We start from the raw sequence: 125,560 nt of genomic DNA on the forward strand, positions 1-125,560 counted from the left end.
TGGGGAAATAACATGGTTCATGCCAGGTTTCAGAGATGTAAACAGTACGTGGCCTGTACCTTCTGCTTCATGGACGGGCACCGTGGGAGCACTGTGACACTGAGCTCTACCTCAGAGAGCCCAGGCAGCATGGTTGTTTTATAATGTCTCTTCTGGAGACATCTCTAGAATCTGAGTCATAAATGAGGCCCTCATGAGTACACTAAAAATGAGAAGAGCCTATGAAAACCTGGAAAATGTTTGGAAATCAAATGATTTCTGAGTTTCAAAATGAACAAGAGAGGGCTTCTAGGAATCTAACACTACTAGGGAAGATTTCTGTACTTGAGACAAAGTAAGAGAAACAGTCTTCCATGAACAGAGACAACCTTAGGAATGCTGATTGTTCAGTAGAAAACAATTGCTACACCACAGGAGTCATCACATCAGGTTTCTCATCTCCAAATTGATTACAGATGTTCATTGTGCTGATCAGTAATGAGATTTTTACTTATTTAGTCAGAAAATATCTTTTCACACACATAGGTACTGGCAAACAGCGGTATCAAACTGTGACCATTGATTCTACTTTGCCATAGTCATTGTTTGGAGGACTAGAGCTGGACTCTCTATTCCATGCCGAGGTGTTTGCTTTGTCTCCTGGTGTGTACCATTGCCTCTCAGACCTGGTTTGGCACTGCTGACATCAGTCTCACCAAGACAGCCAGTTCTCAATTCAGCTTCAGTGTTGGATCTCCACTTGCTGAGGATTAGCTTCTGTCCTTCCTATACCAACTGCCTACCTGGTTAGCTTTCTGATTGTTTTGTGTGCTTGTCAATATCCTTGTAGGTTTTTCTGCTTTTTCCTCATGACTGGCCCTCCCTGAAGTTAGTCACCTGCCCATCTATCTCTGGCATTATGTTATTATGTGAGGTCTCCCTTCCTTTGTGGACTCCTTCTTCCTTTTGCTGTTGGACCTGAGCCTAGCATCCGCCTCACCTCTACCGCCCTCCTCAGTGCGACTAGTTTCTCTGGGCTCTCCCAGTCTAGCTTGTCCACCTATCACTCAAGATCTAGCACTGGAACCAGGAAGGGCAGGTTCCTGAGACAAAGAAGTTGATGTTGGCAGGCCCCTAGGGCTTTTCTGAGACAACAACAACCCATTTGTTGCCAGAATTCTGTGGACACTGGGGCCTTCTGTAACATGAGGAATGTTTATGGTTTACACTGATGGGTGATGTAACGGTAGCTGCCTCTCAGAATGCGAGTGTTCTAGGCCATTAACTTACTTACAAATTACTGTGAACATTTTAATGTTCAGAGTAAAGTTTTCAGAACCAAGAAGGTACAGGTTGTTCTGAAGTTGAAGAAGAAAAGAAGAGAAGGTACAGATTGTTCTGAAGTTAAAGAAGAAAAGAATAGGCAAGCTTTCAAGGTCCAGTTAACTTAGAAAGTGTAGGTTCAGATTTAAGTGACACAGGCAGTCTATTCCAAAGTCTAAGTTGCATGGAAGGTGTGGTTTTGGCTTGTGTCTATTGATCGGGTGAACTGTTAAGAATAAGTTTCTTTCTTTCTTTCTTTTTTTCTTTCTTTCTTTCTTTCTTTTTTGAGATGATGGTCTTACTCTGCTGCTCATGCTGGAATGCAGTGGTGCCATCATAGCTCACTACAGCCCCAATTCCTGGGCTCAAGCAATCCTCCCCGCATTCTCCCACCTCAGCCTCCCGAGTAGCTAGGACTACAGGCATGCACCATAACTCCTGGACAATTTTTTATTTTTCATTTTTTGTAGAGACAGGGTCTCACTATGTTGCCCTGGTGGGTCTCAAACTGGCATAAGTAATCCTCCTGCCTCAGCCTCCCAAAGTGCTGGGATTACAGGTGTGAGCCACTGCATCCGGCCAGGAATAAGTTTCTAGAACTTGAAAGACTCAAAAGAGGTTGGGGTTTAGAGTTCAGTTAGAGAAATTGTTATAGCCGAAAATATGGCTAGCAACTTGGCAATGCCAACCATCTTCACTATACCTACTTGTATTATACATGGGTAGATTCCTTGAGGTTTATTCATCTCAGGACCTGAAGGACTAGGTTGTGTCCCTATTATCATATCCAAAATTTAGTGACTTAGAGATAATCTAATAATCTCTGATAATTCTTAAAAATGAAGAATTCAATGTCCAGAATCACTTAATTTGTAACAGAGATAGTCACTTACAGGCTAAGCCTTTATCAGAGGCCCCCTGACTTCCTCATCTAGGACTTTTTTGTGTGTTTTTCAGGGTTGAAAGGGGATGGGGATATACTTACTATGTACCCACAATTTTTTTTAATTAAAAAAAAAAAGAAAAGGGATGAGGGATGAGGACGAAGGAAGAGAGAAATGAAATTCTGGCAGTGTAGAACATAAGGAATCACTTAGTAAAGACACAGAGTAAGAGTCAGTAGTACGTTGGTGATATGGTTACGCTTTGTGTCCCCACCCAAATCTCATCTGGAATTGTAGTCTCCATATGTTGAGGGAGGGAAGTGATTGGATTCTGGGGGTGGTGTCCCCCATACTGTTCTCGTGATAGTGAATTTTCACGAGATCTGATGGTTTTATAAGTGTTTGACAGTACCTCCTATGCACACATTCTCTTCTTTCTCCTGCCACCACGTGAAGAAGGTTCTTACTTCTCCTTTGCTTTCCACCATGATTGTAAGTTTCCTGAGGCCTCCTCAGCCATGTGGAACTGTGAGTCAATTAAAGCTCTTTCCTTTATAAATTACCCAGTCTCAGGTAGTTCTTTATAGCACTGCAAAAACGGACTAATATACTTAGTATACAAAACTGGTATAGAATCAAGTTACATTTTGGAGAATACCAGGAAGAAGCATCTGAAATGGCAATTGGAGTGTCAGAACCAGGTTAAGAGCAGGCTCTGTGGCACAATGGATAGTTCATTGGACTTTAGTCTACATTGAAAGAATGAGGTTAAGCTCAACAACTAATGCTGATGCTTTCGCTGGTTAGGCCTATAGGTGGAATTCGTGAAGTTGGGGGAATACCACACTAATTTTTAATTTTTCTAATTCTGAAGCCCAGGCTCACTTGATTGTGGCAGCAGGGAATGTCCAAAATATGTAGGACGGGGCAGGCTGGCAACTCAGGCTAATGCTACTGTTTTGGGAGTGAATTTTTTCTCTGGTAAGCCTGTTTTTGCTCGTAAGGACTTCAACTGATTGGATGAGGAGCGCTCTCACATTATTGAAGACAATTTCCTTTTTTAAAGTCAATTAATTATAGTTGTTACCATATCTACAAAATATCATCACAACATCACCCTAGATTAGCATTTGATTAAATAACAGGATAATATGGCCTAGCCAAATTGACACACACAACTAATCATCACAGCAGGAAGGAAAAGTAGGATCCCCAGCAACTGGAGGTAAGGCAGAGTCAGTGCACTGCCATGAGTGCGAGTAGGCAATCAGAACCCAGAAACTCATAAAAATGGAAGGCACATAACAAATGATTAGATAAAAGCCATAGATCCTAGGAATCCCCTAAATTTGAGACAAATTATGACATAGGTTTGGTCTTTGTTTTTAAAAAATCAGAATGATTTGACAGCAAAATACTCTGAAGAAGGAACCTGGTGGTATTTCACTTCTGAGATATCACTAAAAGAATCGTGCGCAAGTGACCAAGTCCCTTTGGTGGTCCTCTGACCTTATCTGTAAAATCCAAAAGTCTGATTAGAATAATGACAGGATGTTTGCAGAAAAGAATTTGAATGCAAAGTGTTTAGACTGCTCTGGGCTGCATATCAGATCACTAAGAGGGATATTTATTTATTTGTTTGTTTGTTTATTTATTTATTTATTTATTTATTTATTTTGAGACAGAGTCTCACTTTGTTGCCCAGGCTGGAATGCAGTGGCATGATTTTGGATCACCACAACCTCTGCCTCCCAGGTGCAAGCGATTCTCAAGCTTCAGCCTCCCAAGTACCTGGGATTAGAGGCACCTGCCACCATGCCCAGCTAATTTTTGTATTTTTAGTAGAGATGGAGTTTCACGATGTTGGCCAGGCTGGTCTCAAACTCCTGACCCCAGGTGATCCACCTGTCTCAGCCTTCTAAATTCTGGGGTTATAGGTGTGAGCCACCATGCCTGGCTAATTTTTGTATTTTTAGTAGACATGGGGTTTCACCATGTTGACTAGGCTGGTCTGGAACTCCTGACTCAGGTGATCCGCCCGTCTCAGTCTTCCAAAGTGCTGGGATTACAGGTGTGAGCCACCACGCCCAGCCGGGATATTTTAAAAATACTGCTGCCTTAGCCAAAACTACAGAAGATCATTAAACTGAAGTGGAGCCTGGGCTTCAGAATTAGAAAAATAAAAAATTTAAAAAAAAATACTTCTCCGAGTACTTCTAAGTTCATCCAGTGTGGAGAGTCAGGTGCCCAAATTATTCAAATATTTTTTTTTTCTGGTTTTTAAACACATAATACTCCATGTGGTTCCTGGAAAGAAATCTGCAAGAACCTGGATTTGGTTGTCTTTATGGCATCTTCTAGTTCTAAAATGAATTCCTTCTATATCAACAACTAATGCTGATGCTTTTGCTGGTTAGGGCTATAGGTGGAATTGGTGAAGTGGGGGGTATACTGGACCAAGGGAGTGATGGAAATGATGAGCACAAACCCATAATGCCAGAAAAGGAAACGTGGCTGTCATGCTGCAGATTTATATTTTATTTATTTTTATTTTTTCATTTTTTTATATTTTTGAGACAGGATCTCACTCTTGTTGCCCAGGCTGGAGTGCAGTGGCGTGATCTCGACTTCCCGGCCTCATGATCGTCCCACCTCAGCCTCCCGAGTAGCTGGGACTACAGGAATGTGCCACCACGCCTGGCCAATTTTTTGAATTTTTAATAGAGACGGAGTTTTGCCTTGTTGCCCAGGCTGGTCTCCAACTCCTGGACTCAAGCAATCCTCCCGCCTCAGACACCCAACATGTTGGGATTACAGGTGTGAGCTACCATGACTGGCTATTTTTTATTTTTTGTTACAGGGCCTTGCTCTGTCTCTCAGGCTGGAGTGCAGTGGCGTGATCGTGTGGCAGGCCAGGTCTCAAAAACAGGCAGGCCTCCATAACAACTGTTTCAGCACTGACTGAATGGTTAGGTTAAATATTAAAGGCTGAGAGAGCCAGTGTCCTTACACAAAGGCCAGAACGAGTAACAAAGGCCCACCAAGATTCTCGCCCAGGCATTCCTGGGCCTTGAAGCATGACAAGATAATGAAGCAATACTCACACTCCTTGTGACAAGACAGTCTTTGGGAGATTCCCGGCAGCTGCTGGGTGAGGTTTTCCTGGAGACTCTCCCGAGGGCTATCCCATGCGCAAAACCACACGTCCCTCTCCCTACAGGGGAATAACGGAGATCGGGGTGGACGTGCTCAAAGGGTAAAACCAGATTTATGCCGGGAGCCTATTATTTTCCTATCTGGGCTTGTTAAGCCATTTGCGTGGTACTGCCAGGGAAGCAATAGGGCTCGCTTATACACCCGCTTTGCATTTGGTTAAGATCAGGTTTTGAGTGGGTTTTGAGTCTGTTCTGCCCGAGTGTACCCCCTCTCTTGTCTTTGTCTGAAATCTGTCTCTGCTTGTTTGTGTATCTGTCATGGCTCACTGCAGCCTCAAACTCTGACCTCAAGGGATCCTCACACCTCAACCTCTCCAGTAGCTGGGACTATTGGCATGCGCCACCATGCCTGGCTAATTTTTGTTGTTGCTGTTGTAGAAATAGAGTCTCCCTATGTTGCCCCGGCTGGTCTCAAATTCCTGGACTCAAGCAATCCTCTTCCCCATGATTTTCAGAAATAGTGTCTAAATCCTATGATTTAGACACGTTTAGTTAGAGTAGTGATGCAGTCATTGTATTTATATTAGAATACATTCTTTTCATATTTTTTTCTCACTGCTTTTAGGGTTGGAAGAATTTAGTTAGTTAGAGTAGTGTTTTCCAAGGGTGTACTGCAGTCTACAGGATTTTGATAATCTTTTCATTAGAGGAGTATTCAAGGTTTATTTAACCAAGGGGGTTATCATAGAACTCATGTTCCATGGAACCACACTTTGAGAATCACTGCCTTAGGGTCACTGAAACTAGAAGAGCTTAGCATCCACTATTTGCTAAAATTCTCTTTGACCAACACTATTATTAATTTAGTTTCTTTCATCACAAAACTGTAACTCCTTTTCAGCATGGAGTACACATGCTAGGATGCACCAGTCTAGATAAATAAGAAAATAGTGAATTTAAATTGATTAGTGAAAATTGCTTGGATTTGGGGAGTTAGAAGTCTTGGGTATCAGTTCTAGTTCTGGCACCTCGTAAATAACTTTGAGCAATAAGTCATATATAATAACTTAATTTAAATAATCAGAGCCTTAATTTGCTCATCTAAAAACAAGAATAAAATGTTTATAAGGGATATTAAGTTTGACTTGAGCTAATGTGTATAAAAACTTGTCAAATTGTGAACACTGTAAAAAGCAAGACATGATTATCATAGGACTAAGTACTTTATATTGGTTCAGTAGAGTTTCAGAATTTCTACTGTAGTCAAAGCACATGTTTTGCTATGTTGATTTTCAGCTGCTATGAAGTTTATAGAAAAGCAGAAAGTCTGAAATTTCTGTGACAAGGCTTTTTGTTTGGGGTTATTTTTAAAGAAAACAGAAGATCAGATTGTATTAAAATTTGATGATTCTATTATTCTTGTTATATATGTCTTGACTAGTATTTAGTAAAAGTTATAAGGAAAAAAGGAGCAGTTGTCTGCAATATACTAGAAATGAACTTTAATCTTTTCACACTATTGTTATTACAACATTTTTCCTCTCTCCAGATTGCCCAATCACTGAAGAGCTGTGAGCTTCCTAAACAGTTAAAAGTCAGGCACAGCTATGTAACTCATACAGTTTCTCTTTGCCAGACTAGATGAAAGAAGGAGCACTACTGTATTCTGATAAAACAGGTCTATGCAGCTACCAGGACGATGGAATCTATGTTGACTTTAGCAATGGAACAACCTGTTAAGAAGAACACTCTTAAGAAATATAAAATAGCTTGTATTGTAAGTACAATTCTTATTTTTAGTCTTTCTAGTTTTGTGACAAATGTTAAAAGTATATGATTTCCCATTTACATTTCTTTGTGTTGCTATTAAAATGTAAACTTTTAAGTAACTGTATTCAGTATTATCCCTTATGAAAACTCTAATGCAAATTAATATCTTAAATCATATTTTACAAGAAATTTGAGTAACAACAACAAGTTAACATTGTTAACTCAAAAGTTAGAATCCATGACAGAACGCTTTGTGGCACTGATTTTTTGCATGATTATAACTACCTCTCAATCACTTTTTTATTGCATGAGTATTTTAAGACAAGAAAGTGAGAAATTAAAATCATTGTACCCTATTATTTGCTGAACCAAGAATTTTATCCTATTTTACTTCACTCCTAGAGATAGTCTCTTTTGCCTATTTTCTCTTTCTTGTCGTTTCATGTGGTAAGATCTCCTGCCACCACCCCTCACCCCCAAATAAATTTTCCTTGATTTTCTTTTCTTTTTTCTTTATTTCTCTTGATTTTAAATTTTTTTTCTTTTTCTTTTTACTCCAGAAATACACTTATCCATTTCCTTGATTTTATTACTCTCCCTTTTCCCTTTGCCATCAAACTTTTGGAGTAAAGAGGGCTCATTTCATTGCTTCAGTTTTCTCAGCCCCCAACCATTCCTTTGTGCTCCAGCTTTGTTTCTACTGTACTGAGTCCCTGACTCAAAAGTCAGTCCTCCTTGTTTTTCATCCACTTGAGTGTTCATAACAACAATAGCTTCCTGGTACTTTCTCATTCTGAATTATTCTCTCGTCTTGCTTCCACCATGACATTGACATTTTCATTTTTATGACTTTTTTCCTTATCTGCATTCTTAGCCAACAATTTATCTTTATTCTCATGAAAATTACAACACAAGCTTCCCTAAACCCTATCTGAGATCTCTTAAGAAATCTCATGTTCTCTAATAGTCTTTTTAATTTTAATTTTATTTTTGAGACAGGGTCTCCCTCCGTTAGGATCTCACCTCACCGCAACCTCTGTTTCCCAGGCTCAAGTGATCTTCCTGCCTTAGCCTCCTGAGTAGCTTGGACCACAGGCACATGCCACAAGGCTCAGCTAAGTTTTTGTGAGTTTTTTCTTTCTTTTCTTTTTTTTTTTTTTTGTAGAGACTGGGTTTCACCATGTTGCCCAGGCTGGTCTCAAACTCCTGGATCAAGTGATCCACCTGCCTCGGCCTCCCAAAGTGCTGGGACTACAGGCATGAACCACTGCACCTGGCCTCTAGTGTTTTCCCCAGCCAAGAGTTCCAAGTAATCCACCAGCTCTGACTTTTTGCCCAGTCTCTGTCACACAATTTCTTTTTTTTTTTTAAATTTTATTATTTTGGTAATATGTATATTTTTAGAGACTGGGTCTCGCTATGTTGCCCAGGCTGGTCTTGAACCCTAGGCTCAAGCGATCCTCTCATTCAGCCTCTTGAGTAGCTGGGGCCTATGTGTGTGCCCCAGTGCACTAGCCTGTTTCAAATGCCTGCTTCCTGACTCCTGACTCAGTACCTTACACCAAAACTAATTGCATTATTTTTTCACACCAATCTTGCCACAGCTTTTCCCTATATCCCATACTTTAAGGTCACCGCTATTCTCTGTCTCTCCAGAATTGTTTCAGGAAGTAAATAAAACAATGTAAAACAATGTGTGTAAGTATTAAGCCTAGTAACAAAGTAAATCCTCAATATATTCCATTTATTCTTTATCCTTCTGAGAATTTCATTTCAGAGTGCTCTTTATAGCTCTTATGCTAATATATATATACATATTTTTTTTTCTCTTTTTTTTGGAGACATGTTCTCGCTCTGTTGCCCAGGCTGGAAGACAGTGGCATGATCATGGCTCACTGCCGCAACTCAGGCTCCAACTTGGGCTCAAATGATCTTCCCATCTCAGGCTCCCGAGTAGCTGGGACTTCAAGCATGTTTATTATGTTTATCCTAGCTTATCAATTCAGGAAATTATAAAATCTTCCACAGCAAAATCTGTGTGTCATTAATTTCCCTTGTTTGTATCTTTCTAGTGGTTTTTGAGTATATATAATGAAGTTCAATATTTTTAAATCATTGTTTCAAAAGTACCCTGATGTCTTCAAACTTTTACTAAGGTTTCACTTAAACATTCTGAAGGTATCTGCTTTGCTTCTAGCACTCTTTGTTTAGCCCAGTTAAAGCCAAATGATGTGTTCTCGGCAGTTTTTGATGTTCAGAGTATTCTCCCCACTTTGTGCACAGTGTAACATAGTTTAAGACACATGTGCACCCCAATATCAAGAAGCTTTTTTGGAATTATGTATTTATAGTAAATAATTATAAAGGCTTAAAAATAAACTTCTTAGGCGGGGCACAGTGGCTAGTGCCTATAATCCCAGCACTTTAGGAGGCTGAGATAAGAGGATCCCTTGAGGCCAGGAGTTCCATACCAGCCTGGTCAACACAGTGAGACCTCCAACTCTAAATAATAATAATAATAATAATAAATAAGCCTTTTACTCTCAAGGAGTTCGCAGAATAATGTAGAAAACAAGCCACAAATATATGGAACAAATACAAAAATCATGAAGAAACATTCTAACATTAAATATTGTGAAGTTTTAAAGCATCTTAAGAACAGCTAGATGTTGTTGATTTTTCTAGCAAGTTTGAACAGCAAAAGTACCACAGATAAGGTGTAAACCAAAATATGTTAATTTGTAAGTCTATGATGCATGAGGTTTACCAGAAGGAGTTCCCCAACGTTGTTTTTCTGCTTTGTAGTCACTCTAGTTTCAGTCGCCTGTGTCTTCTAAGCACCATGACAAGGGAGGAACTGCTAATGGTGTTATTTAGTAAATGTTTATGTTCATTTTTTCCTCTCCATCCTCTCCACTGAATGAACACGTAATGAAAGGTCACTGACCCTTGGGCTAACTTTGAGACTTCATGTAAGAATTGTTTTCTTAGTATTTTAACATAGCTTCCCAATCGTTGAATTCACTTCCATTGTAAACATTAGATGTGTTAATTTTCCAGTTGACTTTCAGAATGAAAACAACCCTCGAAGAAATAATTTATGTAGTTCTTAATTATCTAAGCAAAATCTGATGTTTTTTTTCTTTTGTGAAAGTTATTTTTTGTGTCTGAAACTATAACAAAGGTTATTGTAAAATACTTTCCTAAGTAATTTGATTATGTGTCTTTTTGCCATTCTTTATGACAACATACAGTACCCAAGCCCTGTCATCCAGCATGCTTATCTCTGGACTTCATTGAAGAGGAAAGAGGGCAGCTAGAAGAATTCTCTTTAATTATATCATAGTTTAATCTAATCATAGCATAAAGTTCGTTACACCAAAGGGCTTTGTCAGCAGAGTGATAACGAATGACACAAACAATCTTTGGTCAGGCAGTTTCCAAATTATCCTAAGTGGTTTGTATGAGTGGAAGACCAAAGCAGATCATTTGCTAGTTAACTATTTGGACAATGTATTTTTACGTATGTTAAATATTATTATCATCCTGTGATAAAGTAGGAAAAAAAAAAGCCCTGCTCCCTTAGAGTGAGGCAGTTAAGGATTTAATAGTTCTGGAACTCTTTTCAATAAATGATCGCAAATGGGTGCCTGGTTTAAAAAAAAAAATGGCCCAGAAAAATGGTTTTATGGATTTAATTCTTAATTTTAACTCAATTTGCAGTTAAGTTCATTGCATTTGAATGGTAAGTGTGTTTGAATTTGAAGAGCTGTAATAAATGGTATCTTTAAATTCTTCCAAAATGTTCTTTCTTAACTTCAAGCATTAAATAAAATACTATACCTCTAGTTAGGCCAGATACTAGATCATTGTTGGATCTAGTATCTGGCATAACTAGTACGCTGCAGATACTTAGAGAGAATACTGAGAAAGGTTAGTTATTTGTATCTTTGTAATTTTTAAAAAAATTATAAAAGTTACTTTTTCTTTTTTGCAATAGGTTCTTCTTGCTTTGTTGGTGATCGTGTCACTTGGATTAGGCCTGGGGCTTGGACTCAGGAAACCAGAAAAGCAAGGTATACCCCTCAGCCTTTTCTCAGAACATTCCCTGATTTCTTCTCTCTTCTGGCCTTAATTCATTAAAATGTATCTCCCATCCCAAGCCTCCTCTGTCCTCCATGCAGCATTCTGCTTCTAGACATCTCCCTCTCCCCACTCTACTTATCGGGAGTCCACATCTGCGGTTGGCATTGCTTACTGTACTTTCTGGACTTTACTTTTTCACCCTGCTCATTTGAGACTCATTATCATTCCAGTGTTTTTCTCTTACCTTTCTCCACCCTGCTTTTTTTTTTTTTTGGCAAGATTTCACTCTGTCTCTCAGGCTGGAGCACAATCTCCGCTCACTGCAGTTCCTCCCTGCGTCAGGTGATCCTCCCATACTTGAGCCTCCCAAGTAGCTGGGACCACAGGTGTGTGCCACCACACCCGGCTAATTTTTGCAGTTTTAGTAGAGATGGGGTTTCACTATGTTGCCCAGGCTGGTCTCGAGCTCCTGGGCTCAAGTGATCCACCCACCTCAGCTTCCCAAAGTGCTGGGATTACAGGTGTGAGTTGCCACGCCTGGCCCTTCTTCATCTTTATAATGGACTTTGGTAAGTGGATCACATGCTTTTCATTCTGCTCCCACTGTCATTTTCAACATCTGATGACAAAGTATCTAGCCACTTAGTCTTGAAAGTCTTTGTTGCTTCATTCCCATGACCTCCTGCCACCACCCTGTACCTTGACACCACGCTAGAGTTGTTCTACCTCTAAAATCTCTTGGTTCTTGATTGGGCAGTGCCAAATTCTTGAAAAGTAGTGCATAATAATATCTTCAAAAATTTTTTTCTTATAAGAAGCAAAGAAAAATAGGAGAAATATGTCCCAAAATATAAAATACCTCACATTCCTTTTGCTATATTTCATTATTATGAATAGTAAATGTACCACTTACAAATGACAATATAAAAAGAATTACCTATAATCTTTTTACATATTGTTTTGTTACTTTTACTAAGGTGAAGTATGAGGCCAGTTGCTAGATCATTCATGTCCCCCCACTTTTTGTTGTTTGTTTTTTGAGACAAGGTCTCACTTTGTTGCTCAGGCTGAGTGCAGTGGTGTGATCACAGCTTACCACAGCCTTGATCTCCTGGGCTCAAGTGATCCTCCCACCTTGGCCCCCCAGGTACCTGGTATACAAGCATGCACTACCACACCTGGTTATTTTTTTAATTTTGTGTAGACATGGGGTCTCACTATGTTGTCCAGGCTGGTCTCGAACTCCTGGATGCAAGTGATACTCCCACCTTGGCTTCTTGAAGCACTGGGATTGCTGGTGTGAGACACTGTGCCCAGCACCCTCACCCCATTTTTGTCTTCTTAAAATTTTTATGAGCAATACTCATACCTCAAATAAACCTCATTGGCTACTATACTGCCAATGCACAAAGCTCTGGCCGCATTTTTAAATTTGACTAAAACCTTCTAGTGTGACTCCAGTGGAGTAAGTCTCATTGCTGCAGCATTAGGAAGCCTCAGTAAGGTTAACTGATAATTTTCCAGTCATGTGTCTACTTGAGAAACACTCAGCTTCCCTAGTATGACCTAGGATCACAGTAGAACTGAAAAGTTGAATAATTGCTGGAAGATTACTATCTTCTCTTGGTCACTTGGCTGTTGCGTTTCTGGGCCATGGTGCCAGTCTTTGATCAAGGAAATGTTGACAGGCCATTTCAGTGGTATTGTTTTGATGTTACTACACACAAATGGGCATCATTTCTTGGCTATTTTACCCCCTAAATCACATAAATTGATTGCAGAAGGCATATCTAATGTCCGAACAAAACCTCCTTTTGTTCCAGCTCTTTCATTCACTTTAGTACACCCATTGGCTGGCTTCCCGGAGTCATTTTTCCTTGTCCTCTTCCTTTCATCTGAGTTGATCAGCCTATGTGGCAGCACGCTCTTCCCTCTCCCTGGCAGGGCATTGGTAATTAACTCCAGCCCCTTTTTGCCAGCATCCTTAACATAGTCATCCTTTTTATTACTCATTTTTCCACTGCATCTATTCTCCTAAACCCCAACCCTGGGTCATTTTCACCATTTTCTACTCCAGTTAACTCACCTTCCATAGGCAATATGTATTTTTTCTAATCTGAGTTTTAAAATTTGTGCATGTTCTTACAGATGTACTGTCATGACTACATGTATTTTTTGATCGAACATTATGTGCTTGGTATTATTACAATTACTGGAGATAAAGTGGTGAAGACAAGAGACAAAATCCTTCCAGGAGTTTATATTTTAGCATGCAAGACAGACAATAAAAATATAAATAAACAAAATATATATATAATAAGATAAAGTGCTAAGAAATAAGTAAAGCCCAAAAGAAGGAATCAGGGTCATTGTGTGTGTGTGTGTGTGTGTGTGTGTGTGTGTGAAATAACTTTTGAGTAATGACTGAAGGAAGTGAGACAGAAACATAGGGATAGGTTGGGGAGGAACATTCCAGGTCAGAAGGACTATCAGGTGCAAAGGCCAAAGGCAGGACCTTGCCTGGCATGTTCCATTTAAGGAATAACAAAGAGGCCATGAACTAGAACTAAAAGGACTAGAGGGAGGTGGTCATAAAATGAGATCTACTAAATAAAGAGGAGCCCGATCAAGTAAAGGTTAGTATGTCAAAGCTTGGTGTTCAACTTTCATTCTGAGTGTGACAAGAACTGATTGCAGGATTTGGGCAGAGGAATGATATGCTCTGGTTTGCTTTTTAATAGAATCCCTAGGGCTGCTGTGTTATGAATAGATGGTAGAGTGAGAGCAGAAGTAGAGAGACCAATCAGGAGATTATTCCAATAATCTGGGCAAGCCTTATGTCTTAAACCAGGGCAGTAGCACTGTGGCTGGTAAGAAGTATTTGGATTCTGGATCTATTTTGATGGGGTAGATAGATTTTATTGAAAGACTGGATTTGGAGTAAGAAAGGAGTCAAGAATGACCCCAGAATTTTTGTATGAACATCTGGAAACATGAATTTCCAAACTGAGTTGGGGCAGATTGTAGAAGGAGCTGGTTTGGGGAGAAAAATCAGGAGCTCAGTTTTGGACCTGTTAAATTTGCAAGTTCTATTGGATGTCCAAGCGCAGAAGTCAAGAATGTAGTTGGACATATGAGGCTGGCTTTAGAGGTGAAATCCTGCCTGGGCATGTACTGTGGTGCTTGTCAGCATATGTGGGATTTAAACCATGAGACTGGGGTAGAACAACCTTAAAGAATTGGGGAGGTGAAGGGGAAAAGCAAAGAAAACTAGGAAGGAGTAGCCAGGAATGTGAGAGGAAAGCCAGGTGACTATTGTGTTCTAGAAACCAAGTGCAGAAAGGTTTTATAAGAGGTGAGTGTATGAAAAAACGTAAAGACCATTTATGTAAATGGTTGTGATGTATCTAAATCTACGTATTTTTTTTCTAGTTTTTCATTGAGCACTTTTTGAGACCCATCAGAATTGCCGTGCATACATCTGTTCTTATGTTTCTACTGTGTGTTACTCTTTGGCATGTACCAAACTTGCCAACCAACCTATGCCCTCTCTTGGTGCTGAATACCCAAATTGGCTTTAGTTCCTCACCACCACATAAATACTGCAGGTTCCCTTGTAAACCTGTGTGATAACTGCTTTGCCATAGATCAAGGAATGAAGTTTCAGGAAGTTAGGGTTTTCGTCTTCTTAACTCAGGTATGTAGTCCCAGGTTGCTTTCTAGAATGGCTGCCTCAGCCTACCCTACCTTCCTTCACCTCACCTCTCCACCAGCCATTGCCATTATTCAGCTCTCTAATTTTTGGCAGTGTGCAGTTGGGTATAGAATAAAGTCTTTCATTTTAGTTTCTATTTCTCAGTCCTGTTGCTCTAATCCATGTTGGTTGCTCTCTTGGTCTGGTGGATGGTTGATATTTCCATTAGCCCATCTATTGTGTTAGATCCCATGATTTTAAAATCTCTTTCTTCTTGTTTCATTTTCTCATTTTGTTAAAGAACAACTTGATAGCTTCCTAAAACAGGATGCATGAGAGAGATAACTTGAATCTTTGTCTATGTAAAGACGCATCATTCTAACCTAACACTTGACAGTTTGGCTAGGTATTGAATTCTAAGATGGAAATACTTCGTTTTTCTAGAAATCTGAAGGTATTACTTTACTGTCTTATAGCATCCAGTGTTGCTTTTAATACATTTGGTATTTTAATAAATTTCTGGTTAGTGATCCTTTGTAGGTTGCTCATGATCTCTCTGTGGAGGCTTTCAACATCTCTTAATCCTGTTGATCTCTTAGTGTGAGTTTTGCCCTGGGAAACTTGGTGGACAACTATGATGTAATAATTTATGCTCTTCAATTCTGGGAAATTTTATAATATGATTTCTTTAATAATATCAACTCCATTTTCTCTTTCACTTTAAGGCCTTACCTCCCTGTTCTAAGATCAGTTAATTAGTAGCCTTAGTTACATCTGCACAGTTCCTTGGTCATGTAAGACAACAGACTTGAAGTCTCAGCAATTAAGACTTGGAATCTTCTTGTGGACCACAATTCTGCTTACCATATCTCTACTGAATTTTTCTATACTTCCCTCATATTTTTACTTCCAAGACCACCCTGAATGTGGGGTCTTTTAAAAAAAATTATAGTTCTCTTTCTTATTTTGTTGACGCAGTATCTTCTCTCTTTTCTGAGGATCTCAATACTCTGTGTGTGTGTGTTGTTATTTTAACTCTTTTGCTCCCTGCATTATTTCCTTTTCAATCAAGTTTTTCTTTGATGTTGTTTGTTCGGTGTTTATCTTTCATGTAGCTTGTTATCCTGCTATCCTCAAATGTCTGGGGACCATCTGTTCCTTTTCAGAGTAAGGCTTGTTTTTTCTTATCATAGTTACCCTCCTCTATGTCTGTTGTCTGTGTGATGAAAGCCACTCCTTATTCCTCCAGATTATGAGCCTCCTAGTCTGGAGTGGGAGGCAGGGTGAGTAGTGACTGCTCCACATCCAAGCTTTTACCAATTCTCCTATATTTAGCTTTGTGCCTGTTCCCCTCTTCTCTTACCTAATGACGCCCTGTTTCTCTTAATGACCTTTTCTCTTACCTAACGACACCCTGGGACCTCCCTTCTAGGGTCCTAGGGGAAAGCCCTTGGCTTTTTTTTTTTTTTTTTTTTTAACTTTTCCAGTACTCCTTCCTCTTAGGCACCTAGTTGTTGCTTCCTTCATTCTGCTATTTCTGTCTTTCAAAATTCTTTTTCTGCTTCTATCTTTGATTTGATTTAGAGTATTCATATACTTTTATAAACTGTTTTCCTCTTCTTTTTGTGAAATTTTGTGGAATTTGAGGAGATGGAAGAGGTAAATGAGTTTTATCAACCAGCTACTTTTTTTTTTTTTTTTGCCTCTTGAGTAGCTAGGACTAAAGGCACGTGCCACTGCACCCAGCTAATTTTGTATGCTTTGTAGAGACAGGGTTTCACCATGTTGCCAAGGCTTGTCTCAAACTCCTGAGCTCAGGTGATCTGCCTGCCTCGGTCTCCCAAAGTGCTGGGATTACGGGCATGAGCCACTGCACCAGGCCTCAGCCAGCTACTTTTAAAGAGAAAACTGTATTCTATTTTGTAGTTCGCTTTTTTCAAATAATAACATAAGCATTTCTCAAAATCATTAAAACCATGAACAATAATGTTTTAAAATAACTTCTACTGGCATCCAGAAATGCTTATAATGTTATTTTATGTCGATACAATAATTTAATAAATCCTCCCTTTAATGTACATTAAGACTGTTTCAGTTGTTAAAATATTTTTGTAATTATGTATAACACTACGGAGAACATTTCTCAACATAGATCTTTGTATGTTTCTTTAGTATAAAGTCTGGAAGTGAAATTGCTGAAATCAAAGGATATAAAGATTTTTTTAATTAAAAATTTTAAACATACAAAAGTAGGAATACTAATTTAATAAATGTCTATGTATTCATCATCCCACTCTATCAATTCATGACCAATACTGTTTTATTTATACCTTTCTCCATAACCTTCTCTACATATTATTTTGAAGCAAATACTTGACATTATTTCATTTCTATAAACATTTCATTGTGTATTTCTAAAAGGTAAATTTTTTTAATTTTTCATAATATTGGAGATAAATATTTTAAAGAAAATGTTCTCCACTTTGTAGATAGACTTTTCAAAGTATTAGTTTTGCATGGGTAATATAATCTCATTATTTATTTAAAAGGGTTTCTTCCATTGCCATATAATAGCTATCATGTTTCCCTCCTCAGAAATAGCTAAGATTATCATCACATTATTGTATATTCTTGTAGAAATTTTATAACAGCAACTTTGTATTTGTGTTTTCATGTACTCCTTTTGCCTTTCTGTCTTTATCTTTCTTTTCTTAAAATTCACATTTTACAGCTTTTGTTTCATATTGTCAAATAACCTTCCTGAAAGATTTTGTGAATTTATACTACCAACGACTGTATATCTCATTGATTTGTTAGTAAAAAATGATCATATTTTTCTTATGTTCACTAACTTTTTACAGTGTACTTTGAAAATCATCTGAGTCTTCTGTTTGTTGTTTTTTGGGGTCAAACTATAGTAGGATGAATTCAGGAGATCTAATGCTCTGAGAATTATTACTTTTAGTGCCTGCTATGTCAGTCCTCATTGTCCTTAACCTTTCTTGCATATTTTGAAAATGAGTATTCTAAAATACTGTCCTTAACCACTTCACTCCTGAGACATTTCTATTTTGATAAGCTCCTAAAATTTTTTTGTGTGTATGTTGTGAGGCAAGAATATCAAGAGATTCCTTACTCTATATAGCTAGCCAGTTGTCCCATTACTATGTGTTATTCACTGTTACTTTGTAGTTACCACTTAAAAATTTTTATTATATAAAGTCTCCACAACTATATCTGCATTATTTATCACTTAATCTGCAATTCCCAGCACAGTGCCTGAAACATAATGATGCTAAAATAAATATTCATAGAATAAATAAGTAAATGAATTAATTTAAAACTATGCAGTGGTTTTCAAGGGATAGAAACAAGTTGTGCATAGTTGAACTTTCCTAGACATGCTATTATACCCTCCTTGCCTTCAAACGACTCCTTCAGGATGCAAAGCAGAAAGCAAGTATCATAGGGAATTATAGATAATTTTCAATGGGAATGCATAACAAGGAGAAATGGTATTTAGCTGGGCACACACTCCTTGCACAATAAGAACTACAGAATTCCCATTGCTTCTTATTGCTAATATGCTGATGACTCCAAGTCAGTATCTTTAGTTTATGTCTCTCTTTCCTGAGCTTCAGACTCAAATATTCAGACCCCCTCCTAAATATGTGTTTGCTTAGATATCTGGAAAACTGAGCTTCCCTTTTTTCATTGCCTTTGCCATACATTTTGGAAGTCATCCTTGGCTCATGCCTTTTCTTCACTCTTTATATAAAGCTGAACTCAAACTAACTGCACTTTAATTTCTCTTAGCTCTATTTACATCTTCCTTATGTCTACTGCTACTATCTTCCTTCAGACCCTTATCATTTTTGGTTTTGGTTAAAATTTCTTGCTTAGTTCAAGAGTTTCCATCCCTACCCTACTCACCTATTTTCCAGAGTGACTTTCTAAAACACAGATCTAATTCATTACTCTCTGCTTACTCTTTAATGGCTTCCTGTTACCAAAGGTTGGGCTTCAAGCTTCTTAGTATGGCATAGGCACCTTTCCTCGCTCTAGTTCACTTCTACCTTTGAACTCTACCCCTTAGCCATCATAACCCATCTGCTGTTCTCCAAACATGCTTCCTTAGCTTCACTGATTTTTAAAATCTTAATCCTTTACCAAGACTCAACAGTGTCCTTGAATCCCCTTGCTAGTTTTTGTCCCACCCCTGTGTGCTCCCATGTACTCCTTGTACATATCAATGTCATTACTATTATTATTATTGAGACAGAGTCTTGCTTTGTTGCCCAGGCTAGAGTTCAGTGGCACAATCTCAGCTCACTGCAACCTCTGCCTCCTGGGTTCAAGCAATTCTCCTGCCTCAGTCTCCCAAGTAGCTAGGACCACAGGCATGCGCCACCACACCTGATTTTGTATTTTTAGTAGAGATGGGTTTTTGCCATGTTAGCCAGACTGGTCTCAAACTCCTGACCTCAAGTGATTCTTCCACCTTGGCCTCACAAATTGTTGGTATTACAGGCATGAGCCATGGCACCTGGCCATATCAGTGTCATTATTACATTATATTGGCAGATCCTGCAGCACCATAAAAATCATCTAGTTGTCTGTCATAGTCTGTGCTGTGTACTTCCTGTGTGCTTCCACTGCTTAGGTATGAGATATTGAATAGCTCCTAAATGTTCGGGCCCTATTTCCTTTACTTTGCAGGCAGCTGCAGGAAGAAGTGCTTTGATGCATCATTTAGAGGACTGGAGAACTGCCGGTGTGATGTGGCATGTAAAGACCGAGGCGATTGCTGCTGGGATTTTGAAGACACCTGTGTGGAATCAAGTATGAGTTCTGAGAATAAGTTTATTAGCATGTTGGTTGTGCTACTATTAATACATGTCAAATTTTTTTCTTTTCTTCCCTTTTTTTGAGACAGAGTGTCACTCTGTTGCCTAGGCTGGAGTGCAGTGGCATGATCATGGCCAACTCCAGACTTGATCTCCTGGGTCCATTTGATCTTTCCACCTCAGCCTCCTGAGTAGCTAGGACCACAGGCATGCACCACCACACCTGGCTAATTGTTTTCAATTTTTTTGTAGAGACAGGGTCTCACCATGTTGCCTAGGCTGGTCTTGAACGTCTGGGCTCAAGCAATTCTCCCACCTTGGCCTCCCAAAGTGGTGGGATTATAGGCGTGAACCACTACGCCAGGGCTGTGTCCAAATTTTCACCTACATACCTTGTGTATTAGTTTCCTGGGGCTGCCATGACAAAGTACCACAGACTGGGTGGCTTAGCCAACAGAAGTCTGTTTTCTCACAGTTTTGGAGACTGGAAGTCCAACCTCTAGGTGTTGACAGGGTTGGGTCCTCCTGAAGACTCCAAAAGAGAATCCGCTCCATGCCTCTCTCCTAGCTTCCGGTGGCTGCTGGCAATCTTTGGCCTGTGGCAGCACAGCTCCAGGCTCTGCCTTCATCTTCACATAATCTGTGTCTCTTCACATAGTCTTTCCTCTGTCTGTGTCTATGTTTAAATTTTCCCTTTTAATAAGAACACCAGTCATACTGGATTAAGGTCCACCCTAATGACCTCATTTTACTTGATTATTTACAAGTAATTTTTTTTTTTTTTTTGAAACAAAGTCTCACTCTGTTGCCCAGGCTGGATTGCAGTGGCACAGTCTTGGCTCACTGCAACCTCCACCTCCTGGGTTCAAGCGATTCTCCTGCCTCAGCCTCCCAAGTAGCTGGGACTACAGGAGTGCACTACCAAGCCCGGCTAATTTTTGTATTTTTGGTAGAGACGGGGTTTCACCATGTTGGCCAGGCTAGTGTTGAACTTCTGGCCTCAAGTGATCCCACTACCTCGGCATCCCAAACTGCTGGGATTACAGGTGTGGGCCACTCCACCCAGCCTCGACAAGTAATTTGGAACCATTTCTAAATAAGGTCACATTCACATGTAATGGGGGTTGGGACTTCAACATGTTTTTAGGGGACACAATTCAACCTATAAAACCTATACACAGTCTTATTATCATTTTCCCCTTTACAATGCTAAATACAGAATTCACACTTTATTTAACCGAGGTTGAGGTATAACAGGCTATGGTAAATGAAATGCTGTATCATTACATATGTTTCAATGGAGTTTTACTATGGCTTAAGTTCAACATCTTGTTTGTTTCATTTGCAGTGGTTCTCAAACTTCGAGGTGCAATAAAACTCACTTGGAAAGCTGGTGATTCTTGATCATTCTGATGCCAGTATTCCACAGGGCACAACTTGAGAAATGCTGTTCTCTAGGTGGAAAAGACAGCTTGCAATGTTTAATTCCCTAAATAATCTGGGAAGGTGGTGGTGAGGGTGTCCGGTGATTGGAGGAGAGTGAAGATTAGAAGAGTAGAGTTCTTTACATTATGTCTCCTGAAAAGGGCAAGAGGGAGAGGATAACCCAGTATAGATAGAGATCTGTGTTCCCTTTACTTAATCTCCAAAAATCTTTTCTATGTAAATGAGAAATGCTGGGGAAGGAAGAAATCTATATATAACTGAAGTGGACAAAAGTTACCTGTTGAGAGTGTTTGTCTAAGCACAAGGCTGACATTGATTTTAGTCACTGTTTCCTAGCAGGTGGCAGTGCCAAGCCACCTTCCTCCAGCCTCTTGCTGCTTTTAGCAATGGGATTTATTGAAACTGTTCTCATCCTAAGTCCATAGCCTGGGAGAACCCCTGAGGCATGAGTGGGAGCTGCTCTGTCACTACTGTCACTTTCCACTGAGAAGTACCTTGATCTGCCTACATTCTCAAAGACGTGACTGTGCTCCTGTTACTTTTGTTGTCACCTTTTCTTCCTTGCTGCTTGTCCTTAGACAAGGCTGGGCAAAGCTGCTCTTGGGTGGCAATAATCAGTCAGGGATTCTTCACCTTGGGGAGCTCCTGCTATTGGGTAGGAACAGGAGCCATGTTCAGATCTTCTCCAAGCTCACAGTGTACCTGCTAAGTAAACCTGGGTTGCGGTTTATAAAGTTGCATTTCTCTCTGCCACCTAGCTAATGAAGAAAAGTGGTGGTTTGCCCCTCATTTGGTATTATGTATTTTCATTTATTAATACAGATAAACCAAGAATTTGATTGTATTATTATGATATAGAAATAAATAAATGAAATTTGTATATTTTATATTGCAGGCTTAAATGCTCAGAACTGAATTGTATCGTTTTACAGCTCGAATATGGATCTGCAATAAATTTCGTTGTGGAGAGACTAGATTAGAGGCCAGCCTTTGCTCTTGTTCAGATGACTGTTTGCAGAGGAAAGATTGCTGTGCTGACTATAAGAGTGTTTGCCAAGGTAAGCAGGAAGATGTTGACTCATTTGCCCCTGCGAGTTTAGAGGAACTCCATGAGTTTCCTAGAGCTATGCTAGGCTGCAAAAATCAAAACACGTCGGAGAATCTTTAGTTACTCCATGTGGAAGAAAAGATCAAATGCATTTACTGTGGGATGAAATGTGGTTCGTAACCACTGAGGAGGAGAACTCACAGCATAGATATAGAGGAGAGATCTTAAAATTCCTTATTTCTCTGTAAGGCAAAGTCTTTTCCAATCCAATGACCTTGCCAGATGCAGCTGTAGTTTAAGACACTGAACAGCAGATCCTAAAATTAAAATATAGAGAATGAGGTTATCTAGCTCAGATATCATCTTGTTAAGCCAGCGTTGTTATTGCCAAAACAAATGTGTTCTCAATGGTTTAAATTGCTAAGGATCCTCAAGGAGTTAATGTAGAGTTGATATTAGAATTCAGGTTACTCAACTCCTTATTTTACCCACTCCCCACTTTATAAGTGATGTGACTTAAAAAATCACCAGTTCCTCTGAACATCTGATGAAATTTATGAAAAATGCGTATATACATATGTCAACCAAATTTCTTCAAGCTATCAATCTCTTTTTATAACCTCACACCAAACTGAGCTGACAATTTTAATACTTTTGAAAAAAAAGATTAGGTTGAATTCTGATTTCTGAAATAGGAGGAAAACATTATAGTAGAAACCTTAACTATAATCTACTATTAGAGAATAAGTTGTGTACCAATGGATGAATCAGTTTTTACACAAAATATAATTAAAAATCACCTGTGTCAGGCCTCTGAGCCCAAGCCAAGCCATCGCATCCCTTGTGACTTGCACGTATACGCCCAGATGGCCTGAAGTAACTGAAGAATCACAAAAGAAGTGAAAAGGCCCTGCCCTGCCTTAACTGATGACATTCCACCATTGTGATTTGTTCCTGCCCCACCTTAACTGAGTGATTAACCCTGTGAATTTCCTTCTCCTGGCTCAGAAGCTCCCCCACTGAGCGCTTTGTGACCGCCACCCCTGCCCACCAGAGAACAACCTCCTTTGACTGTAATTTTCCATTACCTTCCCAAATCCTATAAAACGGCCCCACCCCTATCTCCCTTCACTGACTCTCTTTTTGGACTCAGCCCACCTGCACCCAGATGAAATAAACAGCTTTATTGCTCACACAAAGCCTGTCTGGTGGTCTCTTCACACAGACGCACATGAAATTTGGTGCTGTGACTCGGATCAGGGGACCTCCCTTGGGAGATCAATCCCCTGTCCTCTTGCTCTTTCCTCTGTGAGAAAGATCCACCTATGACCTCAGGTCCTCAGACTGACCAGCCCAAGAAACATCTCACCAATTTCAAATCTGGCAAGCGGCCTGTTTTTACTCTCTTCTCCAACCTCCCTCACTATCCCTCAACCTCTTTCTCCTTTCAATCTTGGCACCACACTTCAATCTCTCCCTTCTCTTAATTTCAATTCCTTTCAATTCCTTTGGTAGAGACAAAGGAGATACGTTTTATCCGTGGACCCAAAACTCCCACGCTGGTCACGGACTGGGAAGGCAGCCCTCCCTTGGTGTTTAATCATTGCAGGGACGACTCTCTGATTATTCACCCACGTTTCAAAGGTGTCAGACCACGCAGGGACACCTGCCTTGGTCTTTCACCCTTAGCAGCAAGTCCTGCTTTTCTGGGGGAGGGGCAAGTACCCCTCAACCCCTTCTCCTTCACCCTTAGCGGCAAGTCCTGCTTTCCTGGGGCAGGGGCAAGTACCCCTCAACCCCTTCTCCTTCACCCTTAGCGGCAAGTCCCGCTTTCCTGGGGCAGGGGCAAGTACCCCACAACCCCTTCTCCTTCACTCTTAGTGGCAAGTCCCGCTTTCCTGGGGCAGGGGCAAGTACCCCACAACCCCTTCTCCTTCACTCTTAGTGGCAAGTCCCGCTTTCCTAGGGGGCAAGAACCCCCCAGTCGCTTATTTCCACACACCAACCTCTTATCTCTGCACCCCAATCCCTTATTTCCACACCCTGACGTCTTATCTCTGTGCCTCAATCCCTTATTTCCGTGCCCCAACCCCTTCTCTGCTTTTCTGGAGGACAAGAATCCCCCACCTCTTCTCTGTGTCTCTACTCTTTTCTCTGGGCTTGCCTCCTTCACTATGGGTAAGCTTCCACCTTCCATTCCTCCTTCTTCTCCCTTAGCCTGTGATCTCAAAAACTTAAAAAGCTCTTCAACTCACACCTGACCTAAAACCTAAATGCCTTATTTTCTTCTGCAATGCTGCTTGACCCCAATACAAACTCGACAGTAGTTCCAAATAGCCAGAAAACGGCACTTTCAATTTTTCCATCCTACAAGATCTAAATAATTCTTCTCATAAAATGGGCAAATGGTCTGAGGTGCCTGACATCCAGGCATTCTTTTACACATCAGTCCCTTCCTAGTCTCTGTGCCCAATGCAACTCATCCCAAATCTTCCTTCTTTCCCTCCCACCTGTCCCCTCAGTCCCAACCCCAAGCGTCGCTGAGTCTTTCTAATCTTCCTTTTCTACAGACTCATCTGACCTCTCCCCTCCTCGCCAACCCAAGCTAGGTCCCAATTCTTCCTCAGCCTCTGCTCCTCCACCCTGTAATCTTTTTATCGCCTCCCCTCCTCACACCTGGTCTGGCTTACAGTTTCGTTCTGTGACTAGCCCTCCCCCACCTGCCCAGCAATTTACTCTTAAAAAGGTGGCTGGAGCCAAAGGCATAGTCAAGGTTAATGCTCCTTTTTCTTTATCCCAAATCGGATAGCGTTTAGGCTCTTTCTCATCAAATATAAAAACCCAGCCCAGTTTATGGCTCATTCGGCAGCAACTCTGAGACGCTTTACAGCCCTAGACCCTAAAAGGTCAAAAGGCCGTCTTATTCTCTAGGAAGGGACTGATGTGTAAAAGAATGCCTGGACGTCAGGCTCCTCAGACCATTTGCCCATTTTATGAGAAGAATTATTTAGATCTTGTAGGATGGAAAAATTGAAAGTGCCATTTTCTGGCGATTTGGAACTACTGTCGAGTTTGTATTGGGGTCAAGTGGCATTGCAGAAGAAAATAAGACGCTTAGATTTTAGGTCAGGTGAGAGTTGAAGAAGTTTTAAGTTCTTAAGAATACAGGCTAAGGGAGAAGAAGGAGGAATGGAGGGTGGAAGCTTACCCATAGTGAAGGAAGCAAGCCCAGAGAAAAGAGTAGAGACACAGAGAAGGGGTGGGGGTTTCTTGCCCTCCAGAAAAGCAGAGAAAGGGTTGGGGGCATGGAAATAAGGGATTGAGACACAGAGATAAGAGCTTGGGGTGCAGAAATAAGGGATTGGGGCACAGAGATAAGAGGTTGGGGCACAGAAATAAGGGATTGGGGGTTCTTGCCCCCTAGAAAAGCAGGACTTGCCGCTAAGGGTGAAGGAGAAAGGGTTAAAGGGTACTTGCTCCTCTCCCAGAAAAGCGGGACTTGCCGCTAAGGGTGAAGGAGAAGGGGTTGAGGGGTACTTGCCCCTCTCCCAAAAAAGCAGAGAAGGGGTAGAGACAAGGAGAGAAGGGGTTGGGGTACTTGCCCCTGCCCCAGGAAAGTGGGACTTGCCACTAAGGGTGAAGGACCAAGGCAGGCGTCCCTGCATGGTCTGACACCCTTGAAACATGGGTGTATAATCAGAGAGGTGTCCCTGCAATGATTAAACACCAAGGGAAGGCTGCCTTCCCAGTCCGTGACCAGCGCGGGAGTTTTGGGTTCATGGATAAAACTTGTCTCCTTTGTCTCTACCAGAAAATGAAAGGAATTGAAATTAAGAGGCGGGACAGATTGAAGTGTGGTGCCAAGATTGAAAGGAGAAAGAGGTTGAGGGATAGTGAGGGAGGTTGCAGAAGAGAGTAAAAAGAGGCCGCTTACCGGATTTGAAATTCGTGAGATGTTTCTTGGGCTGGTCAGTCAGAGGACCTGAGGTCGTAGGTGGATCTTTCTCACAGAGCAAAGAGCAGGAGGACGGGATTGATATCCCAAGGGAGGTCCCCCGATCCGAGTCACGGCACCAAATTTCATGCGCGTCCATGTGAAGAGACCACCAAACAGGCTTTGTGTGAGCAACGTGGCTGTTTATTTCACCTGGGTGCAGGTGGGCTGAGTCCGAAAAGAGAGTCAGATAAGGGTGGGGCCGTTTTATAGGATTTGGGCAGGTAAAGGAAAATTACAGTCAAAGGGGAGTTGTTCTCTGTTGGGCAGAATGGGGGCCACAAGGCGCTCAGTGGGGGAGCTTTTGAGCCAGGATAAGCCAGGAGAAGGACTTTCACAAGGTAATGTCATTAGTTAAGGCAAGGACTGGCAATTTACACTTCTTTTGTGGTGGAATGTGATCAGTTAAGGTGGGGCAGGGCATATTCACTTCTTTTGTGATTCTTCAGTTACTTCAGGGCATCTGGGCATATACACGTGCAAGTCACAGGGGATGTGATGGCTTGGCTTGGGCTCAGAGGCCTGACAATTTCAGTTTATTTTTTAAAATAAATATAAATGTTTTCTCACTCTGAGGATTTAACATTTTAAATATTTCATGTTTATTTAAATATTTAAAATGTAGAACATTCTACATTTTAATGAATTCTAATGAATTTAACATTTTAAAATATAAAATGTTAAATGTGCTTGCCAGCTTTCAGAATTAAAAAAAGCTAAATGATATTTGTCAAAATTGTATCTTTCAAGAGTAGTTTGAGAATTTTTGTCAAAATTGTGTCTTCCGAGAGTAGTTTAAGAGATTTGAATCATTTTTGTGTGAGAAACCAGCTAATTACTTTTATATTTTGTTAAGTTTAGAATTTCTAAAAATGTTGTGATAAATTTCTACCACATACAGAGGTAGAGAGAATATTATGATGTTTTATCTCTAAGTCCATCAACTATTTTCGGCAGTTATCAATTCATGGTCAATCTTGTCTCCACATTGACAAAGTATAATTTTGAATATAAAATGAACACATCAAAGATTTACTAACTCATTTATAAGACAACCAACTGGAATTAAAGCTGGTTCAAAGAGAATAAGAAACTAAGCTACTAAATATGTATATAAGACTAAAAGAATGTTGGAATAAAATCACTAAAACCGTATCTTTTGGTGGGACATAAATGAATTGCATTTCTGTAGGATAATTTATTTGCTATCAGGCATGAATCAGTTATATTGCTATTTGTTTTCTATTAGTTATCTATTAGTCTTGAATCAACAACTTGTAAAATGAATAATAAAGAGCAAGCTGGATAAAGATACATACCCGTTGGTAATTGGATAATACATTGTTGGGTTTTTTAGATAATTCCCAGCATGACATTAAAATTAAATCTAATGATCAGTCCTCTTGCCTATTTCCAAGGTTTAGATTTTTTTCTTTAACAAAATATACTCATCATTGCCCCCAACCTCTTTTCCATAATTTTACATTGTTTCAAAGCAAAACCTAGAGTAACTATCGTTCATCTAAAATATGTATTTAGATACATATTTTAAGTATGTGTCTAAAAATATAAAGATAATTTCCATCAAAAGGCACATCATGCCTGCAGGTGTCTGTTTTGGGCTATGTTAGCCATTGATAAGCATTGCTGAGATCCACCAGGGAATGCAGATGGCGACAGTCATATTCTGTCATTTCTACTTTACTAATTGGCTAGAATGTTCTACAATGAGAAATATCCATGAAACAAAATTTTTTGTTTTTGCTGATTTTTGTTAAGATTTTAAACATTTGTTAAATTTCCCTCATTTGATATCAGTTATTCTCATTGGCTATTTCTTTTTTTGATACCTTCCTTTTTCTCTTCTTTAGACTGTATGTCTGTAGTTATTAAATCCATTTGTTCTAGCAGTTGTGAAAATATTGTTCTGGAGGATAAAAAAAACATTATCAAGAAGAAGAAGAAGAAATATCTTTTTTTCATCTAATAGAATCCACTTTGGGGCCAGGTGTGGTGGCTCAAGTCTGTAATCCCAGCACTTTGGGAGGCCGAGGCGGGTGGATCACTTGAGGTCAGGAGTTCAAGACCAAGCTGACCAACATGGTGAAACCCTGTCTCACAAAAAATACAAAATTACCCGGGTGTGGTGGCGTACGCCTATAATCCCAGTTACTTGGGAGGCTGAAGCAGGAGAATCGCTTGAACCTGGGAGGTGGAGGTTGCAGCGAGCTGAGATCATAACATTGCACTCCAGCCTGGGCAACAAGAGTGAAAGTCCTTCTCAAAAAATAAAATAAAATAAAATAAATAAATAAATCCCCTCTGTTTCTCTTGGTAAAGATAGACTTCCAGGTATTCAGTTAGTGCAGATTACTGGTCTCTGCAGGTCACTTAGAGACACTACCTTTGCCAACAAGTGAAAATGCACTTTGTGTGTTTTGGAAGAAATTAGTCATGGGATTAACAGAAATTAAGTAGCTGGGGAAGATCATGTCCATTGAACACTTGCTTCTCATTTCTTGTCTGTGGTGTAGCAAGTATCAAGATTTCGATCTTATGCTTTCAGGAGAAACCTCATGGCTGGAAGAAAACTGTGACACAGCCCAGCAGTCTCAGTGTCCAGAAGGGTAAGCATGACTGATACAGGGATTTTTATCCTCCTTTAACAAAGGCACACATACGAATGTAGTTAGTTGAGACGCAGAGTGGAATTTCCCCCACTTCATGTACATTTCAAAACAGAATAGTTCACAAAGGATTAGATTTCTTGTGACTTCCAAGTTCTAATGGACTTTTGTTTGCGTTATTTTTTTACAAAGCCCTTTTATATTAATTTATTATATTCATGTCTTACAATGACGACTTATTTTGTTTTTGTCTTTGAGACAAGGTTTGCTCTGTTTTCCAAGCTGGAGTGTGGTGGTGCAATCACAGCTCACTGCAGCCTTGACCTCCCAGGCACAGGTGATCCTCCCCATCTCAGCCTCCTGAGTAGCTGGGACTACAGGCACACCACCATGCTTGGCTAATTTTTTATTTTTCTCTTTTTTTTTTTTTCTGTACAGATGAGGTTTCACTAGGTTGCCCAGGCTGCTCTCAAACTCTTGAGTTCAAGTGATCTACTCACCTCCCAAAATGCTGGGATTCCAGGCATGAGCCACTCTATCCAGCCACAGTAATGACTTTAAAAAATTGGTTGGAATATTAAATAGGTAATACTCCAAAGGTCTTATGGTCAGGATTGAAACTTAACTTGAAATTACTTCTGCCAGAACTCCTTTTCCTTTTTTAAATAACTTAATTCCTGTCTTCTTTTTTTAAATAAAGATAGGGTCTCGCTATGTTGACTAGGTTGATCTTGATCTCCTGGACTCAAGCAATCCTCCCTCCTGGGCCTCCCAAAGTGTTGGGATTACAGCTGTGAGCCACCATGTCTGGCCAGAACTCTTTTCTATTAACATCTTGGTGCCTCAAATTTCTTCTTGTTGAGAGCAGGGAAAGAGGTTTGTGCAGGCCTTGAAATGAAAGGAGGTCCCTGAAGGGTGAATGAGGAGAGCTTTGTCAGGGGGCACAGATGATGAACACGTGAGTGATACTCCTACCCCACCCCTCCCATGCATCTTTTCCACATGTTTATCAGGAAAAGATAACATGACTGCCGGGGCCTGGAAATGTGCATCACTTCAAGCCAGCATGGATTCCCCATTTCTCCATCCACCCCTCTGCCCTTCACACTTTTCTGGGCCAAATAATGGGAGAATGGTGGAAGGGTGGATGAAAAAGAGAGGAATACCTGGCTTTAGGAGGAATTGGTAGGGGCAGTTTTTAAATTTAAGTTTTATGATGATGATGATGATGATGATGATGATGAGATAGGGTCTCACTCTGTCACCAGGCTCGAGTGCAGCAGTGGCACGATCATAGCTCACTGCAGCCTCAAATTCCTGGGCTCAAGCTATCCTCCCATCTCGGCCTCATAAGTATTTGAGACTACAGGCATGGGCCACCACATGCAGCTAAAAATTTTTTTGTATTTTTTTGTAGAGGCAGGGTCTCACTATGTTGCCCAGACTGGACTCGAACTCCTGAACTCAAGTGATCCTCCTGCCTTGGCTTCCCAAAATGCTGGGATAACAGGCATTGAACTACTGTGCCAGCCAGTGGAGGCATTTTTTGTTTCAAGACAGGGTCTCATTCTGTTGCCCAGGTTGGAGTGCAGTGGCGTGATCATGACTCATAGCAGCTGCCACCTCCCAGCCTCAAACAATTCCCTCACCTCAGCCTCTCAAGTAGGTGGGACTACAAGCATGTGCCACCATTCTCAGCTAATTCATATATTTTTTGTAGAGACAGTGTTTTTCCATGTTGCCCAGGCTGGTCTCGAACTTCTGGGCTCAAGTGATCCTGCCATCTTGGCCTCCCAAAGTGCTGGGATTACAGGCATGAGCTGCTATGTCTGGCCCAGCGGAGAAATTTTTAAATAGTGTTATTTCATTTTAAAAATGAGTATGGATAATGTGCCTGTTTTTGTCCCATGCTGCTTTGGTTTGTAGCTCAGATTCAGCTGCTCTCTTCATACCTTGTGGGTGGAAGAGTAAAGGATTAGAATAAAATGAGAGGAGTTTGAGTCCTGATTTTGCCTGTAGGTCTTTTGCACTAGTCACTTCTCTGAGCTTCATCTATGAAACTGAAATAATAACAATGCCAGGGTCAGACAATTTCATGTGAGTATTAAATGACCTGAAGCAAGGGAATATGCTTGGTGAGTTATCAAACAGTAGGTTAATTTTAGTTCTAGTGCATGGTACATAGTAGGTACTCAAGAAATTGTTAATATTTTTCTAGTGAAATTTTTCTGTAGTCACTTGTTTTATTAGATGAACCTGATACTTGAATCTATTAAGGTGTGCCCATGGCCTTTTCTCATGGTTCAAATTACACTGTCAATTCATCTCTGAAAAACATACTAATACCAGCTAACATTCATATAGTTCTTATTATTTACCAATTTGTACTTTACACAATAGTCGTCTTACATATTAGTCCTTATAAAAACCCTTATTAAGGTGTGCCCATGGCCTTTTCTCATGGTTCAAATTACACTGTCAATTCATCTCTGAAAAGCATACTAATACCAGCTAACATTCATGTAGTTCTTATTATTTACCAATTTGTACTTTACACAATAGTCATCTTACATATTAGTCCTTATAAAAACCCTTTGGCTCTATTATTTCCATCCTCATTTTACAAAGAATGAAATGGAGGCAAAAGCTGTGAAATCACTTGCCCAGTGCTGCATTACTAGTGGTTGCTGGAAGCAGGAAGCAAACCCAGGCAGTAAGAACCCAGAGTCTCTGTGGCATAATGTTCCCTCAAGTCATAGGCTGAGCCCGTGATGCTGTGCAATTCATCAGAAGAAGGGGTAAGGGGCTGAATAAGGGGAAGAATTGTTTGAGGCACCAAGACTCCCTCACCTGTTGATAACCGGGAGGAGAGCGACATTAGGTGAGCAGGAAGGTTTCCAGTAAAGTCTTTGTAAAGAGTCTCAACAAACCTAGACGACTAAGCCCAAATGATTAGTTAGAATGGCCTTCTCCAAACTGGCAAATCACTGTCCACCTGAGGATTTGAGAGCTGGAGCAGTATCCCATCTCTCAATTTTTCCCAGAGAAATTACAGAACTGATTTGGCAACCTTGATGCAAGGCAAAACTAGAAAGGAACCTGGTGAGGAAAGGGGTGGTGGTGGTGGTCGGTAGGACACTGACCATTGCTTACAACCCCCTCATTCTCTTTATTCCATTGAAGTCATTCCTGCCTATACCTTCCATCCCTGCATGGAAAATGGACAATGATGATTCTGCTCACTATGAATAATATGTGCTGCTAAAAATTTTAGTGGCTGAAGACATTACATAAAACCCTCTTGCCAGACATTTATGCTAGTATTCTCTTTGCTTGTTTGCCTTACTATTTTGCTAGTGATCATAGTATAGTAAGGAGCTTAGACTCTTAAATCAGACAGATGTGAGCCAATAGCCTAGCTCTGCCCCTACTGGCGGTGGGACACCTTGGGTAAACTACCTGATCCTGGTGAAATAATAGATCTGAGATGACAGTTCTTGGCATGTAGTGAGCTCTTTCTCAAGCTTCATTACAGGCAGTAAAAATAATATGGATGCAATGTTCAAGTTTTTTAGCAATCAGAGAAATGAAAAGAAGATACAACTTTTACTCCATGAAATAATCAATACATCATGATTTGTGTATATAAAGTCCTAGCTACCTGTCTTGTTTATGAAAGTACTGTATAAGTTAATATCTACTGTTGGAAATGAATTGTGGCAATATTTTAGTCTCTTTTGAAAATTTGTCATAGGCCGGGCGTGGTGGCTCACGCCTGTAATCCTAGCACTTTGGGAGGCCGAGGCGGGCGGATCACGAAGTCAGGAGATCGAGACCATCCTGGCTAACACGGTGAAACCCAGTCTCTACTAAAAATACAAAAAATTAGCCGGGTGTGGTGGCGGGCACCTGTAGTCCCAGTTACTCGGGAGGCTGACGCAGGAGAATGGTGTAAATCTGGGAGGCGGAGCTTGCAGTGAGCGGAGATCAGGCCACTGCACTCCAGCCTGGGCAACAGAGCAAGACTCCGTCTCAAAAAAAAAAAAAAAAGTTTGTTGTAAGACCAGGAAATGTGATCTTTATGAATTTATCTTTAGGAAATAATTAAGGGTGTTTTAGCTACAAGAATGTCTGTGTCAGCAGAATGTAAAATGCACTCTCTAGTTAGCTTGGACAGGCAAGCTGGCCATTAAAAAACGGGTACATTGGATCTTTGGATTCTACTCTTGATCCCACAGACAGTTGACCCTGTCTTTAATCTCTTCCAAGTTATTTTAATGGCATATTTATGAATATAAAGTTTTTAATCAGAGTTATGTTAATGACTTTATGAAAAAAAGTATTTTCTCATGCGAATTGCAGTAGGCCACTTTAATTTCTTCATGAATTTTCTGCACACTGCAGTTCAAATGGTCCCAGTTTTCCATTTTTATTTTTAAATTGAAGTATCCTATAGTTCATACACAGTGAAATGGTCCTATCTTAAGTGTATAGTATGATGCAATTTGGAAATTCACTAAGCTATGTAACTTACCAGTGTAGAATATTTCTACCATCCCAGAAAGATAGCTAATGTCCCTTCCCATTGCTTACTTCCCAAAGACAATCACTGTTCTGATTTGTGTCATCATACATTCCTGTTTTAGAATTTTATGTAAATGGCGTTAAGCCACAGGCTGTCTTAGGTTGGAAACCTAATAACTTTCCAAATTGGAAAGTACTCAAATGCCTATGGACAGTAGAATAAGTTCTGGTTTATTCATTCACTGGAATATTAGATAGCTATGGGAATGAATGATCGATAATTACTTGCAACAATATGGAGGAATCTCAAACATAATGTCGAGTAAAAGAATTGAGACTCAACAAAATGCATATGATTTTATTTGCATATAAATGTAAGTACAAAAATAGACAAAGCTAATCTATGCTGTTGGAAATCAAGATACTGATCATCCTTGGTGGGGTGTGGTTTGGAGAGTTTAGTGACCACAGGAAGCACAAGTGTCCTGATAATATTCTGTTTCTTCATCTGGGTGATGACTACACAGGGAGTTCAGTTAGTGAAAATTTATCAAACTATGCATCTGTGAAATGTGTGTGTGTATAACAGAAGTAAAATTTTAGGCCAGGCGTGGTGACTCATGCCTGTAATCCCAGCTCTTTGGAGGCCAAGGCAGGCGGATCACTTGAGGTCAGGAGTGGGAGACCAGCCTGGCCAACATGGTAAAACCCCGTCTCTACTAAAATTTAGCCAGTTGTGGTGGCGTACGACTGTAATCCCAGCTACTCTGAGGCTGAGGCATGAGAATCACTTGAACCCAGGAGGCGGAGGTGGCAGTGAGCTGAGATCACTCCACTGCACTCCAGCTTGGGTGGCAGAGTAAAACTGTGTCTCAAAAAAAAACGAAATAAAAAAAATAAAAAACGACAGTGTCTGGCTATGGCCCCAAAGTTACCCAATTATTTTACCTTAAACACAGATCTAAAGAAGGATTGCAATGCTTTTGAGGTAAATATAACTATCCAAAACAATGGACAAATTTTGTTTTCCATTTTCAGGTTTGACCTGCCACCAGTTATCTTGTTTTCTATGGATGGATTTAGAGCTGAATATTTACACACATGGGATACTTTAATGCCAAATATCAATAAACTGAGTAAGTCTTCTGTAACTAGTGGCATGCAAATGATAAAGACACCTAGTTAGTCAATCTCTAGATGATGCAACTTTCTTTCTGACTTTTAACGTTAGTGGTTTGTCTTAGCCTAGATCCTCTCTGACTTTACCACATGGTATCTACTTTCAGTCGGAAGTGTATTTTCACACTTGCTGGCTTCTCCTACCTTTATTTTGGTAGCATGTTCAGCCTTTTGTTTGTTTATTTTGATTCGTTTCATATTTGAATGTAACTTCTGTCCTATGGAAATCTATTCGTGTGTACTGCCTTGAAAGTGATGTTTGTCAGACCTAGGTTCTGGGCCTTAGCGAGGAGAATATAGCAAGAACCGGATGCTGAAGGAGCCTGGTGGGCTTAGACAGATCCAGCACCTCCCACCACTTCAGCAGATGTCAAGTCCAGGATCTATTTCCAGTTCTGGAATCAAACTGCCTACAACCTGACTCTACTACTTGCTAGCTGTGAGGTCTCAGACAACTTTCCTTCACATTTTAGTGCCCCGGTCTCTTCATCTGTGAAATGGTGACTTCCCACCTGATAGGATTACTGTGAGAATGTACAGGTAGCATTCAAAAAATAGCTGTTTGATATGTGGCATACAATAGGTGGTTTTAAGTTATTGTTATAATTCTTTTATTATCAACTTTATTATAATGTTGTACTTCTGTGTTAGGACACTTGGCCTTCACACAATTTAATAAAGGTAGTAATAAAGAGAAGTTGAGGCTGGATGTGGTAGCTTATGCCTGTAATCCTAGCACTTTGGGAGGCGGAGGCTAGAGCATCCCTTGAGCTCAGGAGTTGGAGACCAGCCTGGGCAACATAGTGAGACCTCATCTCTATTTAATAATAATTTTTTTTTTTCAAAAAAAGAAGTTGAGTACCCAAGGACACAATGCTAAGAAGTGGCATAGTTAGTTAGAATCAGAGAACTAACTCCAGGGCGCACACTCTTCACTGCCCTGCAATTCCTCTCTTTCTTCTCCCTCCTCCGAGGCTGTTTTATATCCCCAAAGTTCTCAAATTTTATGTCATTTTTACTGGTTTATTGTTTTTCTTTTTCTTCAAGTTATCAAAAATAGCTATTTGACTCTGGGTAAGTTGACTGACTTTTCTGGGCCTCAGTTTCCTCATTTGTAAAATGAAATGACTAGATCTGATGATTTCTACTGTTAATTCCAGCCCCAAATGCCGTGGTTATAGGAAGATAGACCACTACTTCCTGCAACTCGAGGTGCATTGTTTCTTCAGCTTCTCCCTCATTCCCTGAGGCAGATCTTTAGCAAAGACATTGTTTTCCAAATCCAGGACCTGTCATTTTTCTGCTGAGTTATTTTGTCCTAGAAAGTTAACTAACACTTCTCAGTTTCTATCTTCTTATCTAAATTTGTCTTGATAAACTGGGTATCAAATCTGGTGTGAAAAGGGAATTTGACTAGCCAGGGTGAACTGAACCTTTTCTAAAGTGAAATTCCTTGATTTGCCCATTCCATTGAGAATTAGAAATGACATCAATGAAATATTCAGCCACTAAGAGCTTTCTGCTTTTGATGTTTAAAATATTTTAAAACATTTAAAATATTTTTTAGTCATATAGACAACATCTCAATCCCCAAATGTGTGAAGCTATGATCAGCTAGGCCTACCTAGGCAAAATGGGGCTGTTAGTTTCTCGGAGGCCCGATTAAGAATAGATGTGGTAGGTAGGGGTCCATATTCTCAGGACCTCCTGAGGCTGTTTTGAGGGAAAATTGATAAAGGATAGATGTGGTTAAATAAAATTAGGATTATGTTAGTCTTGAGGTGAGGTATGTGACAGCAGGCCTTGCTGTTAAGGGAGTCCGGGGCCCCATCTCTAGGGTTTCATCAAACTGCCTGAGTCGGGTCACCATGGTTGTGTAAACTGAGCCTAAACAATATCCCAGAGCAGCGAGTCATATTAGTGACTGTTAAGTGGATGAGGAAGTGGCTCTCTGAATCACATTCTAATGAGGCAAGAACATCGTCTTGTCTTAGTGCAGGTGGCAGCAGACAAAGAAGGGCCAGGGCCAAGATCAGGAAACTGTCAAGTGGGATAGAGGTAATTTGGCCTATTTAGAAGACAGCCTTCCTGAAAAGTTAGGTGGGAAACTGTGGATCAAATAAGACTAGAAGTAGCAGGTAGACAGCAGAGATCCAGCAGGGGACATATGCAGAGTTTTAGAGATTAGAGTTTGCAAGGTTGGCATTCATGAACAGCAGAGCTCTTATATTGGCCATAGCAGATGTCATTTGCTGTCTGCTTTTTAAATTTTGTTAAGAATGCATAACATGAGATCTATCCTCTTAACAGATTTTTTTCAGTGTACAATGCAGTATTATTATCTATAGGCATAATGTTGTACAGCAGATCCCTAGAATTTACTTATTTTATAAAACTGAAATTTCATATCCATTGATTAACGATTCCACATTTCCCTCTTACCCAGCCCCTGGAATCCACCATCCTATTCTTTGCTTCTATGATTTTGACTATTTTAGATAACCTCATATAAGTAGAATCATACAGTATTAGTGTGTCTGTGACTAGCTTATTTCACTTAGTATATCTTCAGGTTTCATCCATGTTATCACATGTTGCAAGATTTTCCTCTTTTATTAAGGCCAAATAATATTCCATTGTATGTATATGCCACCTTAAAAATCTATTTCTCTTTTGAAAGAGAAATAGATTGTTACCACATCTTGGCTCTTATGAGTAGTGCTGCAGTGAACATAGGAGTGCTAATATCTCTTTGAGATCCTGATTTCAACCCTTTTGGATAAATACTCAAAAGTGGAATTGCTGGATCATAGAATTTTATTTTTACGTTTTTGAGAAACCTCCATACCATTTTCCATAGCAGCTGTGCCATTTTGCCTTTCTACCAACAGTGTACAAGAGTTCCAATTTCTGCATATCTTCATCAACACCTATTTTTGGGGTTTTTTTGATACTAGATATCCTAACAGATGTGATGTGCTATCTCATTTTTAAATTTTTATTTTTAATTATTGTTATTATGTTAGAGATGAGGTCTTGCTATGTTGCCCAGGCTGGCCTCAAACTCCTGGGCTCAAGTGATCCTCCCATCTCAGCCTCCCAAAGTGCTGATTACAGGTGTGAGCCACTGTGCCCAGCCTCATTTTGGTTTGATATGCATTTTTCTGATGATTAGTGGCATTGAGCATCTTTCATACACCTATTGGACATTTGTATGTCTTTAGAGATGCACAATATCTTTCTTCTTTGAAGAAATATCTATTTAGGTCATTAGCCCATTTTTTAATGAGACTCTTGGATTTTTTGCTATCAAGTTGTAGAAGTTCCTTATATATTTTTGAAATGAACTTCTTATCAGATATATGGTTTGAAAGTGTCTTCCCACATTTCATATGTTGCCTTTTCATTTTTTTATTGATTGCTTCCTTTTCTGTGCGGAAACTTTTTGGTTTGATAGAGTTCTACATGTTTATTTTTGCTTTTGTTGCCTGTGCTTTTGGCATCAGGTTCATGAAACCATTGCCAAGACCAATGTCATGCAGATTTTCCCCTGTGTTTCCTTCTAGCGGATTTATAGTTTCAGGTCTTACTTTTAAATCTTTAATATACTTTGAGTTGATTTTTGTGTATGGTATAAGATCAGAGTTCAAGTTCATTTTTCTGCATATGGATATCCAGTTTCTGACATCATTTGTTGAAGTAACTATTATTTCCCCATTGTGTATTCTTCTTGGCACCCTTTTTGAAGATTGGTTGACCATATACGCTTGGATTTATTGATTTATTTCTGGGCTCTCTATTCTTTTTTTTTTTTTTTTTTTCTGAGATAGGGTCTCACTCTGTCACCCAGGCTAGAGTGCGATGGTGTGATCTCAGCTCACTGCCACCTCTGCCTCCCAGCTTAAGTGATCCCCTCAGCCTCCTAAGTAGTTGACTACAGGCACTGCATGCCACCATGACTGGCTAATTTTTGTATTTTTGTACAGATGGCATTTTGCCGTGTTGTCCAGGCTGGTCTTGAACTACTGAGCTCAAGCTTGCCTTGGCCTCTCAAAGTGCTGGGATTACAGGTGTGAGCCACTGTGCCCAGCCTTGGCTCCCTATTCTTTTTCATTGGTCTATACATCTGTTTTTATGCCAGTAACATGCTGTTTTAATTACTGAAGATTTTTAATATATTTTGAAATCAGGAGTTTTGATGTCTTCAGCTTTGTTCTTTTTCAAGATTGTCGTGGTTATCTGGGGTGTTATGAATTTAATTTTTTTTTTCTATTTCTGTAATAAATGTCATTGGGGTTTTGATAAAGATTACATTGAATCTGTAGACTGTTTTGGGTAATACGAACATTTTAACAATATTAAGTCTTCCAGTCCATGAACATGAGGTGTCTTTCCATTTGTTTATGTCTTCCTTAACTTCTTTTCCCAATATTTTATAGTTTTCATATACAAGTCTTTCACTTTCTTAGTTAAATTTATTTCTAAGAATTTCATTGTTTTCAATGTTTAGAAATGAGATTGCATAGTTAATTATTAGTACACAGAAATGCAACTGATTTTTGTATGTTGATTTTGTATCTTGCAATTTTACTGCATTTATTAGTTCTAAATAAATATATTTAGAGCTTTCTGTATATTTAGAGCTTTCAGTAGATAGTATCATGTCTTCTGAAAATAGGGACAGGTTTACTTCTTTCTTTCCTATGTGGTTGCCTTTTTTTTTTTCTTGCCTAATTGCTCAGGCTAGAAGAGCGGACAGTCTTGCTTTGTTAAGGATCTTAGGTGGAAAAATTTTCACCATTGAATAGGATGTTAGCTGTAGACTTTTCATATAATCTTTATTATGTTGAGGTATTTTTTTTCTATAGCCATGTGCCACATAACAACATTTCAATCAACAACAGACTGCATATATAATGGCGGTCCCATACATTATAATGGAGTTGGGAAATTCCCATCACCAGCTGGGCATGGTTGCTTGTATCTGCAATCCCAGCACTTCAGAAGGCCAAGGAAGGAGGATTGCTTGAGCCCAGGAGTTCAAGATCAGCCTGAGCAACAAAGTGAAACCCTGTCTCTACCAAAAAAAAAAAAAATTAGCTAGGCACAATGGGGTGTGCCAGTAGTCCCAGCTACTCAGGAGACTGAGGCAGAAGGATCCCTTGAGCCTAGGAGTTCAAGGTTGCAGTGAGCTATGATCACACCACTGCACTCCAGCCTGGGTAACAGAGCGAGTTCTTGTCTCACACACAAAAAAAATCCTATCACCTAGTGATGTCATAGAAATTATAATGTCATAATGCAATGCATTATTCACATTTTTGTTGTGATGCTGGTGAAGACCTACTGCACTGCCAGTCATAAAACAGTACACATATTTATGTACATTACATCATACTTGATAATGATAATAAATGACTATTACTGGTTTATGTATTTACTATACTATACTCTTTTCAAAAGAGATGGGGTCTTGCTGTGTTGCCCAGGCTGGCTCAAACTCCTGGGCTCAGGCGATCCTCCCACCTTGGCCTTCCAAAGTGCTGAAATTACAGGCATGAGCCACTGTGCCCGGCTTATACTATACTCATACTTTGTACATTATTTTAGAGTGTACTACTACTTATTTAAAAATGTTAACTATAAAACAGCCTCAGGCAGGTTTTTCAGGAGGTATTTCAGAAGAAGGTACTGTTATCATAGAAGATGACAGCTCTATGCATATTATTGCCCCTGAAGACCTTTCAGTAGGGCAAGAGGTGGAAGTAAGACAGCGATGTTGATGACCTTGACCCCACGTGGGTGTGGGCTAATGTGTGAGTTTGTGTCTTAGTTTTTGACAGAAACATTTAAAAAGTAAAAACAAAAAATTGAAAAACAAATGCTTACAGAATAAAGATATAAAGAAAATATTTTTGTACAACTGTGCAATGTGTTTATGTTTTAAACTCAGTGTTATTACAAGAGAGTCAGAAAGTTAAAAAAATTAAAAGTTCATAAAGTAGAAAAGTTACAGTAAGCTAAGGTTAATTGATTATTGAAAAAAATACATTTTAATAAATTCAGTGTATCCTAAGTGTACAGTGTTTATCAAGTCTATAGTAGTTTACAGTAGTGTCCTAAATTTTCACATTCACTCACCACTCACTCACTGACTTACTCAGAGCAACTTCCAGGCTTGCAATCATGATAAGTGGTCTGTATTATATCATATTTTCACTGTACATTTTCTATATTTAGATAGATAGGGATAAATATACAAATACCACTGTGTTACAATTGCTTACAGTACTGAATAGGATAACATGCTGTACAGATTTGTACAATAGACTTTACTATATAGCCTAGGTGCATAGTAGGCTTTACCATCTAGGTTTGCTTAAGTACACCGTATTATGTTTGCACAATGATGGAATTGTCTAACAACACATTTCTAGGAATGTATCCCTGTCTTTAAGCAATGCATGACTGACTGTATTCCTAGTTTGTTGAGAGCTTTTATCATGAGAGGGTGTTGAATTTTATCAAATGCTCTTTCTGCTTCTATTGAAATGATCATGTAATTTTTATCCCTCATTCTGTTAATGCTATATATCACATTAATTGATTTTCATGTGTTGAACCATCCTTGCACCCCAGGGATAAATCCCACATGATTGTGGTGTATAATCTTTTCATTGTGGTGTTGAATTTGGTTTGCTAGTATTTTGTTGAATATTTTTGCGTCTATTTTCATCAGGAATATTAACCTGAAATTATATTTTATTGTGATGTCTGTGTAGCTTTTATATTAGGGTAATGCTAGCCTTATTCATTTGAAAGCATTCTCTTGGTCTTCAGTTTTTTGGAAGAGTTTGAGAAGAATTGGCATTAGTTCTTCAAATTTTTGGTAGAGAAATTGTCAGTGAAGCCATCTGTTCCTGGTCTTTTTCTTTGGAGGATTTTAGTTATTGATTCAATCTCCTTACTATTTATAGATTTATTCAGACTTTCTATTTATTTAAGATTCAGTCTTGGTACATTGTATGTTTCTATGAATTTATCCATTTCTACTAGGTTATTCAGTTTGTTGGCATATAATTATTCATAGTATTCTCTTAAGAACCTTTTATATCTGCATCATCAATTGTAATGTCTCCTCTTTCTGATTTTATTATTTGAGTTTTCTCTCTTTTTCTTGGTCTAGTTAAAAGTATGTCAATTTTGTTTATCTTTTCGAAGAACCAACTCTTAGTTTCATTGATTTATTCTATTGTTTCTCTATTTTCTATTTCATTTCTTCTTTAACCTTGTTTTCTTTTTTCTGCTAACCTTGGGTTTAGTTTGTTCCTTTTTCTGTTCCTTGAGGTGCAAAATTAAATTGTTTATTTGAAATTGTTCTTCTTTCTGAATGTAGGCATTTATTACTATAACTTCCATCTTACAGCTGCTTTTGATGCATTCCATTTTCATGTTCGTTCATTTTGTTTCATGATATATTCTAATTTCTCCTTTGATTTCTTCTTTGACCCATTGGTTGTTCAAAAGCGTGTTACATAATTTCTACATTATTTGTAAATTTTTCAGTTTTCTTTGTAATATAGATTTCTAGTGTTATTCCATTGTAGTTGGGGAAAATACTTGGTATGATCCCAATTTTTTAAATATGTTAAGACTTGTTCTGTGATCTAATATGTGATCTATCCTGGAGAATGTTCCATGCATACTTGAGAAAAACGTGTTGTGTTGGGTTTAATGTTCTGTAAGAGTTCTGCTTTAAAAACAAAAAAACCTGTTGATAGTTTTATAGGGCTTCTCTTGTATATTGTGAGTTGCTTTTATTTTGCTGCTTTCAAAATTCATTGTCTTTGACTTTTGACATTTGATTATAATATGTCTTGGTGTGGATTTCTTTAGGTTCATCTTATTTAGAATCCTTCAAGCTTCCTGGATCTGGTTGCCCATTTTTCCTCCCTAGATTTGGGAGTTTTTAGCCATTATTTCTTTCTATAAACTTTCTGGTTCTTTCTCTTTTTCTTCTCCGGAAAACCCCATCATGCATATATTAATCCACATGTTGGTGTCCCACAGTTCTCTTAATCTTTCATCACTTCTTTCCATTCTTTTTTCTTTTTGCTCCTTTGCCTGAATAATTTTTAAAGGCCTGAGTTTGCCTCTCTTTGTTGAAATTCTCACTTTATTCATGCATTGTTCTTATCACCTCAATGACCATCTTTATGACGGTTGTTTTGAAATGTCTGTTAGGAAAATTGTATCTCTGCTTCATTCAGGTCAATTTCTGAAGATTTATCTTGTTCCTTTGCTTTGAACATATTTCCCCATTTATTCATTTTCCTTTACTCTCTGTGTTGACATCTGCACATTGGACAAAACAGTCACCTTTCTCAGTTTTCATGGACTGGACTTGTATAGGAGAAACCCTCGCCAGTTGGCCTGATCAGGGATTCTGGAGGCCCCTTAAACCTTCATGCTAGTCCAGCCTTGTTTCTTTGTTCTTAGGGGCCCCGAGTGTCTAGAGTACCCTAGGTCCCATTGGTGTTCCAAGATGAGTGAACTTATCTTGGAAGGAAGCCAGCTCCTTGGGCAGTCACCAGAGAATTTGGATCATTAGATGTCTTGTCCAATTCTTTCTCTCCCCAGAGAAAAGTTGGGATCTGGATTTTGTTTTGTTTTGCTTTGTGGGGCTTTTTTTTTTTCTTCTTTCTTTTGCTTTTTTTCTCTGTGCTATGCCAGGGAGAGGGGCTATGGTGACTAATATGCTACATCAAACCAGTGTGTTTTTTCTCACTGGCTCCCAGGTGACTAGAGTATGCTAGGTTCCATTAGTGCTCCAATACAGACAAGACAGAAAAATCCAGTCCTTTGGGCAGTCCCTGGAAAAGTTGGGGCATTGGACACTTAGTGCAACTTTTCCTCCCCTGGGAGAAGCTGGGAGTTGGGGTTATTGCCTGATTTCTCTGTGCTGAGCCAAGAGCAGAAGCTGTGGTGAGTGCCTGTGTGCTAGTTCAAATCTCCTTTTTGTTCTTTGTAGCACACAGGGGACTAATAGATGTTTGGTCTCAGCTCTTCTAACTCAGGTGAGATAGAGGCCAGTTTCTCAGATAGCACCTGGAAAAATTGGAGTGTTAGATGTGTGGTCCAATTTTTTCCCTCCTTGGGGAGAAACTAAAAGTTGAGAGTTCTCTCCTGGTCATATAGCATCATTCTGGGAATGGGTATTATGTCAAAGAAATGGTTCTGTTTTTCCTACTGGTTTCGATGTATAACTGGTGTTATACTTGCCTGGTAAGCAGGAGCCTCTCAAGTAGTTTCTGGGTTTCTCACAAAGGGAATTGATTTATATGTGGCTATTGAATGATTGTGTCTGCTGTGGGAAGAGTCGTCCAAGATTTCCTATTCTGTTATCTGGGTAACATCACTCCTCTTTGCTCTCTTTTGACCCTTCTTCTTTATGTGCCAAGGGCTTGAATGCATACTCACAACTCTGGGAAAACTGAAGCCCCTGCAGAGCTTATTATTCTTTATTTTTTTTGAGTGCTAGAAATGATACAGGCCAACATTATGGCTAATCTTTCTAAGAGGTTATTCTACTAAATTACATATAAAATGAAAGTACCTATTTTCAGCCTGTGAATACTGGTGAAAGTTTGCTACGTTTTCCATTTGTACAAATATCTTAATAATATTTCATTATGCCAGTCCTATAAGAATTTCATAAGGACTACATTGTAGTTTTTTTTTTTTTTTTTTGAGTCAGAGTCTCGCTCTGTGTGTGGTTTTTTTGTTTTGTTTTGTTTTTTTTTTTTTTGAGATGGAGTCTTGCTCTGTCACCCAGGCTGAAGTGCAGTGGCATGATCTCAGCTTACTGTAACCTCTGCTTCTCGGATTCAGGCGATTCTCCTGCCTCGGCCCCCCGAGTATCTGGGATTACAGGCACACGCCACTGCACCGGGCTAATTTTTGTATTTTTATTAGAGCCAGGGTTTCACCATGTTGGCCAGGCTGGTCTTGAACTCCTGACCTCAGGTGATCCGTCCGCCTCAGCCTCCCAAAATCCTGGGATTACAGACGTAAGCACCGTGCCCAGCCTGCATTGCAGTTTTGATCTGTACATTCTCTGGTTGCTTTACCTGCTCACCTGTTTAGACCTTTGCTGCTTCTTATAGTTCCTAGTTACTATAAACCTAGTTGCATAGGCTTATCTTATTTATATTTTCAGATTATTTTGTTTAGTACTTTCTTTTTTTAATTGTTTTTTTAGAAGTAAAATACACACGTAAACATTTTAAGGCAATATTCTAGGGTATAAGTAAAAATGAATGAACAAAACATCTTTCCTGGTGTTCCTACTTTTCCTTTGCAAAAGCAACCGCTCATTGGTTTATTGCCTGTCTTTCCAGAAGTAGTCTGTTCAAGTATAACTTAAATTATTCATATTTGGAAGAAACCATGGTAGAAGACTGTGCTTTCTGTAGGCTTTCTTCAGTAGCTGTGGTTCAAGGGCAGGTGATACAAAATGGTAGCTTGGGTCTATAGTCAGCAGATGTGTCTTGTTTATGACATCATATAACTAGGGTGGTACCATGCTTTTACAATACAGGTAGCTTAATTTGCATTTTATTTTATCCTCTAGCTTTACCCATTTAAGAATTTGAGTTTGCCACCCATGTTTCAAGGATATTAAAGCAGAAACTGACTTTATGTATCTGTTCATTGTATGAATTTTTCCCACTTAAATTATTTTAATTGTGTAAGTGGACTAGATCTCATTTTATTTTCTTGTTATATGACTTCTTAACAATATTAAATGTCTTTCCCTAATTGAGATCAAGATTTACTTATTGGTGGTATTGATTAAATAAGAAAAATAAAGGTTATTTTAATCTTATGTTTTATAAATTAAGTCCTGGAGCAGTTCTCAAACTTAAATACATTAGGATGACCTGGGGTGCTTGTTAAAAATGTAAATTTTTAGCCAGGCACAGGGGCTCACGCCTATAATCCCAGCACTTTGGGCGGGTGAGGCAGGTGGATCACTTGAGGCCAGGAGATCGAGACAAGCCTGGTCAACATAACAAAATTCCATCTCTACTAAAAAATACAAAAATTACCTGGGCGTGGTGGCGGGCACCTGTAGTTCCAGCTACTCGGAAGGCTGAGGCAGGAGTTGAACTCAGGAGGCAGAAGTTGCAGTGAGCTGAGATCACACCACTGCACTCTAGCCTGGGTGACAGAGCAAGACTCCATCTCAAAAAAAAAAAAGAGAAAGAAAAAAAAGTAGATTTTTTTGAACTCCTTTTCCTTGTTCTCCTACCTTCCAATCCCCATCAGAGAATCCTATGTAGTGGACTTGATATGGGGCCCTAGAAGGTTCTGAAGGAGGAAATTCCTGAATCAGAGGCTGGGAAGAAGACCAACCCCATGTCTATTTGAGAAAACACTCTTTGTGTTCAGCAGCAAAGCTTGTGACTTTTTGGACGACAATCAATTTCATGTTTTGTTTTGACCTAAAGAGAATCGATAATGGTGAAGCTTTATTTTAGAAGTAGAGGCAACACAATTTTGCTATGGAAAATTTCTTGTACTTCACTGCTGCAGGGGAAATAGCAATGTGCCCCAGTGGTTCTGACCTCTTTAAACAGGGTTATTGCACAGATTGAAAACAACAGAACAATGAAGCTAAATTACTGTCATACTTTGTGAAACACAGATCACAGGAAACTTCCCTGGTCTAATGGAAACTGTACTAAAAGTAAGAAGCAGTAAAGTTAGCTTAATTTGTAAACAGTACTACGTGACATGGGCTTATGCAGTTATACAAGTGAAACCCTTTTTCATTTGTCTAGACAGTAGTGTTGACTTTTGTTATATTAGATACTTTACATGTGAGAACTATCAGCTAGATGCCAATGCTATATAAAGCAAACAAACTGGCAGTGTATAATATAGAGTACATTTAGCTCAGGGGTCAACAAGCTGTGGCCCGTAGGCCAAATCTGGTTCACTCTGCTCGTTTGTGTATGGCCTGCCATATATATTGAGAATTGTTTTACTTATTTTAAAAATTATTTATTTATTTATTTGAAACAGGGTTTCACTCTGTCACCCAGGCTGAAGTGCAGTGGTGCGATGACAGCTCACTGCAGACTCCGTCTCCTGCGTTCAAACAATCCTCCCACCTCAGCCACCCGAGTAGCTAGGACTACACAGGCACATGCCACCATGCCCAGCTAATTTTTAATTTTTATACAGAAATGGGGTTTCACTGTGTTGCTTAGGTTGGCCTTGAACTCTTGAGCTCAGGTGATCTGCCGTCTCAGCCTCCCAAAGTGCTGGGATTACAGGTATGAGCCACTGGGCCTAGTCTGTTTTACATTTTTAAATGGTTGGAAGAAAGTAAGAACATTTTGTGACATATAAAAATTACCTGAATTTCAAATTTCAATGTCCATAAAGAAAGTTTTATTCAATGTTCATTTGTTTATTTATTGTCTACGGATGCTTTGGGGCCTCAATAGCAGAGTGGAGGTGTTGCAACAAAGACCATATGGCCTTGCAAAGCCTAACGTGTATCACTGGCTCTTCCAGAAAAAAAATCTATACACCTTGATTTAGCTCACTCCTCTCCTAAAAGACTGACATTCCCTGGAATGGAGGAAGCTTAGAGGCCAGAATTTCAACCTCTTTCCATCTTCAACCCACTTTTTAGTTTGTTTTCTATTTTTCTGGGAGACTTTCATGTTCAGATTTTTAGTTATCAAAAAAACTGAAGAAGAAACAACTTTCTAATTTCTCACCATATTCTGTTGCAGAAACATGTGGAATTCATTCAAAATACATGAGAGCTATGTATCCTACCAAAACCTTCCCAAATCATTACACCATTGTCACGGTAAGTGCTTGACCAAGTGGTAAGACAGGCCAAAGACCAGAACTGGCCACATAAGACAGACATGTCTGGGCAGGAACTGACCGAGTTCTGTGACTTACCCTTCTCAAGCACATGTGGGGATAGTTCATGGCTGAATTCAGGCTGGGAAGGAATGGCTCAATATGAGGCCAATCCAGGGCTGTGAGGCATGAAATATGAATAAGTGTCCAGCATTAGGTTAATTCACCTGTGTCGAGCCCAAAACAGACCCCTTGACGTGAGAAATACCATTTTCCTCTGGTCTTTCGATTGCCCTTTGTTTATCTGAGGGTCTGCTGGGAACAGTAGGCTATATATAGGGACAACTACTTTGATGTGGGAAATTTTGTTCTTTCCTAGTCTTTTCATTACAATTAACTTGATAGAACTTCTTTTTCATAAATGAATTCACACTGTCTACATCTCTTTAGATAAAGCAATAAAAGCAAGTGATATAAAAAGATGTAGGTAGAATGTATAAAAAGTGTATAAAAAGATGTAGGTAGAATGATTAAAATGAGCTCAAATAAAAATTAAATTATTTAAAATAGATAGATTTATAACACATTTTAAGGCATCCGCTGCCTCAAAGGATATTTGTGTCTTTATTACTTTGAGTTTTAATCTTTTATTACTATGGAACAGTAACTATGACATTTAAATTTTAACCCCCACACAAATGTATGTATGTATTCTCATTAGTCGCAGATTCTGTATTTGTGGGTTTGCTTACTCGCTAAAATTTATTTGTAACCCCCAAATCAGTAAGTATAGTGCATTTGTGGTCATTGGCAGCCATCACAAAGAAGCACAAAAAGTTGAGTTGCCCAATGCTTATGTTCCTAGCTAAGGTCTAACCAGGAGACATTCTGCTTTCTTGTTTTAGCTGTCATACTATAAACAAGTACCATTTTCACAATCTTACTGTCTATTGAATGCCATACTTTTTATATGCTCGTGCTTTTTTGGGGGTGATTTCACTGGTTAAAATGGTTCCCTTGCATAGTGCTGATGTGGTTTCTGGTGTTCCTAAGAGCAAGAAGTCTATGAATTGCCTTACAGAGGAAATAGGTGTATTAGGTAAACTTCGCTGAGGCATGAGTGATAGTGAACCAACAATATACATAAATAATGTGACTTTAAACAAAAACACTCATAAAAGAAGGTTATGTTTATGTATTGATCAGAAGACAAAAATGTCATTATCAGAGGCTCTCAGGAACCTAACTCTATATTTTTCCTAGAAGCAATGGTTCAGTAATCATTAATTTAGTGTTCATGACAACTTTATAGGCTATAACTACTATGAATAATAATAATTGACTATATATACATAAATATATACCATATATACATATATGTATACATAAAATAGGGATTATGCACAAATGCAATTAATTTACTATTTATATATTTTTATACATATATATGCATACATATTCATATACATAACAATGTTCTAAAATAATGACCCTAAAATCTATAGGCATTTAATGAAAATGTGTGGAATGATTAAATAAATGTGTGGGATTGGATTAAATAAATGATTGGATGGATATGTGGGTGGATGGCAGGAAAGATGGATAGAGACTTGGCAGGCTGCCTTTAAAATGCTGGTAACACCCTTTAATTCAATTTAGCCAGGATATTTGATATATAGAAAGCTTCTATCTAGTAAATTCCTTGCTATTATTGATAATATAACCAGTGGCTAACTATTGTTCTAATATGGGAAACTTTAACAAACAGTTAATTAAACAGTTATTAAGCACACAAAAGTTATATTAACACCATCAGCACAAGCCATCAGCCTAATGTCACTTATTTGCTGCTATAAACCATGGTAGAACTAGAAAAAATATATATGTATACACACTTGGCCCTCCATATGTGTGGGTTCTGAATCTGTGGATTCAACTAACTGTGGATTGAAAATATTTGGGTGGAATCAACCTAAATGCCCATCAATGACAGACTAGATAAAGAAAGTGGTACATATACACCATGGAATATTATGCAGCCATAAAAAAGCAAGCTCATGTTTTTTGTGGGAACATAAATGGAGCTGGAGATTATCATCCTTAGCAAACTAAATACCACACATTCTCCTTATAAGTGGGAGCTAAATGATAAGAACTTACTAACGCAAAGAGGAAACAACAGACACCGGGGTCTGCTTGAGGTGGGAGGGTGGGAGGAGGGAGAGGAGCAGAAAATATAACTATTGAGTACTGGCTTAATACCTGGGTGATGAAATAATATGTACAACAAACCCCTATGACACATGTTTACCTGGGTAACAAACCTTCACATGTACCCCCAAACCTAAAATAAAAGTGGAAGAAAGAGAGAAAGAAAAGAAAGACAGACAGACAGGAAGGAAGGAAGAAAGAAAGAAAGAAAGAAAAAGAAAATATTTGGAAAAAAATTGCATCTGTACTGAACATGTACAGACTTTTTTTGTCACTATTCCCTAAACAATACAACAATGATTGACATAACATGTATATTGCATTAGCTATTATAAGTAATCTAGAGATGATTAAAATATATAGGAGGGTATGCATAGGTTATATGCAAATCCCAAGCCATTTTCTAGCAGGGACTTAAACATCTTCTGATTTTGGTACCTGAGGGAGGTCATGGAACTAATGCCCTATGAAAGCCAAGGGATGACAGTATCTCCTGATATTTAAGTTCAGGTCCAGGTGTTTTACACTGAAAGGTATATAGTACCTTTCCTAGGTATGAGTAATAGATCGTGTGCTATTTTAATTTAAATTTCTATTTTACTAATATTTTATCTTACATCTTTTTTGAAATTATCATTTTAGGGCTTGTATCCGGAGTCACATGGCATCATTGACAATAATATGTATGATGTAAATCTCAACAAGAATTTTTCACTTTCTTCAAAGGAACAAAATAATCCAGCCTGGTGGCATGGGCAACCAGTATGTAGCATTCTACACGTGGCAACTGAAGTAACCTCCATTTCTCAGTGTGACAGGAGGTCACTCTTCTTACTCAGTGGAGCAAGTTCTATGTCACCCATCTAGTTTCTAAGGGCTGAGGGTGGGAAGGTGTTTTACCACTATTTGTAACTTGAATTTTTAAAACATTTATGGTTGTTAACTCAAATAGCTATGTTTAAACTTAGGTGTTGGGTTATAAATGTATCTATCTGGAAGTTACTCAGAAAGATTATCTGTTAATGTTTTTCCTCATTTTGTTTTGTAAGTCTTTTTTTCTCTTTTTTTTTTTTTTTTTTTGAGACGGAGTCTTGCTCTGTCGCCAGGCTGGAGTGCAGTGGTGCGATCTCGGCTTACTGTAACCTCCGCTTCTCAGGTTCAGGTTCAAGCACTTCTCCTGCCTCAGCCTCCCGAGTAGCTGGGACTACAGGCATGCACCACCACGCCCAGCTAATTTTTTTGTATTTTTAGTAGAGGTGGGGTTTCACCATGTTGGCCAGGATGATCTCGATCTCCTGACCTTGTGATCCACCTGCTTTGGCCTCCCAAAGTGCTGGGATTACAGGTTGTAATTCTTTTAAAGGGAGAGAGGAACCATCCAATTTTACCAGTTTGAAAAAAAATGATCCTGCTTCTTAGTAGCTTGCTACGTTTTTGATTTTTGAGGCAGATTCTTAGATAATTATCTTTTAATTGCTACAAAGATTAAAATTTCAATTTTAATACATGTTGCAACTATTAACCTTGTTTAGTTTCTAGTAAGGTACACCATTTCTACCCAAAGTAATTATTGACTTTCGCTTATCCTAAATTTTCTCTTCTTACAGATGTGGCTGACAGCAATGTATCAAGGTTTAAAAGCCGCTACCTACTTTTGGCCCGGATCAGAAGCGGCTATAAATGGCTCCTTTCCTTCCATATACATGCCTTACAACGGGTAGTGAAGCACTTTCAGATATTCTCCCAGCTAGGCAGAAATGATCAGGATGTTTTTTGTCTTAATCTTGGCGGCAATTCTATTAATCCAGTTGTTTAAGCCAAAAATCTTGGGAATCACCATTGATTCCTTTCCTTTATGTCACTCAAGCTGTCTCTCAGTAAATGCTTTTGGCTCTAATTAAAAATCTATGTAGCCTGAGAACTTTTTATTACCTCTAGCATTACCACTCTGGTTCGAGCTGTCATCTCTTGCCTGTATTAACTGCAGTTGCCTCTTTACTCATCTCTCTGCTTCTTATCCTTTGTAATCTAGTCTCATCCCACCCACCAGAGGGATTCCTTTAAAATGCAAGTCCAGCCGGGTGTGGTGGCTCATGCCTGTAATCCCAACAGTTTGGGAGACTGAGGTGGCTGATCACCTGAGGTCAGGAGTTCAAGACCAGCCTGGCCAACATGGTGAAACCCTGTCTCTACCAGAAGAAAAAATACAAAAATTAGCCGGGCATGGTGGCGCATTGCCTCTAATCCTGGCTACTCTGGAGGCTGAGGTGGGAGAATAACTTGAACCCAGGAGGCAGAGGTTGCAGTGAGCTGAGATCAGGGGCTCCTGCAGTGTAGTCCAGCCTGGGCGACAGAGCGCGACTCCGTCTCAAGTGAATAAAATAAAATGCAAGTCCAATTATGGCATTATTTTGCACCAAAAACTTCAATGGCTCCCTGTGTCACTCAGAGTAAAAGCTTACAAGGCCCTGTGTGGCATGACCTCTGGTGTCCCCTTACCTCTCAGACCTCCCCATCTGCTCCTCCCTTGGGTGCTCACTCTGAACTCCTTGGTGGACTAGACTTGCTTCTGCTGCAGGACATTGCACTGGCTGTTCGACCTCCCCGAGATGATTTGCTCTATGGATCCGAATGCCTACTCTTTCCCTGCCTTCCGGCTCTGTTGAAAAATTACCTTCTCAATATTGTCTTACCCCAGTTATACTTAAGATTTAAAATTTCAAGCCACCTTCATCTCAGTTACTCTGCTCTAGTTTATTTTTGTCCACAGCATTTATCACCTTTTAATACACTATATAATTTATTTTTATATTAGGTCTATTGTTTCTTACTTGTCTTCCTGCACTACAATGTAATCTTTGGTTTGCTCACTGATAAATTCTGTTTTGAATGAACAAACAGTATCCAGCAATAGATGTTCAACATATGCATGTGCATACATTTTTAAAAATTGAATGAATGGATCATAATCAATTGTCTTTTATTTTAGGAGAAACTGAAGGAGAGAAGGGTGGGGTGAAATAAAACAATCTACATTTCATTTATAGTGCTGCAAGTGTATCTATAAACAGAAATCCCTTTGAATAATACTGAATACCTTCCAGTATTGTGATTATATAGGAACACAAAATGGGTAGCTGAAGATATTAACCTTTCTGAATAGGAATGTAATGGAGTTATTCTTGATTTGATTCATTTTAAAGAATTATTTCTACCCTATTTTTTCAGAAGTGTCCCATTTGAAGAGAGGATTTCTACACTGTTAAAATGGCTGGACCTGCCCAAAGCTGAAAGGTAATGTCTAGTGTCAGAAAAGTGCTGGCACAGTGGCATATATATGGGTAAAAAATTAAGTTTTTTTTTTACTTTAAATTACAATTTTTGGCTATTTTTGAAACGACATGGCATTGCCTTTTAATGGACACTTTTCATGAATTATTCCTGGCTGGGCGGGGGGTCTCACTCATGTAATCCCAGCACTTTGGGAGGTTGAGGCAGGAGGATCACTTGAGCCCAGGAGTCCCAGACCAGCCTGGACAACACAGTGAGACACTGCCTCTAAAAAATTGTAAAGAAATTAGCTGGGCATGGTGGTATGCAGTTGTAGTCCTAACTACTTGGGAGGCTGAGGCGGGATGATCACTTGAGCCCAGAAGTTTGAGGCTGCAGTGAGCTATGATCATGCCACTGCCCTCCAGCCTGGATGACACAGTGAGATCTGTCTCAAAAATTAAAAAAGGAAATTATTCCTGAGAGCTGGTAACTTTTTGTTTTTGAAAATGTGGTTGACATTGTTAACAACAGAGATAGAGCCAGCACCAGGGAGCAGAGGCAAATATCACAGAACCAGAGCCAGATATGGAATGGAGCAGAGCTGAGAGCAGGCCTGACACTCAGTTATAAGGACTGACTCCAAGAGCCAGAGGTGCTTCATCAAGCCCATACCCACAGATTGGAGTGAGGGAAGGCTAATCAGGAGCTCCAGGTAAACAGTGCATCAGAAACCAGACACCAGAAGAAAGAACTTGGTATAACAGAACCAAGAATCAGCAAAAAGTCAGAAACCAGGAAACAGAAAGGACTGGGACATGCCAAAAGTGGTCTTAACTGCAAGAACAAAACAGTTTCACAATAGGGGCGTACCACTGCTTGTATCTGGGAAGGTCTTATTTACTTCCTGTTAGGAAACCTGTCCTTGCTGGAGCCAAGTAGAACTACCAGGTCTGAACAAAGAGGAGGAGGTTAGAGAGAAAGAAAAGGCAATGGCCACCAAGCCCAAGATCTACAAAATCCCCCAATCCAGCCTGTAAGTTTATTGCAAATTGATAATATATTTCTGTTTCAATTTTACCCCTAGACCCAGGTTTTATACCATGTATTTTGAAGAACCTGATTCCTCTGGACATGCAGGTGGACCAGTCAGTGCCAGAGTAAGTTGTTGTTGTTTTTTTTTTTTTTTTTTTTAAATAATGTAAAATCATCTAACCCTAACTCACAAAACAAAATAGTATTCTTTAACTTCTGCTGAGCACAAATGTATTTGATACATACACAAGAAGATCAAAATAGTTAAAGATATAAAAGGGATGCCATGGTTCAACTGCCTACTTAACCATAAAATAGTTGAAATTCTGGAAAGGACAACTGCCTTATTAACTATATATTGAATCATTTGAAAAGCCCTCATTGAATATTAGATGTGGCACTGTTGTTGCATATAATGAAAACCTCAAGGCTAGATACTATACAAGCCAATTCATACTAATGTGGTGCATTTCAGGCTAAGTCACCTGCAAGTCCATTGTGGTATATCCAGCTGTCTACTCCCTCACAATTCATTTATAAGTTCCTTATAATTGGATTTAACATGTTATTGCCTCAGGCAGAGTTATTTCCCTTCTAGGCTCCCATTATCATTGAAGTGGACTCTCTAATATGGGTTTATTTATTGTCTAGGCCATTCTGTTCTGATTTTACTACACAAACATAGTCCTTAAATATTGCTTTTAACAAAACAAGCCATTCTGTCTTCTAAACTCCGCTAAAGCCTCTATTGTCTTGGACACAGTGGCAAGTTGCAAAGGCTGCCATGAATATGGCATTTCCCCACCCCATGGAAACTCGTTGAACAATTGTCCTCAATTGGAATGTAAGCATATTCGTTCTGGCAGCATGCCTTTGCAATTTCTCAGAAAAGCTTTTTTTTTCTTCCTTCCTATTAGGCCAAAATGATTCCTAATATAGGGACTTACTCAAGCCTCACCACTTTTAAGCCTTGGGCCTCTGTTGTATTCCTGCACAGCTCTAGACTGTATCACAGAATTGCACGCCTTTTCAGGTTACTCTAAGCGTGAACTATCTAAAATATATTCACGATGCCTTCTTTTCCCTTTCTTTCTTTCTTTCTTTCTTTCTTTTCTTTCTTTCTTTCTTTCTTTCTTTCTGATGGAGTCTTGCTCTGTCACCCAGGCTGGAGTGCAGTGGCGCAATCTCGGCTCTCTGCAACCTCCATGTCCTGGGTTCAAGCAGTTCTCCTGTCTCAGCCTCTTCAGTAGCTGGGACTACAGGCATGCGCCACCACTCTAGGCTAATTTTTGTATTTTTAGTAGAGACAGGGTTTCACCATTTTGGCCAGGATGGTCTTGAACTCCTGACCTCAGGCGATCCACCTGCCTCAGCCTCCCAAAGTGCTGGGATTACAGGCATGAACCACTGCACCCAGCCATTCTTTTCTATTTTAACTGTTAGCCGTGTTTGATATGATTTGTCATTTGAGAAGGGACACTCTATTTGCATTCGTTGCACCTTAGGAGCTGACTTGAGATTAGGCACCATGTCCTTTTGTTTTTTTTTTTTCCCATTCAGTGGTCTAGTTCAAAACCCAAGTACATTTTAAGTATAATTTTGAAAAGTGCTGCAAAGGAAAGGATCGGGGTTCCCCAAGAGATCTATGTAGGCAGTCTCAATCTAGTCTAAAGTAGGGTGCAAACTTGGGCTGGTTAGGAGACTATCCTCTGAGTGACAAAAAGGAAACAGAATTTGCAAGTGGTCTTATTGAAGAAGGAGCTGTGCACATTGGAGGAACACATAAAATGAACAAATGGTCTGACAAACAAATGGCTAGATGGCTCAGCAAGTAGACAGTGTGATCATGGTAAGAATAATAGTAGCAGCTCACCCTTATTTGTGTTCTGCTGTGCCAGAGCTGTTGGACAAGCTATAAGAATTATCTCCCACCAATGTCTGCAGCATTGTGGAACAGGGAAGAGGGCTAAGAGGAAGCCCAGAGAAGGAGTCAGGCGCCAAATCCTGCAGGGCCTTGCAGGTCCTTGCAGGCTAGAAAAAGTACAGTAAGAAGCATTGAAGCATTGTAATAAAGGAGGTGACAGGACCAGATCTGTGTGTATTTAGAGATCACTTTTATTATGTAAGAGGAATGGGTTGGAGGAAGCAGGGGAAAGTGGGGAGAGACAGGTTAGCTTTCCCAACATTCCAGAAAAGAGATAACAGTGATTTGGACTAAGGAAGAGGCAACCATTGTGGATGGAAGAAGATATAACTGAGATTCATTTAGGAGACAGACTTGGCATGACTTAATGTGAGTTGGGTGAGGGGGTTGGGGGATCAAGATTGATTTCCTAGTTTCTATCGTGTGCCAGCAGGTGGTCCTATTTATAGTAATAAGACCACTAAAGGAGGGTAAGTTTGGGGAGATGCTTGTTTTGCAATTGAGGTGCCTGTGATGTCCAAATGAGGATGTCCAGAAGGCAAATAAATGTGGATTTAAAGCTCAAAGGAGGTGAAGATCTGGGATATTGGCAGCATATAGATGGTGCACAGAAGTGGAGATGGCCTAAGGAGAAAGCAAAGAGAGAAAATAGAAGGGTTAGGACCAAATGTCACTTAAAACTTGAGAAGAAGAGGCAAATGAATGGAAGTCAAAGGTTTTGTGACTTCTTAATTATTATTGTTAGTTTTAATCACATACCTTTATTCAGAGTTAATATGACTTATAAATTGACAGTAAAAAGGCTATTTTAGTTTATTTTGGCCCATTCACTAAGTGGAAAACTTATCACAAGCTACTCAATTGTTGCCCGTTATAGGAATTTCTTGTTTCTTTCCTTTGGTTGGGTGAGAGTTGGGAACTGGCATTTCACATTCTATGGAGTGTATACTTCATGACAGAATCTGGGTTCAAGAAATATGTAATGATTTGGGTTGCATGATCCCTTTCCTGTGAGAACTCATGCTCTCCTTGAGAGGCAGACAGGTACACAGATGATTTCAAAACTGTAAAGAGTCCAATGGCAGCCATATGCCAGGGTGCTGGCAGAGGACAGAAGAGGAGGGGTTCTTGGTGTGGTTGGGGGAGTGAATCAGATGACTATGTAAAAGGAACGTTTATGTCATGACAACAGGTGGAAACAGTAACTCTCGCTGGCAAACCGAAGTGCAGGTCACACTAAGACTGAAGGCCAGGAAAGCATCTTGGAGTTGATGATGGATTGAGCTGTAGATAGAGAGTGGCTTGTGTTCAAGTCCTGCTCTGTCCCTTATTAACTGAAGGACTGTGAACATGTCACTTAACTTCTTTAAACCTCAAGTTTCCTGACCTTTACAACTGACTATTCCAGTAGCACTATCCATGAATATTTGCTGTGAAGATTTCAAGAGATAATGCACTAAAGACCTTAACTCTATCAGGCTTGTAAAATTCCTTCTCAAAAAAAGAAAAAGAAGAGGCAATAATTGTTATAATAGCACTCTGAGAGATAAAACATTTCTTTTCCCAATCCATTGCTATTATGCTTTCTAATTCACTGGAAAAAAAAACCACAGAAAATTTACATCAGTGAAATTTACTTGAACTTTATGTCAGTTCCATGATTATATTCATAAAGTGTAGAAAATTAAAAAACACAAAGGAGTGAGTATAAACAATAAAATAAAAATGAACTCCAATTCTACTATTTAGAGACAACCACTGTCAATAGTACTTTGATATATTTCCTTATAGTTTTCTGTGTATGCATGTTTACTAAGAAATGCTAAATATATTTCAAAACAAAATCAGGATTATGCAATATGTATACAGTTTGGTTTTCATTTTTATTGCTTAACATTGTTTTGTGACTATTTTCCTATGCCATTGTTTTTTTGTGGGGGATGGGGAGAGGGAGTTTTACTCTTTCACCCAGACTGGAGTGAAGTGGTGCAATCTTGGCTCACTGCCCCCCCAGGATTCAAGTGATTCTCCTGCCTTAGCTTCCCGAGTAGCTGGGATTATAGGTGCCTGCCAGCACGCCCAACTAATTTTTGCATTTTTAGTAGAGATGGGGTTTCACCATTTCGGCCAGGCTTGTCTCGAACTCCTGACTTCAGGTGATCCACCTGCCTCAGCCTCCCAAAGTGTTAGGATTACAGGCGTGAGCCACCACACCCTGCCCCACTGTTCTTTAAAAGTATCTTTTCATGGATATAGAGTAAGTCTTCTTAAGAATGTGTCATCATTTATTTTTCCTTGTGGCCAAGCGTGTTAGCTCACACCTGTAATTCCAACACTTTGAGAGGCTGAGGCAGGAGGATCACTTGAGCCCAGGAGTTTGAGAACAGCCTGGAAAACTTAATGAGATCGAATCTCTACAAAAAATTAAAGAATTAGCCAGGCATGATGGTGTCCACCTGTGGTGCTAGCTACTCAGGAGGCTGAGACAGGAGGATTGCTTTAGTTCATAAGGTCAAAGCTGCAGTGAGCTGTGATTGTGCCACTGTACTCTAGCCTGGGCAACAGAGTAAGACCCTGTCCCTAAAAATAAATAAATAAATAAATAAATAATTTTTCCTTGCATTAAAATTATAAATCAATAATGTGATGACTGTGTTTGTATGCCAATCTCCATTTGTACTCCAAGTGTTGACTTAGGACAAATGCCCAGAAGTAGAATTATTGAGTTACAGATGCTCTTTTTAACTCCCTGGAAACCTATTGTCACATGACCCTCTGGAATGTATGTGACCCTTAGGCTGTCTTAGAAGTATCTGTCCACTCTTCTTTCTAATGAGAGCATCACTATGAAAATATTTACAGTTGAATAGTGTTTGTTGACGTTCAACATGGCTTCACGTATTTATTGGCCAGCAGTCTATCTTCCTTTGTAGGAAGTATGGTTTAGATTTTTGTTTATAGAAATTTAGGGAATTGGTATTTGATGAATATGGTAGCATGGGTGCTAGTGCTGGGCTCTGATGTTCTGTTTCAAAACCAGCAATTTCAGAGATGGAGATGTGTTTAATTTTTACTTGATTAGATAACGATTTGGCTAATTAAGACAATTCATTACGACAATCTTAACTCCAAATTATTTTTTAGGTAATTAAAGCCTTACAGGTAGTAGATCATGCTTTTGGAATGTTGATGGAAGGCCTGAAGCAGCGGAATTTGCACAACTGTGTCAATATCATCCTTCTGGCTGACCATGGTATGCTTTTAAAAAACATTCTTATTTTATCATTGACTATAATTTATCACTTCAGAAATCATACACAAATAATAGTGATATTTTAAAATCTCTACTTCCAGACCTAAAGTCTCTTGAAGAAGCAAGGAATGAATTGTGGTAGAATGTAATGAAAAGAGGACTACATTAAATTTTCTAGTTTAATTATTCTAATACCCCTGAAAACCTACCCACAGACACTATGTTTTGTAAAAGTGGAGTTAATGATATTTAACAGGGATGTGGTTGGGTTTTTATTCAACTAGAAAGTGCTTTGGGGCCTTCTTTCCAGCCATGATTTGATCATGTAGATTGGCTGCAGTTTACTGAAATTGGCAAGTTTTGCCACACTGTGTGTATTTTTTTTTTAGTTATGTAAATAGATGTGTGTTTATTCATAGCTTTTCATCTTTAAAGTTACTGTCACCTCACATTTCTCTACTTGAGGTTAACTCTTGATTTTGATTAACCTGAATGTTAAAGGAAGTGAAACAGTGGAGACACCCTCTCCCACCTCACGCAAAATGCATTCACAGTTTTGAAGTACATATGCACTCATTCTACAGGTTTTTTGTTTTTTTTTTTTTTTTTTGAGATGGAGTCTTGCTCTGTCACCCAGGCTGGAGTACAGTGGCCCAATCTTGGCTCACTGCAAGCTCCGCCTCCTGAGTTCATGCCATTCTCCTGCCTCAGCCTCCTGAGTAGCTGGGGTTACAGGCACCCACCACCATGCCCAGCTAATTTTCTTGTATTTTTAGTAGTGATGGGGTTTCACCGTGTTAGCCAGGTTAGTCTCGATCTCCTGACTTTGTGATCCGCCCACCTCGGCCTCCCAAAGTGCTGGGATTACAGGTGTGAGCCACTGGGCCTGGCCTCTACAGATATTTTTTTAAGTGCCTACTCAATGATAGGTACTTTCCTAGATATGGAGTAGATCCTTCCTAGCTAGGATGGTCAAACTGTCTTCTTGAGGAGGACATTTAAAGTCAAGCCCCAATATCTGTGAAGGGACCAGCCATGGGGCATGAGGAGGAAAAAGAGTGTGTCTGCAGAACTTTTGTTCGTATTTTAGAACATCCAGATAACGGGAAACATAGTAATGTATTTTTTAAAATTCTAAGGTAGTTCCCTAACACTTTGCCTTATTGTTCTAAAATTACACAGAAACTTTTGATGTACATTTTGTTAAAAGAAATTAATTAAAATAATAATTTATATGCAAGCCAGGCACCATGGCTCAGGCCTGTAATCCCTGCACTTTGGGAGGCCTAGGCGGGTGGATCACCTGAGGTCAGGAGTTCAAGACCAGCCTGGCCAATATGGTGAAACCCCATCTCTACTAAAAATACAAAATTAGCTGGGTGTGGTGGCACACACCTGTAGTCCCAGCTACTTGGGAGGCTGAGACAGGAGAATCACTTGAACCCAGGAAGCGGAGGCTGCAGTGAGGCGAGATCACACCACTGTGCTATAGCCTGGGCAACAGAGCAAGACTCTATCTCCAAAAAAAAAAAAAAATTCATATGCAGTCTGAAAAATCTTCAAATAAAAAAGGTTAACTACCAAATCTTTTTATAGCACATACTCCTTATATAAATTTAAATTACTTTATACTTTTTTTTGAGACAGAATTTTGTTCTGTCACTTAGGCTGGAGTGCAGTGGCACGATCTCAGCTCACTGCAACCATCACCTTTGAGGTTCAAATGATTCTCGTGCCTTAGCCTCTCAAGTAGATGGGACTATAGAGGCACGCCACCATGCCTGGCTAACTTTTGTATTTTTTGGTAGAGATGGGGTTTATCATGTTGGCTAGGCTGGTCTCGAAGTCCTGGCCTCAAGCGAGCCTCCCACCTCGGCCTCCCAAAGTGTTAGGATTTCAGGTGTGAGCCACAGAGCACAGCCTAAATAATATACTTTTAAAGGTAGAAGTTACTTCCGTTAATCTATTATACATTGAACAAATGATCTGTTTATAATACCCATCTGTTCTTCCTACAGACATGACCCTTCTCCACTGCCACAGTTTTCTGCCAGAGTAAAGCAATAGGGTGAATTGTGTAAATTCTCAGTGAAGCTTAGTTTGGGATCTGTAACATAAAATGTCTTCTATTTGACAAGACAGAAATCAACCGTTGCCATTTACATACGTTCAGTGGATTATTATGATTATTTTTTGATTCAGGAATGGAGCAGACTTATTGTAACAAGATGGAATACATGACTGATTATTTTCCCAGAATAAACTTCTACATGTACGAAGGGCCTGCCCCCCGCATCCGAGCTCATAATGTACCTCATGACTTTTTTAGTTGTAAGTATGAAAACACCTATATGAAAAGAAGGGTAAAACTGAAAATGAATAACCGTAGTCCACTAATTCTAAGAGGAAGTTGGGATTATCAGACCCTCTACTGACTTCTTGAGAAGACCACAGAGAAACAAGTAGGAAATTCCCATGCTTAAGTACAGTCTATAAAGTCTATGGTAATATCTAATATTGTTAGGTTGAAATATATCCTACTCAGTTCTAAATGCTAAAATAATTCTTTACTTGAAATAATTTTTAATATAATTTTACCAGATCACAGTTATTAATAAGTGAATGTATCAAATTCACCTGAGTGGTTCACATTCTTTGCATTTGTTCATTATCAATTGTGACATCATTTATTTCTTTTTCTTTTGGAGCAGTTAATTCTGAAGAAATTGTTAGAAACCTCAGTGTAAGTATACAATATTCTTAATACATATATTTAAGTTAATGCAATGACCTTAATCTGGGTTTTTGAGAAATTCATATTGTATATTTCTAAGTCTAAGCTACTTGGAATTTATTTTTAAGCCTTCCATCAACATTATTTTATATGCATATTAGTTGCTTTTATCTTAGTTCTTTTCATTTTGGAGCTGACACATCCACAGAAATTAGCTTGCAGTAATAGTAGCACTAAATCCTGGCTTATATTGAAAGGGCTGATGTCCCATTCAAAAGGGTTGCATTAGTGAGCTTCAGGTAGCATCGTCTTTCTCATTTTTTGTGTGACTAATATAAGAGGATAGTGAATTATACCTCTTATAGATCTTTTTTTTACAAGTCAAAATGATATTCTCTTTACTCGCTAAGTATAACTGCAACTGCTTTTGATTGGTTCCCACATCCCAAATTGTAAGTAAATGAGTAGAGAAACTTCCAGATATCTTAAAGCAATATTTTTGAAAGTAAAATTCACTACTCCTGGAGAGACCTGGAATGGTCTTCTGTAATAGTTTTGTTATTTATTTATTTATATTTATTTTACCTTTACAATGTTTGCTTTTATTAACTTTTTTTAAAAAAAATCAACTTTCATGTTAGATACAGAGGGTACATGTGCAGATTTGTTACATGGGAATATTGTGTGAGTCTGATGTTTGGAATATGGAGCCTATCATCCTGGTAGTGAGCATTGTACCCAATAAGTAGTTTTTTAACCCATACACCTCCTCTTCCCTCTAGTAGTCCACAGTGTCTATTGTTCCCATACTTATGTTCATGTGTGTTCAATGTTTAGCTCCCACTTATAAGTGACAACATGGAGTATTTGGTTTTCTGTTCCTGCGTTAATTTGCTTAGGATTATGGCCTCCAGCTTCATTCATGGTGCTGCAAAGGACATGATTTCATTCTTTTTTTTTATGGCTGCATAGTATTCTATGATGTATATGTACCACATTTTCTTTATCCAATCTACCATTGTTGAGCACCTGGGTTGATTCCATGTCTTTGATATTGTGAATAATGCAGCAATACACATAAGAGTGTATGTGTCTTTTTGGTAGAATGGTTTATTTTGGTGGAGGGGTATATACCCAGTAATGGGATTGCTGGGTAGAATGGTATCTCTGTTTTAAGTTCTTTGAGAAATCTCTAGACTGCTTTCCACAGTGGCTGGACTAATTACACTTCCACCAACAGTATATAAGTGTTCCTTTTCTCTGCAGCCTCACCATAGCATCTTTTGTTTTTTGACTTTTTAGTGGTGGCCATTCTGACTAGTGTGAGATGGTATCTCATTGTGGTTTTGATTTGCTGACAAAAACAAGCAATTGGGAAAGAACGTAATAAACAGTGCTGGGATAACTAGCCAGCCACATGAACATTGAAACTGGACCACTACCTTTTGCCATATATAAAAATTAACTCTAAATGGATTAAAGATTTAAATATAAGACCTCAAACTATAAAAATCCTGGAAGGCAACTTAGGAAATACTCTTCATGACATGGGTCTTGGCAAATAATTTTTGGCTAAGTCCCCAAAAGCAATTACAACAAAACAAAAAATAGACAGGTGAGACCTAATTAAACTAAGAGCTTCTGCGTAGCCAAAGAAACTATCAACAGAGCAAACAGCCTACAGAAAGGGAGAAGATATTCACAAACTACAACAAAGGCCTAATATCCAGAATCTATAAGGAATTTAAACAAATCAACAAGCAAAAAACAAATAATCCCATTAAAAAGTGGGCAAAAGAAATGAACAGACACTTCTCAAAAGAAGACATACAAGTAGCCAGCAAACATGTTAAAAAATACTCAGCTTCACTAATTCTCAGAACAATGCAAACCAAAACCACAATGGAATAGTTTTTACAGTTATATATTTAAAATATATTCACAAATATTTATCTACTACATGAAATTCATGACTTCACTATTGTTTGCAATGCGACTGTAACTATTTGAGTACAGGGGGTATGCAGTTACAGGCTTACCTTGGTTTATTGTGCTTCACTGCATTGTGCTTTGCAGATGTTGCATTTTTTAACCAATTGAAGGTTTTGTGGCGACTCTGCACTGAGCATGTCTATCCAGTGCCATTTTTTCAACAGCATGTGCCCGCTTCATGTCTCTGTGTCACCTTTTGTTAATTCTCACAGTACTTCAAATTTTTCCTTATTATTATATATGCTCTGGTGATAGGTGATCAGTTACCTTTGATGTTACTATTGTAATTGTTTTGGGGCACCATGAATCCTACTCATAGAAGATGGCAAACTTAACAGATAAATATTACGTGCATGCTGATTGCTCCACAAACTGGCTGTTTCCTGTCCCCCTCCTCGCCTCTGGACTCTTCTATTCCCTGAGGCATAACAATATTGAAATTAGGCCAATTAGTAATGCTACAATGGCTTCTAAATGTTAAAGTAAGAGGAATAGTGACACATTTCTCATTTTAAATCAAAAGCTAGAAATGATTAAGCTTAATGACGAAGGAATGTTGAAAGTTAAGATGGGCCAAAAGCTAGGCCTGTTGCATCAAACAATTAGCCAAATTGTCATAACAAAGGAAAAGTTCTTGAAGGAAATGAGAAGTGCTATTCTAGTGAATACATACATAATAAGAAAGTGAAACAGCCTCATTGCTGACATGGAGAAAGTTTTAGTGGCTGGATAGAAAATCAACTAGCCACAACAGTCTTTTAAGCCAAAACCTAATTAAGAGCAAGACGCTAACTCTTTCTTCAACTTTATGAAGGCTGAGATGGGTGAGGGAGTTGCAGAAGAAAAGTTTAAAGCTAGCAAGGGTTTGTTAGCGAGATATAAAGAAAGAAGCCTTCTGGCGAGGTGCGGTGGTTCACTCCTGTAATCCTAGCACTTTGGGAGGCCGAGGCAGATGGATCACTTGAGGTCAGGAGTTCGAAACCAGCCTGGCCAACATGATGAAACCCCGTCTCTACTAAAAATCCAAAAAAAAAAAAAAAAAAATTAGCCAGGCATGGTTTTGGGCACCTGTTATCCCAGCTACTTGGGAGGCTGAGGCAGGAGAATTGCTTGAACCCAGAAGGTGGAGGTTGCAGTGAGCTGAGATCACACCACTGCACTCCAACCTGGGCAACAGAGTGAGACTCTATTTAAAAGAGAGAGAGAAAAAAAGAAGAAGCCTTCTCCAAAACAGAAAAGTGCAAGGTGAAGCAGCAAGTATTTGTGATGACACAGAAGCTGCAGCAAGTTATTCAGAAGATCTAGCTAAGATCATTGATGAAAATGGCCACACTAAGCAACATATTTTCAATGTAGAGGAAACAGCCTTTCATTGGAAGAAGATGCCATCTAGGACTTTCATAGCTAGAGAAGAGAAGTCAATGCTTGACTTCAAAACTTCAAAGGACAGGCTGACTCTTTTTTTAGGGACTAATGCAGCTGGTGACTTGAAATTGAGCCAATGCTCATTCTGAAAATCCTAGGGCCCTTATGAATTATGCTCAATCTACTCTACCTGTGCTCTGTAAATGGAACAACAAAGCCTGATGACAGCTCATCTGTTTATAGCATCCGTTTCTTGAATATTTTAAACTCACCTTTGAGACTTTCTGCTCAGAAAAAAAGAGTCCTTTCTAAAGATTCCTGCTTATTGAGAATGTACCTGGTCACCCAAGAGTTCTGATGGAGATGTACAAGGAGATGGATATTTTCATGTCTGCTAACACATCTATTCTGCAGGCCATGGATCAAGGAGCAATTTTAACTTGCAAGTCTTATTCTTTAAGAAATACGTTTCATAAGACTATTGTCATAAATAAGGATTCCTCTGATTGATCTGAGCAAAGTATTATAAAGTGAAAACCTTCTGGAAATGATCCACCATTCTAGATACCATTAAAAACATTTGTGATTTGTGGGAGGTCAAAATATCGTCATTAATAGGAGTTTGGAAGAAGTTGATTCCAACCCTCCTGGATAACTTTGAAGGGTTCCTGACTTCAGCAGAGGAAGTAACTACAGTCGTGGTAAAAATAGAAAGAGAACTAGAATCAGAAATGGAGACTGAAGCTGTGACTGAATTGCTGCAATCTCATGAGAATACTGAAACAGATGAAGAGCTGCTTCTTATGGATGAGTAAAGAAAGTGGTTTCTTGAGATGGAATCTAACCCTGTGAAGATGCCATAAACATTGTTGAAAAGACAACAAAGGATTTAAATTATTCCATAAACTTAGTGGCTAAAGCAGCAGCTTTGAGAGGACTTGAGAGGATTGACTCTAATTTTGAAAGAAGTTCTACTGTGGGTAAAATGTTATAAAACAGTTTTGGATGCTACAGAGAAATACTTTGTGAAAGGCAGAGTCCACTGATGTAGCCAACTTCATTTTTGTCTCATTTTAAGAAATTACCACAGCCACCCCAGCCTTCAGCAACCACCATTTTGATCAGTCAGCAGCCATCAACATTGAAGCAAGGCCCTCTACGAGCAAAAAAAGATGACAACTCACTGAACGCTCAGAGGATCATTGGTATTTTCAGCAATTAAGTAATTTAAAGTTCAGGTATGTAGTTTTTAGACATAGTGCTGTTGCACACTTAAAAGATTACAGTATAGTGTAAACATGACTTTTATGTGCACTGGGAAACCAATTCATTTGACTTGCTTTATTGTGGTGGTCTGGAACTGAGTTCAAAATATCTCCAAGGTATGCCTGTGGAGTAAAATCTCTGAGGATGGAATGCAAAGGACTGAAGATAAACGCTGAGCAAAGAGTGGTTAATATAATCTGGGACCCACTGTAAGTTTCAAGTAGAATGCCCATTAGAGCAGAAATTCTTTACAGTGATGATCACTCTGTTTTTCTCTCAACACCTTCTAGTGTGCCGATCTTGAGTAAAAACTGTGGAAATTCTTGCCCGCCCCTTCTAGTGAAGTGTATACATGCTATGTGTTCATGCTGAGTGGAAGCATAGTTCAGAATTTTCAACATGTGGACTCTCTAAATCCACATATGGTTTTCTTTTTGTTTCGTCACCTCATGATCCCTATAGCTGAAGCTCTGTTGGTGAAGAAGGGCAAATCTCTAATAATCCCAGTCGTGCAAGGGGATTGAGTATCACAGTCTTTGGAAATCCATTGCATGGCATCACAGATATGGACTGGGCCTGGAGTTACAAAGGCCCAAAGAAATGGGCTACCATTTCACCTAGTCCATCCTTCCCAAGAAAATATTTCATGTGATAGTACAGTATTCCCAGCAGTGCTGTTCTGTGGGCCTATATTGAGCTTATTCTGGACAGAATTAACCAAGCATGAAATGGCAACTTTTTAAGTTCTGCAGCACTCTGACTACATGAGAGACATCACTACTATTTATTCTGAGATAAAATGTCAAAAACGGCCGGGTGTGGTGGCTCATTCCTGTAATCCCAGCACTTTGGGAGGCTGAGGCGGGCAGATCACTTGAGGTCAGGAGTTCGAGACTAGCCTGGCCAACATGGTGAAATATCTTCTCTACTAAAAATACAAAAACTAGCCGGGCATGGTGGTGGATGTCTGTAATCCCAGCTACTCTGGAGACTGAGGCAGGAGAATTGCTTGAACCCAGGAGGCGGAGGTTGCAGTGAGCTGAGATCATACCACTGCACTCCAGCCTGAGTGATAGAGGAAGACTCAGTCTCAAAAAAAAAAGAAAAAGAAAGAGAAAAAAAAAAGTCAAAAATTGTATCTCAACTCTGTAGACTTCATTCCAAATTCTCAAATGCAAAGAATCACTGGTACTTCTTCGCAGGTAGGCAGTGTGCCTCCGGTTTTCTCTGGATTTACTCTGGCTACACAAAGGCCAGGAAAGTGTGACAGATTACACACAGGGACAAATTATAGTTAGTCCTTTGCATCTTGCGGGGAAGCTGCATACTCAGCAGCTGCCAGCTTGTGCCTGCCTGGAAGTTACAAAAATATTGACTTAAGAAAGAAGTAATGATAAATAAAACAGTGGAAGCATAAGAAGCCTGGAAAATATACCAAAATAGGCAAGAAAAAACTGGCAAAAATATGCAATATATACTTTTGTTTTTCCTCTTTCATTCTATAAACTCTCCTTGCTCTCCCATTGCCTATATTTTGTTTAAATTTTGTTTGTGTAAATTATGTGCTTCATAGTTTCTCTTATTTTTCTTATCTAAATTGACCCTGAGATAATAGTGACACACACTTGTTAATATATATGATATATTGTGGTTTAAAATAAATGAGAAAATGAGGAAATAGGAAAAATTTCATTTCCTTTGTTTATGGTTTTTCTTCTTGTTTCTCAAAATGGTCATGAGGGAGAGAAAGTTCCTTTGTAGTTCTATTTCTCATTACCTCATTTTTCTTTTACATAAATAGATACCAATGTGATTTGCATTTCTACAATTTTAAAATATGCCATACAGTCATAATTATTAAAGAAACAAAATTTTACTCCAATTTGTAAGGAACCCATGATTTTTTTACAAATAGGGAGACTGTAATAGGTTTCAAAAGCCATTGACTTGATTGGAAAACTAAGCAAATGTAGGTTATTTAAAAGATAAATTGAGTCTGTTGGAAAGTACTTTTTTGTGCAATTAAACTACTTTTAAGTTTTTTTACTCATATCTACTAATATGGTATATATTTTTATATGTAATTTAGACTCAAAAGTTGTCATTGTCACTCTAAATCTAGATGTCTGTCCATTTTCTGTTAAAAAAGAGGGTAATTTATAGTGGTTTAATATATATATAATATATGGTTATATATTACATATATAGTATATATTATATGGCTATATTATATATTATATATGATATATAGTTATATATGATATATGATATATGCTTATATATGATATAATATGTAGTTATATATGATATATGATATATGATATGATATGTATATATGATATATATGATATGTGATATATATGATATATAGTTATATATTATACATTATATATGATATATAGTTATATATGGTTATATATTATATATGATATATGGTTATATATTATATATATGGTTATATATACACACACCCCCCCCCCAGGAATAAAAACTGAAAACATTAACTGATAATTTAAATCAGATTTTTTGTTTTTTTGAGGGAGTCTCACTCTATGGCCCAGGCTGGAGTGCAATGGGGTGATCTCGGCTCACTGCAACCTCTGCCTCCTGGGTTAAATCAGATTTTTAATTGCAACCTGATTATCATTGCAACGACAAAAGTAATAACTAGGGGATCTGACTACATTGATAATAGGTTTAATATTCCTATTGTATTAGCCAAGCTGAAATCCCCTTACTTTTAAAAGGTGCTTCATAAATTGATGTAGAAGATGAACTTTAAAAATTAATTTGCATATCTTATGTATCATAAAGAAATATTTACTTGCTTTTCAGTGCCGAAAACCTGATCAGCATTTCAAACCCTATTTGACTCCTGATTTGCCAAAGCGACTGCACTATGCTAAGAATGTCAGAATTGACAAAGTTCATCTCTTTGTGGATCGACAGTGGCTGGCTGTTAGGTTCGTGTATCTGTTTACTTATCTCATAATGCCTTTAACAACCATCTGTCATTATAAGTCTACTTAACCTTACCCTGCTATTATCATCACTGTGAATTTTCCTGAGCATTGACGTTTTCTTGCCTTTTGGTATGCTATTTAGCAGTTCTGCATTTGAAGTGATCATTATTAGATTGCTGATTTTAGCATCCTTATCTTCACAATATAGATGAGAATGAGGAGTAAGGCTAAGACTGTGCCCAGGGACTGTAAGTGCCAGCACCTTCCTACCCCCACGATGTTGTCCATTAAGGCAGCAGACAGATGATATCAGCTGTCTTTCAGCCTGATAGTGAGTGATTGATTACACAACTCTTTAAGACCTTTGTCGTCTTTGTGATTTTTATAAAAGAGCACATATAGGGCTGTAAGACTAAGCTAATGAATTAGTTGTAACATTTATTTCTTATTACTATTTATAATGGTAATTTATGTTGATTATTGAAACATTTGCAAAATTTAAATGTGCTTAGAGAAAACAAAAACCACTTTTGACTTTGTGCATGCTATTTAGTAGTTCTGCATTTCAAGTGATTGTTATTAGACATTATGACTCGCTCCATCTTAAATAACCAATTAATCCATTGAGTCAACGTTTTATTGTATGTTTGCCATGTATGCTCCAGGCCCTGTTCTAGGCATTTGAGATACAAATTTGTCCCCTGCTCTCATGTACTGTAGTGGAGAAAACTGAAAATAAGCCAGTAAACAAATAAATATACACTTTGTGATAGCTGAGAATTCCTATTTTTGTATTTCATACCAGCACTTTTTTCCTTATGCATAAGTAGATATAAAAAGTATCTGGACTTTATGGCATTTTTCTAGCCTATTTAATATGTATGAATGTAATGCCAGGGGGATAGAATGACAGTGGTAATACAGTGGCTAAGAGATATGTTTGACAAAGAAAAAGGAGATAACACTTTGGGAGGCCAATGCGGGCAGGTCACTTGAGGCCAGGAGTTTGAGACCAGCCTGGCCAACATGAAGAAAAATACAAAAAATTAATAAAAATACAAAAATTAGCCAGGCATGGTAGCACCTGTAATGCAAGCTACTTGAGAGGCTGAGGCAGGAGAGTTGCTTGAACCCGGGAGGCAGAGGTTGCAGTGAGCCAAGATCGCACCACTGCACTCCAGCCTAGGCGACAGATCAAATTAGTATTCGATTCCATCAAAAAAAAAAAAAAAAGGAAAGAAAGACAAAGCAAGGAAAAGGAGATGAAAGAAGACAAGGGACAAGGCACAAGGGAATTAGGCTCCAACATTCAGGATCAGGAACTGGGGATTTGGCTACAAGATAACCTGGAAACCCCTGTTCGGCCTGAGCGTGCAGTTTCACACTGGTTCACTAGATGGCGCTGACCCCTCTCTTTGGGATCGAAGTTTATTAGCCCTTTGGGTGGCTGTACTGTGGCTCAGGACATTCTCTAGAAAGTATTTTCCTTAAATATGTGAACAAAATTCAGCTCTACTAATATTAAATACATACAATTGTTAGTAATTTAGGTATGTAATATATAAATAAATATATGTCCAAGTTGGGGTACGTTCTCCAGATATTTACTGTTAAGAGTCTAACACCAAAGAAGTTAGGTCACTGGTACAGAAGGAGAAAGGGCTATAAAGTGAGAGCTCGCCCACCCAAATACCTCTGGGTATCATGCATTAATACTCAATCTCAAATGGTGAGCTGTTTATTTTAAAAACTAGCACTGAAATGTTAAAAGAACTGCAACCCAAGAGTTCACGGCCAAGCTCCCCACCTAGCTAGGTTGTGGGAACTTGGAAAAATTAATATCTTAGAGTCTAATTTTTCTCATCTGTAACACAAGATTAGCCTAGTTTTATTATTTTCTTGCCATTAACATACAAAGTAAACTAACTTACATCAAAGGAAATTTTGAATACAGCCTTAACAAGAGAGCAAGTGAAGAATCTAATCTGGGCCGGGCACAGTGGCTCACCCCTGTAATCCAAGCTCTTTGGGAGGCTGAGGCGGGCAGATCACAAGGTCAGGAGTTCGCGACCAGCTTGGCCAACATGGTGAAACCCCATCTCTATTAAAAAAATACAAAAATTAGCCAGGCATGGTGGCATGTGCCTGTAATCCCAGCTACTCGGGAGGCTGAGGCAAGATAATTGCTTGAACCTGGGAGGCGGAGGTTGCAGTGAGCCAAGATCACACCACTGCACTCCAGCCTGGGCAACAGAGCAAGACTCTGTCTCAAAAAAAAAAAGAATCTAATCTGATTAAATCCTGGGTTCACTCTCTCCAACTCTTAAAACACAAGCCTCCAGCTACTTATTTTCTGGTGAAAGTACATCATCTTTAGTAATAATGTGCCTCATTCGATAACTAGGTTAGGTCCCCCTTGCACAATTATAGCAAATTTCAACAGTTTGTATAATCTATTTTCATCATCATCATCTTTATTATACCTAAAATGTGTTAGATTTTACTAATTTGGGGAAACCTGATGTTTTGATATAGTAGAAGTATTAATAAAGTGCTTTTTTAAAAGAACATGAATATTAGCTTTTAATTTTGGATCAGCAACTGACAGATAAATTTCAGGCACCTTTTTAAGAACTAGAGATAACCAACAAAGTATCCGACCAAAGGATCTTTGCCCAGGTAGGAAGATAACAGCTATAATCAGGTGGGATAACTATTGCACTAGAACCAAGTACAAGGCTCAAGGAAGCAAAAATTACAGACCCAGGTGTGAATGTCAAGGAGCATCAGAGAATGCTTCCTGGTAGGGGTGGTTGGCTGATCGGGGTTTGGAAGACTTATGATGGGATAGGATACATGTTGCCATACAGCAGGTCTGCCCTGTGCGATCTGTGGGTTGTACGGTGGCATCCTGCCAACAAGGTGAATGAGAGTGGAAATGGAATCTTTGCTCAGCTCACCAAGCCTTGACGAGGGCTGCATTGGCAGGAGGAAGGGGATTCGTTTTTTTGTTGTTGTTGTTGTTTTTGCCAAAAGTGCCATCTGCTTGCCAAGCCTTGAACACTGCCAGGCCACATCCTTCAAAAGGCACCTTTTTCTCTCTCAATGATCTGCCCAGAGCACCTTTTTTTTTTTTTTTTTTTTTGAGATGGAGTCTCGCTCTGTCGCCCAGGCTGGAGTGCAGTGGCGCGATCTCGGCTCATTGCAAGCTCCGCCTCCCGGGTTCATGCCATTCTCCTGCCTCAGCCTCCCGAGTAGCTGGGACTACAGGCACCCACCACCACGCCCGGCTAATTTTCTGTGTTTTTAGTAGAGACGGGGTCTCACCGTGTTAGCCAGGATGGTCTGGATCTCCTGACCTCGTGATCCGCCCTCCTTGGTCTCCCAGTGCCGGGATTACAGGCGTGAGCCACCGAGCCGGCCTGAGCACCTTTTTAAAGCCAGCAGTAGCTCTAGGGCAAGGAAGGGTAAAGAGAAGGAGGCAGGTTTCCAGATGGAAGAACTAGATTCCAGCAGTTGCAAGTAGTTCTGCGTTGCTGGAGCACTGAGTGTATGAAGCCATCATGCGTACAAAGGACCTTATCTGAAATGACTAAGGAGTGTGACTTTGATCTTGAAGAAAGTAGGCCGTTGGTAGATACAGGTGGCTTGAGGTGAATATAGGGATATTTGCTTTTGGAGAGTTCCTTCGAGATGCTACATGGACGAGGATGGTCTAGCGCAGTGGTCCCCAACCCTTTTGGCACCAGTGACCGGTTTCATAGAAGACAGTTTTTCCAGGGTGGGGGCGGGAAGGGGGGGGGTGGTTTCAGAATGATTCAAGCGCATGACATTTATTGTGCAATTTATTTCGGTTATTATTACACTGTAATATATAATGAAATAATTATACAACTCGTTATGCTGTAGAATCAGTGGGAGCCCTGAGCTTGTTTTCCTGCAACTAGATGGTCCTATCTGGGGGCGATGGGAGACAGTGATAGATCATCAGGCGTTAGATTTTCATGAAGAGCATACAACTTATATTCCTTGCATGGGCAGTTCACAATAGGATTCACCCTCCTATGAGAATCTAACGCCACTGCTGATCTGACAGGAGGTGGAGCTCAGGCGGTAATGCTCACTGACCCACTACTCACCTCCTGCTGTGTGGCCTGGTTCCTAACAGGCCACAGACAGGTACGGGTCCATGGCCCATGGGATGGGGACCCCTACTCTAGTGTGAAACAGGGAAGCCTGTTAGAAAGCTATGTAGTGACCCATTCAGCCCCAAGGGAGCCCATGAAGCCATGGAGATGGTGAAACTGTATATAGTGCATCACTGGGAAGGTATTATGGTTAACTTAGAAGTCACAGTTTCTAGGATAGTCTTGCTTTTATCATATTCTGTCTGATGTTTGTTCTCATTAGAACATAGATTTTTATTTCCAGCAGTGTTAAATAAGATTAGGGGCATGTGTGTGGGTGGGTGTGTGTGAGTGTGTGTGTGTCTTGAAGGGAAGATTCAGAAGTTCTGAAGGCAGGATGATCAATTTGGGAAATTGTTCAGGTCAGAGGATCTAGCTTAGAATGGTGGCAGTAGGCCGGGCATGGTGGCTCACGCCTGTAATCCCAGCACTTTGGGAGGCCAAGGTGGGTGGGTCACCTCAGGTCAGGGGTTTGAGACCAGCCTGGCCAACATGGTGAAACCCCGTCTCTACTAAAAATACAGAAATAAGCCAGGTGTGGTGGCAGGCACCTGTAATCCCAGCTTCTTAGGAGGCTGAAGCAGGAGAATTGCTTGAACCTGGGAGGCGGATGTTGCAGTGAGCCAAGATCACACCATTGCACTCCAGGCTGGGTGATGCAGTGAGACTCCATCTCAAAAAAAAAAAAAAGAAAGAATGGTGGCAATTAAAGAGGAAAGGAAAGAACAAACAGGAGAGATACCGCACAGGAAGACAGGACTTGGCAACTGATCTGGCATCAGGAGAGAAGTCTTGTTCATCTCCCACCTGTGTCATTACCCAGCTGTGGTAGAGAACCCCAGCCTTGATTTCAACTGTGTTAATTAGACATGGGGAAGATAATGGAGAATTTGTTCCAAAATATTTCATATGGGACTTGGAAGTTGAGCTAACTTATGACAGATAAAATCAACTCATTTTCCAAGTGCCAGCTATCATTGTTCCATATGTAACTTCCAAAGCTAAATTAATGATTAGACATGAACATGAGGAGGTAGAGAGCAAATTTCCAAAGTTTTTACTTGGAAATAAATAGAAAAGAGAGCTTTTCAAACAATATTTTAATCTTTTGCTTCTGAATGAAATTTTGCAATATTTACTATAGTTTTTAAATTGAGCTGGATTAGGAGATGGAAATATTTTTAAAAACTAGATTTTTCTGAAAATAGAAAAATAACCATAGTATGAGCATTAGAAAATTTACCAAAAAACTTAGTTCAAAAAACCTTTTTCTTTCTTTCATTAATGAACATTCTAGCTTTCCACACAGAATTTAAAACTTAATTACCTCCTACTAAATGATTCCAGTAATATTGGGAAACCAAATATCTACACAGTAAGAATAAAAACATTTATTTATTTATAATTTAAAAAATAGAGGCTGTGTGATTGGCTCATGCCTGTAATCCCAACAGTTTGGGAAGCTGAGGGGGGCGGATCGCCTGAGGTTGGGAATTCCAGACCAGCTTGACCAACATGGAGCAACTCCGTCTCTACTAAAAATACAAAATTAGCTTGGCGTGGTGGCGCATGCCTGTAGTCCCAGCTACTCGGGAGGCTGAAGAAGGAGAATTGCTTTCTGAACCCAGGAGGCAGAGGTTGCAGTGAGCCGAGATCATGCCATTGCACTCCAGCCTGGGCAACAAGAGTGAAACTCTGTCTCAAAAACAAAAGAGAGATGGAGTCTTGCTATGTTGTCCAGGCTGGTCTCCAGCTCCTAGGCTCAAGTGATCCACCCACCTTGGATTCCCAAAATGCTGGGATTACAGGTGTGAGCCATCATTCCCAGCTGAGAATAAAAACACTTTTTAAAACCTATTGTTCGGGCTGCGCGTGGTGGCTCACACCTGTAATCCTAGCACTTTGGGAGGCTGAGGTGGGTGGAACACTTGAGGTTAGGAGTTCCAGACTAGCCTGGCCAACATGGCAAAACCCTGTCTCCACTAAAAACACAAAAATATTAGCTGGGTGTGGTGGCACATGCCTGTAGTCCCAGCTGCTCGGGAGGCTGAGGCAGGAGAATCGCTTGAACCCAGGCGGTGGAGGTTGCAGTGAGCCAAGATCACGCCACTTCACTCCAGCCTGGGTGACAGAGTGAGACTTGGTCTCAAAAATAAATAAATAAATAAATAAATAAATAAATAAATAAATAAAACCTATAGTTGTCATATGCCAACAATTTTATTGGCATTAACTAAGATAAGGACATGAAGTGACATCCTTAGGATATCAAACTTAATTTCCTTATGAATCAGGACTTGTCTTGCTTTCCCATTCCAGGTACTTGCCTGGCCTCTCTTTTCTTCCCTCTACTGCGTAGAGTTGAGTGAGTGTGACCTGGTCAGAGTTGTGATTTATTTTTTAATTTGTGATTTGTTTTTATTTTCTATTTAAACTGAATTAGAGTCAGTTATGAATTTTTTTAATGTTGATTTTTTAAAGACACTAAATTACTGTCCTGTTGTTAGTCGAGTTGAGTTTGTAAAAACAAACAGAAGCCCTGTGGGGGGTGTGTGTGTGTGTGTGTGTGTGTGTGTGTGTGTGTATTTGCCCTTGGGGTGAGAGGTGGTGATGGGGAAGCAAATGAGAGAAATCTTTTAGGGCCAGCCTTTGGAAATAGGAGTCCTTTGTTCCCTTCAGAGATCAAATTTGATCCACTATAACATTGTTACTTTAAAAGATCTGGTTCATTTATTGCTATTTTCCACATATGAAAAACAGCTACTTATAAAACTGTTAATACTGCTCAATTCAAAACAGTATTAAAATGTAGGCAAAAACTAATTAATTAAATTTGAAAACGTATTCAAATAATAAAGCTACAGCCTATGGAAGAAAATCACAAAAGTAAACATAATTATAATAATAATCTCTGAATTTACAGAATATACTAGCTTCTTTTTACCAAGTACAGTTATGTGTTGTGTAACAACAATTTGATCAACAATGAACTGCTTATGTGGTGGTGGTCCCATAAGATTATACTACTATATTTCTACTATAACTTTTCTATGTTTACATGTGCTTAGATACACAAATCCTTACCATTGTGTTACAACTGCCTATGGTATTCAGTACAGTAGCATGCTGTACAGGTTTGTAGCTAGGAGCAATAGGTTAGACCACATAGCCCAGGTGTGTAGAAGGCTGTACCATCCAGGCTTGTGTAAGTATACTCTGTGATGTTTCCACAATGATGAACTTGCATAAGAATGCATTTCTCAGAACATATTCCTGCCCTTAAGCAATGCATGACTGGATTATAATTAACTTGCCCTGCCTATTCTTTATTCATGCTTTCATATTATTTTCCTAGGCATCTTCACTGGGAAACAGAAATTGATATTTTTACCCAGTTGCAAAGATTTATTCCTAAAGCATTGAAATGCTAAAATAACATATTAACCAAACTATTCTTCAGCATATAGTCATTGATGTGTAAAGATACACCCATGAGCTTGAAGATAAATTCATTTTTTAAAAAAATCTGTGCCTTTATTACTAGCCTTTAGTCAGTATCTATCAGTCAGAGACTTTTGAATTCTATTTATAGATCCTGGAATTTTCCTTTCTTCTCTTGTACCCTTCTGTTTGTTCCATTATGGTTATGAATCTGAGCATGAAAATAAATATATTCATTGTTGATATAAAAATTTACTTATTCTGTTGTTGATAGAAAAATATATTATTCTGTTTTTGATAAAAAATTTACTTATAAAATTTACAGAAACTATATAAAATTCATTAAAGCTTACAATATGGTCTCATATCAATATATTGATCAGTGTGTAATAATATTTTTTCTTTATAGGAGTAAATCAAATACAAATTGTGGAGGAGGCAACCATGGTTATAACAATGAGTTTAGGAGCATGGAGGTAACTTACTGCTTTTGTTTTTTAACTTTTAAGTTCAGGGGTACATGTACAGAATGTGCAGGTTTGTTACATAGGTAAACATCTGTCATGGGGGTTTGTCATACAGATTATTTCATTACTCAGGTGTTAAGCCTAGTTACTGCTTTTTTAAAACAGTTATTTATTGCACACCTATTTTGTTATAGGCAATGTTCAAGACTCTTGAATACGTCTGTGAACAAAACAGATTAAGATCCTGCCCTCATGAAACTTTTATTTTAAGAGGGGGATATAGACAGTAGGAATAATAAAATAATACATTATTTGTTATGTCAGATGGTAAATGCTGTGGGAAATAAAGAAGAAGTAAAGGAGAGTAAGGGAGAAATTGAGAGTATTTTGGGGTACCCTGGGGGCAGTAAGAAACTTTAAATAGGGTGGAAAGAGTAAGAGTCATTGAGTTGACATTGAGCAGAGATTTGAAAAAGGTAAAAGAATTCGCCTTACAAATATTCAGGAGCCAAGTGTTCCAGGCAGAAGAAACAGCCACTGAAAAGGGCCAAAACTGGGAGTGTGCCTGAGTCTATAAGTAGAATGCAGCTGATAATCCCCCATAGGTAAAGCTTTGCAACCTGGTTATCTCATCTACTTCCATTTGTAACACACACACACACTCCTTCCAAATAGAAAAAAACAATGTGTTAGGCCTTTTATGAACGTTTCCTTTTATTATAACATTGTCATGGTGAGTTATATCTTTTTGTAAATATTTGAAAACGATCTCTGGAGAAAGAGCTTTACTATTAATTGGAGTACTATATAATAGTTAAATTAATTATTGCAAGAAAAATCTATGCCTCCAATTCTTTGATGATTATCTTAATATATATGTATATATACACCCACACCTGTTACCAAAACATAATTGCTTATCTATGTTTGATATTTTTCTTCTAATTGTTTACAGTCTAAAATAATTTGATCTGTTATAAATAATATAATCAAGTTAACATTAATTAATTCAATGTAAACCAAAATATTTAGGTCTTTTTATCCCAAAAGTAAAAGAGAGAAGTATAAGTGGAACAGGAAGTTAGACTTCATCTAAAAAAAAAAAGTTAACATTTTGTGTCATGTTAACGTATTTGATTAACATATTTGATTAACGATGTGAAACAATATGAAAAGATAATATGATGTTATATGATTAAATTTCTACTAAATATTGTGCCCATATTGCAGAATTATGCTGTTACTGGTTGTGTGCTGTTGTTTGTATTCTCCTACTTTATTGGCACATGAGGTGCTATGGAGGTAGGTAGAGAGATAAGTAAATACAGCATTGATTATATTTGGTTGGGATTGGTACAACATTACAGGTGGAAAAATATGAAAATCATTTTCAAAACTAAAAACAAAATCCTTACAGAGGCCTAATACAAATAGGAGAATAGTTACAGAAGGAAAATTGTGTCTCTTCCTATATTTGTTTTTGAATTTGGATGACATCTAATAATAATAATCTGACTATTATGACCTAGGCTATCTTTCTGGCACATGGACCCAGTTTTAAAGAGAAGACTGAAGTTGAACCATTTGAAAATATTGAAGTCTATAACCTAATGTGTGGTAAGTATATTTAAATAAGTTCGCCAACAAAATATGGATAGTTTTAAATATATGTAATTTGAAATTGGCAGCAAACTGAATCCCAGAGGCTGGATGCTCTGCAGTGAGAAGGCAGAAAGTAAAAAAGATAAGGAAGAATTATTCATTATTCAGAATTATTCAGCTATAAGAGTGAATTCTTTTTGTTTTACTAGTAATGATAAACTTTATTTTCATTTTTGAGATGGAGTCTTGTTCTGTCACCCAGGCTGGGGTACAGTGGTGTGATCCCGGCTCACTGCAACCTCCGCCTCCCAGGTTCAAGTTATTCTCCTGTCTCAGCTTCCCAAGTAGCTGGGATTACAGGCGTGAACCACCAGGCCCGGTTACTTTTTTTTTGTATTTTTTGTAGAGATGGTGTTTCACCATGTTGGCCAGGCTGGTCTTGAACTCCTGACCTCAAGTGATCTGCCCACCTTGGCCTCCCAAAGTGCTAAGATTACAGACATGAGCCACCATGCCCAGCCAGTAATGATAAACTTTAGATCTCAGAAGACCAACCTTTTCTATTAGTTAGTTACTAGATGATAATTTAATTTAATAAAACTTAGGTAAATAATACTTCCAACTTTTCAAAGCAAGACAAACATACCTAAAAACACAAACATTTTCTTGTAATTACAAAAGCTCTCTGGCATAAAAACATGGGAAAAAAGTCCTAGCTGGATAGACACTTGTTATTATACTCAATGTTAAAAAACCTTAAAGCATTAGGATTTTAGGAAGCCTAACCTACCTTCCTACCTACGTGCTTGTTGCAGGTCATTGTATTAACAAATCATTTATTTACCTAGCAAGGCAATGAGTAAGCTGCAATTTCGCTGTTAGCTTTAGAAATTTGGACATAAACATGCTTACAACTGTCTCTCTTAATGTTGTCACTGGTTTGTGGTAATTGAATGTGACTTAAAGACCAAAAGGTATTCAGTTTTTAAAATGGTGTGTTGTAGCCTTAACAACTTACATTCTTGTTCCACATGGCTAGGTTTATGGTCTGGACTGTTGGCCCTTTGCAGAACTGGTTAAAAGGAACTAGATAGGACTGCAGTTCCAGGAGAGATCTGTTAGGTAGCAGGCAGTCAGCAGGAATTACTTAAAAGGCTATGTTGGTGAAATATTTGTATGTTTCATAGAAACATACAAACATGCAAATTGTATGTTTCTATGAAACATACAAATATATTTTGTATTATGTATTTTCGTAGAAAAAAATGAAAAAACTCTCTGAATATTAAGCAAAATTCACTAGTTCCATTTTTTAAAAGTGTCTATCTTTAGAGAAATTTTATATAATTAAGTAAATGTACTACATGGAAGATTATAAATTATTTATTTAAACTTGTTTTTATTAAGAATATAGCTTTTTATGCTAGAAAATCATGATATGCTTACGAAACAAAGTGGTGATTTAAGGAAGCTTTTCTTTGGAGAAACAGAAACCGTTCATGAAAGTTCCTCTGGCTCATCTGCAGCAACTGTTCCTATTCCTCATTTATTTCAAGAGATGGGGTTTCAGTATGTCGCCTAAGCTGGCCTCAAACTCCCAGGCTCAAGCAAGCCTCTTGCCTCAGCTTCTTGAGTAGCTGGGACTACAGGTGCACTGCCGCACCTGGCTAGTTCTACTCTTTAGCAAGACTAGTGATTGAAACCATGGAGAAGAAAGTCAGTAAACTGAATGGCATATAGAGTACATAGCTTTGTTACAGCAGAATTTATTAAAGGGAGTGAAAGAGTAGGTGTTTGTTTCTTCCCATCTCCCACAGAGGAGTTGTTGCTTTCCAGTGTAAAGCAACTTTGAACTTATTTTTTCAAAAAACAGATCTTCTACGCATTCAACCAGCACCAAACAACGGAACCCATGGTAGTTTAAACCATCTTCTGAAGGTGCCTTTTTATGAGCCATCCCATGCAGAGGAGGTGTCAAAGTTTTCTGTTTGTGGCTTTGCTAATCCATTGCCCACAGAGTCTGACTGTTTATGCCCTCACCTACAAAATGTAAGTAACAACTTCATGCATCCATAAGAATGTAAAGGGGCAAGCTATTCTTAACCTGGGTAGCCAACAACTGAGGTAGCAACAACCAGGTTTGTGTTCCGCCTTGGATATTTACTTAGTAAATATATGTGGTTTCTCTGAACCTTACCTGGAAACGAGAAGTGAGAATGCATACATTATAAGATTAAGTATGGAAATATGCTTTGTAAACTGGAAAGCACTAGTTGGTAATTGTTAACGTCATTATAAACTAACTGTCCTTCACCATTCAATACAGTAATCTTCGAGCTCTCTCCAATTTTCCTTATAAACCATTCTTCCTGCGGTTTATGAATCAGATGTTCATGCCTCGTTATTTAGAGCAGAAAGAACTAGGAGGGTGTAGGGATTGTAGCCAGCTGTTTGATACCCACTAGGGTAGGTGCTGCGGGGTGTTCCTTTGGGTAGCAGGGAAGAATCTGGCTGACAGTTGACACTGGGAAGGTCTTTTTAGTACATTAGGCCCTCGGATGAGTTCAAGAGCAGGACTTCAGATCCCAGGAGACTTTCAATAAGGTGAGGTTTTAGTGCCAGGAGAGGCCCCAAGGGCAAGGAGTCATAACAGCAGCTCAAAATATAAGGACCAAGCCTACTTGTGAGAATCAGAGCACCTGGATGGGGTTGGGATTTCAGAGTGAAATTGGAACCCTGTTATCAGGAGTCCATCAAGCTAAAATTAATGTCAAGGGTCATTTGATGCCAAGTTCCAAATGTGTTTGTAGAACTAAATAAAAACACCTGCTGCCTCAGGTAGGAATTTTTCCTTATAGTCAGAAATAGGTGAAGACATCACAATCTCTATACTTCAAAATAGCATTATACCACAGAAATAAATAACCAACCAAAGGGGCTTTACAGGACAAAAGCTTAGCAAACTTCTCAATGAAGATCAAATCCACAGCAAAGATCAGAGTAAGGGTGTGGGTTTCCTACTGACCGCTCCTGATAACCTCAATCAAACTGCCATTAAAAAATAATAATAACATTACTTACTGGGTATATTATTTCTCATTTTAGAGATAAAGCATGCTCAGAGAAGTTAGATAAATTGTTCGAGGCCAGAGAAGCTTGTTCTATCTGGCTGCAAACCCCAAGTTCTATGTAAAGAGTGCGTCTTGCTATTCAGAGTGTGGTCTCAGGACCACCATTTGCATCACTTGCAAATTGGTTAGAGATGCAGAATCTCAAGCCCTGCCCTAGGTTTACTGAACCAGAATCCATATTTTAACAAAACCCTCAAGTGATTGTATGCATATTAAAGCTTAAGGAGCACTGGGATGTTGTCACCCAATTTAGTCATTGATTCCAGCAGTGATCAGAATGCTTTGCCCCATTATCCATTATCTTTTTGCAAATTCTCTCTCTCTCTCTCTCTCTCTCTCTCTCTCACACACACACACACACACACACACACACAGACACAATAGGGAGCAGTAGTATCTCTATATTTCTGAACAGTGGCAGAATCAGAATCTTAAGTTAGGCTAGCTTCTTTGGCAGTATAACATTTAATTGATTACTACAGAAATAATCTCGATTACCCTTTAAAACATGTATTGTTACTTTAACTTATTTCCTCCCCTTTCCCATCCCTCATTATCTTGCAGAGTATTCAGCTGGAACAAGTGAATCAGATGCTAAATCTCACCCAAGAAGAAAGTAAGTCAATAGAAAACATGTTAAGTCTTTGATATTTAGACCTAACAAAACACAATGTGGCCCTTTTAGGACTCTCCAAAATAAGCTGACAGACGTTCCTGAACATAAAGATTTTATTGCCAATATATAAAAGGTAAAAAAAAAAACAAAAAAACAAAAAAACAAAACCAACTCACAACAGATATAATGACAACAGTACAAGCATGGGGTAGTTCCAGTGGTTCCATGAACAAAATGAATTCCTTGAAGAGGTTGTGACTCATCTGCAGTCCTCTGTTTCCTTTCCTTAGATGTAAGCAGACTGAGCTGCCTGGGTTTGAGTCCTACCTCTGGTGCTTCCTGGCTCTGTGAGCTGGGGCAAATCACTTAGCCTCCCTGTGCCTCAGTCTTCTCATCTGTAATAACCGTACTCACCTCATGTAGTTGTAAAAATTTTAAAAGTTAATACATGGAAAGAATTTACAATTGTGCCTGGCCTGTAGCAATATTATTATTACCTGTTATCTTTTAAGTATTCTTGTATTAAACTCACTCTGTTTCAGTTTCATCGCTTATAAGGGGATACCTACTTTATATAGTTGCTATGAAGATTACATGAGTTAATATATGTGCCTGGTTTACAGTTAAGAGCTTAGTAAATGTACTAGTTGTTTTGATAATCTTATAATCTGCCAAGTGTTATTCCATGGCATGAATAGCCTGTAGGTTTTTTATCCATCACTAATTGATGGATTTTTAAGAAGCATACAAGTAAAAGTAAATAAATACATTAGAATGTTTAGTCCATTCCGATTGCTATTAGGTTGGTTCAAAATTAATTGTTTTTTTTCTATTAAAAGTAATGGCAAAAAGCAGCAGGGCATGTGGCTCACACCTGTAATCCCAGCACTTTGGGAGGCTGAGGCAGACAGATCACTTGAGGTGACGAGTTCGAGACCAGCCTGGCCAACATGGTGAAATCCCGTCTCTACTAAAAATACAAAAAAAAAAAAAAAAAAAATTAGCTGGGCATGATGGTGCACTCTTGTAAACCCAGTTACTCAAGAGGAGGCTGAGGTAGGAAAATCACTTGAACCCAGGAGATGGAGGTTGCAGTGAGACGAGATCATGCCACTCCACTCCAGCTTGGGTGACACAGCAAGACTTGGTCTCAAAAGTAATGGCAAAAACCACAATTACTTTTGCTCCGACCTAGTATAACAAGATGCCATAGACTGGGTAGCTTATAAACAACAGAAATTTACTTCTCATAGTTCTGGAGGCTGGGAAGCCCAAGATCAAGTTCCCAGCAGATTTGGTTTCTGATGATGGCCTGATTCCTCATAAAGGGCCTTCTTCTCACTCTGAGCTCATATAGTGGAAGGAGTGAAGGTGTCCCTAGGGTGTCTTTGATGAAAGATCTAATCCTGCTCATGGGGGTCTTATCTCATGACTTAATCACCTCCTAAAGGTCCCACCTCCTAATACCATCACCTTTGGGATTAGGATATCAACGTATACGTTTTAGAGAGACATCAACATTCTGATTATAAGACATAAGTTTATAAAATTCCAACATCTTCCCTATGACAATTACTAAAGTTGGTCATCTTTGTTACAAAGTATGTACTTTTGACTTTGAAGGTTTTACCTCTTCATGTACATCCTCTGAGCTGTAAAATATAAGGAATCACAGAGGGCAGGCTTCAGATCCTTGCTTAGGCTCTTGCTTGGCCAACTTACTTATGTAAACCTTAGTTTTATAATCTGTAAAATGGTGTAATAACACCAATATTATTATTATTTTTAATAATTATACATAGGATTGTTGTAAGAATTGAAAGAGGTTAAATATGTAAAATATTTGTTAGAGTACTTGTCACATAATAAGCCATAAGAGAGTGGTAGTTATTATATGGGTAGTTACTACATGCAAAGAAGCATTTGCTAATTTCATGAATCTTTTTATTTTATGTTATTTTAATTTTAGTAACAGCAACAGTGAAAGTAAATTTGCCATTTGGGAGGCCTAGGGTACTGCAGAAGAATGTGGACCACTGTCTCCTTTACCACAGGGAATATGTCAGTGGATTTGGAAAAGCTATGAGGATGCCCATGTGGAGTTCATACACAGTCCCTCAGTTGGTAAGTTCCTGAGTCCATTGATCCATGCAGGCAAGAAATATTTATAATCTTTTCATATTCTAAGAGTTCAATTTTGTTTTGCAGTAGAGATTCAAAGGGAGGGAATTCACTGGCCTATAGCTTGCAAGACAATGTGCAAGTATTAGATAAACGTTGTTATAGGTGCTACATGGGTGCAAAAGAGGACCACATTGTGTTTTACCTGGAGAAAATGGAAAATGTTTACAGGCCAATTGGCCAATTGGTAAGGCAGGTAGAAAAGGATATTTTAAACAGAAGCAACAGGAAGTATGGAGGAATACTATTCATTTAACATTCCCCATGTACATCATGGGTGCACGTAGAAGGTGATGATAACTAGATTATAAAGGGCTTTGTATTTATTTGATTATTTAACAAGTACTTTACTATTTGTTGCATGTTATAGTAGGCACCAAATATACAAGGTGAATAGGCATAGTTCTTCTCTGAAGGATCTGGCACTCTAGTAAGTCAGACTAGACTTACATGGACAAATGCATTATGTCACAGATCTCCAGGCTGAGGTTGAGGTCCACTTGTTTAAAGCCCCCTCGCTCTTCATTGTCTGGCAAACTCTCTTGCACAAAGTAGTACCAGGACAGTTGACTACCCTTCAGGAAGAAAACAGTAGATCCCTACCTCACACCACACACAAAATTAAATTGCTGGTGGATTTGTAGACCCAAATAGGAACAGCAAGTCCATATTCCCTTTGTGCGTATCTTTATGATCTTGGGATAGAAAAGGCTTTCTCAGGAGACAAGAAGAACAACATTAAAAATGCAGAGGAAATTGATTAGATCACATAAACATTAATGTATGACAAAATAACAAAGTTGTAGATGGAACAATATATTTGCATTGCACATAAGAAACAACTTATGAGTATCCAGAACAGTAATTAGATTCAGAATAGCTAATAAATTTCCACCAATCAACAACAGAATGACAAGCATCTTAGTTACTACATGAACAAAGGATAGGAGCCAAGCAATTGAATCGCAATTCAGGAATATGCAATAAGGAAAATGTAAATTAAAACAAAACTTAGGGCCAGGTGCAGTGGCTTATGCCTGTAATCCCAGCACTTTGGGAGGCCGAGGCAGGTGGATTACCTGAGGTCAAGAGTTTGAGACTAGCTTGACCAACATGGTGAAACATCATCTCTACTAAAAACAAAAAATTAGGCAGGCGGGGTGGCATATCCTGCAATCCCAGCTACTTGGGAGGCTGAGGCAGGAGAATCGCTTGAACCCGGGAGGTGGAGGTTGCAGTGAGCCAAGATTGCGCCATTACATTCCAGCCTGGGCAACAACAGTGAAACTCCACCTCAAAAAAAAAAAAAAAAAAAAACCAGTGACAAAACTTTAAAGTATGCCAAAAGTCAGTCCAAACACTCCTCTGGGGCAGGGATGATTTTATTTAATGCATCCTCAGCACAATAGAATTGCCCAGTAAGTGCTTATTGAATGAAACGCATTGAATGAATTAGCCACAATCATTATTTTTAGACTTTTAAAGACAAAGCTATACCACCCACCACACGGGTAAATAATCAGGGAGATGTTTTTGTAGAGAAAATCTTAGTATTTTAGATCCAGAGACTGATGACAAACTTATAGCTATTAATGTTTTTGCTAAGAGTACCACCTCTTTTATGGAAAGGAAATAATTGATTGCATAGGTTTACCTACTCTTCCTGTTCCAATTCAAAATTTCTGGAGAAAAATAAGCATATTTTCCTACTACTAATTAAAACTTTGTATATTCTGAAAGCCAGCTCTGTTGCTGTCAATGGTTCAATTGTGGTCACTGGTAACAGTACTAATGTTTGTTTGCCAATGTGGGCAAATATTTTATCAACAGTTACCTGAGTTCATATGGACGGTTGGTGCAACATTACTTTCTTAATATGCACAACGTTCAGTTTGTGATTTTCTTCAACACACAACATTCCATGAAATAACTTCTATTTTGTTATTGTTTTCGAGAGGAGTGGCATACTCAGGGTCAGTCCTATTATTTAATTTTCTATTTTGAAAATTCCAGGTGTGAGGGGTTGTGTGGCATTAGAGGGAATGTTTATGTTTTTAGTACTTTTCCCCTGCTGTCTTGCATTCTTGAATTTTTATGAGCTTTGGCGGAAACCAAAGGCAGAGAGATTCTAAGTGGGCTCAGACTAGGAGTTTAATACAATTCTTCTTTGTTATTGTTTTAAAACTAGCTTCTTTGTTACCAAAAGTTCCTGTCCTTTCACTGATCCCACAGAAGTACTTGTGTATTTCTCCCTCCATGTGACAGGATGGAATTCTAGCAATTTTCTGCTTTCTAATTCAGAAATTACTCTGTTAGTGTGTTGTGGTTCAAGAAAATTACATACAAGGATGTTTTGGGATTCACATAAAAATGTTGTAAATCAGCTCTGTGTTTCAAAAAATCAGGCTTAAATAAGCACTTTTCGGAACATGGACCCAATTGGCCTTAGCCTTTAAGATTTATGGAGCTTTTGTTTTTCTGTGGTTTTGGTGGGTTTTGTAATTTTTGTTGTTATCTCAGAAGAATTCTGGGGAAGTAGTTGTGATTTGAAATCATGGTCCTAGAACAGCTGATTCAAAACCATTAAGGTTAGCCAGGCTGTACATAGATTTTGCTTCTGGGCCTGCTCAGAAGGAAGATATGCACTAGTGTTTCTGTTGCTAGGTGAAAAATTGAAAATAAGAGCAAGAATTGTGATTGTTGTTTAAAATAGGTATTTCAGAATTTAATATGAAATCAAATAACTTTTCTGAGTAGAAATCTAGTGTACTTTGAAAAATGCCTCTCTCTCTCCCTATGTATCTATGTATCTCTCGCTCTCCCTCTCTATTTACCTATCTATAGCTATACGTCTATCTATCTGTCAATCTACACACATATCATTCCATGTTAAAAAGCCTTTTTTCTTGTTTCTAAAGATTATTTTGTGAGTCTTTAAAACAGGGGCATTATTGTGTGTTGCAAACATTTTTGAACTATGAAAAAATTATTTTTCCCTGTAGAAAATAAATCATACAACCAAATAATTAAAAACATACATAGTTATTATCCTTACCGTAAGGCAAAATTGTAACTATCTAATCTTCAAACAAGTAGGTTTTAGCTTGTACATTGAGCCTACAGGTAAGAAGCATCTGTAACTTCAATAGAAATAATTTTATCCTCTGTTCAAATTCTACTTTGTTTCAGTGCCAGACTAAAAGTACAAGTAGCTCCCGTTCCTGTCTATACTCATCATTTACTTCTCCAGAAAGATTTTGAGAACTAAAAAGTTCATATTTTATCTGAGTGTCTGAATTCTATTTATTGCTTTCCTGACTTTCTATTCCGTTGCTTCAAAAATTCCAGGGAACTCTGATAGGATGGCAGGATTGAAGCTGTTTATGTGTGTGGGGTGGTGGTGGTGGTGGTTCACAAAAGCCTTCTTTATTATAGAAAGGACCTTCCTGTACCTCCCCTCCATCCTTCTAATGGGCTGTCTGTTGCATAATCTCACCTGGATAAAGAAGGCCTCATCCTCATTCCTAGTATTGATGCACTTTTATTTGAGGGTTCAAGTTTGGTATGTAAGAAATAAATCTCAAGATTTTCAGTTAGCAGAAAATGTGACTTTTTTTTTAGTACTTTCTGGCTGAAGCTATCCCAGTTCATTTCCCCCAGCCCAAAGTCTAAGCTACTTTGAGAACATGGTAAATATTTTGACTAACTAAGTTGTTTAAGCACAACTTTTACAGCCACAGCCTCATTAAAAATTACAATAAGCTTTCTTCGTTAACATTTTTATAATTTTAACTGTTAAATATAAGCATCTCAATTTCCTTACATTATGGAAAATGCATTTAGGGCTACATTTATATACTGTATATTTCTTCAAGTAAAACTTACTAATGTGAAATGTTTGAGTACAACGATAAAGATGTGTGTTAGGAAATATCAAACTCACAATATACCAGCGGTCTATGGGGCCAACTTGGTCAGCAGTCACCATTCCTTATTCTCTAATTTTACAACATACTTACGTGGCCCTTATACCAAGTAGAGAAACCTGGTCACTCAGAACTGTATACTATGATATGTTTTTGAAAGAATATAAACAAATGCTTTTAGCTTTCCAGACTCTGCCACCTGAAGGAGAGTGAAATAAATGGTGAGAACTCATCCAACACATTTAGCACAAACGTCTTCGTATTTCTTGGTTTACTTCTTGTTTTGGTGGACTATATCACTCAGGAGCTTCCTGAGAAAGAAAAAGGGGAAGATACATTCTTGAGAGTTTTTGTGTCTCAACATGTTTTTACTCTGCCTATACACTTAATTGGTGTTTTAGCTGGTTTCAGAATTTTAGAAATAATTTTTCTTCAAAATTAGTAAGACAGGTCAAGCGCAGTGGCTCAATGCCTGTAATCCCAGCACTTTGGGACGCTGAGTGGATGGATCACCTGAGGTCAGGTGTTTGAGACTAGCCTGGCCAACATGGCAAAACCCTGTTTCTACTAAAAATACAAAAATTAGCGGGGCGTGGTGGCACATGCCTGTAATCCCAGCTACTTGGGAAGCTGAGGCAGGAGAATCAGTTGAACCCAGGAGGCAGAGGTAGCAGCGAGCCAAGATTGTGCCATTGCACTCCAGCCTGGGCCAGAGAGTGAGACTCCATCTCAAAAAAATAAAAAATAAAAAAATAAAATTAGACTTCCTGGGCTGATTCTCTAATGTGTTTGAATTTTTCCTATTTTTCCTATCTCTTTGTCTTTAATTCCACCTTTTGAGTCACGTCTGCAACTTCATCCTCTAGATCTTATTGAGTGTTTTCTTTTGGCTGTCATATTTTGAAATCCCAAGAGCTCTTTCTGTTACTTTTTCCCTTTTTAAACATTACCTCTGTTTCTTCTTTATGGATGCCATATATACTCTCAGCTCTCTGAGAAAAGAGTTTTCTTCTGTCTTCCGCATTGTCTCTTTTTCTTCTCCCTTATTCCCCAGTGTCTAGTGGTCCTTGGCTGTCAGCTTCTATTTTAAGATTTAGGCACTAAACTATATGGCTGGGTCTTTCCAGTGTATAAGCTTCACTATAGGTTGATCAGGAAGAGAACCAGCCATTTTGTTGAGGACTCCAAACTGACAGTATCTAGTTTCCTTTCAGGCTGGTTGTTTTCCAAAGAGAGGATACTTCTAATCTGACTCAGCATATACAATTTTCAGGCTAAATGGGCAATGAGATTGGGGAATCTTATCATTCAGCAATAGAGTTTTATTTAATCTCATTGCTTTCAGTATGGTGCACCTGCTCTTGGCTGTGCCTTGTGTCTTTTAGTTTGATCATCCCTCTGATTTAAACTCTCCAGAGAGTAAACATACTATCTAGCCCTTTTTGCAGACTTTTTCAATCTATCCTCTATTTCCAGCCTTATGCAAACTCCTGTCTTTAGGACTCCAAGTTCTACCCTTCTGGGGTTCTACAGTAGAACTTTCCTGGTGCTTTCCCCAAACATAAGCTCTTGGTAGTCAGTGTTTACTGGTCTACTAAATCAGGTTATTATTTATCTGATTTCTAGCTTCTGAATACGCCCTGTCATCTCTTATGTGTTTTCATTATTACTGTCTTCTTAATGGAATTTTAGAAGGGAGCAAGATAAATGTACGTGTTCAATCAATTTGAGAAATTTTCTAGCTGGAGCTTTGTATTATGTTAGGGAGTACAGTCTCTGCTTTGCTTTCTCTGGACTTTTCTCATCTTCAGCTCCCACTTGTTCTGTACCTCAGCATGGTGCTCTCCTGGCTACAAAGACAGCATACAGTGTATGCTGCCTCTTCCTTTGTGAATTGAACTCAGAGGTTTCAGACAACATAGCTAATTTTGCTTTCAGCACAATGCAGTGAATAAAGGAAGGTCATCCTAATTTAACTTAACCTTTATTTTTTATAAATTATTTCAAGTTTTATTAAGAAAGATATCCATTATGGGCAGTAAAGAGCATACAAATCAAAATATCTGAGAAAAATAAATAGCAAAATGTTCACTTACCCATGATTATATGCTAATCAAAATATGATGACCACATAATATAGTATTACCTTAAATACTCGAGTTAGGCAGCACATTTATAGGATGTCCTCTTGGTAAATAAATTATTGTACTAGTCTTTAAATAGGGCTACAAAGAAATTATTGTTATTTTTTAAGACAGAGTCTCACTCTGTTGCCCAGGCTGGAGTGCAGTGGCACGATCTCAGCTGACTGCAACCTCCACCTCCCAGGTTCAAGCAATTCTCATGCCTCAGCCTCCTGAGTAGCTGGGATTACAGGCACCCACCACCACACCCGACTGATTTTTGTATTTTTAGTAGAGACAGGGTTTCACTATGTTGAACCTCAAACTCTTGACCTCCAGTGATCCGCCCCCTCAACCTTCTAAAGTGCTGGGATTACTGGCATGAGCCACCAAGCCTGGCCTAAGAAATTATTATTATTATTATTATTTTCAGACAGAGTCTCACTCTGTCGCCCAGGCTGGAGTGCAATGGTGTGGTCTCAGCTCACCTCCACCTCCCGGTTCAAGCAATTCTCCTGCCTCAGCCTCCAGAGTAGCTGGGATTACAGGTGCCCGCCACCATACCTAGCTAATTGATGTATTTTTAGTAGAGACGGGGTTTCACCATGTTGGCTAGGCTGGTCTTGAACTGCTGACCTCGTGATCTGCCTGCCTCGGCTTCTCAAAGTGCTGGGATTACAGGCATGAGCCACTGCGCCCGGCCTGGCCTAAGAAATTATTTTAAAAATTCTTATATTTCATGATGAATGAAGCATGGCTGTACATTTATTTATATTCAAAACTAATTTGTTTAGACAACTATACCTTCTTTGAATTAATCTTAGGTTGATAAAAAGTTCTTGAACAGCTGAAGAATAATATATCAATACTTAGTTTATATCAGTATTTTAAAAGTAAATACATTTTACTTTCAATTTTTATTTACAAGTACAATATATATCACCACATAAAAGTTAGATCTTGAAAAGGATTTTAGTTTTTAGGAATAGTTCCCATTATTCCTCTGCTCTCAATTCAGGTTTCACTGTGCAAATATTTTTTTCCAAGGTGTATTTGATTTGGCCTCCCGATGTCCTTAACCAGAAGGGAACCACAGAAAAAAACACTGCTGCAGACATCCATTCCTATTGCTTGCGTAGACCTGATTCACTAAGGAAATAGGAAAAGCTTAAATGAAAAACATTCTAGGGAAGTGACAAACCATATAAGGCAATGGGTGAGCCGCAATTGTGGGCGTAATTTTTTTCTCTCTCTCTTTCAACAGGGAGACACATCGCCTCTTCCTCCCACTGTCCCAGACTGTCTGCGGGCTGATGTCAGGGTTCCTCCTTCTGAGAGCCAAAAATGTTCCTTCTATTTAGCAGACAAGAATATCACCCACGGCTTCCTCTATCCTCCTGGTTAGTAGAACTCTTTTTTAGAGCAGTAGCTTAGAAAGCTCTCATCAGCTGGATGTGGGCATGTGCCTTAAACATATACTCCCCACCAAAACTACCTGCTTGGGTAAGCTAGCTGCCTGAGAGGCTTCCAGTGGTTGTGGCTGGCCAGAGCAGCACAGCGGCTGTAATAAAGACTAAGACATTTTGCAGTGGGACCCACACAGCAGCTCTCATCTGGCCCAGATGTTTAGAGAGTTCGGCAGGTTTAAGTTTAATTTTAAAACTGGAGATTCTTTGCAGAAGGACACAAAAATCTAAAAACCCATTTCTTCTGGCTCCTGCCCAAGCTAAGGTCCGCCTGGAGAATACAGCTGTGCCCGTGAAAAGAAATCAGGCTGAGTGCTCGCTTTGGCAGAACATATACTAAAATTGGAATGATACAGAGAAGATCACCTAATAAAATAAAATAAAAAAAGAAATCAGGCTGGAATTTTGGCCTGTCGCTCATGCTGTAGGGCTAACAGTTTTAAACTGCAGGTGAAGCAGCCAAATGAAATTTAAGTTTTTGTTGTTGTTGTTGTTGTTTTCAGAAAGGATCTCTCTTGGGAACCTGCCAAAGCTAGTGTGATTTTCCTAAAACTCAAGCCACTTCCCTGTGCAACAGGAAACGTCATTTTTATTAACTTGCCTATGAGATTTTCAACAATTTCACCTTCTTAGAGATTTGTAATTTAAAGGTTCTGAAATGGATAATGGGCAAAAAGGCTTAATGAAAGCAAGTAGCGTTATCAATTTAAAACTCCTGAGTTAGGATAAATAAACTGATAAATTTTATGTATCTAGATACAATCAGGGGTACCAAATTTATGTAAGCCCTGTGATAAACATTAAAAATTTGCAACAGGCTGGGTGCGGTGGCTCACGCCTGTAATCCCAGCACTTTGGGAGGCCAAAGTGGGTGGATCACCTGAGATCAGGAGTTCGAGACTAGCCTGGCCAACATGGTGAAACCCTGTCCTGTCTCTATTAAAAATAGAAAAATTAGCTGGGTTTGCTGGTGCGCACCTGTAATACCAGCTATTCAGGAGGCTGAGGAATGAGAATGGCTTGAACCTGGTAGGCGGAGGTGCAGTGGGCCAAGATTGAGCCACTGACTCCAGCCTGGGTGACAGAGTGAGACTCTGTCTCAAAAAAAAAAAAACTTGCAACATTTTATTAATAAAATATTTGAAATTGGTGTATAAAATTGTATCTGTTAGGCCATAAGATATTAGTTAATATATCAATGTTTACGTGACAAGGAATAAAATTAATAATTAAACAACTTGTCTCAAAAAATTAAGGATACGGCCAGACACGGTGGCTCATGGTCATAATCCCAGCACTTTGGAAGGTCGAGGCAGGAGGATCACAGGCTCAAGAGTTTGAGACCAGCCTGGGCAACATAGTGAGATCTTGTCAGTTAAAAAAAAAAAAAATTAAGGATAAAATGAAACTCTCTTCTAACTCTCCAGTATAAATTCCAATTATTTGTTAAAAATAGAAGTTCTATTACTAGCAGGTTCTTATTTTCCTCTAAAACAGAGGTAATGTTATGTTGATTGACTTTCCAACTTTCAGGGCTTAGTTAAAAAGGTAGAAGAGGCTTTTTGTGGAGTCTGAGAACTACAAACACCATATGAAATCTTAAGAAAAAAGAGCTACTTGTTTCTTCTTGTCTTTTGGTGTCTACTTATTGGCCTCTTATTGAATAATTAGTTACCCAGGCAGGATGGTGCACGCCTGTAATCCCACCTACTCGGGAGGCTGAGGCAGGAGGATCGCTTGAGTCCAGGAGTTTGAGATCAGCCTGGGCAAAATGAACAGACTCTGCCTCAATAGTAATTAAAAAACAGAATTAGTTAAGATATCCAAGTACAGTTTAAGTATAAAAAGTATTAGAATAGAAAATTCATATAAGTGGAATTGTGCACTATTTGTGTTTCCGTGACTGCCTTATTTCACTCAATGTCCTCAAGTTTCATTCATGTTCTTATATATTACAGAATCTAAAATAGTCAAATTCATAGAATCAGAGAGTGAAATGGTGGTTGCTGGGGGCTGGGGGAGGGAGAAATGGGGAGTTCCTAATTAATGGGCGTAAAGTTTCAGTTAAGCAAGACAAATAAGCTCTGGGGATCTTCTGTACAGTATTGTACCTAGAGTCAACAGTACTGTACTATATACTTAAAAAATTGTTAACAGAGTAGATCTCATGTTAAGTGTTCTTACCAAAATGAAATCAAATGAAAAAGGATTTGAATAAACATTTACAGGTTTGCAGCTTTTAATCCTCACAATAATTCTATGAGATAGATGCCATGAGACAAATGAAGCACAGAGGGATGCAGCACTTTGCCCGAGGAGTGCAGCTGTGAGCAGCGGAGCTGGGGTTCCCACCTGGGCTGTCTGCTTCCAGAGCACACTCGCTGAACACTCACTGTGCTAGACAGCACAGCCATAAATCCTCAGAGCCCGTGATTTGTGGTGTTCCCTTCAGCAGTCTCTATTAGTCAGTTCTCATACTGCTAATAAAGGCATACCCGAGACTGGATAATTTATAAAGAAAAGGGGTTTAATGGACTCACAGTTCCACATGGCTGGCGATGCCTCACAATCATTAGGGAAGACAAAGGAAGAGCAAAAAGATATCTCACATGGCTGCAGGCAAGAGACAGCGTGTGCAGGGGAACTCCCCTTTATAAAACCATCAGATCTCGTGAGACTTATTCACTATCACGAGAAGGGCATGGGAAAGACCTGCCCCCATGATTCAATTACCTCCCACAGGGTCCCTCCCACAACACGTGGGAATTATAAGAGCTACAATTCAAGATGAGATTGGGGGGGACACAGCCAAACCATATCAGTCTCTATCAAGTAAAAACTCATTTTCTTCAGAAAATTTTATTTCGGAAGACAGCTATCTATAATAACATTATTATTTTGTGCACATCCAATAACCACGCATTTATATCTGGCATTCTGTTTGTTTCCTAGGGCTGCTGAAACAAATTACCAAAAAAGGTTGACTTAAAACAAAAATGTATTATCTCACAGTTCTGGAGGTCAGAAGGCTAAAGTCAAGGTGTTGACGGTCATGCTCTTTTTGAAGGCTCTAGGGGAAATCCTTCCTTGTCTCTCCCAGCTTCTGGTGGCTCCAGGCATTGCTTAGCGTGTACCAGTATCACTCAAATCTCTGCCTCCATCTTCACAAGACCTTCTCCCCTGTGTTTGTCCTCTTCCCAAATCTCCTTCTCCTTATTAAGACACTAGTCACTGGATTTACAGTCCACCCTAAATCCAGGATAATCTCATCTAGAGACTCCTAGCTACATCTGCAAAGACCTATTTCCAAATAAGTTTATATTCACAGGGATGAAAAGAATGGTTAGGACTTGGATGTATCTTTTTTGGATCACACTTCAACCCACTACAGGCATAAAACTGCCTGCATTATTAACGACCTCTGTTAGAAAGTACTACTTCTATGCTTTGACTGTTAATAAATTTATATTAATATGTAATAGTAATAGGCCTATTGTGCAGTATGTCATATTTTCTCTTATAGCTAGATCTAATAAGATCCATTTGTTTTGCAGCCAGCAATAGAACATCAGATAGCCAATATGATGCTTTAATTACGAGTAATTTGGTACCTATGTATGAAGAATTCACAAGTAAGTATGAATTTAGAGTATTAATTTTAAAATAGTTAAGTGACTCCTTGAACTTCCAAACTAAACACATTTTTTTAATTGCAATTTTTTCCTGATATTAAGGGTCATTTTTTTCTAATGGTTTAAATATAGGTACAGGAAGGATCCCTTACATAGTTTTTTTTCAGCTTACATTGACTTTGAGTGACTTGTTGCTAGAATTCTGATAATTTGTTTTTAACCCTTAATTTGATTACTGCCATTCACTAAAAGTAAATGAAAGGTAAATGTTCATTCCCAGAGTAATAATTAATAAGGCAACATGTGTGTTCTGATCATTTTTAACACTCGCTGTCCCATAAGCAACTCAGCCCTAGGGAGAAATTTGAAGGCATATTTAACTGTAATTTCAAGATGATAACTACAACAAGAAAAAGCTATCATCAATGTGGCTGTTTATTTTTGCTTGTGAAGCCTATTCTGGAGAATTACCCAATCATCCCTGGCAATTACTAAAGCAGAATTTCATGCTATTTAAATGTACTTGTCTATAATAGAAAATATTGTCATATTTGACTGAAGTGGACATTTTAAACACTTTATGATTTTATTTTTAGAAATGTGGGACTACTTCCACAGTGTTCTTCTTATAAAACATGCCACAGAAAGAAATGGAGTAAATGTGGTTAGTGGACCAATATTTGATTATAATTATGATGGCCATTTTGATGCTCCAGATGAAATTACCAAGTAAGCGATTTGACTTTTTGATTTATCAATAGGGTCTCATGAGGGGAAATTCCAATATTTTAAGTAAAGCTCAGTATTTTAAATATTACATAATAACATTCATAGACAAATGTTATTTTTGACTATTTTCAATCTAGTCTATCTAAATATTTACGAAAAAACTTATGTTGCAAAAAATTTAAACTAATGGGCAAAGAAAACACTTCCTGGAAAAGTTTAGCATAGCAAAAATTTTATTTGGAAAATTGCTGAATTAATGGGCAAAGATAACATGAAATTTCGTAAAGGCTAAGGAGGTAGACAAAACTTGATGTACTATCAATGAATATAAAACCAATCCAACAATAAATGAAAAAAAAAGTCGAGTAAAGGCTAAGGTAAATTTTACAAGAATAGTGAAAAGTCAAGTAAAGACTAAGGTAAATTTTACAAGAATAGTGAACAATTCATAAAAGCATTTCCCAGGAGACAGTGTAGGTAAATTTCATGCAGAGAACTAGTCCTAACTAAACTGTATATTTTAGTACTAAGCCTGGTCATAACAGGTTGCTAAGAATTAGTTTTGAATGCAGAGCACAGTAATAGAGTTTTAGAGAAGTTTCACCTACCATTTCTCTTTATTATCAAAACATATGAAGGACCAAACTAAATAATTGTACTGTCTAAGCCTAGATTATGTAAAGCAATGATTTCTACCTATACCTTCTGATAAAGTAACATTTATGACTACTAAGTGTGTGGCCTTTTTCTATTTTGTTCACCATGTCCTTATTTCGGTGTTGAATGAATGAATACTGAATCAATATTTCAGTATTGACTCTACCTTTCACAATTTATTAATTCTAATAATTCTAACTTTGACCGCATTTTACTATATGCTAGGTACTTTTTAAAGAACTCACATATACATCAGTTAAACTGCAAAGATACCCTAGTTAGGTTCCATTAGCCCCCAGTTAGAGTTAAGGAAACTGAGGTTAAACAACTTATCTAAATTCTGCAACTAATAAGTGGTAAAGCCAGAATATGAACCCGGGCAGCCTGACTCTGAGTCCATGTTCTAAATCACAGTAATACATTTCTATTTATACCAGCTTGTATTCCTTTGGTGGAGTCAGATTTTGCACCTAAAACTTTTGAAAGCACTTCCATGTTCATTATCTGAAACCGAAGTACTGTCACATCAGTTGTATGGATTTATCCCCATGTCTACAGTGTGAAGTTGATAGCACAGAATCACTACCTTGGAAAGCGGAGGAAACTCGGTAAATGATAGAATTAGAGGATGAGTGAAAGTCCAAACATTTTGTGGAAGTGCACGGCTGGAGGTGGAATCTGGGCTCCTTCATTCTCAGCTTCTGCTGTATTAGTAAACACTACTGTGAAGTATGAAGTCAACAAAACGAGGAGATGCAGGAGGCAGAATATCATGCTCTGCTTTTTTTTTTTTTTTTTTTTTTTTTTTGTATTCTAACATTTTTTCATGTTAGAATGACCAAGCTTGGACTTCTACTGTAATCTCTATTTTGGCTGATGGGAGTAAAATATATGTAAGACTTTGTGCTTTTTATTTATTACTTTCTTTTACTGTATCTTTACTTTGACATTTCTTTAAAACTATATAAAGACATTTATTGGCCTGGTGCAGTGGCTTACGCCTGTCTTGCCAACACATTGAGATGCTGAGGTGGGAAGATCATTTGAGCCCAGGAGTTTAAGACCAGCTGGGGCAACAAAGTGAGAACCCATCTCTATTAAAAAAAAAAAAAATCCAAAGTACCATTAGAAGTAAATATATATATGTGTGTGTGTGTCTTTACATAGTTTTTTTCATATACATATTTACATATTTATACCAGCTTGTATTTGTTTGGTGGAGTCAGATTTTGCACTTAAAACTTTGTATGTAAGTTATTTAAAAAGTACCTAGCATATAGTAAAATGCTGTCAAACTTAGAATTATAAGAATTATTATTTTACATATATATGAAAAAACTATGTAAACACACTTATCAACTTTAGAAGCAAAAGTATAATAACATCAAAACATGTTTTCAATTATGTTTGTAAGACATTTAGCCAACACTGATGTTCCCATCCCAACACACTACTTTGTGGTGCTGACCAGTTGTAAAAACAAGAGCCACACACCGGAAAATTGCCCTGGGTGGCTGGACGTCCTACCGTTTATCATCCCTCACCGACCTACAAACATGGAGAGCTGTCCTGTGAGTATGCTTTGGGAGGGTCCAGGACTCGAGAAAATGAGTCAGAGCTCATTTGGGCTCTCATAAAAGTGGCTCTGACTAAAACATATTTTTTTTAGGTGTTTCATGGGAAAAGTTGTAATACAAATTACTTCATTTTTAGGCTTTTCCTTAGACTATTGATCTCTATGTAATTAATATCAATTTAAACATATATCTGCATAGTTGAACATATGTATACCTCATGTATTTTATTTATATATGTTTTATTCACATTCACTAATAATGAAAGAGGTGAAATCTTGTTAATCTCTTTTTTCTTTTTTTATTTATAACATGACAATTGTATGTATTTATGAAGATAGCGTGATGTTTGAATGCATGCAGACTTTGTATAATGATCAAATCAGGATAATTAACGTATCTACCATTTTAAACATTTATTTCTTTGTGGTAATAACACTCAAAGTCCTCTCTTCTAGCTATCTTGAAATATACAATACGTTGTTATTAACCACAGCCACTCTACTGTGTAATAGAACCACCAGAACATATTTTTATTCTGGCCACAAAGTTCTTGGCAATGTTAGCACTAAATTAATGTTTCTGAATGAGTATGTACATGTAAAAATTCCATCAACTTGAACCATGAGGTGTGAAATTGATTATACACACACACACACACACACAGTTCAAGTAACATTCTTTTTTTAAACATCATTTATTAGGCTACCTCAAAATCCTTTTTGGATCAAGGCAGATTATATGAAGTAGTTAATTCGACTTGCATATAAATTCCTTATAGAAAAAATATGTATCCTGGAACTTAGGTTTTACTGAAGTCATTCAACAAATATATTGAGTACCTATTAAGCACATAGTATCATGATGGAAACTCTTTAGAATGCACAAAGCAGGAACACATTGTCCCTGCTTTTAAAGAGTTCATATACAACTTCAATTTATATATGAGATATAGGCACACAATTTAGTCAGTCAATAATACAATAATTATTCTAAAAACTAAAAAGTAAAAGAGGTTGCAAAGTTGGGATCAATTGACAATTAATGTTAAAAGGATTTGATATTTGAAATTAAAATCACATTTGGCTGGAATGATCAATAAAGATTTCATAAAATAAGGTGTAAGTAGGGCTGTGCCCTGAAGGATGGATAGAATTTGAGTATATTGAGAAGACTACGAAGGGTCTTCCATGGAGGGTGGGTATGAAGAATGAAGAGGATTTAGTAACTGATTGGATACAAGAGCCCCCACCCCAAAAGGAAACTCAAAGATGGATCAGATTTGAATGTTAGTAATTAGGAAAAAGGCAGAAAGAGGAAAGTTAGGAATGAGAACTTTTTGGCAGGTAGATAGGATAAGCTAAGGATAGGCATTTTAAGTTTGTGGAAATGGGCATTGATGTGGAAAGTCCCATAGGCAATTAGAGCCTGAGAATTAAAACTTGGGATCTAGGCCAGATTGGGATTCATCTATATTCTTTCAGGTGTTCAACACATGAGTGCCTTCACCATGCTGTGCACTATAGGAGGCACTCACAATTAGAAATCCAGTAAAATATTAGAAGAAAGAGATAAGTGATGTAAGAGAGGGACAGATAAACTGCTGTAGTAGTATTTCAAAGGAGAATTACTTCCTGACAGGGAAGGTGACATTTCAGTTGGGTCATGTAGATACGATTTTACTTGAGTATTTAAATTGTCTAAAGAAGGTGGCCAAGTTTAGAGGCTGAATAGTGAGCCACTCACTATTCTTAAAATGAGGAAGAAGAGTTTCTAAACAGGAAACTATCAGATGTTGTTGAATTGAATCCCTTCCTACTTTTCCTGTCAGCATTTTATTTGGTTGAGACAAGGGTAAGCCATTATTCTTTACTTCCTTTTCTAATGACAGACATCAATGACTGATACGGTGTGTTACTCTTTACCATGAAATCTGGATTAAACAGTTCGTTATTACAGAGGTTCTAGGTAGATATGATGGAGTGATTACAATGAGTACACAAAGAAAAAAATATTTGCTATCCCTGGTCTGGGCCCTTTTGACCTTCTATTAGGACTCTTGAAAATGAATCTTAAGTAGATTTGTGGTCTCCTCTCCTCTTCTCATTTGTCAGTGTGTACAACTACCAACTTACTCATCTTAAAATTTAGTTTATATTTTGTCATAGCCTCTCACCCCAAAACTTTTGATTATCCTGAACAACAACAACAACAACAAAAAATACAAAGAAACAAACAAAAACAACTTGCAGCCTGTACTTAAGTCTCTTCACAGTTTACCCTCAGTTGACCTTACAGGCTTATGTTCCAGGCCAATTAGAGTCCTTGAAATTACTTGAACACATCTTGAGTTTGCTTAGCTCATCACTGTTGCCTGTGTTCTTCTCTCCTCTAGAATTCCATTCTTTTCCATCTGCTAAAAATTCCACCTGGGCGTCAAGGTAAAGTGCAAATAATATGAAGCTTTCCTTGATTATTCAAAGTAGAAGTGATCTCTCCAAAGTTAATACAGCATCATCTCTGTCGAATAGGACATCATCAGTAATAAATTGGACATATCCAAGATTTTGAGGAATTTGCAGTATAGTAATAAGAATGTGACATCTATATAGATAATTATAAGACAAAATGCAATGAGTATAAAGCAAACTTAAGCCAAGCTATGATTACAAAAGAGATTGCAAAGTTAATAAGAGTAGCTGTCAATTAGATATGGGGAAGGGAAAGGCAAGATGAGAGAGAGGCAAAGATAACTAAAAATCCAGGGCATGACTCACCAGGAAATGTATACGATAGATAATCTTTTATTTGAGAAGGATGGATTTGCTCTTGGTGGTCTTCAGTTTGACAGACTAGTTGAATATTTAGGAGGATATATGAGAAATAGTATAAAACAGAACTTAAATGCATGGATTTTGGAGTTGGACCTCCTGGGTTCAGTGAATGACTTGGTTTCTTTGGGCAAATATGTTAGTTTCCTCACCTATTGTATCTAATAAGTATAAAATATTCACCTCCTTTTATGAAGTTTGTAAAGATTAAACAAAATAGTCTATGTAAAACCCTAAGACTTCCCAATATAAAAAAATGGTGGCTATTATAAAGGAATCATATCTTATGATGAAGTTACATTCTAAAGTCGACAGAGGCCAGGTGCAGTGGCTCACCTGTAATCACAGCACTTTGGGAGGCTGAGGCAGGCACATCACCTGAGGTCAGGAGGTCGAGACCAGCCTGGCGAACATGGTGAGACCCCATCTCTACTAAAAATACAAAAATTAGCCAGGTGTGATGGTGCATGCCTGTCATCCCAGCTACTTGGGAGGCTGAGGCAGGAGAATTTCTTGAAACTGGGAAGTAGAGGTTGCAGTGAGTGGAGATCGCGCCACTGCACTCCAGCCTGGGCAACAGAACAAGACTCTGTCTCAAAATAAAATAAAGTCAATAGAGAGTGAAATTGAATCTCCTATACGCAAATCATCCAGAAAGTGTAGTACCTTCACAAACTGTTTCTTAGTAAGTCTAAACCAGCCAATATTTCCAATAGCATTTGGATAGGTAATTGTGCTTTGATGCACCTGATAAAATAGATGGCTTGCTTTAAGCATTGCATTGTATGAAAACTCTGTATTTTAAATATTTGAATTACACAATGTACAGAAGTAACTCCTACTATTAAGAGGTTCGAGGGAACTGAGATCAAGCTACAGGAATGATAGATTCACAATTTTATCCCACACTTGGTGTAAGGAATTAGATCATATTTCCTTATTTATTTTGTCCTTTCCTTGTTCCTTTCATCTTTTCTTCCCTCCTTTTTCCTTTTCCCTCATCCTGTCATCTTTGTACTGTAAAATTCTGTCAGATAATTGAGAATGTAGCCATGAGTCCAAGTGACTTTCATTGTAAGTTACTCAGCAGATACAGAGAATTTAGGTATGGAACTTGGAGGAGAAATCAGAACTGCAGATCTAGATTTGGGATTAAATCATGGATGTGAAATACAATTGCCAAAGGGGAGAAAGTGGAAAGAAAAGATCCCAAATCAAATTGAGGAAAATATCTATGCTTCCAGGAAGTATAGTCATCTGAGGAAACAGAAGGTATTATCAAGGAAGTAAACAGTAGAGCTATGGATAACAAAGGAGGAACTTCAGAAGCCTGGGGTAGTTAACTAATTGAAAAGCCTGAGGACAACCCATTCAGTGAGGTCCTCATTGACAGAGTAGTCGCATTAGCATGATAACAGCAATCACCAGACTGTAAGTGGCTAAGGAGAGAGAATAAGAACGTGGATAGGGCAGAAAAATGCTGAAATCAATATTGTCTCAAAAAATGAGTTGTATTTTGGGGATATACAATACTCTTAATTCTGTAACAGGTCATTTATACACACACACACACACACACACACATATATAAATATCAAAGTATATTTAAATATAGCTCATAAAACTGTATAGCCTATTCTGTTGGCATGGACTGGTGCAGTTAGAGCAGTTGTCTACAGCTGGCTTCTGTTCAGATTAGTTGGTGCAAGTGACTTACTCAGGTTAAATAGCTTAAGTATCATCTCTGCGTAAGTATAGTTTTGTGTTATGCTTTGTGGTCATTTCCCTGCAAATTTAAAAGAGGGAAGACTGTCAGGTGCTGGGTAAACATTTAGTTGGATGGATGCCAAGTAAGTCAGGAGAGAGTAGAGTCATATAAACTAAATGGGAGAAAATGTTGTGGAAAAAAAAGTGATCAAAGATATTAGGTGCTACTGAAATGTGTAATAGTAAAGGCAGAAGAGAAAGACTTCGAATTAGATTCCCATTGAAAGAAAGAACTCAAACTAACATAGTGCATTTTTTTTTTGAAATATGAGCTCGCATTGTGAATCTGACACAAGTGCTTTAGAGGTTAGGAACAAAAAGTATTTCCTCTTACACTTCTCTGGCTCAGATAGTGGCTATCTGTATTAAGCCTGCATACTTAAACAAGTAAACCACTGCATCGAAGTCAAATGAGAATCATGAAAACACAGTAATCTGATTAAACAAACTTTGAAACTTTCTTATTATGTGAAAAGTTAACTGAAATTTAGCAATATCATATGAATACCAGAAAATTATTCTTTATAATAAAGAATAAAGAATGTCATAGAAACCCATGTTTCTAAATTATTGAACTAACTTTCATATTGTAAAAAAAATCCAAAATAAAACGGTCAAGAAATAACTGAAAAGATGCACAAATATAACAATAGTCAGCATAATAAAATATAAACAGGCATAAAACACTATTTTACACCCATGGTTTGGCAAAGATGTGGGGAAACGGGAATTATCTTTCACTGCCTATAGAACTGTAAATTGGTATGAAGACTTTGAGGAGTGCTAGGTTTAATATCTGATAAAGTTAAAATTGAATGTACTTGGCCGGGTGCAGTGGCTCATGCCTGTAATCCCAGCACTTTGGGAGGCCAAGGTGGGTGGATCACCTGAGATCAGGAGTTTAAGACCAGCCTGGCCAACATGGCAAAACCCCATCTCTACTAAAACTATTTAAAAATTAGCTGGGTGTGGTGGCGGGTGCCTGTAATCCCAGCTACTTGGGAAGCTGAGGCTGGAGTGCAGTGAGCCGAGATCACACCATTGCACTCCAGCCTGGGTGACAGAGTGACAATGTCAAAAAAAAAAAAAATTGAATGTACTCTATGGCCCAACAATTTTATTAATATATCCTAGAAACTCATGTTCTTGAACACAGGAGGCATATACCAAGTTATTTATTATAGCATTATTTATAGTAACAAAAATTTTATCAATATGTAATGAAAAATTTAATTGTTCTGCATTTAAATGAGGAAATATCACAAACCACAGCTAAGAACAAGTCACTTAACAAGACCTAGATATATCACTATGGATTACAAACGTTAATACCGACCAAAATAAATTGTAGAATACCACTTATAATATTAACATAAGTTTAAAAACTCATCAGTACTACATATTGTATAGTGATGTACAGTAAAAGTTTGAAAAAACAGACTGGATTCACCCTGATATAAAGATGTTTAGTTCTGAACAGAGGAGCCCTGGGGACTTAACTTCATCTGCAATATTTAATTTCATTAAAAAATTTATATCTGAAGTAAACATAAAAATGGATAAATTTTGACTACAGTGTTCTATGTTAGTTATAGTATACTTTGTACTTTTGTTTTCTTTTTAAAAACTAAATTTAGCTGTATCAAATTAAGATTTAAGGAGGTAAAAATCATCAGCAAAAAGACAACTTCTAAGCAATAAAAATATTTCTGTTCATGAAAAATACTGCCTTGTGAAAAAAAAAGTGTTGTGCTTTTCTTTTTCAGGAAGGTAAACCAGAAGCTCTTTGGGTTGAAGAAAGATTTACAGCTCACATTGCCCGGGTCCGTGATGTAGAACTTCTCACTGGGCTTGACTTCTATCAGGAAAAAGTGCAGCCTGTCTCTGAAATTTTGCAACTAAAAACATATTTACCAACATTTGAAACCACTATTTAACTTAATAATGTCTACTTAATGTATAATTTACTGTATAAAGTAATTTTGGCAAAATGTAAATGATTTTTTCGGAGAATTGTAAAATAAAGTTTTCTATTTTTCCTTAAGTCCCCTAAAAGCCATAATTTTTATTATTCCCTTTTCTCTATTTTCATTTCTATGAATATGTATTATTTTAAAGTTATATTTTTCACACAGAGATGATGCTATATTACACCTTCCCTTTTTTGTTGGTTTCTTAAACTCTAATCTCATGACAGATTATACCTTCCTTATTACTTGTTTTATCTTACTCAGAATCTTTGAATATATTTTTCTGCCCAGAATTATTTAAACAAAAGGGAGAACAAAAGAAGTATGTCTCACTTGGGAACTGAATCAACTCTAAATCAGTTTTGTCACAAAACTTTTTGTATTTGACTGGCAATGCTGTTAAAATTAAAAATGCACAGAACTTTTACGCTGTTAATTTCACCTGTAAAAACTGTCCCAACAGATGTGCTTGGCACAAATGCATGAAAATGACATCTTTTATGATAGCAAAAACCAGAAAACAACCTCTAAAAGACTGGTTAAACAAATTATGGAATTTGTTTAAACAAATATTGTTCCATCTCTATAAAGACAGAAGTAGATCTATATATATCTTGAATGTATCACTATTATTAAGTGAGAAAGCAAGTGGTAGAACAATGTGCGTAGTCTACTGTCATTTTTCAGGGGTCGGCAAACTTTTCCATAAGGAACTAGATGGTAAATTTTTTAGGCCATACAGTCTCTCTTAAAACTACTTACTCTGCTGTGGCATCAAGAAAGCAGCCATAGATAATACAAAAAAGGAGTAAGAGTTGTTGTTCTATTAGTCTGCTTTCACATGGCTATAAAGAAATACCTGAGACTGGGTAGTTTATAAAGAAAAGAGGTTTAATTGATTCACAGTTTCGCATGGCTGGGGAAGCCTCAGGAAACTTACAATCATGGCAGAAGGAGAAGGGGAAGCAAGCACTTTCTTCACAAGGCGAGAGGACGGAGTGAGTGTGAGCAGATAAAATGCCAGACACTTATAAAACAATCAGATCTCATGAGAACTCACTCACTATTAGAGAACAGCATGGGGAAAACTGCCCGCATGATCCAAACACTTCCCTCCCTTGGCATGTGGGGATTACAATTCGAGATGAGATTTGGGTGGGGACACAGATCCAAACCATATCACCTATGTTCCAATAAAACTTTATTTACAAAAACAAGTGGAGGGCTAGATTGGGTCCCTGAGCTGTAGTTTGTCAGCCCGTTTCATATAATAAAATCTGGGCTGGGGGAAGCAGAAATTAATAGAAAAAAAGATAACGTTTTTATTTTTTGCTCTTTGTACTGCCTAAAGTTTTTTTTTTTTTTAACTCCTATATGTATTTCTTTAATTTTCAAAATAGAGTTATGAACCAAAGAGATCCCAGCAATTATTTCAGGGTCAATACTATTGGTCAGATTTTGGGGTTGCTAGACTGGCAATTTTCCAGATATTTCTCTGATATAAAGATAAGTTCATCCAGGGACACAGGCTTTGTAGCTAATGAAAAATCTTGTGACCTGAACTTCAAGGAAAACAAATTCAATTGCTTTCTATTTCTATTAGAATTTCAACTGAATTATGGTTATTAATTACAACCAGTTAAGATGTTAGTTTACTCCCACTGGATTTTTTTTAACATAGTTTCTTCACATGCAGAATTTAGGTAAAAAATGTATGCAGTGCAAAATGTGCAATACAGAGAGGCTGCAAGTTAAGACACAAATAGGAAATTATTTCCGGATACATAGCAACAATGTTAATACTCTTCATATAGAGACAATTTTTCCAATCAATGTTCTCCTGTCCCACCATGGCCTGGAAACTAAATAAGATCACCTGGAATTTGGAACTCACAATAGGAAGACAAATGGTGGGTGTTTACAACCCTGAACTGAGTTTAATAACCCTGGATTTCCTCATTACTTCTGAGTTGGTCTGACAGTGGCTAAAAAAGAGAAAAATTAAAACTGTATATATTTTTTGAGATGGAGTTTCATTCTGTCACCAGGCTGGAGTGCAGTGGCACGATCTCAGCTCACTGCAACCTCCACCTCCCATATTCAAGTGATTCTCTTGCCTCAGCCTCCCAAGTAGCTGGGACTACAGGTCCCCGCAACCACACCCGGCTAATAAAATTTCGTTTTTTACACAGAGATTGTGCAATATTATACCTTCCTTTTGTATATTCATTACTCCATTAAAAAATACGTATATGTAAAGCCATTTTGAATGAATGAATACCAGTGATTTAATGGATCATGAAATTATAGAGGATTTGGTGTATCTACTTAATAATTTTCAGTATGTAGCCTATATTTACAATGAACTTGTTTTATTTTTAAAAATCTGAAAATGTAAACAATAAAGTTAGTTACACTTTAAAATATTATTTAGAAAGGATTTTATATGTATACAAAGTTTGCAAGAATGGTATAGGCTGGGCACTGTGGCTCACACCTGTAATCCTAGCACATTTGGGAGGCTGAAGTGGGCAAATTACTTGAGATCAGGAGTTCAAGACCAGCCTGGGCAACATAGTGAGACCCTGTTTCTATTAAAAAAAGAATAGTGTAAAGAACTCTTTATAACCCTTACCCAGCTACATCAAGTAACATTCTCAGTATGTACATTTATATATAGTTTTATTTTTCCTACTGTACTTCCGAGAGTACATTGTAGTCATAATGACTACACCTGCATAGTGTGCAAAGATCAAGGACATTAACTCACAGTAAGTTTAATGTTGGTACAATGCTATAAATAATCTAATTTATGAACCTATCAATTTTTTTCATATTTTCAACAATTCTTTAATGATATTTTCTCTTTTGGTCTAGGATCTGAAAAATAATCATTCATTGTATTACTTTTTTCTCTTTGGTCTCTTATAATGTGCAACAATTTCTCAGCATTTAACAAATAATGTTCATACTTTTGAGGAGTCCAGGTCATTTATTTTGTAGACCGTCCGTCCCTCAGCTGGGTTTGTCTGGCATTTCCAGATGACTGGATTAACACAGTGCATTTTTGGCAGGGACATTACATTAGTGACATTTGTCCTCAGTCCTTCATATTTGGAAGCACATGATGTTCATTTGTGCCATCATTAATCCATGCCAGATTTCATCAGTTGGTGATGTTAGTGTTCATAAGTTTCTCTTCTGTAAAGACAGTATTTTTCCCTTAATAATTTATGAGTTATTTGTAGAAGGGTATTGAGACCCTACACATAACCTGTTTCTCGTTAAATTTTTACCCAACAGCTTCAGTATCCGTTAATAATCTTTCCCTGATTCAATTTTTACGATGATAGTTGCGAAGGGAGTGATTCTTAAAAACTCCATTATTTTACGTTTATTAGCATTCTACTATAAGCAAAAGTGTTCTCATTTATTTTGTTATTTATTTATTATTGTTTGTACAGACTCATTTTTTTTATTCCAACAGATTAGAATACATTAAGATCATTACTTATGTCAGTACTCAAATTGTCCCAGAGTTGGCCAACAGGAGCTTCTTTAAGTGGGGTCCTGGGTCATTTGGATATACCCCATTATTTTTTGAGGACTTTCTTATTTTCTAGTACAAAAAAAAAAAATTCAGGATTATTTTGTACTTTCCCTGCACTAACTCTGGAATCAGTTCTTTCTCCAAAATGCCCTGGTTCCATTTAGTGGGCACTGGTGCCCTAATTGCTTCTGGGGTATCATAACATCTAGGCATCTTCAGTCGACAAAAGTGGAATCTATATCTATGTCTCTTTGCCTATATCTATCTTTGTGTTCATAAATACTGTAAACTTAAAGTAAAATCCTAAGTCTTCCACTGATAGAACAGACCCTCTTGTGGCCAAGAGGACCCCAGAAAAACCTTAAAACTGAGTTTCTGGCCACCGCCAGGAGAGAGAGGAGGTCAGACATGCCTCATTCTATCCACTCTCTTTCATGGTTTAGACACAATTGACCAGCATTAATGTTGAAGTAGATATGGTAAGACTGACAGAACAGACTCTGTGGCAATAAGATACCGAATTATATACAAGACCAAAGGCCATGCCAGGCAAGGATGAAGTCATGCACCCTACACTTAAAGAATAAGCTGCTCTATTTATTTATTTATTTAGAGATGGAGTCGCTCTCTCTGTTGCCTAGGCTGGAGGGCAGTGGCGCGATCTCAGCTCATGTGTCGCGATCTCAGCTCATGGCAACCTCTGCCTCCCGGGTTCAAGCAATTCTCCTGCCTCAGCCTCCTGAATAGCTGGGATTACAGGCACATGGCATTACACCTGGCTAATTTTTGTATTTTTAGTAGAGACAGGGTTCCACCATGGTGGGCCAGGCTGGTCTCGAGCTCCTGACCTCGTGGTCCACCCGCCTTGGCCTCCCAAAGTGCTGGGATTACTGTCGTGAGCCACCGCGCCTGGCCTAGAATAAACTGTTCTAACTGCCACAAGGGTTTTTTTGGTTTGTTTGTTTTGTTTTTTCTCTCAAGCACTGGCTTTGAGATAAGCAATATTAAAACAATTACAACTCATCTCACTGACGCTAACTGAACCACTATTCCACCAGCTATAACTACAGCTTTGATTGGACAAGGGCCTGATTTCAGTAACTTTCTTCTGATAGGGAGACCACTGACCACGGACTGGTTCTGACTGGTTTACAGAGGTTGCTCACTTGTGTGACTTTGTAACCTGAAAAGATCTTTCGATGTATAGGGCCCAACTGTAATACATTTGACAAGAACGGGTGCATTCAAGGTGGTATGGCAGTAGACATAACTTTAATACTTTTGAATGTTAAGTCTCCACCCACAGGTGAACGTGGGTCATGTTACATGCAGATTTGCTCAATACACATGTGTCAGGACCACCTTCATGAATATTTATAGCTTCTCCCATAACCTGTTAAATATGTATTTTTAGCCAGCCTCTTCAGCATAAAACTGCTACTCCAATCTTTCCTGCTTTGAAGTGCTTGTCTGGTCTTAGCTGGAGGAATACTTCCCATCCTGGGGGGTGACCATTTTGCAGGCTGTAACCATTTACAAAAAACAAAGTCTCCTCCTTTTCCAAACTCACAGATTTGTGATTTTTTAAAAGTTAACACCACATAAATAAAAACCATGAATTCAATTACAATCCAGTACTGCATAGTTTTTCTAACAACTTTCTATTTTATAATTTTATCTTCCTTCTCCAATAGTGAGAAATTTGGTTCCGAAAATCGTCAATGTATTTTTTCATATGCTCCAATACACGGAGAGTAAGAATTGCAGACTAACACCACTTAAAGAAGGAAATCTACCAAGTAGAATTCAAGAAGTGTTTCTAGGCTAAGAATTTGGTCAGAATATTGTTCCAGAATTATTGGGACTTGTTTTTCCCCCTTCAGTGTAGTTACAATTCATTTGAAATATAGTACTGCTCATTTGTTTCTATTTATATTCTGTTAAGGAGTTTCCCCATCCTTGTTGAGTCAAGTTTATTTCTTTTAGTGTATAAAATATTAACATGATTTTAAAAGCCAAAATTAGATGAAATGGGACACTCAGAAGAAGTGTCCTCCCTCCACTCTTTCTTTTTCTATCCACCCTGTGTTTACGAACAATAACATTTGTTTCTGGTTAATCATTTCTGTATTTGTTTTTGCAAAAATAGGCAGATAGATATATTTTTCTTATTTTTCTTTTTTTATGCAAAAGAGGCATATTATATATTCCTTTTGAACTTTTTTATTTTTTTTAAATGTCTTTTTATTTTTACTTTTTTTGAGACAGGGTCTTGCTCTGTTGTCCAGCCTGGAGTTCAGTGGCTCAAATAGGACTCACTGCAGCCTCGACCTCCTAGGCTCAAGCAATCCTCCTGCCTCAGCCCCCCAAGTAGCTGGAACCACAGGCATGTGCCATCACACTTGGCTAATTTTTTTTTTTTAAATTTTTTGTCGAGACAAAGCCTCGCCATGTTGCCCAGGCTGATCTCAAACTCCCCTGAGCTCAAACAATTCTCCTGCCTCAGCCTCCCAAACTGTTGGGATTACACCACGCCTGGGTTTCTTTTGCACTTTTTAAAAAACTTGACAGTATATCCCAGAAGTCACTTCATACATACAGGTCTTCCTCATCCTAGTTTATTGCTGCATAGTACTCCATTGTGTAGATGTATCATTTCATTACATCAGTCTCCTATGTAAAAGCTTTTAGGCTGTTTCCAACATTTTGTAACTACAAATATCCAGTAATGAATAATATTATATATATGCAGTTTTGCATTATTGAAAGTGTATCTTCTGGGCAAGTTCCTAGAAGTGGGTAAACACATATTGTGTTTTCATTTTAGAAAAAATAAAAGTCCTATATTGGCACAACTGTAATTCTTAAATTGGTGTATTTAAAATTTTAATTCACTGAAAATAATTTATTTTTCTTAATTATAAAAGTAATACATATTCATGGTAATACTATCCAAAATGTGTATATATATATCTATATTTATATATGTAAATATTTAAATCACACATAATCCCACAAGCAATGATTACAATGACTATACCCTATTAATACATGGCTCTTGGGTATATCACTTTTTTGAAATGTAGTGTTTTAATATGGGATTTGGGGTAATGTCAGTTCATGTTACTTTGGTTCAGTGTTTTTTTCCTCAGGGGAATTTCAAATTTTTCAGAAAATACTTGTGTCTTGGATATTTAGAAAATTTATTCTAGTGGAAAGTGTAACTTATTGGAGCAAAAGGAAATTACTGCTTGACATTTCAATAAATGCCTTAATTTTTTACAAATTACCCAAGACGTGTAGCTGAGAATTAATGTAGAATCATGCAGGTGTCGTTAAGAATCCATAACGTCAGCTTCCAGCACCAATCATCACCTGACTCAAGTTGTTTTTTGACTTTCAGGTGCTAGAACTATCCCAAGCAATGTAATTCCCTTTCCTTTTTATTCTGACGACAATGAAATATGTAATAAGCCAAATTTTTGACAAGTGTTTTTCATATAGATGAGCATTTAATACAACAGAACTGCTTGCTTTTGAATAGAGGGAACCACATATTACTGCAATTTTCAGTTGTATGTATTTTGGGAGACAGGCATATAAGAGGGATATTTTTGTGAATTCCAATGTTACTGAATCAAGGATTACAATGAATTCTTGTTGGTAGAAAGGGGACTTTCTAATGCAAGTGAGGTCAGCTAAGATCTTGGGAGCAGACTTGGAAAGAAGGGAAATTCTCAACATTGGCTTATATTCCAGACGTAGTTTAAATTCTGAAGTTTTATTTTTATGCATTTTTTGATCTTTCAGGGTATTTAGTGCCATAGTCAGAATTAAGAAGGCTCTAGGTCTATTCTTCTAGAAAATGTCACAAACAAATGAATTTTCTGGGCAAGTGGAAACCTGCTTCCCCTGCTGGTAGGTAGAGTCAGGTAGCTAGAGGCGGATAAATTGGATAAAGAGGTGCACCTATTGATGGGCCAAGGGTTCACCTCTAGCCACTAATTTAGCTGGAATTTAGTCTAAGAGAGTCCATCAGTGTCCGGTCATTTTAGAACCAGTAGATGAAGATTTTAGGAGTCTGTGTTTATGCTTACAAATTGGGCTGATCTTGATGTAAACTCCATCTGGTTTTGGCACTTGAGTTTCTTTCCAAATTATATTTGGGTTCTTTGAAAATCCTCTTCCCCTAGGGAAATCTCTTTCCTTCCTCCACCCCGTCCCCACCCCTGTATCACCACTGCTCTCCCACCACCACTTGTCATTTGTTTACTCTGGGAGGGCTGGTCATGGGAATGGAAACAGGACATAAACTCTAACAGTTTTCAAAAACACAAACAAGGCTGTTTGAAGAAAGGACTTCCTCTTTACACAGCATCCCTGGCAGACCACAATCTCTGCCTCAATCAGTGGACTCACGCTTGAACAAACTTCCAGACAGGAACAAACCTCAGCCTTTCAATGACAGAGAATCCATGCAATTCAGACTTATCCCAAACCCACAGGATAAACTTAGCTGGATAACAACTCATAGTAAAGGGCAACACTAGACTTAGAGCTAGGCTGGTTCTGTTATCCTAACATACCGTGTTTATTAAGGTGTAGAGATTCGTAGGTCTAGGAGAAACCTGGAGAGGCCAGCAAGTCAGTTTCTTAAGGACTAAATAAATAACATTCTGTTAACATTGTTCATACGTTTATAATGTCAGTCTCTGAGACTTTACAACAGTTTTCGTATTCCTGAAATTAAGAAAATATGTGTAATGATTAACATGACGACTTCCTCTTGTCTTGTCTCCTTAGCGTGATAACCACAAAGTTTGTTTATAATCGTCTCCTAAGGAATCAACTGCTCTCATTTGAGTGTTAGAAGGCAGTAGAGTATTGATAAGAGCATGGGTTCCTAAGTTATAGACACCAAGGTTTAAATCCTGTCTTCCTAGCTGTGTGATCTGGAACAGGTTCCTTAAACTGTACAATTCGGTTTTCTCTTCTGCAAAAGGGGGATCATTTAATACCTACCTTAGAGAGTTGTTGCAAGGATTCGATAACTTACTAGGTATAAACTGGGTCCATCAGAGGCTGCCATGTGGTAGCATTATCCTCTCTCAGGCATATATAAAGCACACTTTTTGAATTAACCAGGCAATTCCGCTTCACTTGGGTTTACGCACAAGTGATTCAAATTTGTGGATTGTGTCAGATTGATCTTTGCCCTATGATGTGGAGATTTGACTTCCATATTTCCTGCCAGATGAGTTAGTCACATTAATAGCATCCTTCAACATGGTTTGTGGTTGCCCTGATCTTTAAATTTGGCCAGCCTCTATTACAATCCCCATTTATTGGTTAGGTCCCAGGATATTTTTATCCTGTGGCCACATTAACAATTTTAAAAAAAAAGGAACCATGGCATGGTCAATATTGTTACTTTTGGATATTGAGCCACAGATTGGCCACGGTGGCTCAGATCAACAGGCCGTGGCAGTGGATACATCCTCCAAATCTGTCTAAATCTCATCTGAGAAAATGGGCTTAGCTTGCAGAGATTTCATCATCAACTCTCACCTCAGATTCTGACATCAGCCTTTTACAGCATTTAAGCAAAGTTTTCCACAAATTGAGAGCAGAAATTTAGAATCAAATCTTCAGTTGATTACTTTGATATAAGGGAGTTCATCAAACGACTCACTGTCTTCCTCTCTTGCCATCTCTGAATCTGGAACCAACCGTCTTCTGTAGTCATTCAGATGTCTAGTCTTTCAAGACTAGACATGTCTTGCCTATTCAAGATCTCCTTAAATCTATTTATTCAGTGAATGTTTATTGAGCTCCTTTTATGTTACAGACACTGTTCTAGGGGGCTTTGGATAATCAAGGAACAAACTCGACAAAGATCCTTGCCCTTTACGGCCTTATATTCTAGCAGGGAAGACACAGTAAACAACAGGTACAGCAAATAAGAAAATTAAATTGTGTGTGTTAGAAAGTGATAAATGCAACCAGGCACGGTGGCTCACACCTGTAATCCTAGCACTTTGGGAGGCCGAGGCGGGTGGATTGCCAGAGCTCAGGAGTTCGAGACCTGCCTGGACAAGATGGTGAAACCCTGTCTCTACTAAAATACAAAAAAATTAGCCAGGAGTGGTGGCATGTGCCTGTAATCCCAGCTACTCGGGAGGCTGAGACAGGAGAATCACTTGAACCCAGGAGGTGGAGGTTGTAGTGAGCCGCGATCACACCATTGCACTCCAGCCTGGGTGACAGAGGGAGACTCTGTCTCAAAAAACAAAAGCAAAAACAAACAAATAAAAAGTGATAAATGCCACAGAAAAGAAAAGGAGAAGTAAATAAGAGTAAAAAGAAGCTGTGTAGTCCCAGCTGCTCCAGAGGCTGAGGTGGGAGGATCACTTGAGCCCAAGAGGTCTAGGCTGCTGTGTGCCGTGATTGTGCCACTGCACTCCAGCCTGGGTACCACAGCGAGACCTTGTCTCCAAAGAAAGAAAGAAAGAAAAATTGAATGTAGGGATGTTGTGAAGTGTAGGTTGCAAGAAATATTAAGCAGAGCAGTCCGGGGAGACCTCTTTGAAATGCTGAAATCTGAGCAAAGATTTAGAGGAGGCAAAGTGTTAGCCAGGCCGATATATGGGGAAGCAGTCAACACAGGGACATGCACTGTGTTCAAGGAGCAGTAGAAGCCGGCACTGCTGTTAGAACACATTTCTTTTCCTCTCAGACCTCTTATAACCATTTCCTAAGATCCATCTCAAGAATAAGAAAGTAGGCTGTGTTCAGTGGCTCATACCTGTAATCCCAGCACTTTGGGAGATGGAAGCAGGAGCAGTGCTTGAGGCCAGGAGTTGAGACCAGCCTGGGCAACATGGCAAAACCAATCTCTACTAAAAATATGCACACTCACACACACACACAAATTCGTTGGGCATGGTGGCGCACTCCTGTCATCCCAGCTACTCAGGAGATTGAGGCATTAGAATCATTTGAACCCGGGAGGCAGAGGTTTCAGTGAGCCAATATGTTGCCACTGCACTCCAACTTGGGGCAATAGAGGAACAGAGGAAGACTGTGTCTCAAAAAAAAAAAAAAAAAAAAAAAAAAAAAAAAAAAAAGTAAGAAACTAGATAGAGGAAAATTTATTTTCTAAAATTACAATCAACTAAAAAAAGTGTTCAGATTTTGTGGGGTTTTTTTGTTTGTTTTCTAGTTAGCAAAAACAAGTCTATTGCCAATAACCCCAAGTATAACTGCATTTTACATATTTTATAGTATTAGGATACCATATGAAATTGTCATTTTTGTAAGTCCAAAACTCTTGAATACTGTCAAATGTATATGTTTTGTACCTTAACCTCAGAACTTCTGATGACACTATTGCTCTTAAAATTAAAGTGTATATATCACATTTATTACTTTTGAAATTATTATAGACTCACAGAAAATTGAAAAAAATAGCACAAAGAGCCCAGTATACCCTTTAGCTAGCTTCCCCCACTAGTAACATGTTACATGGCTATGGTAAAATATCAAAACCAGGACATGTCACTGGTACAATACTGTTAACAAGTCTACAGACTTTTTTCAGATTCGACTAGTTTTTACATGCACTCATAAGATACTACTTTTTAAAGTTTACACAACCAATTTTTTTTAAGCAACTCTGAAAGTAGGCACAGATGCAGCAAGTGAGGTTCAGAGAATTTAGAGTATTGTTTTTAGTCTAGTGTATCGTCCCCCTCTGTGCAGAGTATGGGATGGCCAATAGGGTGAAACCAACTGGATTTAAGGTTCTTTCTGAAAACTTTTCTTTCTGGGACCTGAACTATTCCCATAGGAGAGGTGATAAATTCTTCCAATTCTTTATGCCTCTTTTGAATTGTATATATTCCTAAGAGATTAATGCGTTCAATTCTTAGTTTTGTTTTTCTGGGATATGGAGAGATAATATTTGCACAAGTGTTGTGGGTAAAGCTTTGAGGACAAGATGCTGATAATGGGGGAATGATCAGCAAAATGGCAGACTGGAGCTCTCCAGGGCAAATACTCTCTCCTCCCTCACATATTTGCTGCAGGGGAGCTGTATTCATTAGATATGTCTGGGACAACCATGGAATGTGCCTGCCTTAGACAGGATGGCTGATATTTTAAGAAACAATGGCTAAAAAAGAGATCAGATATTAAAATCTGAAATTTCATTGTCTTTATTTAAAAATAAGAATAACCTAGATAATATGCAAATATAAATTTTGAAACCCCAAGACAGCAAGCTGAAAGTGGAAAATAAAACTATCTTGTGTTTCAAAAGGCAATTAAAGAAAAACAGCACACCACACCGTAAGACTGAAATCCAGTTGTCTGGAGGTTTTAGCAGTGCCAATGAGTAGAGAAAAGTTTCCATATAATTCAATAACCAAGTAGAGTCAGAGTGACTCAAAACTTGTCTGGAGTTTAGACTTATTTGACGGAAACTTCGTAGGGCAGGTTTTCCTCTTTCCCTAATTTGACTTTACAAGCCAAGGCCCACATACTTGGAAACAGTAACTGGACAATTACTAAATGGTTGCTGAGTGATGGTGTAAATAGTTGGAAAAAAGCTTGAATTTGGATTCATGACAGCTATCAGATAAGTCTTATTCTCGTGTTCTAGACAGTTTTATATGCTATTAGGACACACTGCTGTTGAAGAAGAAGTAGAAATTGTCTCTGTATTTTCAATTAAAATTCAATTTAATTAATCAAATGTGTTATACAAACGTATATAGAGGAGAGGCTTTTTTAGAGTTTTCAAAAAGTTTTTTTAAAAATACTTGCATTGGAGGTCCATGCGTTTGCAGAAACTACTGTCATGGGCATTAACAATTATTTTATTTATTTGATTGTATATATTTATGGTGTACAACATGATATTTTGATATGCATACATAGTGAAAGGGTTACTGGAGTCAAGCAAATTAACATATCCATCATCTCACATAGTTGCCCTTTTTTTTTCTTGGTAGCTAGAGCATCTAAAATCTACTCTTTTAATAAATATCCTCAATTTTAAGAGGCCATACAGGCGAAGGCTCTCACACAGAGGGAACTTAAGTCAAAAATCCCAGTCCCATCACTTAGGACTTCAGGGCTGTCCAGACCGTTGTCATCAGAAACCAAAACTCGGGGAAAGGACAGGCTGAGAGCAGAACTGAGAGAGTCCCTGTCACTTTCATATTGTATATCTGTCCCTATGTGTTTATGGATATATAACCCCTTTTGTATATTTACCCATCTGGTAAAAATTATATTCTCTTTGCTGCAGAATTTCACCACCACCACACCTCCCACCTTTACTCACACACACACACACACACACACACACACACACACACACACACACATATACTGTTGTGCTGGGTAAATATTATAAATATTATGATAAATTGCTTTAGATGGAGGGTAAAACATTCAGGGGTCAGACTTGACTAACACTAGATAGTGATTGATGTGTTTTCTGGTTTGTTTTTTGCTGTGGGGGTGATGGATGTTGTCTGTGGAGGGCATTGTTGGCTACATGCCTGGGTTTCTTTTTCAGTAACTGAGGAATCAAGTCAAAGGCTGGATTTGAATGTCAGCACAATATACAGGATTTTTGAGAGAAAGGAGTTTGGAGGCAAATCTTGAAGCTTCACTTTTTTTAATTTTGCAGGGTGGTGGATGATGTGATTTCTCTTCCTCAATTCCCCTAGAATTCCTCTTCAGTAAAATTGATATTATTAACCAAGTCACTGTGGTGTTGGATCTATTTGGGGGATGTGGCAAAATGCTGAGTTTGGCCTCAGAACGGGCACAGGATGAGAAGAGAAACTCCCAGGGGATTTCAGGCTCAGGTGGGTCAATTGGACTTCCAGGCAGTCATCCATTTCCTCTTAATTGAAAATGCTGCTAGGAGTACCAGGTTATCTATTGTTAATACTTTCCCTCTAAGTTTAGAATGCTGAAGCAAAAAAAAAGAGACTACTTTCCTAGGTGAGTATTTTCTTCCCTGTGTACTTTATTATTATATTTTTATGTCACTAACAAAAATTTAAGCACTTGTTAAATTTCCAGTGGAGAACTAGGACATTTTATAAGTGGATATTTTGGACTATCCAGTTAACAGGAAAATCTTAGGGGTAAAGAGAGATAAATTAAACACTTCTACTGAATTTAGAATATTATCCTAAGGACTAAAAATAACCTCTTAATTCTGCTTATTACAAAGCTATAAATATTTACTGTAAACAGAGAAATATTGATAGGCAAAAGAAATAAGCATTTATGGTACCATCAAGCAGAACAAATCACCGCTAATATCAGGATGTGTATCCTTCTAGCACTGCCTGTATAGGGTCATAGTCTGTGTATTGATTATTATCTGCCCCTATTTCCAAGCACTGTACCAAGTGCTCTGCGTACATTATTTCATTTAACCTTTCCTTTATACTATGAGGTAATTGCTATTTTACAGATGTAGAAACTCTTGGCTATTCAAAGGGGGTGGGGCGGGTAGAATTGAAGCCTTTGGAACAACTTTAGCTATCCAGACCCTGGCCTACTTTGAAGAACCCCATGAAGAGGTTTCAGGGACATCAAGAAATCTATACCAAATTCGAATCTCCTAATATACTCAGGAAATAATTTGGAAGTATCCAACATAAAAAGAGTTATCTGCATGTAACAGAATGTATCCTCATACTTGGTCAATTTCCAAACATGAAAGTGTTAAGGCTGCCAAGGGAAGAACCAACCTGTCGCAACCATAATACTCTATGTGGCTGTGTTTGAACCTTATCTGTCTTCAGTAGATTTGTTAGAGCAGTTAGCATTATTAATACTAATTACTACAATGATTGATGATAGTGATGGTTTGAAAAGAGAATATGAAAAGGCAACATGATGAAGTGAAAATATCTTTTGCTATAAAAAGCACACAATATAACACTTTCCAGCTTTAACAAGCTATGTACTATTTCATCGTGTTTAAATTTAAGTCTGCTTAACAGACGTACTGTAGATTTGGGAAATGTGAAAACTTTTTTCCAAACGAAATTGTTAAAGGCAAATCTATGATATATGACTCACCTGCAAGACTTCCAAGAAACCAGTACTCCTGGGTTTCCTTACACGTGGTGATTCATTCTTCCAGGATGTTTAAGCAGTTGTCCTAGAAGGTGGGTGGCAAAGAAAAACTAACAGAAAAAAGTAAAGAATAGAATATGTCTATTTCTGCTATTTGCACCTATTTTTTGGACTATCTGATATTTCAGTTTTTCATTTTCAAATCTATGATTTGTGGTAATTCACTTTGAGATGTGTTATGAGGGACCATTGGAGCCATTAGGAATTCAGTCTTTTTAAGTAGATCCTTCCTTCCTTCCTTCCTCCCTCTCTCTCTCTTTCATTCTTTCTTTCTTCCTTTCTTTCTTTTTCTTTTTTTTTTTCTTTTTGAGACAGAGTCTGACTCTGTCGCCCAAGCTGAAGTACAATGGTACAATCTCGGCTCACTGCAACCTCTCTCTCTTGGGTTCAAGCGATCCTTGTGCCTCACCCTCCTGAGTAGCTGGGACTACAGGCCCATGCCACCACGCCTGGCTTATTTTTTCTGTATTTTTTTTAGTAGAGACGGGGTTTCACCATGTGGGCCAGGCTGCTCTCCAACTCCTGGCCTCAATTGATGTGCCCGCCTCAGCCTCCCAAAGTGCTGGGATTACAAGCATGAGCCACCATGTCCGGCCTAGTCTTTTTTTTTTTTTTAATATTTTATTCTTGGTCTTTATTGTGTTCTCACTGTCACTCCTGCCCCCCCGCCCCGGCCCCATTATCTCCCCTGGTTTTGGGTTGTTGGATGTCACTTCTCTCTTCGCTGTTGTGTGACTGCCTATACCAGCCCTGCCTGTCACTTTTCTCACTTGCCTCACAGAGATGGTGTTGTGGGCTGACTTGTGTTCCACTCAAAATTCATATGTTGAAGTCCTAACCCCAATACCCCAGAATGTGACTGTATTTGAATGTAGGGTCTTTACAGAGGTAATTAAGTTAACAGGAGGTCATTAGGATAGCTGTAATCCTATGTGACTGGTGTCCTTATAAGAAGAGAGAATTCAGACACAATTACAGAGGGAAGATGACCTGAAGACTCAGGGAGAAGACTGTCTTCTACAACCCAGGAGAGAGGCCTGGGACAGATCCTTCCTGAAGAAACCAGCCCTGCTACACCTTGATTTTGGACTTCTAGCCTCCAGAACTGTGAGAAAATAAAATTGTATTGCTTAAGCCACATAGTCTGTGATATTTTATTATAATAACCCTAGCAAACCAACACAGGTTGATTTGGAAATCATCTAACATGTTACTTAATACAATAAAAACTAACTATAAGTAGACTTGTGATTGCAGAGTTTAAGAACAAATCTACAGCGAGCTCCTATGAGCTTCATGCTGTGAACACTGGCTATGTCAAATCATTTTATGCTGCCTTCTTAGATGCAAGTATTCATTCATCCCTTTATTTACTCAATCAACGAATATTTACTGAATCCTTTCTACATACCAGACGTTGAACCAGACATGGCTCAATGAGGTCTTGGTGTAGCTCTTGGGGGAGCTTACAGTCTCAGAGGGGGAGACAGTCATGTAAAAATGAGTTGTGGTAAAATACTACAAGTGTTTAGGATATTAATGAAGTGAGAAAAAAAAGATCAGATGGTCTTGAATTCTGGAAGGTGAGCTTACCAGATAGTTGAATTCCAAATACATGCAATATTATGGTGTGTGTGTGGTGGGGGGTGGGGGGGTGTGGTGTGTCTACCTACCTACTTATGTCTTTTGACATATCAGCACACTCTCTCACATTCTGCTTGGTTTCAATGCCTGTTGCAAACTTACAGAGATAAGTGGATTATGATGGAGTGGGAAGTAGCAGTTAGAAGACATGTGTTCACGTCTGGCCTCTGTTATTTATCTAACCAAGTGACCACAAACAAGTCACTCAGCCTTTCTGAGCCTCAGTACCTTCCAAACTGGTTGTTTGGGGAATTAAATGAGATGTCAAGGGCTTTGAAAAGTATAAGATCTTAAATAGTCCAATTATGATTTATTGAGAAAAAAATTGTATCTTCTCAGGAAAATAAATAGTTAAAATTAATAAGTGGCAAATGAAACCAGAGCTAAACCAGGTATAGGGAACATGTTGTTATCTAAACTTATTCTAGGTATTTCAGGTATTAAGTGACTTCTTTTGTGCGAAGTTTGGTTTTCATTGTGTTTACTACGGCAATACCGGTCAGTGGTGCTTCCTGCTTGGTTGGAAAGTTGAATATTTATTACCCCATGTATGTAGGGGTAGTTGAGGATGCTCTTAGTTGGATTAGGGATATCCTCTGATGGGCAATGCTGCTTTGTGGTTAGACACATGGACTCTAGAGCTAACTCTAACAAGTAACTTAACCTTTTCTTGTGAAAATGAAGATAAAAATGATATCTGCTTTATTATAGCATTATTATGAGAATTAAATAATCCAAAATTAAAGCACTTAGGAGAGTGGCTTGCACATAAGAGCAATTTAAGTGTTAGATTAATAAATTCTACATCTCCAAAGCATCAGCATTTACCAACAACTATAGGTAAGCTTTTATACCCAAGGCTGGCTTTTACTCTGCTGCCTTAGCACTAGCAATGAGTTCTCAGAAAACCCCTAGACTCTCCACTCTTCAGTGATAATAAGCCCTCTGTTACTGCCTCATTTTACAAGTTTGGGGTGGGGGCAACAGAGTAACAATTGTTTACATCATCATCCATGAACCGTAAAAGTCCCAGTGCGGGATCTCCTGGAAAAGCAATGAAACTGCCTCCTCATTCTCCTGAGATTATTTTTGGGCTCATTGGTTTGCTCTGCTCCTCTAGAAGGGCTTTGTGGTGCTTTTGACATCTCTGGTGAAACTGTTACTGAATACAATCTTTCACAAGGGCAGTGTTTCAAAGCCTTAATAATGAGCTGGCTTGAGCTTTGGCAATTTATCTTTAAGTAATAATTGGCAAATGCTCAAAAATGCATGAATGATACTTGTGATATTGCTTAAAGTAATAGTGAAAAGCGAGGAACGATCTAAATGTTGGACATAGTGGGCTGATTAATACATGATGACACCATATATTGCAATTGATAGAGCAGTAAAATAATATAAATTTCTATTTTTATATGAAAAATTGTTTTTGATATGTTGTTAAGTAAAAAGCAAGTCACAAAGCCATAGGTAGAATTTGATCCAATTTTATTTTTTTAAAAAAGAGAAAACTTTTGTTTGTTTATATTGAATAGAACAAGTTTGGAAGAATCTGTACAAAAATATTAATGATAATGACCTCTGCATAGTGGTATTTTGAGTGGTTTTAATTTAGCTGTGTTCTTTTTGCTTACCTGTATTTTCTAAATTTCCTGCAATGACTATGAATGGAATGCCTAAGGGTAAGAAAGGAGGAAAATATCTTAAAAAGGAACTTCATCGGTTTGGCTAGTTTTTGTCATCAAAGTATTCGGACAAAAAAGTATCTGTGCATTCCAAGAGGGCCATAGCTCGCCTTAGGAACATCACACTTTCCTGCTGACTCTACAGAAGGGCAAATGCCTGTGGCTTATGTGAAGGCTGATGGTGTAAACTTGAGTGCTGAAAAGTGGTACAATGGGTATTTACTTCTTCCTGCCTCCCTCCCCTTCCTGCCCACATTAACCTCAATGGAAAAGAGGATATCTGTTGCACAAGGTCGAAAGTACTCTACTATCTAAGGTCTCATGAGGGAGAAAAGGAGAGAACAACCCTTATCACGACCTAGTAATCAATGGTGAGCTCTCTAAACCACAATGGCTCTCTTTTCCTAAACTAATTATCTTGGCTGAAAGAATATCTTTGAGCTACTCCCAACAGACAAGTCTCAGTGATCAGGATAGCAGTTTGGAGCTTTTGGCTAACAACTCCTAGGGGTGCTGCCAAAAGGGCTCCTAAGCCTGTTCTCAGGCTTTTCTGGCAGATTTTCAAAGCCCAGATATCGGAAAAAATACAAATGGAAATAACAGAAAACTACAAGATTCCTCTCTCTCAGTGCTTCCTCGGCCAGCCTGAAGCTCTTCTTCCAGGCTGAGCCTGCAGCCCTGGCTGTCGGGGAATGAGCTGGAAGACCTGACCTTACACCTGTGGCTTATTATTACCCCTGGCAGGGGTTTCCTCTGGTTTAGTGACCAGACATTGTAGAGCCCACTGATTCATTTCCTATCTGGCATTTTCCTTTTTGTTAGAATATCACTAACTGAGTTCAGGCATCCATGGACCTGGCATCGGTGGAAGGACCTTGGTGAAGAGAAACATTTTGGTGTAACGGTGAAGAACTAGGGCTCTGGGACTGAGTCACCACTTACCAGGCTTAGGCAGAATTTCTAAGCCTCAGTCTTTGCCTTTGTAAAATGGGAATAAAAATAATATCCACTTCACGAGACTATGGTGAGGATTAAGTCCAATCTTGAACTTAAAGTGCTTAACCAGGCCTGGCATATAATAAATATTTAATAAAAGGCAGCATTAGTGAAGAGCAGCCTTGAGGAAGTTAAGGACTGACCTGACTCCAGTTTGAGAGCTGGAGGAAGGACCAGTTGGATCATCCATGACTGGAATCCATTGCTTTGGGAATATGATTCTCCATTTCCAGCCGCCTCCAAAGCAGGGTAATCTGGACAGTGACTTTTTCAGTAAAACACAGTGCCTTTCTATTCTGTAATAGTATTTTTTGTTTGTTTTTACTCTTTTTCTATTATTTATCACTATATTCACCCTCAAAGAATCAAAACATGATATTTAAAACAACCATTTAATAAAGTGATGTTTTTGAAATCTTTTTTCTTGGTCTGTTTTTTTACGTTTTTATCTATGGCTCTCTTCAGTCATAAAACTTCAGATGTGCAGAATCTGCTTAAAAAGCTACCGGGCAAAAAGAATTCTGCCTCTTATGCTGGCAGTTTCCCTTTAAAGGGAACACCAGAAAGCTCAGAATATTTATTTAAGAATAATTAGAAAAAGTGAACTATTAAATACTAAAATTAAAGAAAAGTCATCGAATCTACTTAAACTGCTCACTGCAGCTGGCAGCAACTCATTAAAAGTCAGTTTCAAAATGTGATAGCTTTCAAAGAACCTTTTTATACATTTTCTGAGGTCTCTCTGAAAGGATT

At 38.4% G+C, this 125,560-nt stretch overlaps 1 protein-coding gene across 5 annotated transcripts; it reads left to right on the forward strand.

The window, feature by feature from the left end:
- Positions 1-6,956: 6,956 nt before the first annotated feature.
- ENPP3 (ectonucleotide pyrophosphatase/phosphodiesterase 3) lies at positions 6,957-105,834 on the forward strand. Of its 5 annotated transcripts, XM_054492305.2 has the most exons (25): positions 6,957-7,118; positions 11,112-11,187; positions 19,611-19,733; positions 22,117-22,242; positions 28,793-28,853; positions 34,416-34,513; positions 47,369-47,448; positions 50,301-50,420; positions 51,266-51,375; positions 52,887-52,952; positions 54,016-54,088; positions 59,032-59,140; positions 61,343-61,471; positions 61,852-61,883; positions 69,333-69,460; positions 77,498-77,564; positions 79,085-79,172; positions 81,031-81,206; positions 82,853-82,904; positions 84,874-85,028; positions 92,399-92,534; positions 96,155-96,232; positions 96,829-96,961; positions 99,033-99,189; positions 105,557-105,834. In XM_054492305.2, exons 1-25 carry the CDS (start codon positions 7,041-7,043, stop codon positions 105,725-105,727), a joined length of 2,622 nt encoding a protein of 873 aa, XP_054348280.1. In that variant the 5' UTR covers positions 6,957-7,040; the 3' UTR covers positions 105,728-105,834. The 5 variants fall into 5 exon arrangements, with proteins under 5 accessions (XP_054348280.1, XP_063522675.1, XP_063522676.1 ...); XM_063666605.1 differs by lacking the exons at positions 96,829-96,961; positions 105,557-105,834 and having other exon boundaries at positions 6,966-7,118; positions 99,033-99,167; XM_063666606.1 differs by lacking the exons at positions 92,399-92,534; positions 96,829-96,961; positions 105,557-105,834 and having other exon boundaries at positions 6,966-7,118; positions 99,033-99,167.
- The last annotated feature ends 19,726 nt before the right edge of the window (positions 105,835-125,560 follow it).

The sequence above is a fragment of the Pongo pygmaeus genome, chromosome 5 (genome assembly GCF_028885625.2).
Source record: "Pongo pygmaeus isolate AG05252 chromosome 5, NHGRI_mPonPyg2-v2.0_pri, whole genome shotgun sequence".
In the NCBI taxonomy this organism is placed as follows: Eukaryota; Metazoa; Chordata; class Mammalia; order Primates; family Hominidae; genus Pongo; species Pongo pygmaeus.

Bases quoted from the DNA above. Each gene is read 5' to 3' on its own strand.
- ENPP3 (XM_054492305.2), top strand. From the start codon at position 7,041: ATGGAATCTATGTTGACTTTAGCAATGGAACAACCTGTTAAGAAGAAC. The intron at 11,188-19,610 runs GTATACCCCTCA...TTTACTTTGCAG, and splicing joins CAGGAAACCAGAAAAGCAAG to GCAGCTGCAGGAAGAAGTGC. The intron at 96,962-99,032 runs GTAAGCGATTTG...TATGTTTGTAAG, and splicing joins GCTCCAGATGAAATTACCAA to ACATTTAGCCAACACTGATG.